Source organism: Onychomys torridus, chromosome X, assembly GCF_903995425.1.
Source record: "Onychomys torridus chromosome X, mOncTor1.1, whole genome shotgun sequence".
NCBI classification, from domain to species: Eukaryota; Metazoa; Chordata; class Mammalia; order Rodentia; family Cricetidae; genus Onychomys; species Onychomys torridus.
Window position 1 is genome coordinate 36,059,072 of NC_050466.1, and position 144,179 is coordinate 36,203,250.

A 144,179-nucleotide genomic window follows, 5' to 3' on the forward strand; every position below is an offset into this window, starting at 1 on the left:
CTACAAAAATACAGTCAGCCACATAAAGACCAATATGGCACCATCAGCAAGACCTGAACATCCCAATGCAGAAGGAGCAGAAGAAATCAGCCTTTAAAATGACATTAAGAAGAAGATAGAGGCCTTTAAAGAGGAAAGGAAATATTCCCTTAAAGAAATTGAGGAAAAGATAAACTGAAAATTGGAAGAAATCAATAAAGCCCTTAAAGAAAGCCAAGAAAACCAAGAAAAAGCAATTAAACAGGTGAAGGAAACAGTTCAAGATTTGAAAATGAAATAGAGACAGTAAAGAAGACACAAACTGAGGGAATGCTGGAAGTGGAAAATCTGAGTAAATGAACAGGAACTACAGATGCAAGTATAATCAACAGAATGCAAGAGGTGGAAGAGTGGATCTCTGGTGTTGAGGATACGATAGAGGAAATAGAATCATCACTCCAAGAAAATACGAAAGCCAACAAAGTCATAACACAAAATGTCCAGGAAATCTGGGACACCATGAAGAGACCAAACCTAAGAATAATAGAGTTAGAAGGGGAGAATACTAGCTCAAAGGCACAGAAAAGATATTCAACAAAATCCTAGGAGAAAACTTTCCCAACCTAAAGAAGGAAATTCCTATGAAGATACATGAAGCTTACAGAACACCAAGTAGACTGGATTGAAAAAAAAGTCTGGGCTGGAGGGATAGCTAAGAGGTTAAGAGCACTGACTGCTCTTCCAGAGGTCCTGAGTTCAATTCCTAGCAATCACATGGTGGCTCACAACCATCTGTAATGAGATCTGGCACCCTCCTCTGTGTACATAATAAATAAATAAATCTTTTAAAAAATCCTCTTGCCACATAATAATCAAACCACTAAACATACAGAATAAAGAAAAATATTAAGAGCTGCAAAGGAAAAAGGCCAAGTAACATACAAAGGCAGACCCATCAGAATAACACCTGACTTCTCAATGGAGACTCTGAAAGACAGAAGGTTCTGGACAGACATTATGCAGACTCTAAGAGACCATGGATGCCAACTCAGACTACTATACCCAGAAAAACTCTCAATCAGCATAGATGAAGTAAACAAAATATTCCAAGACAAAATCAGATTTACACAATACCTACCCAGAAATCCAGCACTACAGAAAGCACTAGAAGGAAAACTCCAGCCGAAGGAAGCTAGATGTACTCATGAAAACACAGGCAATAGATAATACCACACCAACAAATACCAAAGAAGGAAAACACACAACACTACCACCAAAAAATAACAGGAATTCACAATCACTGGTCATTAATATCCCTTTATGTCAATGGACTCAATTTGCCTATAAAAAGACATGGGCTAACAGAATGGATACGAAAGCAGAATCCATCCTTCTGCTGCCTACAAGAAACACACCTCAACTTCAAAGACAGACACTACCTCAGAGTAAAAGTCTGGGAAAAGACTTTTCAATCAAATGGACTCAACAAGCAAGCTGGTGTAGCTATCCTAATATCTAATAAAATAGACTTTAAACTAAAATCAACTGAAAGAAATTGGGAAGGACATTACATATTCATCACAAGGAAAATCCACCAAGATGAAGTCTCAATTCTGAACATTTATGCCCCAAATACAAGGGCACCTACATTTGTAAAAGAAACATTACTAAAGCTTAAACCATACATCAAACCCCACACACTAGTAGTGGGAGACTTCAACACCTCACTCTCACCAATGGACAGGTCTGCCAGACAGAAACTTAACAGAGGAATAAGGGATCTAACAGATGCTATGACTCAAATGGACATAGTAGATATCTACAGGACATTCCACCCTAACACAAAAGAATATACATTCTTCTCAGCACCCCATGGAACCTTCTCTAAAATCTACCACATATTTGGTCACAAAGCAAATCTCAACGGATAAAAAAAAAAAAAATTGAAATAACCTCCTGTATTCTATCGGACCACCATGGCTTAAAGCTAGATTTCAACAACAACAAAAACTGCAGAAAATCTACAATCTCATGGAAACTAAATAGTACTTAACTAAATCACCACTGGGTCTAGGAAGAAATAAAGACATTAAAGACTTCCTAGAATCCAATGAAAAGGAATTACAACATACCCAAACTTATGGGACACTATGGAAGCAGTGCTAAGAAGAAAATTCATAGCACTAAATGCCCACATAAAGAAACTGAATAAATTTCACACTAACAATGTAACAGCACACATGAAACCTCTAGAAAAAGAAACGAAGACACCCAGGAGGAGTAGATGCCAGGAAATAATCAAATTGAGGGTTGAAATCAGTAAAAGAGAAACAAAGAGAATACAAATAATCAATGAAACAAAGACTTGATTCTTTGAGAAAATTAACAAAATAGACAAGCCCTTATCCAAACTAACCAAAAGGCAGAGAGAGAGAGAGAGAGAGAGAGAGAGAGAGAGAGAGAGAGAGAGAGAATCCAAATTAACAAAATCAGAAATGAAAAGGGAGACATAACAGACAACAAGGAAATCCAGAGAATCATCAGATCATATTTCAAAAACCTGTACTCCACAAAATTGGAAAATCTAAAAGAAATGGACAATTTTCTGGATAGGTACAATATACCAAAGTTAAAGAAAGGTCAGATAAACAATTTAAATAAACCAATAACCCCTAGGAAAATAGAAACAGTCATTAAAAGTCTCCCAACCAAAAAGAGCCCAGGACCAGATAGCTTCAGTGGAGAATTCTTCAGACTTTCAAAGAGCTAATATCAATACTCTTCAATTTGTTCCACATGATAGAAATAGAAGGAACATTATCAAACTCCTTTTATGAGGCTACAGTTACCCTGATACCCAAACCACACAAAGATGCAACAAAGAAAGAAAATTACACACCAATCTCCCTCATAAACATCGATGCAAAAATAATAAAATACTGGCAAACTGAATCTAAGAACACATCAAAAAAAACTTATCCACCATGACCAACTAGGCTCCATCCAAGATGCAAGGATTGTTCAAAACATGAAAATCTGCCAGTGTAATACACCATATAGACAAACTGAAAGAAAAAAAAAACACACATGATCATCTCATTAGATGCTGAAAAAGCCTTTGACAAAATCCATCACCCCATCATGATAAAGTCTATTAAATGGAGAGAAACTCAGAGTGGTCCCACTAAAATCAGAAACAAGATAAGGCTGTCCACTCTCCACATATCTATTCAATATGGTACTTGAAGGCGTAGCTAGAGCAATAAGACAACAAAGGGAGATCAAGGGATTACAAATTGGAAAGGAAGAAGTCAAACTTTCCCTATTTGCAGACGATATGATAATATACATAAGTGACCTCAAAAACTCTACCAGGGTACTCCTACAGCTGATAAACAACTTCAATAATGTGGCAGGCTACAAAATTAACTAAAAAAAAACCCAATATTCCTCCTATATACAAATGATAAATCAGAGAAACATCACCCTTTACAATAGCCATAAATAATATAAAATATCTTGGGGTAACTCTAAGCAAGTGAAAGACCTGTATAACAAGAACTTTAAGTCTCTGAAGAAAGATATTGAAGAAGACATCAAAAAATGCAAAAATCTCCTAGGCTTATGGATAGGTAGGACTAACACAGTAAAAATGGCAATCTCACCACAAGCAATCTACATAGTCAAAATCCCCATCAAAATCTCAATACAATTCTTCACAGACCTGGACAATACTCAACTTCATATGAAAAAACAAAAATCTAGGATAGTTACAACAATTTTGTATAGTAAAGCAACCTCTGGAGGCATCACTATCCCTGACCTCAAGCTGTACTGTAGAGCTATAGTAATAAAAACTGCTTGGTATTGGCATAAAAACTGACATGTGGACCAATGGAATCGAATTGAAGATTCTGACATTAATCCACACACCTAGGAACACCTGCTTTTTGACAAAGAAGCCAAAACTGTACATTGGGCAAAAGAAAGCATCTTCAACAAATGGTGCTGGCATAACTAGATGTCAACATGTAGAAGACTGCAAATATCTGTCACCATGCACAAAACCCAAGTCCCAGTGGATCAAGGACCTCAACATAAATCCAGTTACACTGAACTTGATAGAATAGAAAGTAGAAAGTAGTCTTGAATACATTGGCACAGGAGACCACTTCCTAAATATAACAACAGTAGCACAGACACTGAGAGCAACAATTAATAAATGGAACCCCCTGAAGCTGAGAAGCTTTTGTAGAGCAAATGACACAGTCAATAAGAAAAAATGACAGCCTATAAAATGGAAAAAGATCTTCACCAACCCCACACTTGACAGAGGGCTGATCTCCAAAATATATAAAGAACACAAGAAACTAGACATCAAAATACTGAACAATTAAATTAAAAAATGGGCTACAGAGCTAAACAGAGCATTCTTAACAGAAGAATCTCAAATGGCTGAAAGACATTTAAGGAATTGCTCAACATCCTTAGTCATCAGGGAAATGCAAATCAAAATGACACTGAGATGCCATCTTATACCTGTCAGAATGGCTATGACCAAAAACACTGATGACAGCTTTTATTGAAGAGGATGTGGAGCAAGGGGAACTCTCCTCCACTTTTGATGGGAATGCAAGTTTGTACAGCCACTTTGGAAATCAGTATGGCGGTTTCTCAGAAAATTGGAAATCAGTCTACCTCAGGACCCAGCAATACCACTCTTGGGCGAATACCCAAGGAACACTCAATTGTATCACAAAGATACATGCTCAACTATGTTCATAGCAGCATTGTTCCTAATAGCCAGAACCTGCAAACAACCTAGATGCCCTTCAACTGAAGAATGGGTAAAAAAATAACATGGCAATATACACAATGGAATACTACTCAGCAGTAAAAAACAATGACATCATAAAATTTGCAGGCAAATGGATGGAACTAGAAAATATCATCCTGAGTGAGGTAATCCAGACCTGAAAGGACAAACATGGTATGTGCTCATTCATAAGTGGATACTAGATGTAAAGCAAAGGATAACCACACTACAACCCACAGCTCCAAAGAAGCTAGCTACAAGGAGGAACCTAAGAGGGATGCATGGACCACCCTGGGCAGGGGAAATAGATGAGATCTCCTAAGTAAACTAGAAGCAGAGGGGGCAATAGAGGGTAGGGGATGGTGAATGAGAATGTAACAGAATGGGGTAGCAAAGCTGGAACAGGTATTGAGTGGGAGAACAATGAAAGAGATACCAGTATAGAGGAAGACATCATGGGGATAGGGAGAAACCAGGAGCTAGGTAAGTTCCCAGGTGTAGTGGATAGCCATCCCAGCATTGGCCTGGAAGTTCCAACCCCCATTGAGGCTTCAGTAATGGTCACGCCCAGAAAGTGGGGTGGAGGAGGAAGCAGAAGACCCAGGATCAAGAGGAGGGCTCTCTCTTGGTTCTGGGACACTGGACGCAGGAGGTAGACCCAGTAGAGTTCTCCAGAGAACACCGCTGGACTGTGTGATACCTTTGCCAGGCCCTACAACCTATCCCTTCATTTGTAAGTTACCCGACAAAATAAACCTCCCTTTTAACTATGTGGAGTGGCCTTAATAATTTCACCAATATCTGGCGCCCAATGTGGGGCACAAACCCACAACCCTGAGATTAAGGGTCTCATGCTCTACCAACTGAGTTAGCCGGGCTGGTTCTAATCTAATTATAAACCAAGCTGGTGTTGGAGATGGAATTGGCTCACTCCTTCTCTAAACCCAAGCATATTGATAAAAGAAAAGGTTGAGAGATTCTTCAGTCTCATACCAGAAGAGCCCTCTGGTGTGAGACAGAAGGAAACCAATTATAAGGGACCATTATCTTCAAGATTCTAATTCTCTCCATGCTTACTCTTGATTTCTTGGAATCCTTTCTTACATGTCATGACTTCTTTAAATCCAAACCTTCCATTCTGATAAAAAATAAGTTTTTTTTCCAATAGCAATCTCTGAAGTCTCCAGAAGGAAGATGGGGCCCCAACAACAACAACTCTACCCAATCCAGAATGATGCCATGGTAATCATCATCATACTACACTTCTTGCCAGAATTTCAGACAATCTTACCCATTACTCAGAGAGTTGCTGCAGAATCTACAGTTAGTCTAACTGAGATTTAACTATCTGAGCTTTCTCACAATACCCAATAGAGATACCATCACCCCCTAAACAGCAGGAAGCAATTCTAAGAAAACGACGCCCCTTATCCCTAAGGTTTCATATTTCTTAGGGTTATGGATAATGGTTCTAGGGTTGGGGGTGGAAGAAACTGTTAAACTCAGTACTCTCCTTAAGGAAAGAAAATATGTCTCAAAAAAAAGGGAAAAGAAGAAATGGAATGGATAGGTATAAGATATTACGGTAGACTAACATATACATTAGTAAACAAATTTAGTAATATAGCAGCCTTTGCACTGTTATGAATTCTTATATGTTGCTACAAATATAAACTTTTTATATTCCTATTTAAGATAATTTGTATATTGATACAAATATAGAACAACGTTTGTTATATTATACACATATTTTTACTCTTATTTGAAATATTTGTATATTGATACAAATGTGAATTTATATCTGTCATACTGTATGTATGTTCTACTTCTGTTTAAGATATTCTGTATACTGATATATATTTAGTATTATTATCATATTGCATATTGCACTATACATTCCTACCTCTGTTAAAGATATTTTGTGTATTGTCACAATTTAAAGTCATTGTCCTTTTACTGTACATTGGCTTACAGACTGTTTGCCTTATTTATAGGAAGCCTTAGTCCTTAGGTTGTTTAGGTAGATAAGACTTAATAGAGTTATTGCCACCTATGCTTGTCATCTCTATAATTATGTTAGTTAGGTTATCCAGATTTATAAATACATATGTCAGATGGACAGGTAATCTTCAAACACTTCATGGACCTAGAGAACATGGCATTTAAATAACTTAGAATTCTGTTGACGTGAGACACAATTGCTCCTGGCAGCACCAATTTGATCCCGAGAGAATGTTGGGCTTCTAAGACATTTCCACTTGGAAGTTTGTCTTCTTGGCACAAATGGCCTACTGGGCAAAGAACTGCCCTTGCCTCAGCTGCTGACAGTACAAATGCTGTCCTTTCTGGACAAGCGGGACACAAGGAAAGCAACCACTATACTTTGCCAAGACAGGGTAAGATGGTCTTTCAGAATTCCTGCTTCTGAAAATGGTCTGTCAGATACTCTAGGCCTGTAGCCAATTTGAATGCATCAACGATGCTGAGAAACATTAGGTGACTGTCCAGGCTGCCAGCTGTCTCTGTCTACTCTTGCAAGACTCCCGCAAGTTGCTTGCGTCCTTCTCCCATTTCTCAGGTATTATTATATTCCTTCTCAGGTCTTTGATGAGGTTGGAGATTAACAGTTATAGTTACAACTTAGTATATATACATGTATAATATCTTAGATAGAATATATTATGTATTAGACTCAGGTTCTTTAGGATAGGACACCTTTTGGAATGATCTTTGTAACATGCCACCTACCCATGCCCTAGACTTCCCTGGATTTTACTATGTGTTTTTTGCTTGATATTTTTTGCTCTTATTGTAATTCCAACTTATCTAGGTCATTATCCCACGTTACTCATGGACAATATTTGATAACCATCTCTTTGTATATAGTCTTGTATTAGGTTAGAACTTTCTTATTTAGACAAAAGGGGGAGATGTAGTGGATAGCCATCCCAGCATTGGCCTGGAAGTTCCAACCCCCATTGAGGCTTCGGTAATGGTCACGCAGACAAGGCAGGGTGGAGGAGGAAGCAGAAGACCCAGTATGGAGAGGAGGGCTCTCTCTTGGTTCTGGGACACTGGACGCAGGAGGTAGACCCAGCAGAGTTCTCCAGAGAACACCACTGGACTGCGTGATACCTTTGCCAGACCCTACAACCTATCCCTTCGTTTGTAAGTTACCCCACAAAATAAACCTCCCTTTCAACTATGTGGAGTGGCCTTAATAATTTCACCAATACCCAGGAATCCACAAGGATGATCCTACCTTAGACTACTAGCCAGAACTAGCTAGCCTACACTGGTAATCAGATTAGTGAATACCCTAACTGTCATCATAGAGCCTCCATCCAGTAACTGATAGAAGCAGATGCAGAGATCCACTGCCAAGCACCAGGCCAAGCTCTAGGAGCCCAGTTGAAGAGAGAGAAGAGGGATTCTATGAGCAAGTGGCATCAAGACCATGCTGGGGAACTGTGATGATATTGTGTTCCCCAATATATTGTGCACCCTAATATACTTATCTGAGGTCAGAACACAGAACAGCTGCTAGATAGACATAGAGGCCAGAAAATGGTGGCACACACACCTTTAATCCTACCATTCTGGAGGCAGAGATGTATTGGATCTCTGAGTTCAAAGCCACACTGGAAACAGCCAGGCATGGTGGCACATGCCTTTAATCCTAGGAAGTGATGGCAGGAAGCAGAAAAGTATATAAGGCATGAAAACCAGGAACTAGGCTGGTTAAGCTTTTTAGGCTTTAGCAGCAGTTCAGCTGAGATTCATTCTGGATGAGGACTCAGAGGCTTCCAGTCTGAGGAAACAGGATCAGCTGAGGAACTGGCAAGATGAGGTAGCTGTGGCTGGCTCTGTCTCTTTGAACTTCCAGTATTCACCCCAATACCTGGCTCTGAGTTTGTTTTTTATTAATAAGACCTTTTAAGATCGTGCTACAGGGAAATGTACAGCGACAACCAAATCAAACTAGTAGGTACACACGAACTGTGGACCAATAGTTGTGGAGCGTCCATGGGGCTGTACTAGGGCCTCTCTATAGGCAAGACAATTATGTAGCTTGATCTGCTTAAGGGACCCCCTGGCAGTGGGATCAGGATCCATCCCTAGGACATGAATGGGCTTTTTGGGGCTTACTTTCAGAAATTTCAGTCCATGGTTGATTGCTTTTGTTGCTTTGGGTCCAGTCTTGAGGCCATCATGGTAGAGAGCATAAGAGTGCTCACTTCATTGAAAACAAGAAGTGAAGTGAGAAGAGGAAAAGGTCAGGGTCCCTGTAACCTTTCCAAGGTCATAGTCCTGGTCACCTAACTTCCTTCTACTATGCCCCAATGCTGAATGATTAGAGAATATCCAGTACTTCCTGGCTGGCAATGGAGTTTAACTTCTGAGAGTTTGAGGAGCACTCTGTACCTAATTATGAATATTTCCACTAACAGATGAGGAAACAGGCCTGCAGGTTCTGAGAAACTTTCTCACATTTACACAGGCCTTCAGCATCAGTGCCAGCAACACGACTCAAATACTTGTACTTCATAAAACTTCAATGCTTGTACTTTATAAAATGTTGGAAGACAAAGGCAGAAGAATTGCCAGATGTTTGAGGCCAGCCTGGTCTACATAGGTCTGAAAGTTCTAGGCCACCAGTATTACACAATGAGACCTTATTTCAAAAAGCCAAAAAGAAACCAGATGTGGTAATGCCTGCCTTTAATGCCAATACTCAGGAAGCAGAAGCAGGCAGATTTCTGAGTTTGAAGCCAGCCTATTTTACATAGTGAGTTGATATAGGTAAGATAGGATGAAAGGGTAGATTATTGAACCTATTTTTAAAGAGCAACAACTTGTTTAAAATATTCTACATTGCTAAATATTTTTGTTCATTACAAATTTAATTTTGTTATATTGTATGTATATTTCTACTCTTGTTTAAAGTATTATGTTTGTGCAGCTCATTTGAAATTGTAATGTATAATTAAGAAATACAGATTAATAATCAGTCATCTATGATAATCTCACTTATAGTCATGTTAAGTTTTCTAGGTTTACATAGATATACTTCAATTAGGTAATCTTCAAACACTTCAAAGACCTACAGAATATGGCATTTAAAATGTTTTAAAAACTTAGACTTATGGGGGTTGGGGATTTAGCTCAGTGGTAGAGCGCTTGCCTAGAAAGCACAAGGCCCTGGGTTCAGTCTTCAGCTCTGAAAAAAAAAACAACTTAGACTTTCTAGACAGACACATCTGCTCCTGGCAGCACCAATTTACTTCAAAAAGAAAGATGGGCATCAAAGACACTCCATATGGGGTTTACCTTCTTCTTGGCAAAAAATAGCTTTTTGGGCAAGAAACTGTTCTTGCCTGGACTGCTTGAGCGACTGGATATGCAAGACCTATAGGAAGATGACCACTGAACTTTGCAAGGCAAGATGATTCTTCAGATTCCTGCTTCACAGAGGAGACTGCCAGACATTCTACAAGACACAGAAAAGCAACTGAGAGACTCTAGGCCCATACACTGAAATGGATGCCCCAACCTTGCAGAGGAACTTTGGGTAACTGTCCAGGTAGCCGGCTGTCTCTGTCATTCTAGATTTTTGGAAGGTGCTTACAATGTTCTTCCTGTTTACTTAGGTAGTATAATATTCTTCTGGGGTTGTTGATATAGTTGAAGACTAGATAGTTATAATTTTCCTTGGTTATGATAAAAGATAAATTAGATATAAAATCTTATACTCATAAATATGGGATAAATAGGATATTTTCTTTGAATTTGCCAAATATAAATAGACTAGATATTATAACTGTAATTTTTGCTTGATAACTCTTTTGTTATATGTAATTTTACTATGTTAAAGTTAAACCTTCCTTTTTGATTAGACAGGTAAGGAGAAGTACTGTGGGATGTCTCTCTGTATGCTGTGAATATGGGTTGCTCTGATTGGTTGATAAATAAAACTGCATTGGCCCATGGAAGGGCAGGATGGAGTCTGGCAGGAAAACCCAAGAGAGATAGTGGGAGGAGAAAGGAGAGCAAAGCAGATGCTGCTAGACACCACCAGGAGAAGCAAAATGTAAAGTGCAGTAAGCCACAAGCCATGTGACAAGGTATATATTCATAGAAACAGGTTAATTTGAGATATAAGTGCTAGCTAGCAAGAAGCTTGAGCCATAGTCCATATAATTTATAAATAATATAAACCTCTGTGTGTTTACTTGGGTCTGAGAAGCTGCGGGAGCAGGCAGGACACAAGAAAGCTTCCGACTACAGTGAGTTCCAGGCCAGCCAGGGCTAAACAGTGAGACCCTGTCTCAGAACAAATGAAAACAAAATAAAAATATCAAGGAGGTTTAGTTACAAATGAAAAATAGTTCTGAGTGGTTTTGTATACTCTTCACCCAAATTCTACTAATGTGTGTGTCCATCTAACATAATCATGGTACTTTGGCCAAACTACAAAATCAGTATTAGTATTATACTAGTAAGTAAACTACAGGATTTATTTATTTTTTACCAGTTTTTCAGTAATGTCCTTTTAAGTTGCAAGATCCCACATTACATTTAGTTGTCTATTCAGTAAAAGGATTCATTCATTCATTTATGTATGTATATATCTATACACATATTTATTTATTTATGCAGCACTAGGGATTGACCCTAGGATCTCACACATATGATGTAAGTGTTCCAACAATAAGCTAGATCTCCAGCTCCTTTCAATTTTTCTGTTTTTCTGTGTGTGCTTGTGTGGGTACACTAGCATGTGTGCATGAAGTGTATGAAGGCCAGAGGTCAACCATGGGAACTATCTGTGAAGTCCATGTTCCAAGGCTAGGAAAAGAGGAGGGTCATGGGAGACTGGGAAGCTGAAGAGGTTGCTAGGACTCACAGGCAGATAAGACATACTTTATTCTTTCTAGATAAAGGCTGTTAGGTAGGTAACTGTCAGCAGGCTCCCAGGCACTCAGTGGCATACATGGCCACACACAGGTGGGTGGCACGCAGGCTTAAAAATAGACACATAGAAGCAGGCTGGTAAAGGTGGAGACAAAAGCTCAGGCCTCTGGTCTCAAGGCTGTATTTATATAGAATCACACCAAGGTGACATTCTGCCAAAACCAGTTATATAACAGATTACTATTTAATTTGGGTTTCCAAGACACCCTGTGACAGCTATATGTTTACTGACTCATATTGGTTATCTTTATTGATACCATGTTGTCTAAACAGAAGCAGACCCTTAAGGCATTCTGTTCCCTACATTCCACCCCTTTTAGACAATTGGTGTCATTCTCCTGGTTTCTATACTTGACCACACGGGAGCAGTGTAGGGCTATGTGTTGCCTACATTATACTGCTGTATCCAGCAGACACTACTCCTTTTGGTGTTGGTAGCCCTTGGGGAGGAGGAACATGGCTCCTCAACATTGGTTTCACATTCTTCACTTACAGTTAGAACTCCTGGGTGGTTGTTTGGAGGCTTGCTGCCCCTAGGATATATTAAGCCTCAAGAGAAACATACATTGTATATAGCCAGAGATCAAATGAGAGATACCTAAAATAAGTCACTGGGTTTAGATTGACCATATGACCACCATACCTGCCTACATATGTGGCTGGCCAGGGAAGGCAGGTTAGATTTCCATGAAGTAAAGTACAGCCAGTGTCAACAATGGCTAACACTCTGTACGTTAGTGGAAGATTAATGAATAATGAGCGAACAGCCTCTGCTCTTCCAGGACCCTCCCTAGCCAGGCATCTTATCTCCACACCTAGGATATACTTAGCCCTAGAAAGACACATTAGACCCCCATTCTTCCTGAGTCTGTGGGCTCATGACCTACAGGCACTGCCTTAAAGAGAACTGGGTGGTGATAGAAAACAATGTCTTCATCTCTTCTCCTCTCAGTAGGACACTGTCTGCCCCCTGCTCTTACAGATATGGGGGCTAGATCACCTAGTAATTTCTGACTGTAGTAACTCCCTTTTGATTGTGTGTGTGTGTGTGTGTGTGTGTGTGTGTGTGTGTATTTATGTTAATGAGCTCATGCACCAAATCATAAATGGAGCTGAACTTTCAGTTTCTTTCCTGGCAACCAACTCACACGCCTCAGTTTCTCATCACAAAGTTTCCTCCTAACTTTTCAACAGTCAAAACAGTCATAGACTGATACTTCCACCATCTTAACTGACTCCTCTTTTGGCAATGTCTGACAGGGGAAGATTTTCCTGGAGTTGCGGGACTTCAATCCATCTCTTCTCTGGTCCTTTTCTTTCTTTCTTTCTTTTTTTTTTTTGCCCCACAGTTGCATCCTGATGACTATGCCAGGTGTGAGGTGCATGCCCCAATGCAAGAAAAGGGGGCAGGGGTTCATGGGACATTCGGAGGTTGAAGAAGTTGCTAGGACTCAGAAGTAGATAAGACATAATTTACTCCTTCTAGACAAAGGCCGCTAGATAGGCAGCTTGTCAGTAGGCTCCCAGGCACACACTGGCATACATGGCCACACACAGGCAGGTAGCACACAGAATGCATGATGACAGACACATAGAAGCAGGCTGGTGAAGGTAGAGACCAAAGCTCAGGCCTCTGGCCTCAAGGCTGTATTTATACAGAATCACAGAAAAGTGGCATTCTGCCAAAATCAGTTATTTAACAGATTACTTTAGTTTACTTTGTTGTCCCAGGACATCTGGTGACAGCCATCTATTAGCTAACTCATTAGAGATCCTTATTGGTGCCATGTTGTCTCAACATAAACTAGCCTTTAGTTTCCTATACCACCGTCATTATTGTTGATATTGAAACAGGGTCTCATTGTGTAGCCCTGGCTGGCCTGGAACTCACAGAGAGTTGCCTACCTCTGCCTCCCCAGTACTGGGATTAAATGCATGCACCACCACACTCTGATGCATCCTAACAGTATTTTGAGAGGGTGTCTCTCACTAGTCTGGAGCTCATGGAGTAGTCTAGAGCTGGCTAGCCAATGACTTAGGATTCTGCCTATTGTCTCAGCCTCCCCAGCACCTGATTATAAACCATCATGTGGGTTCTGGAGACCCATTTCAGGCCCTCATGTTTACATGGCAAGGTCTTTACTGACAAAGCTATTTCTCTAGCCAGCCTCACCTCCTTTACTATTGTTATTATTATTTGCAGTGCAAAGAATCAAACCCAGGGCTTTACATATGCTAGCTAAGCATGTATCGCTGGCCTCTCTTTTCAGTTCCTTTTTATGTTTTCTCCTTTTGATGCACGGTCTGAGTTGTCTGGACTTCCTCAAATTTCTCTGTAGCTAAGGAAAACCTTGATTTGTCTATCCTTCTGCATCAGCTTCCTGAATAGCGGGACTTACATGCTTGTACCACAAGGTCTGGTCGCTAGAGTGCTCTAAAGAGGAGTGAACCATGATCCGATTTGAGATAATTTATTTAGAAGAAACATAATTACATCTGGAGAAACTGGAAAGGAAAAAGCCAGGGCTGGAAGCCCTAGAGTTAGTCTAGTCTGGCACTATCAGCACACCTTGAAAGATATAGTATGTCCTCTGGAGGTGGGGCTTCCTCGACAGTGGCACACTTGTTCCTTTTTTGACACTCTATGGTGCTGATTTATGATTATAGCTTAAACACAGTATTGTAGTGGGTAGCCATCCCAGCATTGGCCTGGAAGTTCCAACCCCTATTGAGGCTTGGGTAATGGTCACGCCCACAAGGCAGGGTGGAGGAGGAAGCGGAAGACCCAGGATCAAGAGGAGGTCTCACTTGCTTTTGGGACAATGGACGCTGGAGGTAGACTGAGCAGAGTTCTCCAGAGAACACCACTCGACTGCGCCATACCTTTGCCAGACCCTACAACCTATCCCTTCATTTGTAAGTACCCCACAAAATAAACCTCCCTTTTAACTATGTGGAGTGGCCTTAATAATTTCACCAATGCAGTATGGTTCCATGAATTACAGCATTTCTTTGCCCCAATACCTGAAATTAGTGTGTACACAAGGAATTGTTGGATATATACAGCCTTTAGTGGTTAGAAACTTAGAAAAATAACTGTTTAAGATCTGGTTGTTACACTAATATATTTATGTATTTTCTATAATATGACCCAAACACCCTTGTTTGTAATCACCACATATCAAAATATCATGTTTTAACTTATATCTTTTAGGAGTATAGGTGTTTTGTCTGCATGTATGTGTAAGTACCCAGGGTGTGTACAGTGCCTATGGAGGCTAGAAGAGGAATTAAATCTCCTGGAACTTGAGTTAGATGAGGTTGTGTGTTGCTGGTGTTGGGAACTGAACCTATGTCCTCTGGAAGAGTAGCCAGTGCCCTTAACCGATGAGCCATTTCTCAAGTTCCATCTTTTAATTTCTTTAGGGTATTGTCTTAGTTACTTTTCTACTGACATGACAAAATACTGTAACCAAGTTATTGTATAAAGAAAGCATTTACTTGGAGCTCATGGTTCCAAGATGGTTAGAGTGTAGCAAAAAGCATGGCCTCAGGCAGGCATGAGGCATGATAATGTGAGCTGAGAGCTCCAATTCTGAGACAACAACCACACATCAAAGAGAAAGAAGAAAGAGGGGGGGTGGTGGTGGAGAGAACTAACTGGGCATGGTGTGGACTTTTGAAAGCTCAATGCTCAGCCAGCCCAGTGATGCCTCTTCTCCAGCAAGGCCACACCTCCTAATCCTTCCAAACAGTTGCACCAACTGGTGCTAAGTAATCAAATACCTGAACCTATGGGGAACCATTCTCATTCCAACCACCACAAGTATCATCACAATCTCCTCCCTTGAGATTCACTGGGCTCAAGCAACTTTTAGGTTATTTATTTTTGAAACATTCTCAATTGATATAGATTGAAACTTAATAGATACATCAGGTTATTTTTGTACTGCTATTTTTCACATTTCCTTTTTCTATCATTAAATTTGATAACTACATCAAGTATCAGACATTCTCTATAGTCTCCTCTTTTTTTATTTATCAGTATCAGTATTAGCATTATTTTTTCCTTTGATTGTTTTTGATACAGTATCATGTAGCCCAGACTGGCCTCAAACTTATGTCTAGCCCAGGCTAGCCCTGAATTTCTGATCCTCCTGCTTCCTACTGGGATGACTGGCATGTGCCATGACTGGCTAGCCTCACCTTTTCATGTAACAGCTGGGTAGCCCAGCACAAATTAAGTTTTCTTCTCCTGGCATCCTTTACCTCACATAAAATGGAGATATAAATTACTACCTCGCATTGGAAAAATGGACACTGGAAGTCTCACATGAGACAATGGATGATTCATTATTGTAGTTTGTACATGAAGTAACCTCTTGCCAAGTGCCTATATTCCCAAGAACTCAGGAGTTGGAGACAGGAGGATCAAGAGTTCCAGGAAGGAAGAAGTATGTAGGTCACCGGGGCCCATCTTTGAAGTGTTTGTCTTCTTCTTGGCTCCTTCCCAGCTCATTCTACTCCCTGGTTCGTGTGAAGATACCAACTTCTTCCAGACACATCCTTCTGCTATGGTGCTCTGCCTCACTATGTGCAAAGGAATAAGAACCAAGGGAGCAGGTCTTGAACCTCTGAAAGCAGGAGCCCAAAGAATTCTTCCCTCCTTTAAATTGTTCATTTCAGGTATTTTCCCATGGCAAAAGAAAGAGGATTCTCAACAAACCAGAAAGGGAAGCAAACTTCTTAACCCATTAAAGAACTCTGTGAAAAAAAATACATAGTTAATATCAAAACTTAGTGATGGAAGGCTGAATACCATCAACCCCTCTAACAATGTGGGAAAAAAGGCCAAGAAATCCATCCTCTGCATTTCTGTTAAATATTCTATTGGAAATCCTAGCCAGTTCAAGAGTGCAAGAAAAAGAAATGCAAAGACACACAGATTCCAAAGAAAATTAAGCTCTGCCTTTAATACTAGCACCTCAATCCCAGGTGGATCTCTGTTCCAGGCTAGCATGGTCTACATAGTGAGAACATGGCTCAAACAAACAAACAAACAAAACAAAACAAAACAAAAGAAAGAAAGAAGAAATTAGTTCCTATTTTACAGTATAAGTCAGGCCAGGTTGCACAGACCTGTAATCCAAGTGAGGAGGCTGATGCAAGGGGACTGCAATTTCACTTATCTCAAAACCAAGAAAAAATATTTAGGGCTTTATAGTGATATTTTGTTTGTACTTTAACAAATAAAGCTTGCCTGAAGATCAGAGGGCAGAGCTAGCCACTAGTTAATCATAGAGGCCAGGCAGTGATGGCACACACCTTTAATCCCAGCGCTAGGGAGGTGGAGACAGGAAGTGATATGGCTGGGAGGAGAGAGGAATATAAGGTAGGAGGAGACAGGAGCTCAACTGTCTTTCAAGCTGAGGATTTGGTAGAGGTAAGAACCCTAGTGACTGGCTGCTCTGCTTCCTCTGATCTTTCAGCTTTCACCCTGTTATCTGACTCAGGGTTTTTATTGGTAAGACCAATTAGGATTTGTGCTACAGGGCTTCTGTTTGACCAGAGATAGGTGGATTTCTGTGAATTTGACAGTAGCCTGGTCTACATAGTGAGTTCCAGGCTAACCAGGGATACACAATGAGACTGTCTTTAAAAAAAATTGATGGAAGCAAGAAAGGAAAGGAAGAAAGAAAAAAAAAAACTTTTGAGGCAGGGTATAGTGTCACATGCCTTTAATACTCCCTCTCAGGAGGCAGAGGAAGGCAGCTCTCTGTGAGTTCACTGGGAGGCAGGGGAAGGCTGATCTCTGAGTTCAAGGCTATCGTGGTCTATGTAGCAAGCTGCAGGCCAGCCAGGGATACAGAGTGAGACCCCATCTCAAATAAAAAAAAAATACCTCCCCCAATTCTGGTAGCCATATTTAAAAATAATACAACATTCCCCATTCTGGTAGTCATATTTAAAAATAGGTAAAATCATTTAAAACAAAACAAAATAAAAAATCTTACATTGTTTTATTATTATTATTTATTGACTCATAACAAAGAAAGCTATATAAAATCAAAGTACTTGATGAATAGTCTACCCACCCACCCCCAACTCCTTTTTGAGACATGGTTTTATTGTGTAGTCTTGGATATACTGGAATTAGCTATCTACTTCAGAGTGGCTTCAAACTCACAGAGATACACCTGCTTTGGTCATTAGAGTGCTGGGATTAAAGGTGTGCATCTATGCTTGGACTATATTGCCATGAATCCTCATATGTAGCTCCACCTCCCCTCCCAGCACATCTCTCCAAGCTCTGCTGCCAGAAAAGATGTGGGTGTGATGGTAATACTATTAAGAGTATTTTCTTAGCTGGGCAGTGGTGGCTCATGCCTTTAATCCCAGCACTCAGGAGGCAGAGGCAGGCGGATCTCTGTGAGTTCGAGGCCAGCCTGGGCTACAGACCGAGTTCCAGGAAAGGTGCAAAGCTACACAGAAAAACCCTGTCTCAAAAAAAAAAAAAAAAAAACCCTAAAAAAAGAGTATTTTCTTTTTACATTTTAATTACATTTATTTATTTGTTTGGGTGGGGGACATTTGTTATAGTAAGGTCTGAGGAGAACTTGTAGGGGAAGTTAGTTCTCTTCTTCCATCAAATTCCAGTCCCCAGTCTTGACAACAAACACCTTTACTCACTCACTGAGCCATTTCCCTGGGCATAGTTTGAGTCTTAGAAAATTCCTCCAAAGTGAGACTTTTTGAGGTTGAAATCACTAAGACGGCCTACCCTCCCCAACCTTGGGCCACCTTGTTGCCATGCCTCCTCAGCCTAGCTGACTGTGATGCAGAGCTTGACATGTGGCTAAAGTGGAGGGAAAGTTGGGCCTGTCTCTGGGCAAAGTGCGAGGAACATGTGACACACACGCATGCGCACTGTGCCTGCTCACCAACTGCCACTGTCAGGTGTCCTAGTAACAGTAACAGAGACGCAGGCTGGCAAGACCCTATAACAGTTCTGGAAAGTTCTCACCCCGCCCACTCGTCGCTCCAGTTCCTAGTGACTAGTTGGCGCTACAATCAGCTAGTAGTTCTTATCTCTGTCTGGCTGCCTGTCCCTGGGGTAGCAGTTAAGATGGGAACCAAGCTCTGCCTTGCCCTCCCAGGGCTAAGGTGGCTGCTGTGGCTGTGGCCCCTGTTCGCCACCTGTGAGGCTTTCTACTTTCCGGGACTGGTTCCCATCACTTACTGTAAGGAGGGCCATCCTAACTCCCGCTGTCAGGTGAGGAGCTGGGGAAGGAAAGGCCCTAAGGGCATGGACACCGGGCGATCCCATCCCAGGCCCACACTCTGGGCATGGCGCCGTACTTCCTCCTGGCTTCTGGAACTCTCAGCGTCTCCACCTGCCTCCTAGCCCCTCGGTAGCCCTCCCTTGGCGGTGCCCAGCCCAGCCAGCGCGTTCCGCTCCGCCAAGGGCCCTCCCTCTGGCTCCTTGGCTCACTCCGCCTCCATTCTCTGCTTCCTGCCCTGCCACTGACTCCACTCTCCCTTTCCGAGGTGTCCTCTTTCCCCCACCGCCTCCCTTCCCTCTTCCACCTCCCACCCTCCCATTGACCCCTTCCCTCCAGGTCCGCCAGGCTCCCCCAGTCTTTCTAGCACTCTCACTCCTGGGCTCTCACACTTTTCCTGTTCTGATCCTTGCTTGCTCCCTCTGGCCTCCCAGGTCCTTCAAGATGTATAACACTCATTCCTTGTCTACTGCTACAGGCCTGTGATACTGAATTTGCCACGCGGGACATTTAGTCAACTTTCAGGAAATGGAACTGTGGTCACTGTGCCCAAGTCGTCCTTTTCCTCCCCTCTCCTCCTTCCTGCCTCCAGTGCTTTTTCAGTCAGTGTCTGAGCTTGTAGTCCATCCAGGCTCGCCATGAACTCTGAATCTTTCCAAGTCTGGACTTCACAGATGTGTGCCTCTCTGTTCAACTTTTTATTTATTTTTATTTTTTTTAATTTTGGAGACTTGGTCTCCTGTAGTTTAAGCTGCCATTTCCGTGGTGACCTAAGTGTTATCTTGCTTTATGATGGGTTTTTTGTTTGTTTGTTTGTTTCTTTTTGGTAAGGTCTCAAAGCAGCAGACTGGCCTTGAGGCCTTGAATTGGGCCATTTCAGCGAGTGCTTGCTGGGAAGACAGGCAGAAAGGCACGCTCTGCAATGAGATCTGGTTTTGCTGAGTAACCCAGGCTGATTCCTAACAACAGCATACCATGCTAGTGTTTCAAACCTGTAGAATGTTGGGATTGTATGTTCCCTTTGTTTTTATTTTAAGAGAAAGTCTCCTTTTGTTGACAGACTCAAAATTCATTTGCTTCTGCCTCTCATATGCTGGGATTACAGGGTGTGCCACAGCACCGGACTCGAGTATCTTTTTATTCTATCATCATCATCATCATCACCATTCATTCATTCATTCATTCATTCATTCATTCATTCATTCATTCATTTTGGTTTTCCAAGACGGTTTCTCTGTGTAGCCTTGGCTATCCTGGAACTCACTCTGTAGACCAGGCTTGCCTCAAGTTCATAGAGATCTTCTTTCTTGCCTCCTAAATTCTGTGATTCGAAGCATGCACCGCCACCACCCAACTCGTTTTATTTTTTAAATAGCTGTAATTAGCTTCGTGCACTTTTCTTATTTTAACAACAGAATTTGAAGGTTATTTTATATTGTGGTATAGCCCTCTAGCTTCCCACTCCCACACTTTATCTTCTTCTAGGTTTTCCTTTACCTCTCCCCTTCCCCTTCTTTCCCTTTTTCTCCTTTTTTTTTGCCTTTCTCTTCTCACTTTCGTTCTATTTTTCATTTTCGATATCTGCCCCTCTCCCCCCGTGTCTCCTTTTCTTGCACTCACCTTTACTGTTTGTGTGTTTCTTTGTTACTGTTTCTGCTCTTTTTGTCCTTCTTCCCTGGTCCTCTTGTGCTTCCACTCCCTCTTTTTCTTTCCTTTCTGTTTCCCACAGGATCTTCCTTCTCTTTTCCTGTCTGTCACTCATTCTCATTTTCTGCTTTGTCCTCTTGTCGGTCTTCTGTTCTGTTCCGTGTGTCTTTTCCTTCTTTTCCACCTTCTCTTCTACTGTTTCTGTTCCTCATTTTATCCTTTCCCTTTCGTTCTTTGTTTTTTTCTGTTCATGCCCCCTTCACCTCCTTTTCTTCTTTCTCTGTCTTGCTCTCTTGCTTCTCTGTTTCAGCCTTTTGTTTTCATTTCCTCATTATTATTTTTTAACCTTAGCCAGTGTCTTTTGTTTTTCTGTCTTTGTTTCTTTGTTTGCCTTTCTTACTTCTTTTTTTTTTCTTCCTTGAAACTTTCATTATGTTGTAGTTGTCTCAGACAGGGGCTCATGCATTCCAGGCTGACTTCCAGCTTGCAGTGGAGCCAAGGATGACCTTGGACTCTATCCTCCAGTGTCTACCTCCCAAGTGATGAAAATACAGGCATACTCCTGGCCTCTTCTGCCTTCTGCTCACGTTCCTTTTTTTTCTCTTTCCTGTCTGGTCTGTATTCCTCCTGCTTTTCCTGTTTTGTCTGGTCTTTCTTTTCTCTCTCTCTCATTGTATCTATTTCTCTGTATTTTCCTTTTTTCTCTGTTTCTTTTCCTTTCACATCCATCCATCCTTTCTTTTTTTCTCCTATGTTTCGCATTTCCTTCCTTTCCCCTTTCACTCTCCTCTCCCTACCCTCTGCCACCTCTCTCCCTCCCTCTTTCCTTTCTTTTTCCACTTTTCTTTTACCTTCCCTCTTATCACCCCCTCAACATCTGTCCTCTCTCATCCCCTTTCTTTCTTTACCCCCCCACCTTTTTTATAGACAGGGTTTCTCTGTGTAGCCCTGGCTGTCCTTGAACTCGTTCTGTAGACCACCCTGGCCTCTAACTTTGAGACCCACCTGCCTCTGACTCCTGAGTGCTGGGACTAACGGAGAGTGCCACCACTACCCCTCTCTTCTGTCTTTCCCCCCTTTTCTTCCCCCCCTTTCCTTTTCCTGTCTTGTTACATAGCTGAGTCTGGCCTGATACTTACTATGAAGACCAGGCTGGCCTAGAACTAACTCAGGGGTGATTTTCCTGTTTGTTTCTTTCACCTCCTTTCCATTTTTGTCTTTGCATTTCTCTATTGCTTCTCTTCCTCTGTCCTTTATTTTCTTCTTTTCCCCTTCTCTTATTTCTGCTGCATTTTCTTTCTTCCTTTACCATGGCCTTTCACTTTTCTCCCCTTTCACCTGTTCTTCTACCACTTTTTTAAAAAATTTCAATTGCATTTTCTCTCTCATTTTCCTTTCAACGATAACTCCAGTTTTGGGGAATGCACTCCCTCTTCTGTCCTCCTTGGGGCAGGTGCTGCGCAGACATACCAGCAGGCAAAACACCATATATGTAAAATAATAAAATTTAAAATATTTTAAAAAGCTGGTCAGAGAATTTCAGTATGTGTTTTTCTGAGGAAAGAATCAATTGCTTTTTATCCTATTCTGAAAGGGCTCAATAACTTTTTTAAAAGATAAGCATGGTAGAAACTAGGTTTGGTGGTTCACAACTGCAATCCCAACACTTGGCAGGCAGAGGCAGGCAGATCTCTGTGAGTTCAAGGCCAGCCTGGTCTACAGAGTGAGTTCCAGGACAGCCAGGATTACACAGAGAAACCCTGTCTTAAACCCCTTCCCCACAAAAGAATGGTAGAGATACTAATTTTATTCATGCAGAGAACTTAGTTGTCTTAGTTGGGGCTCCTATTGCTGTGATAAAATACTACGGTTATGAACAACTTCAGGAGAAATTTATAACTGTGCAGTTGTAAACTGATGTTAGCAGCAATAGGTCAGATTACCTCTTAGTTGTTTTATTATGTGTTTTGGTAACACTACCTCATTGTATTATTAATAATTCTTTTGCTTTCTTTAAGTCATCAATACAAGTATATGCTGATAAATTTTACTCAGTGGAAACTATATTATCCTATGACTATGATAGGTAAGTGTTGCAAATATGTTAAAAACACCTTCAGAGTTGTAGCTTGATTTTAAAACGGGAGAAAGTTTCATGTGGAAGTTTTTAGTGAATAGTGATGCTTTGTTTAGTAATGTTCTGTTTTTACATGATCAGTTTCAGTATGACTTAATATTTGGAAAAAAGAAATTATATTATAAGAAAGAGTAAGATGTCATTTGGTGTTACTTATTTCTACTAAAATCAAGTCTAATATTCATTATAAAGAAAGGCATAAATCTAGGGTTACATGAGTATTTAAAGTGTATAAAATACCCTGGCTTCTCTTTTGAATGTACAAATCTCTTGCCTTTTAAAATACATAGAAAATTTCTATGTATTTTATTTTTTACTTAAATCATCTTATATTCATAATAATTGAAAGAAAATTCTAATTATTTTCATCTGCTATTTTATAGAAACCTATGGGGAGGAGCTTGTTCTTTAAATTTGCTTTTTTTTTCTGAGATGGTTTCTCTGTGTAGTTTTGGTGCCTGTCCTGAATCTTGCTCAGTAGACCAGGCTGGCCTCGAACTCACAGAGATCTGCCTGGCTCTACCTCCTGAGTGCTGGGATTAAAGGCGTGCAGCACCACCGGCTGGCTAAATTTGCTTTTGATCAGAACAAATATTTATGGTTTCTGAATATACTGAGTCAAAATTAATATGGACTTGAAATTGTTGTTTTTCTTATTTTTGTTTAATCTGAAATTTAACCCACAAAATATTGTTTTTTTTTAAATTATCATTTCCCATGTTAAGAAAAGTCTAGAGCTATAAAACGAGCCTTTAAATAATTCATTTAGCAATTACATACTCTAATGAGAAATGTATAGTGAGGTACATAGTTCATAAATCCTAGATTACAGTTTTATTTGCAGTTGAATGAAAATGAAGAAATAAAAAGGAAAAGAAACATGAATGTGACTGCTCCTAGGCATGGTGGAGGTAGATATGTGGGAGAACATAGGTAGAGGCAGAGACAAGGACATTGGGAGAGTCCAGAGTGGACAGACCAGACTGAGCTGTTCTACATGGGGAGAGGGGAAGGGGAGAGGGGCATGAGGGGAACCAGGCACAGCAGTCAGGAGGCCCAAAGGTACAAAGACAGTGGGCAACCAACATGTTTGAATTCTATAGGGAAGAGTGTCCCAGCCCCTGGGCTGGAGAGTTCAGTAGGGGATGGCATGCCAGCCAGGAGGGCCCTGTAACAGGTAGGGACTGAGGGATGCTGGGAGAACCTGGCAGCCAGAGTCTGCTTTGATATGTTATATAAGCACCTCAGTCATTTGTCCCAGGTAGAAAAAACAGCAGTTTTGTTAACAATAGAGGCTACATGAATTATAAAGACTGATTGCTTGCTGAGTTTTAAAAATCTTACTGGAACTTCCTCTTTCTTAGCTTTGACTTCTGCCAAGATTCTTTGAAGAAAACACCCTCCGAGACTCTTGGAAAAATCCTATCTGGAGAACAAATAATATCATGCCCTTACAAGGTTATTCTGTTGATATTATTAGTATATCTTTTTTTTTGAAAGAACTTTTTCAAAACTATTTAAAATCGAATATTCGTTTTTAAAGGGAGAGAAAGAAAAAGAGAACCTCATGTTGATAGAGAAATCTGTTAAAATATCTGCAGTAGCTGGATGCATCCACATAAAGGAGAGACAGAGATGTAGAGATAGAGGCAGAAATAGGGAGAAAGTATGTGAGAGAATGTTATTGGGAGTGAAGTCTGGGCATCACATACACTAGTCAGGTGCTTTACCATGGAACTTTGGTCTCAGCCTTTTTTTTTTTTTTTTTTTTTTTTGAGACAAGTTCTATTGTGTGGCTCAAGTTAGCCTTGGAACATTATATGTAGCCCAGGTTGTCTTATAACTTGGGAGAATCCTCTTGAGAGCTGAAATTATAGATGTGGCCACCAGATCCAACCTTTTTCTTGTTTTTTTTTCTCCTAAAGAGAGTGTCAACAACCTATAGCCCAAATTTTCCTGAAATCCAGAGCAATCCTACCTAACATCATGAGTTCTGCTATTGCAAGTGTGAGTCATACTTCCTGGCTCACATAAGGTTTAATTCGAGGTGTTTGTTTTTTGTTTTGTTTTGTTTTGTTTTTACTTTATAAAGAAAAGCTGTGAATGTATTATACTGTTTATATTTGGGGTAGGGTGATATAAGGAGATGACACTGGATACCCAATATGCATTTATTTTACCTTCAATATCTTAATGAACAAGAGACTAAGACTATCTCAAAACATCAACAACAATTAAAAGTAAAACAAAACAACAACAACAGAAAACTAGGGAGAAGAGATAGCTTAGTTCGTAAAATGCTTGCCTCCAAGCTTAACAACTTGAGTTCAGTTTGTGGGATGCACATGATGGAAGGAAAGAACTACAAGTTGTCCTCTGATCTGCCACACATGAACTGTGGCATGTGTGTGCACTCACATAACAAACAACTGTAATGAAAAAGAAAAGAGCCTTGCTTAGTCTCACAGTTCTGGAGGTGTAAGGCTCAAATAACATTACACTAGCTCTGAAAAGGGCCCTTTGGCTTGCATCACAAAATGGTAGGCATGGGTGTATATTTTCCCTTTTTAAGGTCACTGGGATTTAATTATGAAGACCTTGCTCTAATAGCTTAATCTAGTCACTTTCCAAGTGTCTCAAATGAAAATACTGTAGTCAGAGTAAGTGTTTGACCTTTAAAATCACTAATATATGCCTTCAGGAGTTAAACTTAATAATAACAGGAATAATAAAAAGAATGATGCTATATTAGTTTGTGGGAACAAATTGTATTTAAACCTTACAATATAATATAGGAAGACAAGTTCTTCCCTTTAGTTCTATGACTAGAGTAATAACAATTCAAAACTAAAACCGAGAGGAGAATGATGATATATTTATGTCTTTGAAGGAAAAAAAAATGTACCTCTAAGTTAAATTACTTATTTGGTGACATTTGACTTAAAATTTTCACTTTTTGTAGTTCTCTTTTAACAAAGAAGAAACATGTAGAAAAGTTTGTGTAAAATCTTATGCTCCAGAAAATGAAGATCAAATGAACAAGCTGGCTTTTTTGAAGGGAGGAATAAGACAGAATTACTATCATCACTGGTAGGTTCATTATCTTCTTTTTTACTCTTTCTGAAAGTAATTTTAATAGACATATAAATTATATTCCATTTTTGTGATTTGAGTTTGATTAAAATTGAACTTAAATATGTGCAAGGTAGCATCTTTGTTGCTTGATATGAAATTCTTGTTAAACGTCTTATTTAAAAACTATTCTTGTCTAGGGTTATTGGTAACACACGAGTAATATGGTGTTATGACATGGAAGATGGAGAACACTATTGTGAATCAGGATTTCCAATAGGATGTTTTAATACCCCAAGTAGCCAATTGAAAGGCCCTTGCCTGATTAATGTAAGTATTGGCAACTTACAATGAGAGTACAAGAACGTTGCTTCATTTATGTTTTACTTTATATTTTATTCATTTAGAAAACATTAATGGGATACCATCTAGGCTATGTGCTATGTGTTTGGGGATACAAGAACAAATGTACTTTGTCTTTTTAAGTTTATAGTCTTAAGTAGAGGAAATATGCTTGTAAAGAAATCAACGCAACAATATGTTATAGATAGGGAATTGGGGCCAATGGAGGCAGGAAAACGGAAGGGTAAGCATTTGTAGTAAAGAAATTAATGTGATCAAAAATTTGGAAGTGTGAAAAAAACATGCTGTAATTGGGAGACTGTGAGTAGCTGAGCATGAGTCTGTGGCATAAGCTTAAGATTTACAGCTACAGGAATAAATAAAAAGGAGTTAAACAGAAGCCAGCCATATGCTAAGGAAACTATGATTGCATACCAGTGACTGTGCCATCAATGTTGTTGGTTATGTCATGCTCAGTGATTAATTCTCACAACAGTTATGCTGCTAGAGCATAGAACTGCAGTTTTATAGATGAGAAAGCTGAATCTCAGGAAGACATGGGACTTGACTAGGATCATAACAGCTGGAAAGTAGTAGAAGTCATACCTTAACAAAGACCTTTTATCTTTTTATTATTTTTTAACATGACAAAATAAAATAAAAGATAAAACAAAAGCCATCACTTTGAGGCTGGACAAGGCAACCCAACATAAGGAAAAGAGCCCCAAGAGCAGGCACAAGAATCAGAGACACACTCATTCACATACTCAGGAGTCCCATAAAAATACTAAGCTGAAAGCTATAATTTATATGCAGAGGACCTGGTGCAGACCCATTGTAGGCTGCTCTTACATTCTTTCCACCTCATCTTCCATGGGGTTCTCTGAGCTCTCGGGGAAGCAGGGAGGAATTTGATGGAGTCATCCTATTTAAAGCTGTGTGTTCCATGGACTCTCTCTTTCTCTGAGTAATGTCTGCCTGTGGGCCTTTGTATTTGTTCTCATCTGCCACATAAGGAAGCTTCTTTAATGATGATTAAGCAAGGCACTAATCTATGAGTATAACAGAATATCATTAGGAATCATTTTATTGATACTTTTTTCAGACCGGTAGCATTTGGTTTTACTCTAGGTCTCTGGGCTATCTAGTCTCTGGTTCTTGGTCACCTAAGCAGTGTTGGGTATGGGCTCCATCTCATGGAGTGGGCCCTTAAGTCAAATCAAGTATTGGTTGACTACTTCCATAAGTTCTGTGTCATCATTGCCCTCACATATCTTGCAGGCAGGACAGATTGTAGGCCAACGGCTTTGTGGCTGGCTTGGTGTTTATGTTTCTCTTTTGGTAGCCTGCAGTGTACTGAGGTCCCATGCTTTTTAAACTGTGTCTTATGGCTCTCCAACTATTTTTCTTTTCTTTTAAATGAGAGAGGATCTCGTGTAGCCCTAGTTGGTCGTCTTGCTTCTAACTCTTAGGTACTGGGATTACAGGTGCGTACCACTATATTGGCAGCTTTTAATATCTTTTGTGTGGAAACTTTCAACAATGGTTAGGGATAAAGGGGAAGGGTGAGGAAGAGCATAGACTAACACCTCAGTTAATGACTTGCTTGTCTAGCTGCTAGTACGCTTGTTTCTTTCTGGTATGAAGTGTAGTTTATAGAAAAATCTCAGTCATTCATGGAGACTTTTGCCATATCTGATAACACTTGTATTTTTTGCCTAGTTTTTACTTTTTTGTTTTGTTTTGTGAGACAGTTTGAACTGGAATTCACTATGTAGCCCAGGCTAGCCTTGAACTCATGGGGAGTCTCCTGTCTCAGTTTGAGTGCTAGGATTGCAGGTATGTGCTCCATGTCTAACTTTTATCTGCTTTTTGAGAATTTACTTTTACATTCAGATTTATTTAGAAAGGAAATTACAATAGCTTGTGATTTCCAGGTTTAATGTCTCCCCTCAATGCACACACACACACACACACACACACACACACACACACACACACACACACACAGACAGACACACAGAGGGTGACTGACTTTTCTTTTTTTCTTTTTTCTTGAGATAGGGTCTCATGTTATTCTCTGGGCTATCACACTGTCTCTATGGTGACAGTGAACTCTTGATGCTCCTGCTTCTACCTCCTAAGTGCTAAGATTATAGGTTTGCCCTACCACCCCCAGATTTTAAATTATTTTATGTGCATGTGTTTCCCTTTCTATTTTAAGTTTTAATGCAGTATATGTATGTAAATATTACTTACATAATCAGAAACACTTTAGGATACTTAATTTTTTTTAATGATCTTTCTTTTTAAAATTTTATTTTTTAATTAAAACATTTTAAAATATTTATTTTATTGGTGTTTTGCTTGCATATATGTCTGTGTGACAGTGTCTGATCCCTTGGAACTGGAATTATAGACAGCTGTAAACTGTCATATGGGTACTGGGAATTGTACCTGGGTCCTCTGGAAGATTAGCCAGTGCTCTTAATTACTGAGCCATCTCTTCAGCCCCTAATTAAAACATTTTTAAATACAATGTATTTTGATTATTTACCACTCTCAAAACTCATTCCAGAACCTTCCCATTTCCATTGCCCATCCTACTTTATGTTCTCCCCCACCAAATGTTGCTGTTTCTTTTTCAAAGGATGCTTAAATTTAAGGGTAAGGATTATGAGACAAAAAGAATTTGAGAATTATTGAGACACTTAAAATCAAAGTGGCAAAACAGTTGTTTGAGAGGGGATTTTCATGCTTTTAAATTTATTAAACACATTATATTGCCATGGAATCATTCTAACATGATTTGATTTTAATCACAACCTATGATACTTGATCAAAGCCAATAAGGAAGTACTCAAGTTTAACAATTAAAAAATAAGATTCTTTTTCATTTTTAAGAGGTATTTTATAAATAGCAGAGCAGAGTAGCAAGCTAGAAAGAGACCTATGTACTCATGGGAATGTAGATTTATCATAAAGGCAATATATCAGATCAACAAAGACAATTTTATAAATGGTATTTGTACAAAAAAGTCTTTGAAAAATTCTGTAGGGGGGTCTCCATCAAAATCCTTGTACTCACCGGGCCTGTTGGTGAATACCTTTAATCCCAGCACTCAGGAGACAGAGGCAGGCAGATCTCTGTTAGTTCGAGGACAGCCTGGGCTACAAAGAGAGTTCCAGGATAGCCAGAGCTGTTATACAGGAAAACCCTGTCTCAAAAAACCAAAACCAACCAACCAACCAACCAACCAACCAAACAAACAAACAAAAACAAAAAAATCCTTGAACTCAAATGCAGTTCAAGTGAATGGAATCTGAATTTTTTGTTTGTTTGTTTGAGATAGGGTTTCATGTATCTCAGTCTGTCCTTCAACTCACTGTGTAGTCAGCCCTGACTTTGAACTTATCTTCCTGCCTCTCCCCAAAAGTTGGAATTACAGATGTGTGCCACCATATTAGGTTTATATAGTGTGTGGGGTCAAACGGGCACTTTGTGCATGCTAGGCAAGTATTCTACAACTGAGCTGCATCCATAACCCAAATATAATAATTTTTAAACCACCAGTCATGACCTGTTGTTTTCACAGAAACAACAGTGTATATGGAATGTGAACACTCTCCACCCTCTCCACCATACACAAAATAGATAAAAATCTAATACAATTTTAACAATCACAATGGTTTAATTATAGAAAACAAGGAATTTTAATAGTTCCTACTATCATTCTTCAGCATGTAAGTACCAAAGTAGTATATCTTTGGATGATACTGTGTTAGAATGTTTGATTATAAAATTTACTGTTTGAGGGTATGGAGATGTGACTCAGTAGAGTACTTGCCTAACATGCACAAAGCACAGGGTTTGTATTTCCACACTGTACAAACTAGGTGTTGTGGCATATACCTGTAATTCTAGCACTTGAGAGGTAGAAGTAGAAGGATCAGGAGTTCCTTTACTATTTGGCAAGTGGGAACCCAGCCTCGGCCACATGAGATGCTCTATTGAAAAAACATGTGGTTTAAGTTGCTGACTTGAGTTTCATAAAACAATCCTTTGCATGTCTATTTTATATACCTAATATACTCAAGGTCATGTAAACATTTCTTGGATGAAAAAAATGGATCAAATGGGTGGAGAAAATAGGGTAAGGGAGATGGCTCAGGAGGGTAAAAGCAGTTACTGTGTAAGCCTGATGATCTAAATTGCTACTCTGGAACCCATGGAAAAGTTGGACACAGTGGCATGTTTGTAATCCTTGCATTTGTATATTAAGATGAGGGGCAGAGACAGGGAATGTCCCAGAGGCTCATGAGCATCTAGCTCACAAGCTATACACATTGCTATACACAGTGTAGCAATAAGAGACTCTTCTTCAAAACAAGGTAGAATATATAGGAAATTTAATAGGAGAAAGAGAGGAAGGAAGTAAGGAAATAAAGAAAAAAGAGAAAAGTTAAAAACAACAGAGTCAAAGGCTAGAACCAACTTCCACACACTGTGGCATGTGCATGTTCTCTTGCTTACTCACTCTCCACACATATCATACACATCTGCAAAGATAAATGCATTTTAAAAGAGTGAATAAAGTTTAATAAGCCCTGTCCTTATGATGTCTAGTGCCTGTAGTTCCAATACACTGGAAAATGAAGCAGGAGAATTACTATGAGTTTGAGGCTAGCCTTGGCTACTGGCTTAGTTAGGATTTCCATTGCTGTGATGAAACACACCATGTCCAAAAGCAAATTGAGGAGGAAAAGGGGAAGAAAGGGCTTATTTGGCTTACACTTCTTATCATTGTTCATCACTAAAGGAAGTCAGGGCAGGAACTCACACAGGGCAGGAAGCTGGAGTCAGGAGCTTATGCAGAGGACATGGAGGGGTGCTGCTTACTGGCTTGGTCACCCACTATTTTTTGGTTTTTCAAGACAGTTTCTTTGTGCAGCCCTGGCTGTCCTGGAACTCACTCTGTAGACCAGGCTGTCCTCAAACTCACAGAGATTGGTCTGCCAATGCCTCTCTCATGCTGGGATTAAAATTGTGCACCACCATTGCCTGGTTTCAGCCCTCTTTCTTTATTTCTTTTTCTTTTTTTCTTTTTGGTTTTATGAGACCAGGTTTTTCTGTGTAGCTTTGCACCTTTCCTGGAACTCACTCTGTAGACCAGGCTGGCCTTGAACTCACAGAGATCTGCCTGGCTCTGCCTCCTGAGTGCTGGGATTAAAGGTATGTACCACCACTGCCAGGCTTCAGCCCTCTTTCTTATAGTGTTGGTCTGACTGACAGGTAGGGCAGAGGCAGGACCAGGCCAGTCGGTCTCTCCCTGGGGCTGAGTGGGATGATGAGTGTCAATGGCCCAGACCTCCCCACCCCCACCCCTGCCCCAGGTCCACAGGAGATGGGCCAGGAGTCTTGTGGAAGCAGGGACTTTCTTTATTGCATCAGGAGTGAACTTACGTAGGTTGGGGTAATGGGGTTGGGGTAATGAGGGTGGGGTGGGGTGAGGATAGCGGGCCAATGAGATGATGCTATCTCAGCAGTTACTAGGCAGAGGAGATTCTAGGTCTCCTAGTGCTGACTCACTTGTATTCGAAAGTCATGTCCCAGGACAGGTCGCCAAACTCGAGCTAGGCTCAGGAAGTTACATTGGGCCACATGCCTGGGCCTAATGGGGCCCAACATTATAGAACCTAAGACTACCATTCACAATGTGCTGGGCCCTACCTCATCAGTCACTAATTAAGAAAATGCCCTACAGGCTTCTGGGAATCCGGTGCCTTGCACAACTTTGGTGCAGTGGGGAGGGGCTTGGACCTGCCTAGGCTCAGTGTGCTGGGCTCTGCTGACTCTCCATGGGAGACCTCAATTTGGGGGATGTGGGGATGCGGGGTGGCTTGGGAAAGAGGGCTGAGGGATGGGAGGAGGGAGGAGGGTGGTCTGTGGATAGCATTGGAGTGAGTAAAAAATTTCTTAATAAAGAAAAATGGGGAAAAAGAAAGAAAAAAAGAAAATGCCCTATAGGTGGATCTTATGGAGGCATTTTCTTAATTGAGGTTCCCTCCTTTCAGATGACTCTGACTTGTGTCACGTTGACATAAAACTAGCCAGGACAAACACATAGGGAGTTTCAGGCTGGACTGAGTGAAAGGATGAACAGCGCTGGTTGTTCAGCAGAGAAGTCACAGGCCATGGCTACCAGAGTTAGAAAGAGCTTAATTGAAAAAAAGAGGGGAGAGGAGGGAGAAGCCAGGCCTGGCGGAGGGAACAGAGAGAGGAAACACAGGAAGAGGAGAAGTGCAGAGAGAGTGGGTGGGGATCCACGTGAGGCTTTTTAAGGTGGAGATTGCATGACCATGCGGTGGTCCACAGCTGCCTGCTGATGACATAAGGTGCCAGACAAGACCCTGAGCTGCACGTGTACAGAATCCTAACACTGAGCTACAGAGTGAGATCAGTGAGATCTTGTCTTAAAAAACAATAAGCACCCCTGTCCTAACCTACTAATATTATATCACAGCCTACCCATTGTGACCTAATTTTAACTTGAACATATCTGTAGAGACCTGTGAAGGCCCACAAAGGTTTCCTAGTGAGATCCGAGCTTGCTTTACCCAGCAGGGCTGCATTAAAGGATTGCTTGACCATGTGCATGGTTACTAGGTGATTGGAAGTGTCTACCCCTGGCTGAGCTAGGGGGAGGTCTTTAGCTCCACCCCTTGGCATTCCTATAATAGCCCTTTAGAAGAGACAGGAGGGGCCGGTGGATAAGGATCCAGGCCCTCGTGAGGGAGGCTATCCTGTGTTTCTGTTTCTCTCCCCTTTATATTTCTATCTAAATCTCTTATTTCTCACTCCTCAAGAGTTCCCTGGGGTAAAATGTGGGAGCCAGTCTCCCAGCTGGTCTCCCATAGAGATCCTGTGTCCAAATAAAGATCATCTTCATAGGTATTGGGAGTTTGAACTTGAGCATATCCTTTTAGGAGGCATATATTTTTAGGCGACATATCCAATTCTGAATAAGTTATTGCAAAACTTCCTACTAAACTCCATGAAAAAATGTTTATTCACTATTTATTCCTCTCCTTGTCTCTGTCTCTCATTCTCTCTCTCTCTCTCTCTCTCTCTCTCTCTCTGTGTGTGTGTGTGTGCGCGCGCGCATGAATGTATTGTGCAGAAGTCAGAGGCTGATATCAGATGGAGATGTCTTTCTCATTTGCTCTCCACCTAATGTTTGAGACAGGTTCAATCACTGAACCTGGAGCTATACTAACTGGCCAGTAAATCCCAGACATCTTTTTTCTCTGCTTCCCCAGGATTGGAAAGATGTGTGCTGCTGAATTTAGCTTTATATGTGGTTGCTGGGAGTGGAACTCAGGTTCTCTGTCTTGTTTGGCACACACTTTACTGATTAAGCATCTCCCTGTCCCCTTTTGCGAGATATTTTCATGTAGCTTGGTCTAACCCCAACATGCTATGTAGCTGAGGTGGCTTTTAACTCAGGATATTCCTGCCTTCTCCTCTGTTTCTTTTTTTCCCTCTCACTTTTGTTGAAAATAGACTCTTTTTTTTTTATATAATATATCCTGATTAAAGTTTCTCTTCTCTCTACTCTTCCCAGTTCCTCTGCACATCCCCTCTCATCCAGATCCACTCCCTTTCTGTCTCTTGTTAGAAAAGAACAGGCTTCTAAGAGATAACAACAAAACATAACAAAATGAAATACAATAATAAGATAAAACAAAAACCGTCACATAGAACTTGGACAAGGCAAGCAAACAAAAGGCAATAAGACCAAGAGAAGGCACAAGAATTAGAGACCCACTCATTCACACACTCAAGAATCCCATGAAAACACTAAACGGGTAGCATAATATATACACAGAAGACCTGGTGCAGACTTGTGCAGGCCCTGTGCATGCTGCTTCAGTCTCTGTGAGTTCAAATGAGCTTTACTCGGTTGATTTAAATGGCCTTGTTCTCCTGATGTCCTCTATCCCCTCTGGTTCTTATACTCCCTTTTGCCTCCTCTTCTATGAGGTTCCCTGTACTCTAAGTGGAGGGATTTGATGGAGACATCACATTTAGAGTTGAGTATTCCAAGGTGTCTCTCTCTGTCTCTCTGTCTCTATCTCTGTCTCTGTCTGTCTGTCTGTCTCTGTCTGTCTCTGTCTGTCTGTCTCTCTCTCTGTCTCTGTCTGTCTCTGTCTCTCTCTCTCTCTCTCTCTCTCTCTCTGTGTGTGTGTGTGTGTGTGTGTGTGTGTGTGTGTGTGTGTGTGTGTGATGTCTGGCTGTGGATCTCTTTATTTGTTTCCATCTGCTGCAGGAGGAAACTTCTCTGATGATGAAGGCCAGAATCATATGCACTTAAACTATGTTGATGACATTTTTTTTTAAGAAAGCTCTCATTCTAGCCCAGACCAGTCTGAAACTGGAGTCAGTTCTCTTGCCTTAGTCTCTCATGTGTTGGGTTTGTTTTGTTTTTGTTTTTGTTTTTGTTTTTTTTTTTTTTTTTTTTTTGTTTTTCTGAGACAGGGTTTCTCTGTGTAGCTGTGTGCCTTTCATAGAACTCACTCTATAGCCCAGGCTGTCCTTGAACTCACAGAGATCCACCTGCCTCTGCCTCCCAAGTGCTGGGATTAAAGGCCTGTGCCCCCAAAGCCCCGCATGTGTTGGGTTTTACAGTCATGAATTACTATGCCTGGATCTATTGATATTTCACTAGTTAATTTTTCTTATCCCATATTCTTATGTTGTTAAAACCTAAAAATGACATACTTTTATGACAATTACAATTTTACAATATTATTTCTTTAACAACTATTTAATACTTAGAGTTGACTAATACTTTATTAGGCCAAATACTCATGGTTTCAGTTTTAAACTCATAGAAACATAATTACTCTTCATATGCTTAAATTTATAGCACAGTTTTTCTTAAGAAGAAATTTAGATTTTTTTAATTTTACCTGTGTTTATGTGTATGCACTCTATGTATGTCTGGTGCAGCAAAGATCAGAAAAGGGCATCAGGTCCCTTGGAACTGGAGTTACAGCAGGTTGTAAAGATGCTGGGGAGTAAATCCAGGTCCTCTGAAAGACCAACTGCTGACTTCTCTCTCCAGTCCCATGGTACATTTTTTTTTAAAAGTATTAGTGTAGACAATTTTTTATTCCATTACCAGGTTTTGTATATTTAGTTTCTAGAAAAAGTTCAAAGTTTAAAATTTCTTTTATCTTTTACAGTCTGAATTCAACAAAAGTAATAGTTTGTACCTCTTCAACCATTTTGACATTACTATTACATATCACATGGAAAATGACACAGCCAGGAATGTTGCAAAATTGATTAGTTCCAGAGTTGATCCCAAAAGGTAATTGTGGAGCTTCTTTTTAATTGGTTCTAATGATTTAAAAATGGACTTAAACTGCAGCGATTCTCAACTTGACTTTTTTTTTTTTTTTACTTTTAGGATAGCTATGTATACATTACATGATGTATTTTGAAAGATTAATCATTCTTTTCCTCTGTGGTCCACGTGCTAAGAATCTGAGCATCGGGTTGGGGATTTAGCTCAGTGGTAGAGTGCTTGCTTAGCAAGTGCAAGGCCCTGGATTCGATCCTCAGCTCAAAAAAACAAAACAAAACAAAACAAAAGAATCTGAGCATCACACAATGTTAGGAAGAATGGAAAAAGAAGCATAGATTTATTGGGAGTGTTCTAGCTGTTGTTTTATTATAAAGGGGTTAATATATAAATATATTTTGATTTGTTTTTCTTGAGAGGACAGCTTTATTACCAGGAGATTCTATTAGAAAAGTATCAGGTGAGTGGAAGAATTTGCTAATGATTAGAGCTCTCTCAAAAGATGAATAAGAAGCCTCATGAATTATTGAGTACTCTGTCCCTGGACATAGTAGGAAGAGTCTGGAGACCCAGTTTTAAAGAGAATGAACAATTAGAGATCTACCATTGTACCTTGAGCCCTAATAAATGCCCAAAGAATTGTTCGTTCATCTCCATTTGCTATACCCAGAAGTTGGGTGGGTGAATCATACAAGAACCTATTCACTTTCCATAATGGCTATACTAATTTAATTGCTATCAGTTGTATATATTAGCAATAACTTTCAGTGACAAGCTTGATGCTTTATACATAGTAGACTTTCATAAATCTGGGGATTTACAAATATGATTTCTTCTTCATGTACTTAATATTCTAGCCCTACAGTTAAACTTACAAGATATTGTATTGAAGAGGGGTGAGGCAAAAGATGAAAAAAGCCATTCTCTGGTAGAATTTATTTTCTTTCTATTTAGGTGAAAGGAGTGTTCTGAAGTGGTTTTAGGTAGTATTTCAAGTCCCATTTGTTGGGAACATTTAGAGCAAAAGTTTTTTTCTGGTTTTTTGAGACAGGGTTTCCCTGTGTAGCTTTGCACCTTTCCTGGAACTCACTTGGTAGCACAGACTGGCCTTGAACTCACAGAGATCCACCTGGCTCTGCCTCCTGAGTGCTGGGATTAAAGGCGTGCACCACCACCACCCAGCGAGCAAAAGTATTTTAAATGAAGAACTATAGATGAGTATCTTTTCATTCGAGTAATCCCAACATTCCAAGTCAAGAGGCAGAAGAAGCAGGAGGATAGTGAGCTTAAAAAGAGTTCTAAATAAAGAACATAACGGAAAGCTCCCCCTTTTCTCTTTTATTAGCTATAAACATTTGGATGAAAATCACCTAACTTGCAATGAACCGCCTATGGAAATTCCTGAAGACGGTACAGAGAATTTAAATGTGGTCTACACATATTCAGTAAAATTTGAGGCAAGTATTCCATGCTGTCACCTAATTTTTTTTATAGATCAGACACATAAATATCATGTATTTATATTCAAGCTGACACTTTCATCATTTTAAAGTTGTGGGGATGAGATTAGAGCATGCATAGTGCTTCCTTTAATCAGTCAATCTTCCTCTCAGTCCCCTTTCCCTTCTATCCCCCTCTTCTCCGCTTCTCCTTCCCTCCTTCCCCCTCTAGTGTCTGCTGTATCCCATCCGCCCATGAACTCCTGATCCTCCTGCCTTTACCTCTTAAATGCTGGGATTACAGCTGTGCACCACTGTGTCTTGTTTACATCTCATGTCATTTAATTCTTCTTTTCAGAATATGTAAAAGAGCAGATAATTTTATAGGGTTGGTGTGTTTTTATATATATGTATGAAGCTTCCTAGTGAATATTCTGTCTGATGCTCCTATTATCTCAATATTTTTTGTAAACCACTTGTCTTTTATTTATATTGTTTTATTTATTTTTTCTTGATATTTTTGGGGTTCAGAAATATACTTTTTAATCCCTATATGAAGTTTTTTCAAACCTAGTGTGCATTTAATACTTCAGGCTCACTTCTCTTAGCATGAGCCAAGCTTCAGGTGCCACATGTGACTAGTGGCTGTTCCCTTGGTGAAGGTATGGACCTCTACATGTGCAGTTCCTGTCTCTTTGGCATCAACATACGTTTTCCTGCTTCTCCTAGTATAGGAAATTTGATCACACCCTGTCACATGGATTTATTCTAGACCCTGTAACTGGGTGAACTACAGTGTATCATCCTGCTTTGGACCATGAAAGTCTTACATGTGCCTCTGGTATACAGACATTCAGGAGATGGAATGGGGGCACAGGATAATCTTGACATAAGGATGGCACAGGGAAATAAATGGAAAACCAAATTTTGTACACATCATGACTCACTTGATGGAGGTCATTGCCATGTAACAACTACATGCTCCTAACCACTTGAGTTACCTCTATTTACATAGGACTGTTTCCCCTACCACCTTAAGGCAGCCAGCACCTGCAAACTTCTGTCTAGACTGAAGAGTGTATGGACTCTTGAGTGGGTGAGATTATGAGCTCCAGCCCCTGCTCAGCCACATATTGACCATAGAGAAGTTCAGATATGGTATGATAATCTTTAGTTTTTCAAGTTTTCTTTGCCTGTGTTTTGGAGATAGGTACGAGGAGTGTTGAGATAGAATTTCACTTTATAGGATGGGCTGGCCTGGAACTCACTCTGTAGCACAGTCTGGCCTCAGACTTGTGATTCCTGCTTTACTATCCTAAGTGTTGGAGTTATCATGCCTGGATCTTATTTTGCCTTTTATTTAAGAATCTTTGTGAATGTACTTTCATGTCTTCAGAGAATGATACATGTTCTCAAATAATACAAAACTAGTTTATAATGCATTTATTCAAAACGAAAGATAGAATCAATTATATTACCATTTGAGCGAACACTTCTTTATTTTTAATGACAAATATTTGATTTCTGATTATGAAGTAATTGCCTTCATTTCTTACTATTATGAATTATGGATATTGAGTGTTTATTGTGAATTATTGAATGCTGGTCTAAAATGCATATATTCATAATTCTTTTATTTTATATACTGTTTTATAGCATTAAAAATACTGGGGCAGGACAATCATGAGTTGGAGGCTAGCCTGAGCTCCATAGTGAGAATCTATTTAAAAACAAAAGCAAATAATATACTTCATGTATGCTCATTTTAACCACTGGGTCCATTTAGTGAGGGAAAGTAAATGAAGTTTGGAGGGAGAGGTGCTAGGGAATATGACAAGAGTTAGATGGGAGGTAGTAGGGGATGAATTTGTTCAAAATATGTAGTATGCATGTATTACCTTTCCAAACAATTAAAGACCCAACCTAATAAAAATAACCCTTACTGTTTTCTTTAAAAAAAATTATTGAAAATAGATTCTTCTCTTATCCGATATATCCTAGCCAGAATTTCCCCTGCTTTCACTCCCTCCAGCCCTTCCTCCCAGATCCCCTTCATTTCGTCTTCAGAAAGGAGCAGGCCTCCAAGTGACAACAGCCCAACAGGTCAAAGCAAAATACAATAAGACAAGATCTGCACCCTTGGAAGATTGAATTAGAGACACGTTTAATGTTGAGGCTCATGGCCATGATGATATGTGCATAGCAGAAGCAATTTCAAGAGGTTTGAGGAATGTCAGATATTTTGGATGTGGAAAGCAAGGAAAACCAACCAACCAACCAACCAAACAAACAAACAAACAAACAACAAGGCAAAAGCCCTCATACTGAGGCTAGACAAAGCATCCCAATAGGAGGAAAGGAGCCCCAAGAGCAGGCAGAAGACTCAGAGACATACCCACTCTCACTGTTAGGAGTCCCAGAAAAACACCAAGCTAACAGCCATAACATATGCACAGAGGGTCTGGTGCAGACCTATGCAGGCCTAGTGCTTGTCCTTTCTGTCTCTGTGAGCCAATTGAGCCCTACTGTTTTCTCTATCAAACAAAGATGTTTTTGTTTCATTATAATAAAAGGTTTTGATGTGAATTCTAGTTTAAGCTTTGCTTGTGAGCTAGCCTGCGAATCTTTCTACAGATTTATGCACTGCATGTTTTGTTTGTTTTGCAGTGTGGAATATGGAACTCAGGGCTTTACATGTGTAACACCGAGCTACACTTATAACCTTATGACTTTGACTTTGTGGGTTTTTTTTTTGTTTGTTTTGGTTTTTTTGTTTCTCTGTAGCTTTGGAGCCTGTCTTGGAACTCTCTCTGTATACAGGCTAGACTTGAACTCACAGAGATCCTCCTGCCTCTGCCTCTTGAGTGCTAGCATTAAAGGCATGTGCCACCACCACCTGGCCATGACTTTATTTTATTGGAAAGTACAGTTCTGATTTTCAGACAGCATGAGCCAATAGCTGATTACAGATCAGAAGTTTTGGGGTCTGGCTTGCACAATTAATATTGTGACTCTGAGTACATTCATTCTTTCCTTTCCCTGGGACACCAGTTTCCTTCTAATAAAATGAGGGAGCTAAACTGGATCAGGGACTTTCAACTCTATTGGATTGATGTCCCTTTAATAATAAATGTTTTATAACTCTCCCTTTACTATTCTATCATATGACTAATAGTTAATAGGGAACAAAACCTGTCTATGCATGTCATTTTAACAAACACCAGTGTAACATCCTAATGAAAACATAAAGGGGAAATAGTAACTTTTAATAAAATAATATACTCTTTATGTATTTTATCCATTTTATATGCTTGCCTCTATGTGTATAGTCACTGTAAGTGTGATCATGGGCAGACAAAAATACTGCAAATGGTTGGCCCAAATACTGCTGTTTTTCAAATGATGCTATGACTTCTTGAAATGTCAGTCAATTTTGGTAACATACCAAGACAAGCATAGTACCATTTTCTCCTAATTCAGTAAGAAAGTTGCATTCTTTTTTTTTAAATACAGATATTTGTGTTTTAATTTTACATATCAGCCATGGGTTCCCCTGTCTTCCCCGCTCCCACCCCCGACCCCACCTTCCCTCAAGCCCCTCCCCCCCCATTCCCATCTCCTCCAGGGCAAAGACTCCCCTGGGGATTCAATTCATCCTGGTGGATTCAGAACAGGCAGGTCCAGTCCCCTCCTTCCAGGCTGAGAGAAAGTGTCCCTGTGTAAGCCCAAAGTTCCAAACAGCCAGCTCATGCACTAAGGACAGGTCTTGGTCCCACTGCCTGATTGCCTCCCAAACAGTTCAAGCTATTCAATTGTCTCACTTATCCAGAGGACCTGATCCAGTTGGGGGCTCCACAGCTTTGGTTCATAGTTCATGTATTTCCATTAGTTTGGCTATTTGTCCCTGTGCTTTTCCAATCTTGGTCTCAACAATTCTCGCTCTTACAGTCCCTCCTCTTTCTCTCCAATTGGACTCCTGGAGCTCCACCTGGGGCCTGGCTGAGGATCTCTACATCCACTTCCATCAGTTATTGGATGAGAGTTCTAGCACAACAGTTAGGGTGTTTGGCTATCTGACCACCAGACTAGGTCAGTTTGGGCTTTCTCTCGACCATTGCCAGCAGTCTATAGTGGAGGTATCATTGTGGATTTCTGGGGGCCTCTCTAGTACTCTAGTATTTTGCTTCTTCCTGTTCTCATGTGGTCTTCATTTATCATGGTCTGTTATTCCTTGTTCTCCCTTTCTGTGACAGTTGCATTCTTGAGGGGGAATATTTAATATATATTAAAATCATATAAAATACTTTATAAAGCGAAGTTGAAATCAAAGGGTAGGCAATAACAAGCAGTTTCTCTCTCGCCTACGTGAATTTTGGATGGGACATTTGAAAGGTGTGGGGCATAGCACAAGTCTCCTCAGTTCTCTTTTATGTAGCTCTCCCTATGCACTGCAGGACATCTGGCTTTCTGAATGGAAGTAGCAGCCACATGTTTTCCATTATGCCCTGTAGGGGGTGCTGCTCTTCCTGTGGAGAACCATTGGACTAGCGATTAAATTCCCTACAAAATTGAGTCTCTGTGTAATTTCTATTGACTATGACACATCACGGGGTACTCTACTATGGATAAAGAAGTCTTTGTTTCCACCTGGTTGCTGTGTTACTGTTACCACCATTAAAGACCAATTTGCCATATATTATTTTATGAGAATTGCTAGCTTACAAAAAGATTTTGATACTTTGGGATGGAAAGACCAAGAATAATTCATTAATTTTAAGCAGATAAAAAATAGGTTCTCTGTTACTTAGTTATCTTTTTGTATTTGTCATTTTGTTTTCATGTGCCTTAGATTTTTTAAATAGTTTCTTTGGGATGACTAATACATGTTATGACCTATTATTTCCAGCAGATGGCAGTGTTTGGTGCAAAAAAAACCCCACAAAAACAAAAACAAAAACAAAAAAACAAAAAAAACCCCAACAACAACATGCTTAAACACTGTTGATGTCTTGGCTGAAATTTTCCCAGTTTTCCTTTCCTTTCCTTTCCTTTCCTTTCCTTTCCTTTCCTTTCCTTTCCTTTCCTTTCCTTTCCTTTCCTTTCCTTTCCTTTCCTTTCCTTTCCTTTCCTTTCCTCTCCTCTCCTCTCCTCTCCTCTCCTTTCCTTCTTTCCTTTCCTTTCCTTTCCTTTCCTTTCCTTTTCTCTTCTCTTCTCTTTTCTTTTCTCTTCTTTTCTTTTTTCTTTTGAGATGGTGTCTTGTATAGTGCAGGCTGCCTTGAGCTCAACTATGTAGCTGGGGATAACCATAAATTTGAAGTAGCAAAGTTGTTGATTTGTAGTAAAAGAAGTTGTCTTTTGACTTAAATAATATTTATAATGGCTGTATGTTTGCAGGCAATGTGTATAGGGAAAGTGTAAGAAAATTCTCTACCTTTATTCACTTATCTCTGATTTCTCTTTCTGAAGACATAATCTTTACTTTTTCCAATTTATCCTTCCAGAAAAATATTTGCATTTGCAATATAGGTATATTACTTTCTGGGGTAAGGGGAATAAGATTTTAAAACTTAAAAAAGGATTATTGTGTGTGTATGGTGTTTGTGTGTGGAGTGGCAGTTAGGTTAGAGTACCACTTTGTGAAGTCTATTCTCTCCTTTCCCTGTACCTGGGCTCTGGGAATCAAATTCACTTTGCCTGATCATGTAGCAAGTACCTGCTGGCCTTCAGACTGTAATTTTGCCATATGTACTTCTCACCTTTCTAAAGTTAGTTCTGTCTCAGAAATATCACTCACTCATCAATACATTACATTTTTTCTTTCTTTTTTTTTGGGGGGGGGGAATTGAACAGGGACTTGCACTTATTAGGTGAGCGCTCTACCACTGAGCTAAATCCCCAACCCCTCATTTCATTCTTTCTATTGCTAGCGCAGATCACTATCTTATAGTCTTATCCTGAAGAGCATTTTTGATTGTGGGTATTTAATTTTCCAAATATTACAGTGATTCATTATGTAAAGGCTTATGCACTTTTGCAATTATCATAAGAAGTTACAGTGTAAGTGGAAGTATGTCAGGATAAAAGGGAAAAAGGTAGTGTCTGATGGGTTTGGGAACTACATAAAAAATAATAGCAGAGGCATGCTATTTTGTTGGATAGCAACAACTTTTTTCTACTTCTTCCTTTTTCCTTTTCCTTTTTGTTTCTGAGACAGAGTCTTTTTATGTAGCGCTGGCTGGCTGCCCTGGAACTCACTATGCATTCCATGCTCGCGTTGAACTCACAGAGATCCACCTGCTTTGGCCTCCTCCCTACTTCTTTCTTGTAATGAGGTCAAATATTACTGAGTAAAAGCAAGCTTACAATGTAACGGTAGATTCCATGAAGCCTTAAAGGGGCAAAAGCCCGTGCATAATAGGCTTCTATATGCTTCTGAGTAACAAATCACAAAAGGACAGGTAAAGTTTAGTCATTTCATTTTATATTTTCATTTTAGAAAAGCAGTTCTACTGAATCTTCTGAATGGGATTATGATTTAAAGTCTACAGCTGAGATGAACCTTCATTGGATTAGGTAAGCACTTCATAAAATAAAGACAAAGTAGCTCCAGGAGAGCAAACATAAATGATGATTTTCCTCAAATTTGTAGGTGGGAGTGGGCACTGGGGATGAGCCTGGAATCTTGTACATGCAAGGCAAGTGCTCTGCTACTCAGTTGGCTCCTCCTCCTAGAAACAGCCTTTTGCTATTATTGTTTGGAGACAGTCTCATGTATTCCAGGTTTGCCTTGGCTATACAGCCAAGGATGGTTTTGAACTCTGGGTCCTCCTGCCTGTTCTCTCCCAGGGTTAGGAGACTTGTTTTTAAGTTGATGATACTGAGCAGCATTTCTTTTGGGCTAGTTTCCCCTCTCGTTCTTTTCTACCTACTAACATATCTGGTGAAAAGAAATATATTTTACATACATTAATGTTTATGCTGAAGGGAAAGGAAGCTGTGATGTAGATGTGTCTTTATGTAGATGACATGGGGGGTGGTGGGCAAAATCTGACTGTGGAAGCAGGCTTTATGCAATGGATGAAAAGCAGAGTTGGGCAGAGTGGTACACACTAGTAACCTCAGCACTTGGATAGAAGCAGGAGGCTAGGCTAGACACCTTGTAAGAAACAGGCAGGAGGGAAAGAGACAGACGGCAAAGAAAATGGGAAAGTTTGTCTGTGGACTCAGATGGTCTGAGCAAACCAAGAGTAAGAAAATGTAAGTCGCTAGGTAGAGGAAGGTAGCAATGTCATGAAAAACTGGAGAGAGAGAGAGAGAGAGAGAGAGAGAGAGAGAGAGAGAGAGAGAGAGAGAGAGGAAAGATGAGTCAGGAAACAATGGATGTGATCATGCACATTCCCAACTTCCCCTTTCTCTCCCCCTAGGTCCCCTCACATGTCCCCATCATTCTTCACACCCTCTCCTTTTTTTTTTTTTTTTTTTTGCTAATTACCTGCTGAGTACGATTAGTGCTGATTGTTAGAATGTTGACTGACTGATCTTGTTACTTGATCTTGGGTAGGTAATCATAACTTCAGTGAGGTTTTGGTACAATGGCTATGTTATGTCCCAAAGAAAGCATTTCATAGCACTCATCCCTGTCTTCTGTCTCTTATATTCTTTCCATTTCTCTCCTGTGGTGCTCCCTTGGGAGCACAGACTGATAGAGATGTCCCATTTGTGGCTTCTTCTCAGCATTTTGACTAGTGGCGAGTCTCTTTACTAACTTCTGACCACTGCAGACAGAAGTTTCTAGCTCATGTCTGAGCCCAGCATTAATCTATGGGTATAAATAACTATTTAGAAGGCAATTTAACAGCATGCTGTTTACATCCTCTCCTTCCATGGCCTGTAAGCTCTCTGGCCACAATGGGCTTTTGACCAGGTTTATAGTACCAGTCCTAAATTTCTTCCTGTGGAGCAGTCCTCAAATCAGATCCAAAAGCAATTGGTTGCTCTAATAACTTTCATGCCACTGCTTTGGTCATGGGTACATCTTGCCTGGCATGTCAGTATTGGAGCATGAAAGTTGGCTGTGTTTGAGGCTTTTCTCTTCTAGAGGTCTGCCTAGCACCTTCTGGCCCAATGAAAGCTAGCCAGTAGGGAAGAAGTTTTCAGGTCAGTTCAAACTTGATGAACTAACAGCTTTCAAATTGGCCATCTCATCAAGGCAGGTTATACAAATAGGAGGATTATATGGAAATAATGTCTGGCAGTGGAGTCCATTTATTCAACAGCATTTTCTTTTGGTTCCTGATACCCTGAGTACCACTAGTCTCCAAGTGGTTAATGAAGTAGAAAGGCCTCTGCTTAAATGAAGCTTCCACTGTCGTCTCTTCCATGTAAAAGATCTTGATTTCAGGAACTTTCAACAGGATCAGACAACATAATTGACAATCTGACCATGGAAGGAGCAATTTCAGTGTGGAACTGAGGGATGGACAAACTGAGTTTTAGAAAGTTAGTTGTTAGAAAGAGCTGACAATGGGACAAGGAAAAGTTAACCACTTAGGAGATTATGTAGAGAAGAAATGAGTGAGTATACTTAGTATTTCTTCCCCCATTCTTATTTCCTATAATAAAGCACCTGAGGGCAGAAGAAGGCTGTAAAAGGAAACTGAAAGTAAGGAAATGGGTGATACTGTGATACAGTGTTTGCAAAGTGGTGATTCTTCTTATATCCCCATTGCCTTTAAAATGAGGCTAAAGTCTTCCCCAAGTGTGGTTGCACACACTGAGATCCTAGCACCGATGCAACTGGGTCATGATTTTGAGGTCAGCTTGAGCAAGATACTCCCTGTCACAGAAGAAAGGAACTGAGGCTGAGAGAAAATGAATATGATTTTATCTTTACTCATATTCTTCACATTCCACATACAGTACATTCCTAGAGAAATCTTTTGTTTAGAAAGCTCCCTATGTTGATCAAGCCACACATACCCAGAAGTCTCCTTGGAAAAACATTTGTTTGTTATCTTGTATTTTTACACACATATGCGTGCATGCACATGCACACACACATGCACATATGCAAACACAAACACAGAGAGACAGAGAGACAGGGAAAGAAAGACAGAGACAGAGAAATAGAGAGGGACTGAGACAGAAACAAAGAGAGAGATGTGGAGAGAGACACAGAGAAAGAGAAACAGAGACAGAGACAGACATACAGAGAGATTTAATGTAACACAAATTGTAAACGGTTTTATTAGTAAAGAAAACCCAGAGCCAGATATTTGGGTGAAAGCTGAAAAGATCAGAGAAGCAGAACAAGCCACAACCTAGCCTCAACTTGCCAGCTCCTCAGCTGATACTGTTTCCATGAATCCTCAGACTGAAAGTGTCAGAGTCCTCACCCCTGAGGGTCCCAGTTGAACTGCTGCTTAGTTCCTGTCTCCTCATGCCTTGTATACCGTTCTCCACCCAGCCATGTTACTTCCTGGGATTGTGAACTTTCCAAGCAAAGGCATGAGATCTCAAGTGCTGGGATTAAAGGTGTGTACCACCACTACCCGACTCTGTTCCCAGTGTGACCTTGCACTCACAGAAATCCAAACAGATCTCTGCCTCCCAAGTGCTAGGATTAAAGGTGTGTACCACCACTGTCCGACCTCTATGTCTAATCTAGTGGCTGGCTCTCTCCTTTTTGTTTTTGTTGTTGTTTTGTTTTGTTTTGTTTTTTCGAGACAAGGTTTCTCTGTGTAGCTTTGCGCCTTTTCTGGAACTGCTTTGGAGACCAGGCTGGCCTTAAACTCACAGAGATCCGCCTGCCTCTGCCTCCTGAGTGCTGGGATTAAAGGCATGCACCACTACTGCCCGGCTATGGCTCTCTCCTTTGACCCCCAGATAAGTTTATTAGGGTACACAATATATTGGGTTACACAACATATCATCATAATTTTCTATTTTTTAAAAGACAGCATCTCTTAGACTAGGTGGTCCTTGAACTTGTAACCTTGCTTCTACCCCCAAATGCTGGGGTTACAGGTATGTATATCCATGCCTGTCTTATTATCACTCTGTAGTATAAGCTAGTCTTGAAAATTCCCACTCTTCTGTATACTGGAATTATAGGCCTACATCACTGCTCCTGGCCTATATATTTTATTTAAATCTATACATAGTAATTGTATTCATTTACAGGGACAGTGTGACATTTTAGTGCATGTATATTGGGGTAATTGGTATACCTCTTACCTCAGATACATGTTATTTATTTATTTTATATTTTTGGGGGAGCATTCAAAATCATCTCCTGATTTTGAATTATACAATAATTCTTGTGAACCATATATATCTTACTGTTCTTCCTTTTGGAATCTCAGTGAAATAGTGCTAGACTTTTTATTAACCAGTAATTTTTTAATAAATTTTCTTTCCTTTTACATACCAACCCATGTTCCCTCTCCCTCATCTTCTCTCGCTCCCCCTCCCACCTACCCCCATCCTCTTCTCATAGAGAGTAAGGCCTCCCTTGGGTAGTCAACACAGGCTGGCATACCAACTTGGGGCTGGACCTAGCCCCACCCCCTACCCCCCACCCCCCACCCCCACTGCATCAAGGCTGAGTAAGGCATCGCTCCATAGGGAATGGGCTCTAAAAAGCCAGTTCCTGAACTCGGGATAAGTCCTGGTCCCATTGCCAGGGGACCCACAAACACGTCAAGTCACACAACTTTCACCACATTCAGGGGGCCTAGCTCAGTATCATGCAATTTTTTAATCATGTGTAGATTTGGCTGGGGGTTGGAGATGGCAGAAGGCATTGGTTTTGATTTTAGGTTTTTAAAATTTTTAATTTTAGTAACAGTAGAAGTTGATAGATAGGGGGTCCTTGGAGTTTTTGCTCTGACTCTTGTAAATATAAAAGTCTTAGTCTATTGGCTAAGAGGTCAGGAATCCTGTGACTCCTAAAGTTTAGCTCGCAGTGCCATGCTCCAATATACTGGTTTTACTTCTTGTTTCTCCTTGGGGGTAGATTTTTAAAATTATTTATTTTGCCACACTTTCTGCAGGAGATCAAGCCAGCCCAAATCCCAGCATGGATGAGAGAGAGACTTACAGAGCTCTCCCTCCTGTTGAGGAGCTATTGGTGATGGGTGGCTGCTGGGGGAGGCCCAGTCAGTTTTCTTTGGAGATGTGGCACCTGAGAGGCAGCACCAAGTGGACTCAGTGGGAATAAAGAACACATGGTGGTGGGGAGATATAGGAGGAAGTTGGAAGGCAAGGAGCGGGGGAGGACTTGATCAAAGCACGTCAACAAAATTCTTAAACCAAAAATTAAAGATCATTTATTTATCATGAATACACACATGTGGATATCAGTGGACAATTTATGAGAATCAGTTCTTTGTTTCAGTACGTGGCTTATAGGGAACTAATTTGTGTCTTAAGGCTTCACAGCAAGTGTCTTTATCTCCTGAAGCATCTTGATGGAATTCTGAAATAAAGCCAGGTGTGGTGACTCATGCCTATAAATATAGCACTTCGGGAGTATGCCAAGGCTGGCTTCAAACTTCTGATTCTCTGTCTCAGCCTCCTAAGTGTTAGAACCACAGGAGTGTACAAATATGTTTTTTGATGCATTTAGTCTTTGGTCGAAATTTAACCTTAGAAACTAGATAGGCTGAGTGATAATTTTGGATGTCTTTCTTTTATAGCTCATGTATTTTCTGTTCAATGTCCAGTTAAACTATTTGAAATCAATTGTGATTAGTGGCACAAATCTTTCACAAGACTGGGCCTGTCAACATCCTGTCCCAGGCAGGGAAAGGTTCATGACCAGGACCTCTTCCCCTAGATCCATAGGCAAATAATGATAGCTCGCAAAGCCCTTCTCTTCCCAGGATCCTATAAGCAACCTTAGTGAAATTCACAAATGAATGCATGCATGCATGAATGAATGAATGAATGAATAAGTAAAATAGAAGAGAAACTAGGTAGGAAGAGGAGGGGGATCAATGGGAATATAAGGGAAACAGTAGAATGTAATGAGGTGAACATGTTAAAATTACATTATATATGTGTGTGTGTGAAATAAATTTAAAATTCAACTTCTCCAAAACTACAAAACAAATAAATTAGAAATAAAAAGAAATGTAACTTTAAAAAAACTTTTTAAAATTGCATTTGTCTTAGTTACTTTTTATTGCTGTGAAGACACACCATGACCAAGGCAACTTACAAAGAAAGCATTTAATTGGGGGCTTGCTTACAGTTTCAGAGGTTAGTCCATGACCACCATGGTGGGCAGAGAGGCATGGCATTGGATCAGTAGCAGACAGCTTAGACTTTATCAACAGCAGACAGCTTTGACCTTACTAGCAGGTTGGAGGCAGATAGGAGTAACTGGGTCTGGCATGGGCTTTTAAAACTTCAAAGCCCACTCCCAGTGACACACCTCCTCTAACAAGGTCACATTTTCTAATCCTTCCACCAACTAAGAACTAATCATTCAAATATATGTGCCTTCGGAGGCCATTCTCATTCAAATGACCACAGTCACTTATTTTTATTTATTTGTATGGTGTGTGTGTGGGGGTGGTGGTGGGATAGACACCCAGAGACAGGGGGAAGGAGGGAGAGAGGGAGGGGAGGGGGGAGAGAGAGAGACAGAGAGACAGGGCAGAGAGAGAGTAGAGAGAGAGAGGAGAGAGATATTGATTCAGAGGACAACTTCAAGGAGTCAGTTCCCTCCTTCAGCCATATGAGTTCCAGGGATCAAATCCAGGCTCAGCCTTGGTGGCAGGCACATTTACCTGCTGAGCTACCTTGCCAACCCTAACTTTTCTTTTCTTTCCAAAATTTTCTAGACTTGTAAACTCCTTTTTTGTGGTTCTTTCCTTGTGTGGACTGGTGATTATCATCATTTTAAAGGGTATCTGTAGAGATATTGCCAAATACAGTGGAACAAAACTTTCTGTAAGTAAAAATTGCACATTTTGATTCAACTTGATATATATTCTGCTTGGTTGTCAGTTATTGAATTTTTACTTAGAGTATAGTACCTTGACTATAACACATTGCTGCTATCTAGCAATTTTGTATATTATAACAGTGATTCTCAGCCTTTCTAATGCTGTGGCCCTTTAGTTCAGTTTCTGTAGTTAGAGTTTTCCTGCCTGGCCCACAGTCAACAAATCTCTCTCACCCACTAGGCCCATAGATGCTCAGAGCCAACCAAGTAAGCACACAGAAACTTAAATTGTTTACAAACTGTATGGCCATGACAGGCTTCTTGTTATCTATTTCATCTATCTTAAATTAACCCATTTCTATTAATCTATACTTTGCCACGTGGCTCGTGGCATACCAGTACCTTACATCCTCCTTGTCATGGTGGTGGCTGGCAGTATCTCTCTACCCAGCCTTCCACTTCCCACAATTTTCCTCATCTTTGTCTTGCCTACCCTATTCTTCCTGCCTGGCTACTGGCCAATCAGCACTTTATTTATTTTAACCAATCAGAGCAACACATTGGACATACAGAACATCCCACAGCAAGTTTCTCCTGTTGTGGAGACTCCCAACCACAAAAAATTAGTTTCGTTGCTACTTCATAACTGTAATTTTGCTACTGTTAGGAATCGTAATGTAAATATCTGTGTTTTTCTTTTTTTCTTTGGTTATTCGAGACAGGGTTTCTCTGTGTAGTTTTGGTGCCTGACCAGGCCTGGCTCTGCCTCCTGAGTGCTGGGATTAAAGGCGTGCTCCACTACTGCCCTATTATCTGTGTTTTTCAGTGGTCCCTGTGAAAGGTCCCTTTGACTCTGAAGGGGTCGCAACTCATAGGTTGAGGATAACTGAATTATACAGTCAAAGTATAGAATTATATAGATTTGTTTCAAAGTGTAAGTTTATTTAGAGATTTGTTTGCCATCAACTCTGGTTATATTTTGTATATGTTTCTGATGACTAAACATATCATTTTAAGAAACTCTTAATTGGCTTGAAACATGCGATAGAAATATCAAATGTTGCAAGGTAGTATAATTTATGTTATATTTACTGTTTTGGTTCTTGTAAACATTTGCATATTGATGAATTTTAAATTTCTATGAATCTGTTGAGTGTCTTAGGTTAAATAATTTTGCTTTCTTTGTGAAAATACAGCAAACTGTGTGCTTTATATAATTAACATGCCCTTCTAATGCAAAAAATAATTTAAGAGAGTGATTTATTTATGTAGCAGGCTCACATAGTATCTAGAAAGCTGCTGAATCCATAGCCATTGCTTTCCAGTTAGTTTGCCTTGAGTGGAAAATTCCATTTCCTGTAACTTGTCATATTAACTTCCATGTTTATTAAAGAGTTTCTTACATGCAGGTATACAACCGGAGGCAGTTTGGATGGAGGATGATTCATGGGAGTGTATTTATGCCTCCAGAACATGGAATGTTGCTGTCAGTTCTTCTCGGTCAAGGAACACAAGTTTTCATAATGACATTTTTTTCTTTATGTGAGTACATTTAAGTATAGCTTAAGCATTTGTAGTGAACTGTGTTAGACTTTAATTCATAAATACAAAATGAGCTTGAAAAATGTACCCTCAATTGCAATCAAATTCATGTTTTTTAATACTTATATTTGTGTCTTTTCAAATTCTGGATGTGAGTTTGAGAATGTTCCTATATCAGTTCTAAATAATTTGTTTAAAAGCTTCAGCACAGCCAGACATAGTGGCACATACCTTTAATCCCAGCAGTTAGGAGGCAGAGACAGGCGGATCTCTGTGACTTTGAGGCCAGCCTGATCTACAAGAGTGAATTCAAGTGCTGGGATTAAAGGCATGCACCACTACCATTGCCTGGACTTTTTTTAAAAAATAATTTATTTTTATTTTATATTCATTAGTGTTATGCTTGCATGCATATCTGTGTGAGGGTGTCAGATACCCTGGAACTGGAGTTACAGACAGGTGTAAACTGCCATGTTGGTGCTGGGAATTTAACCTGGGTCCTTTGGAAGAGCAGCCAGTGCTCTTAACCACTGAGCCATCTCTCCGGCTCATATCCAATTTTTTTTTTAGCACAGATTCTTGGTATTGAATTAGGTCTTTGTACTTGCAAAGTAAGCACTTTGTAGACTGAACTATGGCCTCATCCTACAAGTAAAGATCTTTAAGTGTATAAATGAAATGGTATTCTTATTTCTCATTTTATCATCTGGCATTTACTTATTTAGAGTTTCATGTAGCTGAGGATGAAATTCAATTTATAATCCTCCTTCCTCCTCCTCCCAAGTGATGATATTATAAATAGACATGTGTCACCACAACCAGTTTATGAAGCTCTGGGGATCAAACCCAGGGATTAGTACCTTCTAGGCAAGAGCGCTACTAACTGAGCTATAATCCCCAGGCTTCTTTTTAAATTTTTGAGATAGGATCTTATGTAGCGCTGACTAGTCTAGATCTCTCCGTGTAGCCCAGGCCTTGTTCTCCTATCCCTTTGCCTTCACTTCCTGAATTCTGGGACTCCAGGTGTGTGCTACCAGGCCCAGCTTCATTACTTCGTCAGTAGTAGTCAGTCTAACAGTGACCTACAAACGTGCTATTTTAATTTATGAGCTCAAAATGGAGCTTGTCACTGTTTGATAGCCAGAGCAATAATTTTTATAAGCAAAATTGTGTAAAAAATGGCTAATTATATGTTTCAGAGGTCAATGATAATTTTAAAAGTCCAATTTGAGGGCACTTTCCACCCCCCTGAAACTGTCTTACTTTGATATTTTTATTCCTCACTTTGACAAAATACAAAGAAAAGAAATTATTTTTTGTTTGTTTTTGAAGACAGGGTTTCTGTGTAACAGCCTTGGCTGTCCTGGAACTTGCTCTGTAGACCAGGCTGGCCTTGAGCTCACAGAGATCTGCCTGGTTCTGCCTCCCAAGTGACAAGATTAAAGATGTCTGCCACCACTGCCAAGCTGAGAAAAGAAAATTTTGAGGGGAAAGTAATTTGCTATTCTTGGGGTGACTATTTGGATAGGGAAGGGGAAACAGTGTATGATTTTGATCTAGTGAAATGAAAGACCAATTCAACTCTAGAACTTCCATATACCTTTACCTGAAAATCAAATCTTTTCACTTGAGAACTGTCAGGGAAGTAGATAACTGAATATTGTTTGTTTGCAATATGATTTAAGTACTTCCCTTAGAACATTTCCTTGTGTTTTCTTTTATATAATGCTTTAATGGGGGTAACTTAAATTTCTAGAAAATTTGGAGGCTATTCTCATGTAGTTCTCATTTTATTTTTCTGCCTTTAGTTCTGGCTGGCCTTGGTTTTCTTACCCCTGCTGATCAAAATGCTTTAATGAACTATGCTGTTGTGCTGTGGCTCTTACTGGAAATCCCTGCTGGATATGTGTCTGCCAAAATGTACAAGAGTAAGCATTACTACTGTTATTATTTCAGAAAGTTGGTGTGCTAAATGTAGAAATTAAAAGGCCTTAAAGAAAAAGATCAGAAAAAATTATAAGGAATTCTAGTCAACATACTCAGTTGTAATTTTGTACTGATTTCACTACAGTACAAGTGTAATGTAGCGATTACAGTACAGAATTTTTTAAATTTAATTTTAATTTTTTGAGATAGGGTTTCTCTGAGTAGCCCTAGCTGTCTTGGAACTCACTCTGTAGACCAGGCTGGCCTCAAACTCACAGAGATTCACTTGCCTCTGCTCCCAAATGCTGGGATTAAAGGCCTGCACCACCACTAACCGGCTACACAACAGTATTTGTAAAATGGTCTAGATCAAGGCATTTCAGTAACTGTTTTGTTTTTTGCTTCCTCAGCATTTAATGGTAGAAACTGGAAGATGCATTTTATGCTGACATCATTGTTATTTCCTGGGTTAGTATTTCATATTCTCTTCTCCATATACAATTACGTTCTTTCTTAGGTTTCATCTTGGAAAAAACATTGTTCACTATAATGAAGAGTAGGGAGGAGTTGAATGACCGCTATGTTCCCTGTAGCTACAGTACTCCCTTACTTCTGTGTCTGCATTCTTTCTATCTTCTACATTTTAACTCTAGTACAAAGAGATGGCAATTGTACTGTAACATTTTCCATTTTGATCTTTGTTTTTGAAGCAGATTCTGTCAACGCTTATCATAGTTAAACATCTTGCATTACACATCATACTGTAGTGACAATTTACACATGGCATTTTGTTATTTTCCTTGTTGCTGCCTTCAGTGATTATTTTCTCCTGTCTCTCCTTGTCACTGCAGCATCATTAGTGACAGTTGTAGGTACATTCAGTCAATGTGGAGGTGAGGCTGCTGCTATGCAGTGGCTGTGAGAGTAGTTCATTCAGTCTCTTAATGACTGTGTGTGTGTGTAGCTGAGTGTCCCTTTATGTCTTAGCTGGTTCTCTTCTCACAATACTTCACTGATAAAGTTGGAGATTGCTTAGGATTTTATCTCCATATTTCTTGAAGTTTTTGTCTTAGTTTGGGCTAGCACAACAAAATGCTATAAACTAGATTATTTGAAAAACAGAAATGCACTTTTAGACAGTTCTGCAGGCAAATGAGTTTGAGGGTGCTGGCATAATTGTGCTCTACTGAGTGCTGTCTTTCTGGCTTTAAAATAGCCAGCTTCTCCCCAAGTCAGAGATATTAAGAAGGAAGATTAGGGGAGGGGAAGGCAGGAGGGCTGTTCTCTGAGATCTCTTCTTTTAAGCTCATGGTGCTAATCTCATGGGGTCCCACATTCACAAGCACATCTAAACCTAATTATATCTCAAAGGGTCCATCTACAAATAGAACATCGGTGGCTAGGACTTCAACATATCAGTTTTGAAGAACACAATTCAGTGCACATCACATTTTTTAATGCCAAGGAAAAATATTCCTTGATATGTTTTGAAAGATGATCTTTTATTTGTAAGGAAAATAGTATTGGATTGTATCTTAATTGTATTTGGTGCTATAATTCCTATTTGCTTAAAAAGCATGTCTTTAAAGCTACAGGTGTATTACAACAGAAGAAGTGCTCTTATCTTGAAAATATTAGAGCGCATATGTGTTCTGACTAGTGGTAGAAAGACAGCAGACATTAACAGTGCTGAGACTCGGTATAGTACCATAAATGATATACTTCAGTGATGCTGTCAGTAGATGGATAATCATTTTCATCTATATGTAACTTGTTTACTCTAACCTCAAGAGAAAAGGTTAAGATCATTGCAGCTTTAAACATTATAAAATTACACATCAGATCTATATTCCTCAGAATTTTTGACTGACTTAAATTAGCATAATGAATTGCTTCTCATCTTCTCCTTGAATAGAGCCATCCGGCTTTCTGTAACATACACTCAAATCAGAATAGGTGGTCTTTTCTGAGGTGAATGGTTTAATGCACTTGTGTAAGAAAGAAATGTCCTGGACAATTTTTCAGATATATTTTGCTTCGAGTTCAAGACTCAGATGAATCTGAAACTGAATATATTTGGTAACAAAGTGCCAGTGCAAATATCATTCTATGTGACTGTAATACTAAGGATAACACATGCACACATGAGCTTCGGGGGTCTAGTGAAGTGGCTCAGCAGGTAGGGGAGGCTTGCTGCCAAGCAAGCCTGAAAACTGGAGTTTGAGCCCAGGAACTCACATGATGGAAGAGAGAACCAACTCCTGCAAGTTGTCCTCTGACCTCTACATGTGTGCGGTGGCATGTACATGCACAGCATGTATCCATCCATGCAAACACATATAAAAAATAAATGTGTTAGCAAAAAGATCCGTCACTGCACTGGATAGTTATTCATTGATCTTTCTTACTGCAGGATTTTTGTTGTTGTTTTTTCTATATTTAGTAAGGACTTTGAAATAAATAGAAAATGACCTTGAAATTCTGCTTTTGAATAATTTAGGAACTAATGAATTGTTGAGATAGGAGGAAGGAATGAAAAAGTATGTAAAATAGTAACAATTCTACTTGGTAGAAAGACAGGGGGTTACAAGGGTATGTATTAAATGTGGTGGAGCTTCAGTGGAGGAAAAGGCAGCTTCAGTTCGGCCCACCTGGGAAGGATTACAAAGGCAATAGCACTTCAACTGTTGGAAGAACACTTGAGCACTACTGTGATCCTTTCTGTTCCCTTCCCATTTCTTTTACGGCCTGGCTCAATCTGTTGTTGTTCCTTCCTTGGACATCTATTTTACTTTTTCACGAAATCCATTTTTTTTTATTGCTTATCAATTTCTCAGCTCTTCCTTTCTATTCCTAAGACAACCACTTTTCTTCCTTCCCTCCCTCCCTCTCTCCTCCCTCTCTCCCCTCCCTTCTTCTCTCCCTCCCTCTCTCCTTCCCCTCTCCTTCTTCCTTCCCCCGCCTTTCCCTCCCAGTGCTACCCAGAGCCCTGCACACGCTAGGCTAGTGTCAATTCAAATCTTGATTTGTTTGTAAAACTTCATTACTTGTGTGTGTGTGTGTGTGTGTGTGTGTGTGTGTGTGTGTGTGTGTGTATTTATTGAGTGTGTTCAAGGGCAAAAGTGTCCCATGGTGTGTTTACAGAGGTCAGAGGACAACAGGCAGGAACTGGTTCTGTTCTTCTCCCATGTGAATTCTGGAGATCAAAGATTTCAAAGCAAGTGCCTTTATCCTCTGAGTCATCTCACAGGCCCAAATCTTTACTCATTTTTTTTTCTTTTTTCTTTTGGTTTTTCAAGACAAGGTTTCTCTGTGTAGTTTTGGTGCCTGTCCTGGATCTCACTCTGTAGACTGGGCTGGCCTCGAACTCATAGAGATCCGCCTGACTGCCTCCCAGGTGCTGGGATTGAAGGCATGAGCCACTGACAGACTGACAATTTTTACTCATTTTTTAAAAGATTTATTTACTTATAATGTATACAGAAGAGGGTGCCAGATCTCATTGCAGATGGTTGTGAGCCACCATGTGGGTGCTGGGAATTGAACTCAGGACCTCTGGACCTCTAGAAGAACAGTCAGTGCTCTTAACCTCTGAGCCATCTCTCCAGCCCATCTTTACTCATTTTTAATTGGTTCTTTTCTCCACTCTCCTTGGCCCCAGTATTCCATTCTTAGTCCCTGTGGTGGTTTGAATGGGAATGGCCCGCATAAACTCACCTGTTTGAATGCTTGGCCCATAAAGAGTGTGGCCTTGTTGGAGGAAGTGTGTCAGTGTGGGGCGGGCTTTAAGTTCAAGCTACACTCAGTGTGGGACACAGTTGCTTCTGCTGCCTGTGGATCCAGATATAGAACTCTTAGCTTCTTCTCCAGCAGCATGTCTGCCTGCACACTGCTATGTTCCCTGCCATGATGATAATGGACTAAACCTCTGAAACTGTAAGCCAGCCCAATTAAATGTATTCCTTTATAAGAGCTGCCTTGTTCTGGTGTCTCTTCACAGCAATAGAAACCCCAAGACAGCCCCCTAGTGCTGGGATTTCAGCCATGTGCCACCATGCCTATCTACTAGTTTCTTTTGTTTTTTCTCTTTTCTGTTATTTACTTTTTTTTGAGGTAGAGTCTCTTGTCACCCAGGCTAGCCTTGAACTTGCCATGTATCTAAGGATGACCCTGAATTTCTCACTCTTCTGCCTCTACTTCCCAAGTGTTAGGATCCAGGTATTCACTATTGCACTTGACTTTATGCAGTGCTGGAGACCAAAGTAGCTTTGTGCTTGCTAGGCAAGTGCTCTAATAATTGAGATCCATAACCAGTCCTACCTTGTTTCTTTCTTGTCACATTTTGAAAGTTTTTTTATGTATATAAGTGATTTTTTTCTGACACAGAATTTATAATAATTTCATGTAGTGCTTGTCTTTTGTATAGCAAAAGACATGAACATGGATATGTTCTGTTTATCAATGCTTTCTTTTATAGATATGCTTTTTGTTTTGTATGAATTATATTACTTTTTTTTGCAGCACTGGGAATTAAAACCAAAGCCTTGTACATGCAAGGCAGGTGCTTTTCTATTGAGATATTTCCCCGGGCTGATTTGAATTTTGTCTTGTCACTTCTATGTGGCCCTTGCTGGGCCTCATGTTTGTAACAACCCCTGCCTCTTCTCCCAAGTACTGAGATTTGAAGCACCACACCCAGCTTTTGTTCCACTTTCTAGATTTCGAATATTTTACTGCTTCTTTTGCATTATCACTATTGAGGGTTTTTTTTGTTTGTTTGTTTGTTTTTGGAGCTGAGGATCGAACCCAGGGCCTTGCGTTTGCTAGGTAAGTGCTCTACCACTGAGCTAAATCCCCAACCCCTTGAGTTTTTAATTTATTCATTTTTGTTTGTTTTTGAGACTAGGTCTTCCTATGTTACCCTGGCCAGGCACAAACTTGAGTCAATCTTCTTGTCTCAGTTTGTCAAGTACTGAAATTACATATATGTATCACCACACTGGGCATCTTTTTGTTTTCTGAATGTTCTTTTAAAATACAGCTTGTCAGGGACAGAAAAGTGTATTATTGACACAGCAATTACTTAGCATGTATATTTTGTTACTTTTCTATTGCTGTCATAAAACATGAACAAGGCAACTTGCAGGAAGGACAAGGTTTTGTTTGCTTTTGCTGATGGTCCCACAGGGAGAGTCTACAGTGATAAGGAGGGATGGAGATGGGTGCCTAGAACAGGAAACTGACAGATCACATCTTCAACCACAAGCACAAAAGCAGAGGGAGAACAAACTTGAAGTAGGCTAAAGCTATACATTCTCAAAGCCCTCTTCAGTGATGTGTTAAATAGAGGTTTTCCTCTGTCCTACCCCATCCCATAGTCATTTCCAAATAATCACTCAGAGGTTTATATTACCAAGTAGCTCAGGCTTATTACTAACTAGCTATTATATTTAAATTAATCCATATTTCTCATCTATGCTTTGCCACGTGTTTTGTGGCTTGTTATGTCAGTTTTTAAATGTTTTACTTCCTTAGCGGCTGGCTTGTGTCTGCCCTAACTCCGCCCTTCTTAATATCCATCTTCAATTTGATTGTACCACCAAACCTTATTCTGCCTTGGCATTGGCCATACAGCTTTATTTATTCACCAGTGAAAGCAACATATATTCACAGCATACAGAAAGACCATCCCACAGCAGACATGCATCTTCTAGCAAGGTCATACCTCCTAAAAGTGCTATAACATCCCCAGACATCACCACCAACTGGAGACCAACTTTTGAAGTACCTCAGCCTACAGGGTACATTTTTTTCTCATATACACACCGAAACATCTTGTCTGTGTCTCATGGGTTAAGATACTAATGAGCTAACTGCATATTCTTTTTGATGGATAGTGTCATTTCTTTTAGGTTTACTTTCCCCTTTTGAAAATTGTTTTTAATCTCTATTTTTCATGTTTTCTTCAAAGGCCTAACAACTGCTGATATTTATATATATGTATGTATGCATATTTACGTATATGTATATGTAGGAATATTCAGGCATAATGGCACATGTCACAATTCCAGTGTTTAGGAGGCTGAGGCAGGAGGATCACCTTAAGTTTGAGGCCAGTGTATTCTATATCAGGAGGTCTTGGCCAGGTTGGGCTACATAGGAAGGCCCTGGTAAATGTGTGGGAATAAAATAATAAACACTACCAATATATAGAGACATGTGGAGACTCAGAGTTCTCTGTGAGTTGAACCAGACACTCTAGTTTCTAGTTTCTGTTTTGTCTTAATTTACTTTGTGTGTGTGTTTGTGTGTGTGTGTGTGTAGAGACCAGAGGAGGTCATCGAGTATCTTGCTTCTATCATGCGTCCCCTTATTCTTTTCTTTCTTTTTTTCTGGAAACCTCTTAGGACATTGTCTTTAGGGTTTAAATGTTTGGTCACTTTTCCAAGAAATGTATTTTCTAGTCTCCTGTCCGAGGAGTTACTATCTGATCACTAGTCTTCTAAGAGGTATGTGGGAGGGAAAAAAAAGTGTCTAAACCTTCGAAGGTTAGTGTGCATTTGGCTACTTAAATATTTCTGAATATAGTAGTCAATTATTTTGCCCGTCTGGTGTTCTCTAGCCCAGAGAAGAAGCCTCCAAATATCTGCTGTGAGGGAGGGAGGTGATAGAAATATCTACTTCTCAAAAGAATCCCACAAAATTCTTTTCCTTTAGTCACTTCCCACCTCTTCCTGTTACTCATAGAATACCTGCTGTTAATGGTTTCTGACCCCTTTTATGGGCTCTGTAGTGTGAATTGTTTTTTTTCCTCACATTTCTCACTGCCGGCATGGCTTCTTACATCTTTTTTATTTTCTATTTCCTGCTTTCCTGTTCTTTTTACTTGTGTAGGTTTTAATAATAAATGATTTTTAAAAATTTTATTTTTTATGCATGTCTGTGTGCCTGTATGTTAGTATGCACATGTGAATGCTGGCATGTGCACTAGCCAGAAGGGAGTGTCAGATTTCCAGAATCTGGATTTCTAGGCAGTTGTGAGCTGCCAGATGGATATGGATTCTAGGAACCAAAGTTGGGTCCTCTTGAAGAACAGGAAACATGTCTCTTTTTTTCCTGTTCCATTTTTACATTTTTTATTTTATTTGTGTGTTTGTATGCATATGCACATGAGTACACACACATATCTGTGTAAATTATGTGTGTGTGTGTGAAAGTGTGGGTATGTATGTGCACATGAGTACATACACCTGTGTAAATGATGTGTGAGAAAAAAGTGTGGGTATGCATCTGCATATGAGTACATGCACACCCCTGTGTAAATGATGTGTGTGTGTGCGCGCGCGCGTGTGTGTGTGTGTGTGTGTGTGTGTGTGTGTGTGTGTGTGTGTGTGTGAAAATGCAGGTATGCATATGCCACAGCATGAGTGTGGTCAGAGGAAAACTTTTGGGTGTCAGTTCTCTCTTTCCTGTGTGGGATCCAGGGACTGGCTTGGGTCATCAGGTTTGTGCAGCAGCCACTTTTACTGGAAGAGTCGTGCCATCGGTCCTTTCGTTTCTTTTCTGAGGCAGGGTCTTACTTACCATGGGCAGCCCAGACTTGATTAGTGCTCACACTGTACAGCCTGGCTTGTTTGGAGTTTCTTACTATTAGTGAGACACAGTCTTGGTAGCCCTGGCTGCTCAGAACTAGCTATGTAAACCAGGTTGGCCTCAAGCTTGCGAGTATCTTCGTATCTCTGCCTTCCAAGTTGTGGCCTTACAGGGATGCTACACCATATCCAGTTCAGAAGCACTATTAACTGCTAAGCATCTCTGCATTCCGCAAATGATTTAAAATTTTTGTCTTTGGTATCTATCAAGAATTTCATGCATAGATACAATATATTTTGATGATATTTATTCCTTTCCTCCTTCCAGCTTCTCCCAGATTTCCCACATCACCCTCCCAAGGTCATACCTTCTTTTTCTCTTTATAACCCACTGATTACAGTTAGTGTTGAATGTATGTATCTGAGAGTAGGGCCATCCATGGGAGCATGGGCAGAATTTAGGCCCAAGCAGTATCGTTCAAGTCACTGTACCATACATTGCTACTTATGCATGTGTGATCACTAAATTCTCACAGGTTTTATATTAATTATGAACTATGTTTGCCAAATGTCATTTTATGTTAGGTTTTTAGTACATTTCTTTAAAATAGATCTTTTGGAACTCCTATTTTCCTTGCCCACCTTCAGTGTGCCTATCTCACTTATCTTCCCTCCCCAAGCATTTTTGTTATTTTAATTTTGTATATGTAGGTGTTTTCCAGCATGTAAGCCTCTGCACTACAGGTGTGCAATGCGTACAGAGGCTAGAAAAGGGCATCAGAGCCCTTGGAACTGGATTTACAGCTGGTTGTTAGCTTCCATGTGGGTGCTGGGTATCAAACCTAGGTCCTCTGGAAGAGCAGCTGTGGTGGTATTGTGTTTCCCAAAATATTGTGCACCCTAATAAACTTATCTGGGGTCAGAGACAGAACAGCCACAATATTAAACATAGAAACAGCCAGGCATGGTGACATACGTCTTTAATCCCAAGAAACGAGCCTTTAAACACAGGGAGTGATGGAAAACCAGAAAGATATATAAGGTGTGAAGATAAGAAACTACCAGCATTTGGCTGGTTAAGCTTTCAGGCTTTGGAGCAGTACAGTTTAGCTGAGATCCATTCTGGATGAGGATACAGAAGCTGCCAGTTTGAGGAAACAAGACCAGCTGAGGAACTGGCGAGGTGAGGAAGCTGTGGCTTGTTCTGCTTCTCTGATCTTCCAGCATTCACCCCAATACCTGGCCTCAGGTTTGTTTTTATTAATAAGAACTTTTAAGTTGGGATTTAGCTCAGTGGTAGAGCATTTGCCTAGCAAGCGCAAGGCCCTGGGTTTGATCCTCAGCTCAAAAAAAAAAAAGATTCATGCTACAAGCAGCTAGTGCTCTTAAATGTCAAACTATCTACCTTCATTTTTATGTTCCATTCTCTTTTCAGGTTTCGTCTTCTTTTCAGAAAAACAGGTTTTTTTTAAATTATGAGAATGTAACTCAAGCTCTTATATATGCTAGGTAAATACTCCCTTCTTTTTGCCCTCCTAGAGAATGAATAGGAACCTGTCTCTTAGTTAAGTCCTTGTTTCTCGGTTCCTTTCCCTTCCTTTCTTCTGAATGTTCTGCCCCTTTTGTTCCTCCTCTACTCTTGGCACTTCTCTCTTTAAGTTATGGCATTAGTTTACATTTAAAGTAACACTAATCAGGATTGACACTTGTCATTTTGTTATTTTCTATGTATCTTGTAATTAATCTCTGCTCCTTCCCTTCATTACATGAAAGAAAACAAACTTGTCTTGTGGTACAGGCTTTTTCACTTAACATGTTGAACTTCAGTTCCACCCATTTTCCTGCCAATCTAATTTTACGTTTCTTTGTGGCTGGATAAAATACCATAGTTTTCTTCATTCATCTTCTTATGAGTACGTGGGGTGATTGTATAGTTGGGTTCCTATGCATAGTGCTACACATAGCAAAACTGTAACCCTAAAAATGGTTTTGAAAAAAGGAAAAAATAGAGAAGTATATGAACATCTCCATTATTGTTGATAGCAGGATTAGCTGGTCTTTTGCTTTAATTTTGTATATATCAGTTGAATATTTGGCAAAGATTTTGTTCCGTTCTGCAGACTGTTGCTTCATTGTGTTGATTGTTTCTTTAACTGTTCAGAAGCACTTTAATTTCATGTAATCCCATTTATCAAGTATTGTTACTGTTTCCTGAGCTTTTGGAGTCCTGTTCTTCATAAATCTTGATTCAGAGTTTTAGGTCTTTTATGAGTCAATTTTTCTATAAGTTGAGAGATAAACATAGTTTCTGTTTTCTACACAGTACTTGAAAAGAGAATGCAGTTTTAAATTTATAAACCAGATGTGGTATATGCAGATGATAAGCATCATAAAGTACTAGAATTCTTATCTCTTAAAATATACTAATTTGAAAGAGAATTTCAGTTTCTCAGTTTATAAATGGATTTAGATTTATATGCAATAAAGCTATATGCTAGTAATAGCCTTTCCTCTATGTAACCCTAAAAATGATAAATATTAGGCTAAAAGTATAAATTAATGATAAGAGAGTGACTGACTAGTGCATACAAGATCCTGGGTTAAGGCCTAGAGCAGCAGAAGAAAACATAAAGCGATAGACAAGGAAGAGGCAACATGATTTGATGGGTATATATTGAGACATTAAACTGGAAGAAAGCTTGAATTGTAACATTCAGTACTGGTTGAGTGACTTTGATATATCCCATAGCTTCTCTGAATATCCATTTCCTTGCCTGTATTAACCATGTTGCAATGTTGTTTGGAGAAATAAATGAACTGATGGATTGTGGAATTGTTTTGTGAGCTGTAAAATGTTTTGTCCTTTTTTTCTAGTTTCTTAGCTCCCTCTGTTCATTATTCTGCCCTAGTATTTCTCACATTGCATTGCATTTTATTTGTATTTGACTATCACTATGTTATCTTTTTTTAGAAGCAAGTTTTTTGTTTATCTATCTTTGAACATCAGAGCTTATCGTGTAAATACTCAGTAGATACTTTATGAATATGTAAATAACTATTTCATGTGAAAGGGGGACCCAGGTGACTTAAGTTTAACTCTAGATGTTCTGCTTATTATGCTATTAAAAGTCTAGAAATAGTAGGTTGACATAGGAAGAAATTTTCAGGATGCAAAAACATGATGTTGCAGAATACTTATAGATTTATTTAACCTTATATTAACATTCTAGAGCATACTTCCTAAAGGAAAATTGTTGAGGTGGTTTAATTGAGTTTATGTCTAAGAAGGGAGGTTATGATTTGTCAAGTGAGAAGTAATTTTCTGGTTAAGGAATGATAACAGCTGAAATGAATCTCAAAAGTAGGAAATTTGGCAAAGGAATATTATGGCTAAACAAATTCATTAGAGCAGAAAGGTATTAAAAGTGTTTTGAGGAGTATGGTTAAATCATGGAAAACCAGTTTTCCTTATAAGGTACAAAGCATTTTAAAGACGTGAAGTAGAGGTTTTGTTATTGTTTGAGAGAAACTGAAGCTGTATTTACAGGAGAATATAACCATTTAAACAGTAGATAGATATACCTACTGAAAGCGCATTGCTAGAAAAGATCTTAAATGCAAGCACGGGTGAGGGATAGTGAAGGACAAATAGTAAAATGAAACAAGAAATAGTAGAAATTGGTTTAAAAACAATGAAGTAACTTATAATTGAAAAAGAGAACATATCCAGTACAGTGTTTCTGAATATGAAGGCAACATTAGAATTCTCATTTTGGAATGGACCTTGAGAGAACTTAAAATGGAAGAGTTATTTCCTGAAAAGTAGAATCAATGTTTAACTGGTTGTGTATCAAGGGGTGGCTACTAATACGTTCCCTCTCTCTGGTGATGGATATGATTTCTGGGAGAGTTTGGGGATAGTTACCTTAATATAGAGATATTTTCAGAGGATAGTCAAAGGTAGACATTTGTCTCAAACAAGGTCCATAGAAAGAGCCTGTTATGAACCCGGAGTGGTGGCACATGCCTTTAATTCCTGCCCTCTGAGTTATTCATCTAATTTTTTTGTATGTGGTATTGTCCTCTTGTTATGTTTTTGCTGGTCTGTTGTGCTGTTTTTTAAAGACATTTTATCAGATCCATCTCTTAAGCATTTTATTGAGGTTTTAATTTCTCTTGTCATATTTTTAACTCCCAAAAGCTCTTATATTACCTCAAAAGTCCTTAAAATTTCCTCTTCTTGTTTTATGGTTGTAATATCTCTACTAATTGCTCCAAGGAAGCCTTATGATAGATTTTTGAAATCGTTCTCCAGAGTTTGAAGGCTTCTTCCCAAGAAGTCTTCTGCTGAGGTGGGGGAAGGGAAGTGACTAGTGAGAATGGGAATTTGTAGGTTTCTTAACTTCTTAACTTCTTAGGCTGACTTTCATAAGTCTCTTCTATGCACACTCAGAGAAGGACTTGGCCTCTGAGCATTCCTTAGCCTTTTTGAAGCTCTCATTATAAATGCCGTTGCCCCTCAGCTTTCCCTGTTGTGAGATTGGACGGCAGCTTGCTCCCATTATTGACTCAGTTACTATTTTTCCAGTCACTATCTAGAGCTAACATTTGTTCCAAAGTTTTTCTTCCCTATATCTTCTAAACTTTTGCAATTGTGGCCTCTTATAATTCCTTTACTATAATTTTATCAGGGTTTTAAAAAGGAAGCAGATTCAAATACATGAGTTCAATATGCTATCTTTCGTCAGACTCTAGTTAGTTAGGTCTTTATAACTTCTATGGAAATACCTTTTATGTTTTAACTACCATATTACACAGACTCTTTCTGTTTTTGACTCCTTTGTTTTGTCATCTTTTCTCATAGCTTGACCTCCCCCAACACATGTACATATACATTAATCTTCCTGAGAAATTGTATTTAATTATAAGAAATTGGAGTTTAAGACTCTTCAGCTCATTTTTTATTTTTATTTTTGAGCATGGCAAACAGATTAGTGAAAAGTGAGAAAGAACTCTTGAAAGTAGGATGGTCTTTAAATGGGATGAATACCTCTTTTAGTTCATCCTGGATTTTGATGGGATAAAGTCTGTTTCCCTCAATGCTCAGAGAATTCCATAAGTTACTCTCTGTCTATACTTTTTCAACTTGTTTTTTAGGTATTCTAAAGCAATCATAGTCATCCCCACACTGACCCTTACTCTTATCAGTACACAAATTTATCTGGAACAAACAGAGGCACAGTTAATATTGCCTGATGATGTAGCTAGTCCATTTGACAGTTGTTATGTTGAGTTTGAGTGCATCATACAGCCTATTTCAGTGTAGGTTCCAAAAGTCTGTCTTCCATATATGTTGTTTCTTCATTGGGTTAATTATATTGTGTATTGGTATATTAATCTATACCTTATTTAACTTCTGCTAGATTTTGTATAAATCATGTCCTATTCTCACCAAAAGAATGTTCTGATATTTGCATTAAATATGTTTATGACATTTTCTTGGAAGTATATTGTATAATGATATTCTCCACCTCCCCCTTCCTCAGAATTGTCTTCATTGATATCTTTATTATGAATCTAAGTCTTTGGATGGAAGGTTCATCAGCTGCTGTATCCTTTGGTACATTGGCAAGCGTCTTTGCAGTGTGCTTTGGAGTTTCAACACCACTAACATTTTTGGGAGTGTACTTTGGGAAAAAGGAAGAGGTAAACTTTCAGAACACTGCTTTTGACTTTTGAATGATGCCTGAAATATTTCACTGTGTATATGCTATATATAATATACAAAAATACCACTGAAAACATTATAATCATTTTTGAACTGAAGATTTAAAGGTAAGTAAAAGACAGTAACATTTTAGAAGATACTGTTTAATATACTTCCCACACCATAGGGCATTTGCATTTCTTTTTATCTCTCATGAACACAATTAAAAGAGCATAGTATAGACAAGCTAACATAAACTACTTTGGAAAGTAAATGTTTTTATAGTGGGAGAAGAGAGCAAAGATACAATTGAGAAATGGGATGTTCAGTTACAGATCTGAAGTTAGCCTAATTCTATGTATAGGAGAAAAGGAACAGATGCTCCCAAAAGACTAAATGTGGCCATTCTACAAGAGGACTGTAGAAAACTTGTTTGAGGTTGCAGGGGGAAGTAAAACAAACAAACAACAACAAAACCCCCTGATGAATTGGGAAATAGAGTTCTATAGAAAGCAGGAAAAAGAAAAAGATTGAACACTGTTGACAGATTCATTGATAAATTTATTCAAAAGGTAAATTTTTAGGTAAATTTGGAGGGAGCTTTTAAACATATCTATTTCATATTAGAATAATCACAAGTAAATCTTGTCAAATATCTCCTTTGTAGTAGATTAGTTGAGAGAGTGCTTGGCTACCATGAAGGAAGTCCTGGGTTCAATCCCTAGCAAAAATGGGGTTTGGAGGCACATGTCTGTGTGTAAATCATCATACCTGACTTTAAATGATAAGGCTTGTTATATCAAATAAATTATACTACTGTTATAACAAATAAACTATACTTTAAAAATTATTTTACCTCTTACTTTCTATACTTTTATGTAACTACTAAATCCTTAAAGACTATATATAAAAATGTGTCATACTCCTGTTTACAGTGTACTTTTATGGCATGGTGGCGATCTAGTCCTAGCCCACATGACATTCTTGTGTTGTTCAGATTCAAGCTTCTGTACTATATTATCATTATGACTGTGAATTTGTTTCATTCACTCGTATTGTTGCTTCATGTATTTTTAAACAGTTTGAGTTTCCTGTTCAAACACAAGAGACTTCTCGTGTGAGTCCCAAAAGGAATTTCTTTAAAAAACCAACCATTACCATTATACTCAGTAGTCTTTTACCCTTTGGCTGTATTTTTCTCCAACTTTCTTACATTCTAAGCCATATTTGGTGAGTATCGCATCTTAATAAACTCAAGTTTAATTTAATACATAATGATAGTACACATTTATACTGTAATAGTTCAGTAATAGTGTAACAGTTCAGGACTTGTGTATGATGTTCAAAGATAAAAATCAAGGAAGATGTATAATGAGTACCAAAATAAAATTAAATCAATGAGTTCTAATGTTCTATAGCATAGTAGAATGGCTTTAGTTTATAGTAATGTACATATTTTATAAAGACTAGAAGTTTTGTCTTGGAAGGATTGAACATAGGGCTTTCTTCATGCCAAGTAAGAACCTTGACACTCAGTTACATTCCTAAACCTCAAAGTTTTAGTTTTGTTAATTAACTTTATATTTCAAAGAGGTTAAATTCTTGTATAATATTTCATCTATCTTTACTTTATTCAGGAAATATCAGTTTGATATAGGGTAATTTCCTTGGGAGCAGATATAATTTACAATTCTTTAACATGACTCTTACAAAATTCCCTATAAAGACTTACTTTAAAAAATTAATAACTAGGGGTGGGGGCTGGAACGATGGCTCAGCAGTTAAAAGTACTTGCTGCTCCTCAAGAGGACCCAGTTCAGTTCCCAGCACCCATGTCAGATGACTCACAACTTTCTGTAACTCTAGTTCCAGTAGATCCGACAGACTCTGCTAGCCTTTGTGGGCACACACACACACACACACACACACACACACACACACACATACACACACACACACACATACACTAAACAGACATCCACATAAATAAAAAAATAGAGGTCAGTGATATTGCTCAGTAAGTGTGGGCATTGCTGCCAAGCCTGACCACCTGTTTGATCCATGGAACTCACACTGTGGAGGTAGTGAATTGACTCTCACAAATAATCCTGTGACATCCATACATGCACAGTGGCATTCATGTATACACACAAAGACACACACACAAAGGCACACACACACACACAAATGGAAATTTAAAAATTACCCTCTTGGTAAGCTATTTCATATGACTTAGAGAAGCTGATCTCTAATTGAAACTTGTGGTAGGTCCGGGGTCTGGATACCCTAGGGTGGTAGGTCAGGGGTCTGGAAACCCTAGGGTGGGAGGTCAGGTCCTAGATACCCTAGGGTGGGAGGTCAGGGGTCTGGATACCCTAGGGTGGGAGGTCATGGGTCTGGAAACTCTAGGGTGGGAGGTCAGGGGTATGGAAACCCTAGGGTGGGAGGTCGGGGGTCTGGAAACCCTAGGGTAGGAGGTCAGGGGTATGGAAACCCTAGGGTGGGAAGTCAGGGGTCTGGAAACCCTAGGGTGTTGGAGGTCATGGGTCTGGATACTCTAGGGTATGGGAGGTCAGTGGTCTGGATGCCCTAAGGTGAGAATTCAGGGGTCAGGATACCCTAGGGTGTGAGGCACCTAAATATGGAAACCCTAGGGTGGGAGGTACCTAAATATGGAAAGGGGAGATATGATTTTTATGTTTTTATATTGGCCTTCCAAAGGAATATTTATGTAGAATTCCTCTGTTAAAATCAATGTGAAGATAATGTGGCTTAGGGATTTTCATGTGTGCTGAGCTATACATAGTCTTTTTCTGTTTTCCTCCTGTCAGCTCTTTGTTCTGGTGTCAGAATGCCTGTTCTTATACCATTTTATTTGCTACCTTTTAAAACATGTTTTGTTTTAAGAATTATAATAATATGATGGCTATATGTATTTGCAAAATAAATAGTTTGCTTTATGTTTAAAAGCATGATAGCTGGAACTGGGTTGTAGCTTAGTAGGAGAGTACTTGCTTAGGGTACACAAGAGCCTAGATTCTATCCCAAACATTGGAAAGAAGAAAAGCCAGCTCTATGTGATAGCAAATGCCCAGAACCCCTGACATTCCAGCAGTTTCTGACGCTGAAGGAGGAAGAGTTTGAGGACAAGTCTGGCCTGGGATACATATAGCAAGACCCTGCCTCCAAAGTTATGTGCAAGAGCTTTATTGCTTTAGCATTATGACAGCTCTTTCATTTGTTCCATCTCTCCCCTTTCTTTTTTGTTCAAGGTAGGGTTTCTTTGTGTAGTTTTAGCTGTCTTGGAATTAGCTCTGTAGGAACTCCCAGGTCCACCTGCCTCTGCCTCCTGAGTGCTGAGATTAAAGGCGTGTGCTGGCTTTACTCCTGGCTTACTTTCCAGTTCTTAACTGGATTTAGAAACTGGCCAGCCACCATATTTCTATGGAGAAGTTTGGAGATGGACAAAGGCAATAAGAAGTAAAAAGCCAGTGCTGGAGTAACAGTGCTTGAGAGTACTTACTGCTCTTCTACAAGTCCTGAACTGTGTTTCCAGCACCCACATTAGACAGCCCAGAGTTGCTTGTAAGTCCAGCTCCACTGGATCTAACTGCCTCTTTCAGTCTGTGCACACACATATGTGCACACACACACAAGAAATACCTTTTAAAAAAGAAGTAAAATGCAGTAACTGTGTTTTTTTATAGTACTTAAAAAAAAACAACAACATAATGGTCTTTCAAACAAACCTGTTCTGGAACTTGCTCTGTAGACCAGGCTGGCATTCAACTCAGAGATACTCCTGTCTCTGCCTCCCTAGAGCTTGGATTTAACAAATCTTTTAAGTCCTTGAAAATTAGATTTAGTCATGTCCAGTCTAAGGACTTGCTTTTGAAGTAGTATTGTGACAAACTGGTTTGAAAGGTAAGCAGTAGAATCTGAGACTGTCAGTTGATTATACAGCTCAGTGGAAGAGTGCTGAGGGCCTAGGTTCAACTTCAGAAGAAAATCTGTCTACAAAGGTGTCAAAATGAGAATCAGAATTTTCTACATTGAAAAGAGTGTGTCCAACTTGTACATGTTTATTAATTATAGAACAGTTCTCCCTAACCCTGTTCCTTATCCTCACACTGAAATATATATTTCATACTATACTTAAAATGAAGTATTTATTAATTTAATGGTTTTCTCAATATTCTCAGCTTTAAAAATTAATCATAGCTAATTAATTAATAATTGTACTAGAGACTGAAACTAAGGCTTTATGTGTTTAAAGCAGGTGCTCCATCACTGAGTTTTATCCACAGCCCTCCTTTTTACTTTTACTTTTGAGACAGCCTCACTAAATTATATAAACTGCTCTTGAATTTGCAATCCTCCTATCTCTGCTTCCTGAGTAACTGAGATTTTAGGCATATACCTGGATGCTTGGCTTCAGGATGCTTTTAAAAACGTAATCAGCTCAGCTTTATAATAATAAAGGTAGTCATTTATTTCTCTTGGTTTACCCTAAATACAACCAACATACATATTTTTTAAAGATGCATGCTTGAAAGATTAGTTAATAGAATTTTATTTGATATACTATGAACACATATTTGGAAAGGCATCTTTAGAGTTTCAAAGGCAAGGACATATTTGAGTCTGTCATTTTCTAGTATATAATGTATTTAGTGGCATTTATGGCATTTACAAATCTTTCATTTCTAAAATGACAATTTAAATGTATGTAGAGATATTGATGAGTCTCAAGTAAGAACTTAGTTATGTAAACAGATAAACATGGGTAAGTGGCTGTACTTGTATCTAGAGAAGATGGGGCTAAAATCTGAAACTATGTTAGTAAGAGATTGCTTTTAGTTCTATGAGGATGGATGGAGGCTTGGAATAAAGAGTTTAAAGGCTGGCCAGCCATGATGGTGCATGCCTTTAATCCCAGCACTTGGGAGGCAGAAGCAGGCAGATCTCTATGAGCCTGTTCCACATAGTGAGTTCCAGGACAGCCAGAGTTGTATAGAGAGACCCTATTTCAGAGAGGGAGAGGAGATGGGGAGGGGCAAGTGAGAGAGAGAAGAAAAAATCAAAGAATTGTGTGATAGTCTTTGTATAGATTTGGACTAATCTTTTTCTATGTAATATTAAAAATTTAAATCTTGTGCTTATTTTTAGGTCTCCTCATATGTACTACCTGTTTGCCTTCCTTTTCTTATCCTTTTTAATTATTCTGATTTCCTGTTCAGAAGTTACAGTTCTGCTATGCTATTTTCGGCTGTGTGCTGAGGTAAAGACACAGATATTAATGTTACTTAAGTGTTCTAAACTAACATTATTGGAAGTAGAGTGTATGCTCAGAAGGGTATTGAAATAAATATTAACTTCATGATTTTTACTTCTTGGAATGAGTTTTATATTATGCTTCCTAATGATATATTTTGATTTTGATGTAGCTACTGAGTGCTACTTTTGATGCAAGATTTAAAAAGAAACCAATTTCTCTTTGAGTGGTTTCTATAATTTCTACTTATTATTCAGTTAACATTGAAAAAATATGGCAGTTGGGGGCTGGTTTGAGTTTAAAAATATGGTGGTAGGTGACTAATTTTAGTTTAGACATGTAAAAGACCTAGTAAAATGATTAAAAAAATAATTAAAGGTTTCGTTGGAGCATCAGCCAGGATTGTATTTTGTGGGATTGAGGTTCCTGTTGCAGGTCCTTTTTGCTTCTTCTAACATATTACTGTAAATAGTTCTTTTTATTTCATCCTCACTTTTTCCTATTTGATAACACTTGAGTGACTGGCGGTGTAGTAAACTGCTGTTTTCTGTCTCTCTTTTTAAAATGACTTTCTTTCTTTCTTTCCCTTCCTTCCTTCCTTCCTTCCTCCCTCCCTCCCTCCCTCCCTCCTTCTTTCTCTCTTTCTCTCTTTCTCTCTTTCTCTCTCTCTTTCTTCCTTCCTTCCTTCCTTCCTTCCTTTCTTTCTTTCTTTCTTTCTTTCTTTCTTTCTTTCTTTCTTTCTTTCTTTCTTTCCATAAGGAGTTTCTTCAATGCTCATCACCTTCTCTGAAGTAGATTGGTGCTGCCAGGAGCAGACATGTCTCATAGTCATAAAAAAAAAGAAAAAAATTATGTTATTAAAACATCTTAAATGCCATATTCTGTAGATCTCTGAAGTGTTTGAAGATTACCTGTTTATATAAAATATATCTCTGTTTGACCTTGAAAATATACCTAATATGACTACACATATCTGGCGCTGATAATCACTGTTCTAAGAGTACAAGTGGCCATGTCATGGATAGTAGAAAGCACTCTACAATACTCTGCTCCTTCCTTTGACTGTTATTTTTTTTATGCTCCCTATTCCCATGTCACCTGAGACTCAGAGGTAAGCTTATATAGGTGTCACATTAGGGCTAAATAATATAATAATATAGATTCTTGCCACTACTATTGGTTGCTCACTAATATTAGTCATTTGGTCATAGGATATAGATAAATGGAGCTGAAACTGACCTGGAACCTCCCTTCCTGTTGTCTGGTTCTTATAGCAGTGAAAGAGGATAGAGAGACTGCTGAAGGAGGATTTTCATCAGTAGTCTTACTTAGCTATGGATCCTTCATGTCATAATACCAAATAGGCAGGAAGAACATATGCCCATTGGTGCAATAGTGGCAAGTAATGAATTAATTTTTTATTGGATGTGAGATATTCTCAACAGGAAGAAATTCATGCCTGGTATAATAAACTTAGTCAACATCCTATTTGGTCAGATCATTGACCTTAGTGGGGAAGTCATTGCTACTATTTTCCTTACTGGGAAAGATGTGCCTGACATATTTCCTCCTGAATATTTTTATTACCATTGATCAGTGCTGCTGTCAGCTTTGGTCAGAGAGACTTAGTTTTTGTAGTAGATGGTGGTTACAACAGAGACTCCAAACTGGGCACAGCATAACTCATGTCAGTAAAGGAAGCTGAGTTGAATGCCTTCCAAGGCTGAGGCAGTCTTAAAATAGCATTCTTGAATTGTAACTCCATGCTTAAGAGGACACATGTGATATCCCTGGAAGCAGAATTTACAGTAGCTAGAGCATCTCAAACATGAAAAAATTATGTGTTTTATTAAAGTGCTTATGAAACTTCAACTTTTATTTATAGTTTTAGAAATTTTTATTTTATTGTTTGTGTGTATGGGTGTTTTGCTTGCATGTATGCCTGTGCACCATGTGTGCAGTATCTGCAGAGGTGAGAAAAGGGCATCAGATTCGAGTTAGATGGAATGGTGAGCCACCATATGGGTGCTGGGAATCAAACCTGGGTCCTCTGCAAGTGCAGCCAGTGCTCTTTACTACTGAACCATCTCTCCAGCCACTACATTTTACTACTATTAATTTTAATTAATAATATTAGAGTCCATCTTGTGTTATAAAAATAATTGCTAGTCCATTTATAGCTAACGTTTCACCTAATTTTTTTTTTTTATTTTTATAGGATTGTGGTTGGTGGTGGAGAGCCTTTTTGACCAGCAGTTTTACATCTTTTTATATTTTTGTATATGCAATTCATTACTTCTTTAGCAAACTTCAAGTCACTGGCATTGGAAGTTCCTTCATGTACTTTGGGTACACATTGATCCTAGTGCTAGTTTTCTTCCTTTTCACAGGTAAGTGACAACAGAATTATGTAGTATATTTTAGATTCTCTAAAGAGTCTTAGAGACATTTGTAACCTAGTAAATGTCAATTAACCATTAGAGGAAGGAACATGGAACAAAGTCACCACATTCATTCACATGTTTTCAGCATCAAAGATTGTGAAGCCTGAGATGTACCTTACATATTTTGTTGTAAGATTTTTTTTCTTGTGCATAATTTTAATCAGCAGGGATGTGTTCTGAACCACAGAATGGGTTAAATGTAATCAAGTCTGAATAGACTCCAAGTACACAAATTAACAGATTTAAATTCCTTTTGAATTATTAAAATTAAATTAATTATTTGGTCATATAAGCAATTTAATGTCAAGGACAAGATGTATATACTTGTAAGGATTAATAAGTTGACAATTATTATTTTGGTTCAAATGTGGTGCAAATGTTTAGTGCTTGAATCAGGTGAAAAAATGAAATGTCTTATAAAATGGCCTAGTTGAAGATATAATGAAGTTGCAGAGGCATTAGACCTTCTCGACACAAAAGAATGTTTTAGCTTGCCTCATTAAATTTGAGTTTTAGTAGCTTAGATCATATCATTTATATAAGACAGATTGGAAAACTTAAGTATTCTCTCGGAGTTAGCATTCAGGTTCAGGAAATACATAAAATGAAAACTGGGAGCTGGGGAAGTGGGTCAGTGTCTAAAGCATAAAGACCTGAGTACAGATGTTAGTCCAGTATCATCATTGCAGGGAGCATGGTAGCATGTATGGTACAGGAAAGTAGCTAAGACCTTTACATTCTGATACAAGGCAACAGGCAGAGAGAGACAAACAGAGACACAGACAGAGAGACAGACAGAGACAGTCAGACAGACAGGCAGAAACAGACCGACAGTGGGCCTGGCTTGAGCTTTTGAAATCTCAAAGCCCATCCCCTGGTGACATACTTTATTTCAACAAGACCATACTTCCTCCAGCAAGGACACACCTCCTAATCCTTCTAGTCCTTTCAAAGAGTTTCACTTCCTGCTGACTAAGCATTCAAATATTGAGTCTGTAGGACCATTCTTATCCACTCTATTACAACACACATGGTTGTATATACTCCACATATAGGTGCACACACAAAAATATGAACAATCCTTCATAATAGGTAAACATTATTTGATAAATTAGGCAACTTTTAAAAGTATATCTTAAAACTTGGATTACTTTTGTTATACTGCTGGACTATGATGTCTCACTTTCTCCCTAAGCATCTTTTGTACTATACTCTTTCTTTTTGTGATGATGGGAGATGATACAGTGCCTACCTAATGAAGTAAATTGTGTAGACATTTTGATAAGACCTTATGGTCAAGTGTTACTTGAACACAAACACTGTGTTTTAATAGTTGTTTAGAAACTGAGACAGCTACTAAGTAGTTAATAAGGTACTGAGTATATACACTACAATAGTACAATAGACAAGGGGATAGATCAGCCTAGACAGAATTGAGAAAAAGATGTAAAATTTTGTCATGCTATTCAAAATGGCACACAATTTCTGATTTATGAATTGTTTTTGAAATTTTCTACTCAATATTTTTGGATCATTGTTGATTCATGCCTGTTTTTTTTGTGTGTGATGTGTGATGTGTGTGTGTGTGTGTGTGTGTGTGTGTGTGTGTGTGTGTGTTTTGTTTTTTTGTTTGTTTTTTGAGACAGGGTTTTTCTGTGTAACAGCTCTTGTTGTCCTGGAACTTGCTTTGTAGACTAAGCCTGCCTCTGCCTCCCAAGTGCTGGGATTAAAGGCATGTGCCACTACCACCCATCCAAGCCTGGCTTTTTATGTGGATGCTGGGGTCAAACTTAAATCCTCATGTTTAGGTAACTAAAAACAAAACAAACAAACAAACAAAGCCTAGCAAGACCACAGATAAGGGGTGTTTATCAGACAAAGCATAATCACTTCTGCCTTTTTTTTTCTTTCAGTAACAAGTACTTTAACTCACAGTGCCTTTTCCTGAGAACCATATTATAAGAGCTGTTTTTTTCCCTTCCAAAATAGATGTAGTCCTGTAATCTTCCTCCCCATTGGCGTCTCTACCAACTGCATTCTTGGCTCTCTGTTAATCATAGTATGCTGAACAGTGACTCTCAATGATAAACAATAAACTCTTTTTTTTAAAAGATTTTATTTATTTTATGTGTGCAGGTGTTTTGCCTGCGTGTATGTTTGAATACCACATGTGTGCAGTTCCCATGGAGGCTATAGATGGTGTCAGGTCCTCTGGAACTGGAGTTACAGATACACTGTTAGCAACTTTGTGGCTGCTGGAAGTTAAACCTGGGTTCTCTGAAAGAGCAACCAGTGTTATTATCACTAAGCCATCTCTCCAAATCTTGATATTGATCTCTTGACAAAGTAAATAGTTTCTCTAGTACATTCCTTGGCTTCACTAACATTACTCAAACTTATTCTGTGAAATTCAACATCTGCATTACTCCCTATGCCCTACTCTGTGCTTTCTGCTTGCCTTTCTTCTGTCATTTGACTCCAACTTTATTGCTATTTTAATCCTTTGGTCCTTTCTTTCTGTACTTTCACCTTTTAGAGCTCATTCATTCTCACCTCTCTCCTCACTGCTCACTGCCCTCCATTCTGTATCTTTATCACCAACTGTATTTTGAGCAATTGCATGTCCTACTGGTACTTCACATTCCACACGTCTCCCAACTTGTTAGTGCTCCCTTTCCTCCAAGCTATGCATCTTAATTTTTTTCTCTCTTTCACTGCTGAACCTTTGGCTCATTTGATCTCGTACAGATCTTGTGTATGTAATCAAAGCTATTATAAGTTCATGATTATGATGACCATGTCATATACAGACGATGCAATTTCACAGCATTCTTCCCTATCTCACGTGTTCCCTAAAGAACTGAAATCCCCTTGAGAACAGGACCTGTTATACCTGTTCAAGACTCTCATTCTTGAATCGCATAGAGCATGGAAGACAGGAGATACTATCATGTTACCATGTTTCTATATCCATTTTAATATTAAATCACAAGTGTGAGAACTGTCTTAAGTTAATTGTGGTTACCAATCAGATCATAGAAAAATTATTAGATCATAAAGTGTGATTTTTGCATCTCTTTTCCAAGACTGTTCTTTTTGGAGCTGTCTGCCAGCATTATTTTAAATGGCACACACACACACACACACACACACACACACATACACACACATATATATATATATATAGTGTGTGCATATGATATTCTTTTACTTCCTTCAATTTCTCAAAGATCCTTTCCCATCCCTAGCCACCCAATTTTATGTTCTTTTCTCTTTAAAAAAAATGAACCAAACCAAAACATACACACAACAAAAAAACCTGGAGTCCAGTTTCTGTTGGCCTATTACTTCCTTATCATGTTGCCTGCCCTGGAGTGTGGTTGATATACCCAGTGTCTCTCCATTGAAGAAAACTGATTTTCCCTCTCCCAGCAACTATAAAGTGAAAATAGGTTATTGGTTAGGGGTAGGACCTTGTGTTCATTTCCCATTCTTCATGTCAGGATTTTGTCTAGCTTAAACTTGTACAGTTCTTGGATATGCTTTTTCAGTTTCTGTGAGTTCATCTGTGCATCAACACTGTTGTTTCTTGAAAATTCTGTTTCCTTAGAGTCATTCACTACCCCTGGCTTTTATAGTCTTTCTGCCTCCTCTTCTGCATAGATCCATGAGTCTTGAGAGGAGGGGTGTAATAAAGACATCCTATTTAAGGAAGAGTAATATAAAGTCTCTCACTCTCTGTATATTGTCCAGTTCAGGGCCTCTGTCATAATTGTCATCGACTGCAAGATGAAATTTCTCTGATGAAGACTGAGTGATGCACTGATCTGTGGGTATAGACATATGCCATTAGGAATTGTTTTATTGCCATTTTCATTTAGCAGAATAATAGGATTTTTCCTAGGGCCTATGACCTCTCTAGTCTCAGGTTCTTGGCCTTATTAGTGCTGGGTATTAAGTAGTTATCTTTCATGGAACATGCCTCCGTAAAAAGGGGGATTGGTTAATCCCATAACATTTATGCTACTATTGCACCAGTGGGTATACCATGTAGTCAGGTCACTTTTGTAGTTCTTAGGGTTCATATCTAGGTGAGATTAATGATTACATTTCTACTATAGTACATAGTATCTTCCAGCACTATCTATGAATGGTTGTCAGTAGAGGTGAAGTTTCTTTGGTGCTTGAATTCATTCATGGCATAACAGGATATATAGGACTTCATCTTTTAATATTAAGCATTGCAGCTATAAGAAGATACTTTATATACTAAGAATTTCACACTCACAGGAAGAGAGAGGAACAGAGACAGAGATTGGGATGGGCAGACAGGCAGATACTAACTTAATCCAATGAGGTTTCTTCTTTGTGCAACTTATTTTTTCCTTCTTTTGGATTATTTCCTTAAGATAGTCTTTGAAATGGAATGACAGAGTCAAACACTTTTATGCTTCCCTATGCTTTCTGCAATCAGCAAAACACTGATTTCAGTCTTGCTGATGTTGAGTATTACTGGTAAAAACAAAGCAGTTTCCTAGTTTTTTTCATTAACTATTTCATGCATATTATCATAGAATGGTATTCCATTGTTTTCTATTGTTTTTGAAACCAGGGGAAGTGATGTGCTCTGTGGCTTGTGTTCTTTTATCCATTTTTCATTTGTTGGTAGGCCTAAGATATATAATAATAATTCAAAAGACTCAAGAAACTGAGAGAAGGAGGATAAAACTATTCTAAGAAATGGTAGTAGGAAAGAAATTGTATTTTACAAAGGCAAATGAATATCAGTCAAGGTTGAAGGCCTTATCCAAAATCTTAAGTATTCTTTGTCTTAAACATGTGTATTAAATATTTCATTTTGAGTTCCTTAGAATATTAGTGACAAGAATGTGGAAAATACAATTTTCTTTACATAATGCAGCTACAAGTATTGATTAGGTCTTCTGAAATTTTGTTTTCAACGAAATAATATAGGACTTGAGACTCTTCATGTATATTTGGTGTGACATAGTGTGCAAAATCCTAACTATTCTTAACTGAACAATCTTAATGGCTGATATTATTTGTATCACATTTTGTTTGGATGAATTTAAGTCTTAGAAAATTAATGGAAATGATATATTCCTATTTTGATATAATAGATGTAAGGTAAAAATAGCTAAGAACCAATATTTGAGTTTCCTTGCCTTACAGCCTAAGTTGTAATGTATAGGTCACATTAGTATCACTGCATATGCAAGGAAACTGAGGCCCAGTTAGTGTGATAAACACTAGAGAAGCCCTTATAAGGAACACTCAGTTGGTGGCTGTGCTTCATAACACTTTATATAGAGGTCATAGTCAGAGACACAGAAGTCAGGACTCTCTAACTGGGAGTGATGTGTTTAAGGCCATTCATTAGTACATGATGGTATTACAGTTCATTCAAACTTTGATTCCACAGTTTATTCTCTCATATTACAACTCTCTATGTCTTCTTCAAGAAAGAGACATGCTCTTTAATGTGGTGGTCAAATCAACAATCAAAGAATTCTTATGTAATTTACTTCATGGTCTTCCATTTGACCATGTGGCCTGCTTTTGACTGCAAGAACTAAGACCTGGTACATATAAAAAGCAATATGGATATTACCCAAAAGGATATATGATAACAATGGAATATCTCAAGTTTTCCCCATGCTATTCAACTCAATACATCATATAAAAATGGAGGTTGGAGATATGGTTCCATGGGTAAGAGTATTGACTATTCTTTCAGAGGACCGGACTTGGTTCCCAGTACCCACATAATGAGTTACAACTGTGTCAAACTCCAGTTTCAAGGGATCTGATGCCCTCTTCTTGCCTCTATAGGTACTGCATACATATAATATACAAGCATACACGCAGGCAAAACACCCATACACATAAAATTAAAAATGCAAGTACATTATTTCCATTTCCTACAGTATCCATTGTTCTAAGATAGGGGCAATCAAGACTAGGATAAACCTTGAATAATTGCATAAAGTCTTCAGTTCCAGACTAGTTTGATTTCCACTTATATTTATGAACCAAAGAAAGTGTTAGGTTTTATAGGTCAAGGCACAGATGTCTGTGTTGTCATGAGTATGGAAAATATTTAGATCATGTTATTTCTATCAATATAAATAGTTACATCCCTACTCCAATTCTGAAACTTGTGCTGGCCAGTATTCTGGTTTTGAATATGATACTGAAAAGACTGAATGTAAGGACACATTCTGTTTTTCCCAAAGTGAGTATATATAGTGGCATTCTTAGACTGTTATGTATTTCACACTCCATGAAACTCACATCAATGATGGTTTCTGCCCACTATCACCTATAGTTTTTTCCTGTCTCACTGCTGTTAGTTCTTTGCTATCTTTCTGTATAAAGTGGTTTCTGGTCATTTTAGCCCATTTTGATACCTCCATCTCAGAGCAGTCAAGGAAAGAACTAATCTTTTTAAAAAATATTTTTATTTTGTATTTAACTTAATTTCACATATCAGTCACAGATTCCCCTGTCCTCCCTCTTACCACCACCCCCCATTCCCATCTCCTCCAAGGAAGGTCTCCCCTGGGGAGTCAGCCCAGCCTGGTAGACTTGGCCAAGGCAGGTCCTGTCCCCTCCTCTCTGCACCAAGACTGATCAAAGTGTCTCAGCATAGGACCCAGGCTCCAAAAAGCCAGCCCATGCACCAAGGACAGGTACCGGCTCTACTGCCTGGGGCCTCCCAAACAGTTCAAGCTAATCAACTGTCTCTCTTATCTAGAGGGCCTGGTCCAGTTCCATGGGGGCTCCTCAGCTATTGGTTCACAGTCCATGTGTTTCCACTAGTTTGGCTATTTGTCTCTGTGCTTTTTCCAATCATGGTCTCAACATCTCTCACTCTACAATCCCTCCTCTCTCTCGCCAATTGGACTCCTGGAGCTCCACCTGGGGCTTGACTGGATCTCTGCATCTGCTTCCATCAGATACTGGATGAGAGTTCTATCATGACAGCCAGGGTGTTTGGCCATCTGATCACCAGAGCAGGTCAGCTCAGGGACTCTTTCGACCATTGTCAGTAGTCTACAGTGGAGGTATCTTTGTGGATTTCTGGGAACCTCTTTAGCACTCTGCTTCTTTCTATTCCTCTGGGGTCGTCATTCATCATGGTATCTCCCTCTCCATTCTCCCACTCTGTTCCTGATACAGCTGGGACTTCCCTCTCCCCTAAGTTCTCTTTCCCCTGACCCTTGCCCTCCATTACCCCCACCCTCACCCCCAGTTTGCTCATGTAGATATCATCCATTTCTCTGTCATTAAGCCATCCCCGTGTCTTTCCTAAGGTCCTGTTTTCTAGGTAGCCTCCCTGGAGTTGTGTAGCAGTCTAGTCATCTTTGTTTCACATCTAGTATCCTATGAGTGAGTACATACCATTTTGTCTTTCTGAGTCTGGGTTATCTCACTCAGGATGATTTTTTTCTAGTTTCATCCATTTGCCTGCAAACCTCATGATGTCATTGTTTTTCTCTGCTGAGTAGTACTCCACTGTGTATATGTACCACATTTTATTTATCCATTCTTCAGTTGAAGGGCATAGCCAGAACCTGGAAAGAACTAATCTTGCATTCCATCTCTGCTGTGTATTCTAAGCCAAGTTGTTTTATGTATCTGTGCATTTCTGGGTCTAGAAAAGGTGCTTTATAAGCACCGAATCAAATGTGGTAGTAGGAAATGAGGGCTCCCAAAATCCTCTTCTCTAAACAGGTTTTTTCCTTTACCTCATTGTGAAATAGCTACAGTTTCTATTTTCCTCCTCATGTCTTAATTCCATGTCTCAAGATCTGTAATTAGTAGGTCTTGGATATTAATTTCCTCAGTGACTGCAGAAAGACTCCTTGAAGTTTTGTTTGTATTGAATTTTGAATGAGAGACTTTCCAGCTGTGTTAGTTAGCTAGTTTCTCAGTACTCCTTTGTAAAATATACATTTGTGACAACACCAGGAAATTTCTTTTTTTCTTTTTTGGGGAAATTTTTTATCATTACTTATGTTTGAGCTTTGTTTTCAGAGACAGGGTCTCACTATGTATCCAGCTTGGCATAGAACTTGCTATTTAGCCTAAGGTGACCTTGAATTATCAGTTCTCCTCTCTCTGCCTTGATAGAGCTAATATTATATGTATGTGCCACCAAATCTACCTCTTACCTACATTTGTTTGCAAAGAAGGAAAGAAAAGGAATTGAGACAGGAAAGAAAGAAAGGATAAACAGAAAAGACAGGCTGGTTGAGAGATTTGGAATCCTGGATTCATATATTAGAATCACCTGAGGAACCTTTTAAAATATTTTAAAAAATTTTATTTATTGTATGTGTGTAAATGTATTTATCTGCATCATATGTGTATATAAATCTAAAGAACTCAGAAGAGGTCATTACATCCCCTGGACCCAGAGTTATAGGCAGTTATGAACCACCATGTTGGTGCTGAGAACCAAACCTAGGTCCTCTGCAGGAGCAGCAAGGACTCTTAATTTCTGAGCCATCTCCCAAGCCCCTCAAAATCTTGATATTCAGACTGTGTGTACTATGTCAAAGAAGTCATAATTTCTAGGCTTGAAACACACAGGTTACATTTCACCAGGCATTTTTCCAACATGAAATCAGTGTTGAGGACTACTATATTTAGACAAATCCCATGTAATAATATATTTCAAGCCCCAAGTCAGAACATTTGCAATTTTTTAAAATAACATTTGCTGGGCATTGGTGGTGCACGCCTTTAATCCCACCACTTGGGAGGCAGAGGCAGGTGGATCTCTGTGAGTCTGAGGTCAGCCTCGTCTACAAAGCGAGTTCCATGAAAGGTGCAAAGCTACACAGAGAAACCCTGTATCGAAAAACCAAAAATAAATAAATAAACAACAAAGAAATAAATAACATTTTCAAGTTCTTATAATATGAAATTATATATGAAAGGAAAATGTGCTTACTACTTTATCATCCTGAAGTATATAAAGATATCTATTATTGTCCATGTCCTACTTTATCTAATCCAGTTTATACTAATATTGGTATGATTCTTTGGAGTTAAAGTCTAAATTTCTTTCTACCTAATACCATTTATAAAGATTGTAGCCAGTCTTGGTGGAACATGTCTGTAATCTCAACACTTGAAACACTGAGGCAGGAGGATCACCTCAAGTTCAAAGCTAGTAATTTCAAGGCCTTTTTTGAACTTGTTTCAGAACAAACACATTAAAAGTCACTAACAGCTGGGTGATGGTGGTGCATACCTTAAATCCCAGCACTTGGGAGGCAGAGGCAGGCGGATCTTTGTGAGTTCAAGGTCAGCCTGGGCTACCAAGTGAGTTCCAGGAAAGCCGCAAAGCTACACAGAGAAACCCTGTCTCGAAAAACAAAACAAACAAACAAACAAACAAACAAAAAATCACTAACCAAAGATTTCTTCATACTGTTGTCTTTATTTTTTGGTGACTGCATTATTTCATTGTTTACTTAGGTCACAGTAGAACTAATAACGTCTTTGAGGAGGATTTAGTTTGTTTGTATTAATCCAGTGTTTTAAGCCATAGCATTAAGATTAACTTTTTGTTGGTAAATGTTTTTCTTCTATAAAATTGTGGTTTTTTTTCATATAAATCCTCAGAAATAGGATATTGTTCATGTTTATAATAAGACAATTTGATTTTAAAGCTGATAGGTACTCTGTATTTATATTCTATTTCTATTATAATAATGATAATGCTATTTTATATGTTTCTCTCTGAGTGTATTCTATATGTGTGATTATGTGTATGTGTATGTGTGTGTAGGCTACAGGTTCATGTTGGGTATCTTCAGTTACTCTTCATAGTATTTTCTGAAACAATTATTGAACCTGGAGCTAACCAATTGGCCATTCCAGTTGGCTGATGAACTTCCAGGGCCCACATATTTCTGCCTCTCAGCAGTAGGCATACCATAGCACCCAGAATTTATGGGGATGTTGGGGATCTGAACTCAGTTCCTCATTTTTGTGTGGCATACATTTTACTGACTGAGCTGTCTTCACAGCCTAGTTACTTACATTTTCTAAAACCTGAAGCAAATTACGAGAAGTTTTTTTTTTTTTAATCAGAAAGTAGTCTTGAGCCTCTTGAAAATGGAGACTGTAAGCTCATTTTTTTTTGTTTGTTTTATTTTTGACTCTGGTTAGAGACTTACAGAATTCAATGTGAAGTATTCTCTCACTTACTTCTGGCCTTGCTGCTCACCCTGGTTGCTTAGCAAGAAAGCCTGGTGATTTATCTTGTTGTTTTGGTACAGGGTCTCACTATGTAGTCTCTGATGGCCTTGAATTAGTTTGATTTTCCTGCTTCAGTATCCCAGATGCTGGAATACTGGTGGGTGCCACTATGACAGCTGAACCTAATGGCTTTTATTTGACTAAGTATAAATCTTGAGATTTAAAGATTCAGTAGCCTCCCTTGAAGCAGCCGTATTTGTGTTTTCAAGCAATCTCCTTTGATTTACTATGATACCTGGCTAACAAAGATCCTTTGCATTTTGTTTCAGGGACAGTTGGATTTTTTTCTTGCTTCTGCTTTATTACATCAATCTACGGAGTGATGAAAGTGGATTAATGAATTTTCCCAGACGTCTCAAAGCACATAATCCTTGCTTTCAAACACCTCTGTATCTATGTAAATATCTTTTGAGATACATATATATATATATATATATATATATGTGTGCTCTAAGTTACATTCAATTAAAGTGTTCATAAATGCAAAATCTCACTGTCTAGCCTCAGTTTCTTTGACACAAAATAATGATTAGTGAAAGAAAATAGATTGGTAAAAAGATTCTTAGTCATAGTTTCTTGAAAAGATAAAAAGATTTCATTTAAAACAATCAACCAAGGAGACACATTTTAAAAAATTAATATATACATCATTTTGTTTTTTTGCATGAAGTTTGCTTTTTTTCCAATTCTGCTTCCTGATGTTTAGTGTGCCTAGTTTCTCTGTCAGAACAATTGTTTCATTGGCACTATCTAACAACTTTTAGGTAAAGTGGTTTTGTAACCGAAGTTGATGATACAAGATATATTATACTTTTATATCTACATGCTTGTTTAAAAAATATATGAATCTTAGTTTGGGTTACTATTGAATTTAAAATGGGTTACTACTGCTATGATGAACACCATAACCAAAAGCAAGTTGGGGAGGAAAGGGTTTATTCAGCTTCTGCTTCTGCATCACAGTTCCTTATCAAAAGAAGACAGGAACCTGGAGGCAGGAGCTGATGCAGAAGCCATGGAGGGATGCTGCTTACTGGCTTGCTCTTCATGCCTTGCTCAGCCTGCTTTCTTATAGAACCCAGGAACACAAGACCAGGGATGGAACCACACACAATGGGCTGGGCTCTCCCCCATCAATCAATTAAGAAAATGTCCTACAGGCTTTCCTATAGCCCAATCTTACAGAGGCATTTTCTCGTTTGAGGCTCCCTCCTCTCTGATGACTCTAGCTTGTATGAAGTTGACATAAAACTAGCCAGTACAGTAGTTAGTTTAAATTACAGAATTTACAAAAAATATTAGATATTGCTGTCTTATTGCTCAGTCAATCCTACACATTTCCTGTAGATATTTTTGTTAAATAAGAAACACAGAGCCAATTACAGAGTTAAAAGCCCAAGAGGTCAGAGCAATAGCTAAGAGTTGAAAACCTTACCTTCATTGCTGCTCTGCCTTTCCTCTCTGCAAGAGAGCTACTTCCTGTGTCCTATCTTTTATATAGACTTTCTGTAGTTAGAGATTTCCTGCCTGGCCCACAGTCAGGACAAATCTCTCTCACCTGCCAGGCCCATAGACGCTCAGACCCAGCCAAGTAAACACACAGAAACATATTGCTTACAAACTGTACGACCATGGCAGGCTTCTTGTTATCTACTTCTTCTATCTTAAATTAATCCATTTCTATTAATCTATAAATTGCCACGTGGCTTGTGGCTTACCGGTGCCTTACATCTTCCTTGTCATGGCGGCTGGCGGCTGGCAGCTTCTCTACCCCAGCCTTTACTTCCCAGAATTCTCTTCTCTCTTGTCCAGCCTATACTTCCTGCCTGGCCACTGGCCAAACGGCATTTTATTTATATAGAGCGATATCCACAGCAACTTTCTGTTCTGCCTTCTCATTGGTTGTAAACCCAGCCACATGACCTCCTCATCACTGCCTGTCTGTACAGACCTCCAGGTCTTCTATGGTTGGTATTGAGGTTAAAGGCTGGCTATATCATTGAACACACAGAGATCCTGCCTAGCTCTGCTTCCCAAGTGCCAGGATGCACCAACACTGCCCAGCTTTTGCTATGGCTTGCTCTGACCCCAAGGCAACTTTATTAATATACAAATAAAATCACATTTCAGTGCAAATAAAATATCACCACAATTTCCAGTTATTTGTAGTCTATCTCCTTTAACTTAAAAACATATATTTTGTTTTTCTATTTCTGTAATGTCCTTTGGATGCCAGGAATGTTCAATTTTGACTTAGTTTTATGTAGATAACAAATCTTGGGAGTCCAGGGAGTCCAGGTTTTTAAAATCACCTATATTTATAAATTTCTGTGCATGTGGGAGATGGGTGTATGGGTGTCATGGAGCATGTGTGGAGGTCAGAGGACAACTGAAGGAGTCAGTGATCTTCTTCTACCATGTGGGTTCCAGGGACTGAACTGAGGTGATAAGGGTTTTTGTCAAGTGCTCTTATCCACTAAGACATTTCATCAGCCTCTGTTGTCCAGCTTTATTATTATTATTATTAATACTAATATTATTATATCTTATTTATTTTTTGTACATGTGTTTGTGTGTGTATGTGTGTGTGTGTGTGTGTGTGTGTGTGTGTGTGTGTGTGTAGAGGTATGTGCGTGACATGGCACACAAGTGGAAAATAGAGAACAACTTATGGAAACAGCCAAGAACATCTTGGTTCTCCTTCCACCATGTAGGTTCTAGGGATCAAATCCAGGTCATTAGGGTTAGTGGCAAGGCCTTTATTCACTGAGCCACCTTGATGGTCCTCAGGTATTGATTGGTTTTGACTAAACAACAGGTTATTAACTCTGGATATTGGACATTTGTATTACAAATATTCCTCAATCTTGTTTGTAGTTTTGGGGGAGCAGTCATGAAAATCATATATTTCATGTGGTAAATGTTATTGATAAATGTCTCAATTAGGAAAATATTTGAGAAATATTCACACATACCCTTCAATTTATGAACATTCCCAAGCTACCCTAAAGCTGAGGAGTTGTTCTTGTGTGCCTGGTTCAAGGGCTCAAAGAGGTCATATTACCTTCCAAGGGAAGGGAGGCTAGACTGGATCAGGAAGGAAGACATGGGAGAGTTTCATTCTGAGAGAATTAGAGGGCAATTAGAAGTTGATTGGTTGACCTTTGGAAGAAAATAAGTCACTAGTTGGGTAACATAACCCACCTTTAAATTATAAGGGTCTGTATTGTGGCTGATGGCAAATGAGCCTGGGTCTATTGCAGAATTGTTGGAGGAGTGGACCCAGAAGGCCACAGAAAGGTCTCCCGACAGATAGGAGTTTTCAGATGCCTCTTAATCTAGGGCTAGGCCCTTAGGCCTGCCTAAGAAGAACTGTTGTGTTTTGTTTTGTTTTGTTTTAAGATCATTAGAACTTACTCCATTCTCCAAGTATTCTAAACTAAATGGTGCTATTGAGCTGTAGGGAGCACTTTTCCCACCATGTTAGCTGCCTGGTAGTTTTATGTAGGCTTCCATTTTTTTCTCCCACATTGAAGATAGTCTTCTAGAAAGGAAAATGTATTCCTTAAGTAAAAAAGTATTGTTGCCTGAGTGATGTTCATAGATTATGATAAAGGCAGGTTTCATGACAACCTACCTTTGAACACCTTGAAAGTGTGTAAGTCAGTATTATCTTGGTTTTGTAGTTAAGTGGAGAAGAGCTCTTTCATTTTATTGAAATGGGGCTGAATAGTATCCTGAGCTTCTTTGTATGGATTCATGAATATAACTTCAGCAGTCTGAGCTCTGCAGTTCCTTATACTACTACTAATGAGAGTATCAGGAGAGAAACTAATGGTAGGCCACATACTTTGTCTCTAGAGGAACTAGGGGTTATTAAATATTAAACATACTAACCCACCTTATCTGCGTACTGTTTTCATATGTGATGACTGCATTAGAGTTATTACTGCTTTATGAGGCTGGGGTTTGGAGAAGCATACTTTTGCTCTTCTGTCCTATAGACCCTGGTGAATTGGGGCTGAATTGAGTGATATGACTGTGGGTAATTAGGCTAGGTTAAACCGAGTGGTGCTGAAGGAAGTGCTCTGAGCTGAAATAAGAAAGTATGGGCTTGAGCCTAGTGGAGGTGACTGAGGTACTGGGTAATTCTGTTTATTTATTTTTAATATTCATTCATTCATGTGTCTTTTACATCATGTATCTTGATCCCATTCATTTCCTCGTCCTTTTGCATATGTCCTCCACCCTTGCACACCCCACAAATAAAATAAAATTTAAGAGAAAAAAGGAGGAAAATAAAAAAAGGAAAAAGCTTTAAAATCTTGTCATGGAAGCTGCAGTGTGACACAGTGAGTCACACAGTATAACCCTTTTTGTCTATTTATCTTTACTTGCAAGTATTCATTGCAGAGTCATTGGTCTGGTTCTAGGCCTCTGGTTTCCATTACACTATTGATGCTGGGCCTTCACTAGGACCCTTCCTGGATATCTTGTTGTTGCCCTGTGTTATAGAGATCCTGCGGCTTTGAGTCTGTAAGACCAGCTCCTTTATGTGCTCCAACAAATCATACATGGGATGGACGGTGCAGTAGGCCAAGTCATATCCTTGGGACCTGGGCATGCTTACAACTTCCCAGGCTCACCCACACCTGCACTAAAACAGGCTTGGCTCTATTGTGCTGCCCTGGTGAGGTGCAGGGCCTGCTCTCCTGAGTGTTACAGCTGGTGGGGGTCAGGGACAGCTCTCCTGCCATTATGGCCACAGGGCCAGCTCTCCTACCTGCCCAAGACATTGATGGGCATAGGGGAGGAGGGCAACTCTCCTCCACCCATGCTGCCACAAGACAGACGGGTAATGGGGACAGCTCTCCCATACTTACAATTTTGGGGCTGGCTCACCCACAACTGTGCTAACAAGGTTGGCTTTATTGTGCTGCCTTGGTGAGGTGCAGAGCCTGCTCTCCTGAGTGTTGCAGCTGGTGGGGTTCAAGGACAGTTCTTCTACTCTTATGACCACAGGGTCAGCTCTACCATCTGCCCTGGATGTTGATGGGCAGGGAAGGAAGGAGAAAAGCTCTCCCCTGACTGTGCTGCTAAAAGACAGATAGATAATGGGGACAGCTCTTCCATGCTCATAATGTCAGGTCAGGCTCACCCACACCTGTGCTAACAGGCTTGGCTCTATTGTGCTGCCCTAGTGAGGTGCAGTTGTTTATTATTTTTTTTTAAAGAAATCCCACTTGGAGAGATGGCTCTGTGGTTAAAAAAAAACTTGTTGCTCTTGCAGAGGACCTTAGTGCAATGTCCTGTACACATATGTCAGCTTATACCTGTCCAGAAGTCCAGTTATAGTGGGTATTGAGTACTCTTCTAATCTCTGAGGGCACCAGGCAAACACATAGTGCACAAAATGCAGGCAGAACACTCAACTCATAAAAGTTTTAAAACATAAAAGTTTTAAAACATTCAAAAGTTTTTGTTTGTTTGTTTGTTTGTTTTTTAGATAAAAATCCCCCATCTGTTCAAACCTCATTGCCTTTAGAGTGAACTTGACACTTGAGAACCTTTGGCATCTGGCTCCATCTATGTTTCCTCTTTGCTCACCCTATTTTACTTTGAAATTTTCTTTATTCATAGAGGATCACACCAATGGGCCTCTCCCCAAAACCATCCTTTCTGATGACTGCTACTACATACTACTGAATACTCCTTTAATTTTATTTTTATCTTGAAAAATGGTGTATGTGTGTGTACATGAGTGCAGTCACCCATGGAGGGAATTTGATACAATGAGTTGCTTATTCTGTCTCCACGAAAGAGGAGGGATGGAAATGTCATGTGTCTCCTTGTGTTCTCAAAGAGCACAATATAGGGGCCAGATACACGCATAAAATCGCACTTTATTTAATGTATTTCAGAGAATATACCAAGGACAGATTAACAGCACCTATTTAAGAAACACAAACATTTAGTAATAGTTAAATCACAAATGTTAATCTCTCTGCATTCCCCAAGCAGGAGTCTGTTTTTCCTGTCCAACAATAAATGTGTCATAACCAGTTTAGAAACCATTCAATTAGAGTCATCCAATATATGAAACATTGACATTAGGCAGAGTCTCTAGGACTACTCACCCATGTAACACTACCAATTTGTAAATTTGATTGGAATGTGAGGGGATTTCTCTTCTTGCTGAAAGGTGGACAATAGATTCCACCCCATTTGTGCACCTGAAGGTAAATTGTGCCAATGGGAACTTGTCCCCAGGACTGTAGTTTTGAAAATCCTTTGAAAAGGCACTTTTAAATTACAAACCTTTTTTAAAGCAAACTTTTAAATTTAAAATGGAAAGTATTAAAGAGAACTGTTTTATTGACTGAGTACAGTGTTCCTATTGTTCTCAGTCTCAATATAGCACATGAAATTTGGTATTAAAGGCAGTTTTAGAAATAATTTAGTGAGTATATATATATATATATATATATATATATATATATATATCCTCTTGTAATACTTTTTTCTCAATATATAATAAAATAATCTGAGTTCTTTTGCAAATATATTTGATCTACAACTGTAACTGTTCAAACACCTGAGCTGTAACCCCTGCCCTCCCCCCAACCCGAGAATTCTCACTGTCTCTTTATCAATACTGCATCTTGTCTGAGACAGCCAAAGGTGGGAAAAAACAGAGCAGCCTTTTTCTGGGTTTTGGCACTTCTCCACGAGGGCAGGGATGGTTACAACATGGATCAGCTAAATGCAAGTCCAATAACTTCCCAATCAGGTACTGGTTCCTGTTTAGGTCTTGAAACTGCAGTGTTCTTTTCATCCTGCTATCAGGACTCCAATAGCCTGTCCTGGGGTTCTTGCTCTTTTATGGGGAAGGGACCGTCTTCTTTGATTTTGCATTTCTGTACACTGAAGAAAACAGGTATACCAGTGCCAGGTGTATTGTGAAGAACTGCCAGCAAGGACTTCAGCCAAGTTGATAATTTAGTTCACATTGATTACCAGTTGTACCAGAATTTAGTTCTTGCTTGTCATGTACCAGGGATTTAAGGAATGAAAGTCAACTCGTCCTGCCACACTAGTGATCTTGGAGCCATCTTACATATCCTGTAGTATACACTTTTAAATGTAAATAAATGTACTATGTTCTACTTCAAGAATTGTGGGTCACATATAGAATACTGCATGCATTTTGCTAACTAACTTTACATGTACACATCACTCACTTTTTACTGATGACACTAGCTATGAACACATACAATCTAATATCTAGCACCTTATCTCCAAGAACACATTTTATATACAGTTAGAGCTTACAATGAGAAGAAATACCACAAAAGAGCACAGCACTGACACAAGACGAAAGTACCAGTTTTCAACAAAGTTGTAACAGATGAAGAGGGGGAAATCCACTCAAACTTGAAGCACCGAACTAAAACCAATCTTGTTCTTGTCTCTTTTAGAGCAAAAGAAATACAGCAATTAATCTTCACACAGCAAATCTCCTTATATGTACAAGTTGCTGTGGTTTCCCCTTAGTGTGTATACTCTTAAGATATGGAGGCTTTGGGAGGCAATGATGGAAACCTAACTCCTATTGGCAACCTTCATGTTCCTTGAGGATTCTTACAATACTTACCAAAAAGCAGTGAACTTGCCAGTGACCTGGCAGTGGCCAAGTTCAGTGTACTTGAGTTTCCTTATTTCTTCCTCTAACCAGGGTTGTTGGTTATAGCCTAAGTGTGCTAATACGCATGTTAAATATTTGCCATAGAGGAAATCTAAGCTATCACATGTAATTGGAAGCTGTCTATTCTTCCAGGGTTTTAGGCTCTAGTCTGTTGTCTCCAGCTCACATTTCTGCCTCCTCATGCCTAAGCTTGGGAGTAGTTTGGGGCCTTCAGGGGCCCAGAATAATCAAAATGGAGATACAGATAAGTAGGGAGAGTGTCTAAAGCCCTGACTGACCAGAAGTCTTAGCTTGGCCCTTAGCTTGCAGCCACTTGTTAAACTCTCTCTCCATGCTAACCAGAAGCCCTATTGTTCATTAAAAGAAAATGTCATCAAGACAGAATACCTTTAATTCAAGGGTTGTCCTTTCCACTTTATTTTCAAAAGGTCTTCACCTTTGAAGAATCCAATTTCCAAAGAATGAACAGTGAATAAAAGAGGGAAAGTTGGACTGCTTTAGGAACAGGTGAGTCTCAGCACCCTGAAAGATGTTGTGTGTGTGTTGTCAAACAGACTTACCACACTTGTACATGCTCTGGTTCCATTTGGATTTTGGGTTTTGGCAAACAACTCTCTTTGTTACACATTGAAGGGGTTGAGCTTTAAAAATAAAATATAAGAAGTTCAGTTTCAACAAAATGTTGGAAACACAGTTGAAATCCTTTTTTCTATGTAAAGTATATAAGCATTTCTACTGGTAGTATAGGCATTGTCACCTTTGAACTCCTGTGTTTCAAACCTGTAAGGAAATAACCCTTGCCCCACAAGAAAACTGATCAAATAATCCATTTCACCCAGGTATCATTTAAGGATGGGCCAATATAAGTTTAGCAATAAACCAGTGTAATAAATTTTTGAATATTAATTTGCTATATCAATGTTGATGGAAAAATAAATGGTGATGTGAAGGTTAATTTTAGATACCATGCCTTGTCTGAGATTATCACAAGTTCCAAATTCGTGGAATTGAAGTTGATAAAGTTCTCCTGAACATAGTGATCTGACAGGTCAGTTCCATAGTATTTGGTTTAATCAACTCTCCTGCATTCTGAATATGGTAATCCCACATCCCCCCCCCCCCACACACACACACTTATTCACAGCTGTTTACCTCTCCCCCTTTGAGAAGCTCACGCTGGAATCTGTGAGGAGGAAGAGATAACATATAAATGAATGAAGAATATTAACCTCTGACTATGGCTACCATCATGTAAACCTCCAGTTTAATCATTTTTAATCAAATATCCCTCCTCCCATCTTAACAGTCGGTATCTGCTTCAGCAACACTTGCTTACTAGTTTTTGGTTGCATGTTATTTTGTCTTTAAATATGTCCTGTGCTCTCTGAAATATGTTAGCTCTGTCCTTGCCAAAAGTGATTTCCTGTTTGATATTTTAAAACTTTATTTGGGTATTTGCCCTGGGGGTAATTTTCATATTACAAGAGGTGTGTTTCAGTAGTAATCAATAAGATATGCTTTGTTCAGATGCTTTGATCTTCAGATTCTTTGGAATAGTTCAAATCTTTGCTAGGTATTGGGAAACAGTCCTCTCCGACATTTCTGCATTTGTACAAGTTTTAGAGAGAGCCACAGGTTGAAAAGTTGTGTGTGCCTGGAGGAAGGAACATGATTATCCTCATATGGAGAAACTAGTGCATGTTTATTAGGTTACAGAGATAAAAGAGTCTTCTTATGGACATAAAATTCATTGGCAGTGTGAGTTTTCTAGAACTGTGACCATTCATACTTGAATTTCTTTTTTTTTAAAAAAACCTGAAAAATTGTTTAACCCAAACATCAGTTTGAAATAAAAGAAAGTAAAACACAAGTGGTTGGTAGAGGTCAAAAGTATTCTCATGAGTGTTCCAGCTGGAGTACAGAAGGGAAATAGTGAAATACTGGCTTGATTTCTTTCCTGCTGTTACTCAAATGGGAGACAGAAAATATTTGTGTCACTTGACAGTTTTCCATTTGCACAGAGGTCAGTCCCAGCCCATGAAGAATCTCAGGGTACGGGAGGATGGAGAAAGAGAGGAGAGAGAGAAAGAAAAAGAAACACACAATCGTTTAGCTCCATGGATACGACTTATTTCTCCATTTCTTCCCTTGAACTAGCTCTTCATTTCGTGTATGCCCTTTTCTGGATCCCTTTAGAGGACCTAGATGCTTTCTTCATATTCTAGCTGCACAATTCCCCTTTGTCAAAATTTGCATTATAGTCTCTGCACCGTATTGTAGGGCTCTTCAGTACAGAAATCTGTTCCTGTGATGATCAGTACACCTAGCTGTGCTTTTAGGGCTCCAAAAGTGATTTGATCAGTTGCTTTTCTTTCAGTTGAACACAATATGTACCCCCTGCCCACGAGTTTCTGACCTAAAGGCCAAATAGTTCTTATGTCCACAGGCATCACTTTCCCTTTTACTCAGAGCTAAAGCTGCTATATTGTAGCTCTGGGGAGGCAGGCAAAATACCAAGAACAGTTCCAAACCAGGTAGCCCTTGTTTTAGGAAATTTAGAGCCTAATATGTATATAATTGATAGGAATCCTCAAGTCCATTCTTTGACAGGCTTATACCTTTCAGGAAAGAGCCACGTCTCTACTTCTTCCTTATATTTACCTGCCTTGTGGTGGAAAAGGATGCATGTGCAACACCTTTGCCTGAAATGGTAAGGATTGGCACAAATGAGATTGTGGGTGGTGCACTGAAAAGAAAGCTGCTCTTGTTTTCTGTTTTGTGGACAGTGAAAAGCTTGCCTTAGAACTAACTTTAAGGTGAAGTAGCAGAATCATGGGAGGGGACAACCTTGCCTTCAGTGCCTCCCTCTGTGCCAGCTTCGGTTTCATGCAGGTCAGGGTGGCTGTCTTCTGTAGACGGCCTTTTCTTACAGACAAACTTCTTCAGTACCTCCTGGATTTCCTTCTTGATGGACTTGTGCATGTAACCATAGACATAAGGGTGGATGCAGCACTGCAGGAAAAAAAGCCAGATTATTATGGTAATCACCCACTGGGGTACCTCGGTTTGCACATCCACCCACACAGCCAGGACAGCTAGAAAGCAGTAGGGCCCCAGAGACAGCACATAGGAGAAAATGATGAGGAAGATCACTCTTGCAGCTTTGCATTCATAGCACGGGGGCAAAGGTGGGTTGCTGTAGCTGTTCCGACGACTGGTTGGAAGGCTCTCTCGGATGTTCATGGCCTCAACATCATCTTCACTGAAATGGACGTCATCCATGCCGAACTCTATGTCATCTTCACCCAAATCAATGTTGCACTGATTGACCTCTATTCTGCTCTCCTGAACTTCACTGCCGTCTTCCAGATCCTCCATGCTGCCATTACTGACCTCTTCACTGCCCTTGGACTCAGCAATACCTGCACTTAAACCAGGGCTTCTTTCTCTGGCCTTCATGACGATGTCCCCAGCTTCCATGGGACTCTCTTCCATCTCGATGCTGCTTTCCTTAGTCTTGGCCTGACCTTCACCTTGGCATTGGAATTCATTCTCATCCTGGCACTCATCCCTCTTCTTTATTCCCCGTTCATTCTCAGTCTTCACAGAGTCCTTGACTCTCACCCCCAAGCTGCGGCTCTTGACGTTGTACAGGAGAGCATGCTGCCGACGTGCTGCACCAAACACCACAGTGTAGCAGGCAATCATAACAACCAGTGGAACAACGATGAAGAATATCACAGTGACAATGGCATAGCTTGGGCTGGCTCCCCAGATCATGGAACAGAGAGCATTACGTTCATCAAAAGTAGCCTGGCCCCAGCCATAGAGAGGAGGTGTGCTCTGCAGGACAGCCAAAATCCAGGTGCCATAGACGAGCATATAACCACGTCGCTGGGTCATCTTGGATGGATAGGAAAGAGGGTGGATGATGGACAGGTAGCGATCTATTGACACCACCACAATGGTATTGACACTAGCAAAGGCAAATAAGTGGGTGAGGCTAACCAGGGCTGTACAGAAGTGGATATTGAGAGGCCAGAAGGCAGGAATGGAGGTGGACATCACCCAGGGGGCCACAAGAGAAATCTGCAGCAGGTCAGTGACGAGGAGGTTAAAGATGAGCCTGTTGGTCACCTGCAGCAACTGTGGCTTACGGTGCAAGACATAAGCCAGCACTACATTGCCCACAAAGGATACACTGAGGAAGACGAGCAGCACAGTGGCTCGGATGATGCCGTGAGCTATACTAATAGGCATCTTGGAGAAGGGCATGCACGGTTGGCTGCTGTTGTTCTCTCGAGTGTTGTTGGTGCAGGTGGGTGTCATGGTGATGGCAGGCAGGCGGGAGACAAGGTGCAGCTCAGTCTCTGCACCAGTGGGCAATGAGATGCGCAGACTGCACACTGTCTATACTGAGGACGAGAGAAACATGTGGGCAGGATTAATGCCTTGCAGAGACAAGCCTCTGAGCCCAGCAGCAGAACTGTGGGACCCCTCCCTTAGACCTCTGCACAGTCTCAAGCCCAATCGAGGCAGTTTCTCTGGCTCCTTTTCTGACTCTTGGGGTCTCACTGCCAGTCTTTCTCTTCGTTTTGCTTGTCCTCCCTGTTAGCACAGTGGGCACTCCCTCTGCCTGTCTCCTCCATGCCTCCTGGAGATTTCGTCTTTCTCATTGACGCATGCACTTGCACTCTCTACCTGCCTGCTTAGGAGACTAGGTTTCTGTCTCCAGTGTTTTACTGGAGGCACCTTTCCTCTACCACAGACTGTATGATCCTGTTTCCATGAACGTCGTCCCGTCCTTCACTCTATAGTCCTTTCCCCCAGTTTCCCACTAGCATGTACATAGTCTGTCTATGTCTGGCCGTTGCTGTCCTCTGTCTGATAATCTCCCCCCCCCCACTCTCAGATCTCTGTCTCTCAGTCTCTGTGTGCTGTTTTTCACTAGTGAGCTTACTCTGTAGCTATGTATGTTCCTCTTCTCCTTGGGTCTTTCTTCCTCTTCAGTACATTTCCCTGACTGTCTCTTTGGGCTCCTAACACACCTGTTTGGCGTCTCTGGCTCTCTTGTCCGTGTCTCTCTCAGATTTATGTGTTTCAAGTCTCACACCAGCACTTGTGTGCCTGCTCTTTCCCACATTTCTCTGTACCTCTTCCTGTCTTCCTTTACTGTTTTTCTAAGTACCTAGGTTCTATGTCTTGCCACACTGTCCCTCTTTCCTCTTGGTCCCTAACACTCTGGTATCTCTGTTTCTTAAGTCATGTCTCTAGGTGTGTACTCTAGTTCATCTCTGCCCTTCATTCTCACTGCCTAAGTACCATTGCCAAACTCTTTCTCTGCCTTTTTGATTGTGCATACATCCCTATCGCTCAGCATCCTTCTCTGAGAGCACCCCCCCCCCACTTCAGTTTTTCTCTAGCTGGATCTTTGTCTCCTTGTACCTGTCTCTGCTGACTTTATCTTGCCATGGAAACCAGTTGCCCCCTTGGCCGCCAGGGCTTTATCAGATAAAATGCGTAGTTTCTCAATAGCGCAGTGGTGGCTGGAACACGCAACCTATTACACTGCCTCATGTCTCAAATTCGCCATCCTCCCTATATTTTCCAGCCGGCTAGGAGTCTGTGGGGGTGGGGGTGAGGAGAGCGAGCTGGGAAGAGTGAAGAATAGGGAAAGAGACAGGGGTGCGCAAGGACGGGGGTGGGGGTCTGAGAGGGACAGAGCAAGATACTTGGAAAGGCAGAGAGAGGCAGAAGGGAAAAGAGAGACACAGAAAAAGTGAGAGTGGTTTGGAAGGAGAACCAAGAAAGAACAAATAGGATCCTAAGGGTGAGAGAGAGGGGGGGGGGGGGAGATTAAGAATGAGAAGGATAAAAGGTGACAGGAAGAGACAGTGGCATGGAGAAATGGAGAAATTAAAAAGCTAAGCGGAATAGAAAAGAGGTTGAGAAGCAGAGAACGCAGGGAGGAAACAAGGAGAGGGAGAGGACAGGACGGAGGAGAGAAAGTGCTTGGGATACGCAAGGGCGCCTGGAGAGCCCTTTCGGACCTAGTACTGGACTTTACTAACCTTCTAGCCTTGGCAAATGGGTGTCTGAGTGCTTGGGCTAGGGGACCGGTTGGGCTCGGGACCCGCGGCGACCTGAGCGGAGCTCTGCAGCTTACCTGTTGCTGCTGGAGGCGTTGCGTCGCAGGAGCTGAGGACCGATCCCTCGGGGCTCGCCGCGCTCGTCTGGCCACCTTTCGGGGCACAGGCGGCTGCGAGCTCGCACCGAGTGGAAGGAGCAGCGGGCGCGGCGGGAGCGGGGCACTGAGCTTGTGCCCGCAAGTCCGGCCAGCGCGCAGCGCTGCAAGCTCTGAGCTGTGGCGGGGGCGCGCAGCTTCTTAAAGCAGCGCGATGCCCTCACCTTGCGGCTCCCCCCCTCTGTCCCCGCCCGCGCCGGTGACGCACGAGGCCACCGAACCCAGAGGAGCTAGGCTGGTGGCAGCGGCAGTGGGGCGGGAAGGAGGGAGCGGGGGGGGGGGGGGGATGACTCGCAATAGACCTACACAGATTTTGTCAGCCTGCATCCCATCGCAAGCACTCTGAGGCTCACAGACTGGAGCTGTCACGAATTTTCATGCAAACCCTAGCTCTCAGCCCTTAGCCCCTGGATTTTGGGCAGGATCACTGCCACTGACTTTCAGCGTGTTTATAAAGAGGGAGTGGGAGACTCTGGCCTTGACCTCTGAAGACCTCCCTCCAAATGTGAACTGTCTTCAGTTCCCACAGAGGAATCACAGTTTTGATGTCAATAATTTTTTACTTGCTCCCATAAACAGCAGCGTCTTACCTGTAGGTTTTGGGACCATTCCATCTTAGACAAATTGGGTAATTATTTATCCACACAATTTGCTTGAAGTCGGTTTGCCAGTCACTCTCAGTCTCTCTCTCCTTCCTCCTTCTCTCTCTTCCTCCCTCCCTCCTTGCCTCTTTCTCTTCTCCGTTTCTCCCTCTCCCCTTCCTCTGCCCTCTTCCTCCCTCTCCTCCTCTCTTCTCTCCTTCTTCCTCTCCCATCTCCCCTATACCATCTTCCTGTATTTTCATAGAGGACAAAACAGAACTGGAGGTTACCCCAGTCTTGTGAGATAAGTACTGCTATTACTTTCGTTTCCTGGAGACAGAAGCAGAAGCCAAGATAGATTACTTGATTTGCCCAAGTTCAAGTAAATATCGCACCAATTTGATTTACTAAAACAATCTGCTCTCTTGAAAATGTGTTCAGCATATATGCACATCAGGCCAGAGGAGGCACCCTCCACTGTCCCTACCTCCTCAGCATGGGGGAGAGTTTGGGAAGATGTCTTTGATGGGTCAGGGATCATTTTCATTTGGCTGCTTCCAAGAGAGGAAGAAACACTTTGTAGGCAGGAGAGGAGGCAGCTGCTCTGTTATATGTAAGTGCCTGGTCCAAGATAGGGCTGCATGGCAAGGTTGGGAAATACAGAAGGCTGTGTGTTGTGCTAATCTTACAGACAGCCTGAGAGACCTTGAAGGTAAACTTGAAAACTTTAGGGTTTAACTTGACATCTCTGAAGAACTGTTTTATTATGAGTAATTTAGAGTATACACAAATATAGTGAGAATAATTAAATAAGCCATTATGTTCTTATTACTCAACCTAAATACTGACACATGTTAAACCATTCTTGTTTATTGTTTTGTTTTGTTTTGTTTTTTTTAAAGTAGGGCAATGTGTTGATAAAGTTTCTGCTTTTCCATGTTCTCACAGAAGCATTACTTGGGTGGGGGCAGATGGGACATAGGGTGGAGAAAGGTCAGAAGGGATGTTGCCATAGGAAACAAGGAGGCTCAACAGGCCACACAGAAGGGCCTAACATATTCTTCAGGAAATAAGAAATTAGTGGTGAGAAGAACAAGGGTCAGGAGGTATTAGGGATACTGAAGGTTGACCACAGGATTCTGAGATGGACAAAGACATCCTCTCTTCTCCGGATCACCTGCCTCTGGGACAGGGAGATGAGGCTGGTGCATAGTCTTGTCCCAGGATGCTCGTTGGATTTCAAGTCCTGCTTTTGCTCTTAGATCATTTGTCTTTTTCTGCTAGGCCCGATTTTATCTTCCCAAGGTTGAATGGTAAAAAACCTGGTCGTTTTTCCTAGAGACAGTTTCTATGATAATCACTCACTATTATTAATTCCCAGTCTCACACTGGCCATGGTGCAGAATTCTGGGTGGCACGCACTGTCAAGCATTAGTTGGTTCAGATTCGATTATTTTACAATTGCTTGAGAAGCAGTCAAGCTTCTTGATCCAAATGGCCAGAGACAAAGTCCATTCTTTACTGACCTTTCTTCCTTTTTACTGGGATTCTCCAGAGTGCCCAGACTGCTAGGGACCAGAAGGAGACAGAGAGCTAACCTCTGCTTACATGTCAAAGGTTGGTGTTCCAGGACCAGCTCATGGAGTCTACAGCTATATTCATGGGCAATGAGAGCTGATTGGGATGGAGTGTGTGTGTGTGTGTGTGTGTGTGTGTGTGTGTGTGTGTGTGTGTTTTGTGGGAAAAGTCTGGGAGGCTTTACAATGCAAGCAGGCTGCCTTGTCTGCATCACATACTAACAAAACCAAGAAAAAACTGGAGAGAAATGCAGGCCACTTTTCTGTATGGGGAGATGCAGGCTGGTGCTTCATCCTCAGGTGACTCTTTCCACTTCAAACCTGAGCAGACTTGGTATCCTTGAATTTCAAAGACATAAATATCAGTTCCCTAACATGGGGCACTGGACACGCACTGAGGAAAGTAGATTTGACTTTCAGCCCTGGCAGCTCTGATTTTGATGACTTAAAGAACACTACAGCTAGAATGCTTCCTCAGAACATGGGAAGAGCATTTGAAATGAAGTAGAGAGAGTTTGGGAGATGACTCAAGAAGTCACAGAACCCATTTTCCTGCTTTTATAATTCAATGATAGCAAAGGTGACATTGAGATAATGGTACTTATAGGCTTAAAGTAGAGGTCAAAATCCTACTAACAAGAAATCCCTAGGGCTGAACTACAGTGACAAGTTGACACTGGTGAGCAGCATGACAGCCTCTAACTTGTCAGACAAGCAGCTCCAACTATGTACTGACAACCAGAAGAGGGGAGGTGGAAGGCCTGTGACCTGGGCAGGTATTGCTTCTTATTTTTGGTGATGATGATGGTGATGGTGATGGTGATGGTGATGATGATGATGACAATAATAATTACCAAGAGGTCTCTGAATGTTTACCATGTACCATGCTTACTTGATTATATTTAATCATTGAAAAAATTCTACTGTTAGGAATTAGTACTGTAGTTTTAGATCCCACAATATCTTATATACTGTTAAGGGGAAAAAAGAGGCTGGAGAGATTGCAGATCAACTAAGATCACTGACTGCTTTTCCAGAGTATGTGGATTTGATTCCCAGCACCCACGTGACAGCACATAACCATCTGCAACTCCAGTTGCAAGGGAATCTGATGCTTTCTTTTGGCCTCTGTGGGTGCTGTAGGCACATGGTGCTTAGACACGCAAGCAGGCAAAACATTATACACATAAAACTAAACTAAAATAAATCTCAAAAAAAGAAAAAAAACTGCAAAGTTGTCTACTGTTCGCAAGGTGCTAAAATATGAGATGAATAATTAATTATAATGATGATGTACTACAATGCCAGCACTTCCCTTACAAAGAGGTTGTCACTTTAAAGATTTATTTATTTTTATGTGCATTGGTGTTTTGCATGTATATTTGTGTGAGGGTGCCAGACTCTCTAGAACTGGAGTTACTGTGAGCTGCACTGTGGATGCAGGGAATTGAACCCAGGTCCTCTGGAAGAGCAGCCAGTGCTCTTAACTGCTGAGTGATCTCCCTAACTCCCTGAGGTTACGTCACTTATCCAAAGTGATAAGTAAGTGTTGAAGCCAGTGGTTAAAATTTGTTCTAGTTGACTTTGAAACCAACATTTCCTAGACTGCTTTAAGGAGGGGTAAGACAGCAGGGTTTCTTGAAACTTAGACAAGCCTTTTTTTTTTTTAGTTCAGGTGAAAGGGGACAAGTAATCACTGGACTTGTGGGAGTACACATGCAATTATAAAAAAGTTGACTTTTTGTAGGGAACCAATCTAAGTTCTAAGTCACATGCCTTCCTACTTAGGAAGTCCACAATAAATCAATGGGGAAAATATACAGTTTTGTCCTAGAGTGACTGCCATGGGAGTGGTTTAGTTTGTCAATGTTTTAGCTATTCTGGTAGTATTCACTTTCATCCAACCCTAGGAGGAGTTGTCTGTAAAATTCAAATACAATGAAATAGCATCTAGGTGGGAGCCAATAATTGACCATATCTGTAGCCTGGGGAAGCATGGATTTTGGATTTCAAAGCTATAATCTATCCAAATAAACTGGGTTATAAGAGAAAACAAGTAGAAAAATTACTGTATGAATTAAAAATAAAGAGAAGAAGGCTTGATTTCTGTCCTATTTTTGTGGCCAGCTTGCAATGTGACTTTGGGAAGAGTCTTCCTTTCTTGATCTCTGTTCTATAATCTATCAAATGAAACCTGAGGGGAGATGAGTGAGGAGGAGGAGGAGGAGGATCCAAAGTCATCTTTAAGAATCCTACCAGTTTATGACTCAGAATTCTTACTTTCTATCTGGTATTACTAGGAATCTAAAACCTAGTCTAGTCCAAATACTTGAAAAAAAAATGAAGAGCTACACTCTGCTTCTATCCATGGAAGAGTAACAGAAGCTGGATTTAGTCCTTTACCTCAAACAACTTTTAAAATGTGCAAAACGCATGAAATAATGCTTATCAGACATTTAAAAACATGCTGTACAGGATAGTTCTACAGTTGTTCTTGTGTGTGACCTAGAGAGAGTTTCCATGAAGCTCAGGACAAACCTGCACATCCCTTAGTTGAAGAGACAGATTTTTAAGAACCCCAAAAGAAAGCTTTGGAGATGTGTCTGTAATCTGTTCCCCACAAGCCTTTGGTTATATATTGATCACAATTATATGAAGAAACTGTACAGGGTTGGGAGAAGAACCATTCAGAAGAAGTAGGGAACTGACTTCTAGAGCTCTCACAAGGTCCCAAGTTGCTTAGCTTCTCAATACTCAGGCAGAAAAAACCCTCCTAATATCCAAGTCATCAGGCTGAGTGCTCAGAAGGAGACTGCCTCGGTGATAGAGTCCAATGAGCTTTAGTGTAGTTTGTCTGGTCCAACCTAAGAAAGCTTAAAGCAAGCAGTGAAAGGCTCCAGCTATTTCCAAAGGACTGTTACAAGTTAGAGCAAGGCTCATCAGTATTTAAAGGCTATCCAGCAATCAACAATATAGTTCCTCAAATCTGAAATCTAGGAAAATATCATGAAGTATGTAAAATAGAAAAATGTAACCTATAGTGCAAAGAAGAACTCTTAAGTGGTAAGTAACATAGGTGAGAGAATTGGTAAGCAGTTATGTTACATTTATTTCTTGCAAAGCACACTTCCAATGCTAAGGAGACACAGACTCAATTCCTATGTCCACAGATAAAAAATATAATGCCAGATATAAAAACACACTGGATAATAATAATGTTATTATTCTATACATTGGAGATGAAGACACTAGTGACCTCAAAGGCTTAGCAATAGAAAATGTCTAAAATCAAACACAGAGAGAAATAAAAGAGAAATAAAAGAGCAAGATGTGAGGCAACTTCTACAACTGTAGTGCATGTGTAATTGGAACCCCCAAAACAGGGAGACAAAACATTGTTTTAAGAAGTAATGGCTGAAGCTTTTCCAAATTTAATCAAAGTTTGAAACTCAAACCTCCAAGAACTCCAACAAAACTCAAGCATAAAGAATGTGGAGAAAACGGAGCTAAGGCAAATCATAATGCTTAATTTCTCCCTAAGTACTCACCATACACTTAGTGAGGTTTCAGAGAAATTCTACATCACACTGCTTTTGGAATGGAAAATAGTACAACAATGTTGGAAAGTAATCTGCTTAATTTAGACAATGTTAAAAAGAAATAAAAATACTTGTCCTCTGCAAAGATACAAATACATACTATACATACATGCAAATCCCACTCGGTCAATGAAGAGTATGAATTTTTAGTATATGGAACAGTGGATGATTATCAAAATAATGATGCTGAACAAAAAAAAATCAGACCCAAAAGATTATATATTGTATGATTCCAAGTATGTGAAATTCCAAAAAGTCTAGCTAAAGTGACAAAAAGTAGATCAATGATTGCCTTGGGATGAGAGGAAAGAGGCTCAATTAAAAAAGCTCACGGAGAATTTTTTGGTGGTGACACAAATGTTCATCATCTTGAGTGTGATGATAGTTTTATAAGAACATACTCCTATCAACATTCATCAAATTGTACTCGTTAGGTATGTACAGTCTAATTTACATATATTACACTGAAATAAATAGATTATGAAAAAGAAAACCCAAACCAATGGTTTGCCTGCCAATGCTCTTACCTACAGTGTAAGAACATTGACTGGCTTTTCCGAATGGAAGCAATCAAGCCTTCTAGCACTTCCATCTTGGGTCTCATCTGTCTACCCCTATGTTCTAGGAATCAGTGTTTTTCCTCTGTCTTCCCTATGTGAGCTCTGTCCATATGCTTGCAGAATAGCATCCACTCTCTTAGAAATGCCTAACAGCCCCCAGTTATTGAGGACTTGTACTTAATTTCAGGCTGCTGTGAGGTAGATGCTATGATTATGGACAGGAAACTGAAGACTAAGAAAGAAGCCAGGACTGACTTAGAGTTAGTTACTCAGGAATGTATAGGGCTAGTAGTTAAATTTAGGTGCAATTGACTTTAAAGCCCAGATATGCTATTGTTTCAAATATAATACATTTAAGTGTAATTTTGCCATTTGATTTTTAATTATTATTTGTAAACGTCCTGAAAATTTAACACTAAGTGCTCATTAACAAGTTCAGACTGAGTCTGGGCACTATACTGTGATTCAAAAACACTCCTTTTTTTGTGTGTAAATATGCTATGCTATTTTGCTTCCATGTCCTAAGGGTTTTTGGATGTCTCACTGGTGTGTAAGAAACTTTATCCATTTTGCCTCATCTATTCTATAACATTTGTGACATTTGTTAATGTTTCTTTTTGTACAGATATGAAAACAGAGCACAGAGAAACTATAACTTGCTTTCAGCTATTGCAACAACAGGTGGATAACAGTAGTGCCTATTTTCTGTCTATTATCTATGGCTGCTTGGCTTACCATCATGTTTAGGCCAGGCAAGGTTTAGCTCCACTAATTTGGCATCAGACCTAATCTTTTTGACTCCATTTGCCCATAGGCAGCAATGTTCATGACTTAAGTACAGTAAGCATCAGGTGCCATGATAAGCATACCCCATTCCAAAGCCTGTGTTCCTCCAGAGGAAGTCTTTTGTGATCAGAAACAGCACAGTATTAACACCAAATGCTCAAAGTAGCAACTGCATCAAACTTGTTATGACTCTGCATTAAATATCAGGACTTGCAGAGTTTTTCAAAGGCTAGTTGATTATTTTGTTTGTCATTGCTTTATTATCCTTTTGACGTTTGACTTCGTGAAACAGTACAAGCACTGAGATTGATGACAGTCAGGAATCAAAAGAGCTCATGGCTTAATTGCAGAAAGGCCATTCATCATGTGTGCTCAGGGGTTTTGTTGAGCTGTTGGTGTGGCTTGTTGGGTTGAGAAATAGTACCCAAATGCCTCAAAACTGTCTATAGAAAATAGGATTATGTTGCTACAACCAGGAAAATATTTCTGCTAAGCTCGCATATAAGCACTAGAGGAAAAAATAGGAAACTTCTTAGGCCATATAAGCATTTTAATTCTGCTCAAAGGAATGTAAATGGTGGCACTTTCCTAGATGTTTACACAAAATTATTCAAAAGGAGTGTTTTTGAATCACAGTATAGTACTCAGAGTCAGTATGAACTTGTTCATGGGCACTTTGTGTTAAATTTTCATGACTTATACAAATAGTAATTAAAAATCAGATGGCAAAATTATGGTTAAATGTATTATACTTAAAACAATGGAAATCAATTGTCAGAGCATGTAATTACTCTAACATCTTACATTATACTCCTTGATATATTTGCTACTTTGGTTTATTGTGTATAAATGGTTTAAACACTCTGTGATAGCAAGCAGCTCTATGTTTCTTCCCAAACCTACATTCACCAATAGAGAACTGGGTGCTTAAAAAGAACCAGAGGAACATTTTCCCTTATGGAAACACTGAACCAAGACATTTTCCCCTCTGAGAACCAGAAGTAAAACATTTACTAACAAATACACTTCTGCCTATATGACACTTCACTTTTATTTTTTAACTTATTGAGATGCAGAGTACACACCACACACCCTATTTAAGTTGATTTACAGACATGTACAATCATTACCACAGTCAACTTTGTCTGCCCATACCTCCCAGTCCTCAGAAACCACTACTTTATACTTTCTGAGGCAGGAGCTGATGCAGAGGCAATGGAGAGGGGCTGCTCAGTCCACTTTTCTTATAGAACCAGGTCCAACTACCCAGGGACAGCACCACTTACCATGGGCTGGACCTCCACATTGATCACTAATTGAGAAAATACCTTACAGCTGGATCTCATGGAGGCGTTTCCTCAACTGAGGCTCCTTCCTCTCTGGTGACTAGTTTGAGTCAAGTTCACACACAAAATCAGCCAGTACAACTGACCCCTTATCAATTTGACACACAAACACAGCACTATTAACCCACAACCTTTCCTTTCTTATTCATCCCTAAGATCTTAAATAACTTTAGAAGTCCCACAGTTTTTACAAATTCAAACACATTAAAATTTTAGTAACCAATCTTTTAAAATCCAAGGTCTTTCAAAATTCAAAGTCTCTCAACTGTGGGCTCCAGTAAAATATGTTCTTATTGCAAGAGGGAAAAGTCAGAGCACAGCCACAATCAAAGCAAAACAAAATTCTAACTGTCCATTATCTGGGATCCACAAACAATCTTCTTGATCATTCTTTCAAAGGGCTTGGGTCACATTTCAGGTTCTGTTCTCAGCAGCACACACAACCTGTCTTCTGTTCTCCAGCTGGCTCCACTCTACTGTTGCTGCTGTTCTTGATGGTCATCCCACGGTACTGGCATCCAAAATGCTGGGTCCCTCGCTACAGCTGAGCTGCACTTTCACCAATAGCCTCTCATTTGCTCTCTTCATGGTGCCAAGACTCAAATTCTTTGCATGACCCCTTCAGGCCTGGGCCCTCAATTGCCACTGAGGCTGCACCTTCACCAATGGTCTATCCTAGCCTATCATAGTGCCAAGCCTCAGTTTTCCCAAGGACCACTTCATGCCTACAAAACCAGTACCACCTAGGTGATGCTTACGTATTACCAAGTCTGACTGCCAGCACACGGTACAACCTTGGCAGCCTCTAGCACACGGCTTCTCTGTGGTCTCAGGAAACACCTCCCAGAAGGTTTCACCTCAGTGATGCTGGTCTCTTCTTAATCAATGCTAATTTCTTAGCTCTAGCTGACCAGCATCAAGTATCCTAGCAAAGCAGCTGATTTTTCAGCCCCAGCTAACCAGAACCACAGAATCTGAATTCAAAACAACAAAGGGCCCTGATAGAGTCTTTAAATTTCCCTCTGAAACTTTGCAAGCGGGGCCTCCATCCTCTGCACTTCTCTCAATATTCGTTTCTTCCAAGTTCATACAGAAAGTCTCACTGAGGTCTCAACACTCAATGGCTTCTCTAGCCCAAAGTTCCAAAGTCCCTCCACAACCGTCCCCAAAACATGGTAATGTCTGTCACAGCAATACCCCACTACACTGGTACCAATTTCTGTCTTAGGGGTTTTTAAAATTTTTTTTTAATTTTTTTTATTGCTGTAAAGAGACACCATGACCACAGCAACTCTTACAAATAAAAACATTTTATTGGAGTGGCTAGCTTACAGTATCAGAGGTTCACTCCATTATCATCAGGATGGGGAACATGGCAACACGCAGGCAGATGTGGTGCTGGAGCTGAGAGTCCTACATCTTGGTTCAGAGGCAACAGGAAGTTGACTGACTGTCACATTGAGGGAAACTTGAGAAAAGAGACCTCAAAACCTGCCCCCAACCATGACATACTTCCTGCAACAAGACCACACCTCCTAATAGTGCCTCTCCCTTTGGGGGGCATTTTATTTCAAACCACCACAATTTATATGTAACTTCCAGGATACTGCCCTGTTTGAGTTCATGTCTTGACTTCCTTCAGTGATGAACAGCAATGCTGAAGTGTAAGCCAAATAAACCATTTCCTCCCTAACTTGCCTTTTGGTCATGGTGTTTCATTGCAGCAATAGAAACCCTAAGACATAAAGGAAATTGTACCATATGTAGTTTGTTTCAGATGGTTATTTTCACACAGTGTAGTATTTTCAAGATTCATCCAATGTTGACACATCTTAGTCCTTCACTTCTTTCTATGGCTACAGAGTATTTTATTTTAAACCTATATCCCTTTGGTTTATTATTTCATTAGTTGATGTCCACTTGAGGTCTTTTAACCTTTTGGGTATTGTAAACAGCACTGCTGGGAACATTCCTATAAAAGTGTTTTCCGATATCCACTTCCACTTCTCTTGGGTATAGATATAAGAATGTAATCCTGGGTCATGTTTTATTTATCAAAGGTATGCCAAATTGTTTACCATAACAAGCATGCCAATTTATGTGCTCATTTGCAATGTGTTGAGGGTGCTACATCCTCTTTAAAACTTGTTAGTTTCTTTTTAAAAAAAAATTATAGCCATCCTAGGGAATGTGAAGTGATAGCTTATTGTGGTTTTGATTGGCATTCCCCTACTAACTAATGATGTCAAACATCTTTTCACATGCTTATTACCATTTGTATATCTTTCTTGGAGAAATTAAGATCCGTGTTGAATCCTTTTAAAATGTTTCTAGCTCTTATAGCTTTGCAAAATGTGAGTGGTGGTTGTCATCTTACAGATGAGACAACTTATACACAAGAGATGAGAGCAGTTTTGCTCAACTTGTACAAAACTGAAAATGGGGCTAGAGAGCAATGTATATACGTTGGGAAGTCATGCTCTATACATTATGCCACACTGCTTCCCAGACCCTTGATCTTCCAGTTGATACTTAAAAACTAATATACTCTTAGCCAGCAGCTGATAAAGCGCTCTGGCGTGAGTTCTATTCCTCCACCTATCCCTGGGTCTCTGTAGCCTCATCTCTCAAAGGAAGACTTTAAGTGAGATGACCTTTGCGGTAATCTATTGGTCTAATAGCAGATATGGCCCTTTAATTTGGTGTGCAGGAATCCCAAGGAGTTGTGCAAGGGAGGCTTGATTGCTTGATGTGTTATTTTGAATGGTTAACGGGATTCTTTTCAGTGCATTATTTTATACTTGCATACACTGAGGCTCACCTGCTGCTTTTCAGCCCACTCACCCAGTCTCTCAGCATCTTCCTGCAGTTTAATCTAAAAAGCTTAACATGTTACTACCCAGAAGGGTTGGGTGTTTCCTAGATACCCGAAATTTTTACTAGATGATTCTGTTTCCACTTGGATTTTGAGTGTGTCAAATAAGACAGATCCCTCTACTACTATATGAGAGGTCACAGCATCTCCATAAAGAAAATCATGCTTATGCCTATTTCCTGTCCCTATGTCTGTTGTTGGTTTCATTTCTATGAAACACCCAGAATAAGTAAATTTGGAGACAGAAATTAGATAAGGGACTTATCTAATTTGGAGGTATAGGCAGCTAGAAAACTTAGCTGAATAAAGTTTAGAGGGTTTCTTTATCTTTTTGAAATGATGAAAAATTTTGTACATATCTATGACCATACCAGAGTGAATGTCAAAAAACTTCTGTTCTTTCATTCCCTCGTTCTCTTTTTTAAATCTATGTGTGACTATCCTGCTTAAAACTTGTTGGTTATGCCTGATTTCCTCCTGTGAAAATGTTTGTTCCAGTGGTCATTCAGTTAATCTTTATTATAAATATGCTTTCTCAACTGATGTATGTGGTGTTTTGGGTCCTTACCTTATGATATAGTCCTCTAGTCAGGACAGGGCTCATCTTCTGCCCTAAGTTCATGGGGGATATTTTTACCTCCTGAGTCTTAGTGAAAAGTACCTATTTAGGCTATCCTGTAGTTTAAGATTTCACCAGTGACAACATTTGTCAATATCTAGGGCAATGACTTGAATACTCTCAATGGCAGCTGAAACATCTCTGTGATATTCAGTTTGGTGTATGTTCACTTTCTGGCCTTCCAAGTATGGCCATTTTCTCAACTGAGGGCTACTCTTAGTGTTTTGTCCTGCTGGCATTTCCCATAGGCAATTCCATAATAGCCTTTCTCCTTTGACTTTCAAGTACCTCACCTGGTTTCTCTCCATTCCCTTTGTCTCCTGGGATTTTAGTTCATTTCTGTCCTTCAGCAGATGGGGAATGTCTGCTTCCTTTGCTTGATGCATCACTCCCATGGAGAGTCGCTCTTAAACCACTCATCTTTTTATCTCAGATACTTTGTTGTTTCAAAATGATTCTTTTCCAGTTTCTGGCATTTTGGAGTTGTTGGCACACTATGGATTTTCAATATGATATTTTTGAAAAGCAACTATCAGAAACCTTTTGTGGTTCTTGACTTCACTTGTTTCATATTTGTTCAGGGTTCCTTCTGCTCCACTGAAGAAAGTATGTAGTGGTTTTCTTTGACTTTCCACTTCCCACTGGACTACTTTGGTTTTGCTGGCCTTCACCCACAATTGCTTGTTGTGTATCTGTTACCAATAATAGGTCTTCCATAGGTGTCCAGGGTTGAGGAAGAAGATGGAAAAGGCCATGGGTTATTATGTGGTTATCTGAAGTGTTAGAGAAACTGAGTTCTAGCCTGTCTCAACTACAATACTAGATCAGGGAACCATAACAAGGTATTATACAGTGATGGGCTATAAACAACAGCAAGTATTTATTTCTCATAATATAGAAGCTGAAAATCTGAGACCAGGGTGTCAGTATGGTTTAGTTTTGATGGATTGTAGGCCACTGTCTTCTTACTGTGTCTTTACATGCTCTCTGAAGTTCCCTTTATAAGGTCACTAATCCATTTCATGAGAGTGGAGCTCTCATGACTATTACAGCTCTCAAAGTCACTGCTTCCTAATACAGTCACATTTGGGGAGAGATAGAAAATGTCAATGCCTACATTTTAAAGGAACATCAACATTCAGTCTCTCAGATGGTAGATAGACCATTTTCTTTCTATGCATAATTTCCTGTTTGAATGAGACAACTAGCTCACAGCATCATCAGAGATGTGTATGTATACATTTGTCCCAATGTTTCCATTCACATTATTTTCCAGTGTGCACTAATGTCTATAAGTAAGGAATTAAAAGAATGACACAGCACTGGATAAAATATGTGGATTCCTTTAGTATCTCTGTGCTAAGCTCTGGATTCAAATATGGGTGGTCACTGAGACTGAGTTGTCTGGTTCTAGAGAAAAGGTCTTAAAATAACATTTTCAATTCTATCAGGCCAGCCTTGTACTCTGCCTATTGAAATTTTCCTGAGGTGAGCTGTGGCAACACATGTCTATGCATCCCAGATAGGGAACTCAAGACAGACCAAAGTACAGATACCATCCAAGTCCAACTTGTTGAACCAATGAGTTTTATTGGGATTACTTAGAGGAATATGGATGAAGGCTCAATTACAGGAGCAGAAATGACCCAAGGACAGCCGTATCACCAAAGACTACCCCAGCATGGATGACAGCTCACAAAGCTGGGAACCTGGAACACACTATACAGCCTGCAGGCTGCTCAACAGGTTGAAGTTTGTTCTTTCCAAGTAGCTCAATTGGTCTGAGCTGGTTCCAGCCAGTTTGGCTGGTCTTTGTTTCTTCTACAGTTCAGCAGGTCTCTGCCTTTTTCAGACAACTTGGATGGTCTCTGTTTCTTCTAGGTGACTCGCTTGTTTGAAAGTAACTTCCAATAGTCTTTTCTGTTTATGTGCTTTTGAGGAAGGAGGAGCCTAAGTGAACCTGGTCATTTTCAGGGATTTACTGAAGCTATTTTGAATTATTTACTTTCTTTCTTAATGAGCTTCCCTGCAGGATAGAATGTTTTGATTTCAGAGGAAACTGCTTTAATACACTCTACTGACCAAATTTATTTTATTTTATTTTATTTTATTTTATTTTATTTTGAGAAAATGAATCTTGTGGGGGGACCCACTCCCACTTTTTTCCCCAGGGTACTCTTGAGGAGTGAGTGATAAGAAATTTAAATAGAAATATAGAGGGGAGAGAAACAGATAGAAACACAGGATAGCCTCAGGAGGGCCTGAATCCTTATCCACCAAGCCCTTCTGTCTCTTCTAAAGGACCTTTTAAAGGAATGTCAAGGGGTGGAGCAAAAGACCTCCCCCTAGTACAGCCAAATGCAAACCCTTCCAAACACGTGCTGGGTAAAGCAAGCTCAGATATCACTAGGATACCTCTGTGGGCACCCACATAATCTTACCTTTATAGCTTCCTTTTATAGAAGAGCATTTCATATTTATCAAAGGAAAAATCCACCAAGATGATGTCTCAATTCTGAACACCTATGCCCCAAATGTAAGGGCACCCACATTTGTAAAAGAAACATTTATAAAGCTTAAATCACACATAGGATTGTTCCTACACAATGATAGTAGAAGACTTTAACACCCCATTCTCACCAATGGACAGTTCATCCAGACAGAAACTAAATAGAGATATAATGGAACTAACAGACATTATGACTCAAATGGACCTAACAGACATCTACAGAACATTTTACCTAAAAACAAAAGAATATACCTTCTTCTCAGCACCTCATGGAACCTTCTCCAAAGCTGACCATATATTCAGCCGTAAAGCAAGTCTCAAGGATTAAAGCTGGAGTTCAACAACAACAGAAACACAGAAAGTCTGCAAACTCATGGAAACTGAACAACTCTTTAGTGAATTACAACTGGGGCTAGGAAGAAATAAAGAAATTAAAGACTTCCTAGAATTCAATGAAAATGAATGTACAACCTACCCAAACTTATGGGACGCAAATGAAAGTGGTGCTAAGAGGAAAGTTCATAGCACTAATTACCTTCATGAAGTATTTGGAGAGATCTCATATTAGCAACTTAATAGCATACCTGAAAGCTCTATCTTTCTTTTGGATTAAAGACTCCTTTAAGAAATTGAGAAAAGCTAAGTGCTCTGGTCTATGCAAGAGTGTTCATACTTTCATACATGAACACACATGTACTGTCATACACACAGGGTCATTTCAACACATTTTCAAGGGTATTCATAAGAGTATGAAGTCAATCTATTGATGTTTGAGGCAGGAATTTATGGTTAGTAACTCTTGCTGTGAAAGACAGCTCCTGGCATGCTCTGAGCTCAGTGTTCTCCCGTACACCTTGGTTATGCTCTTATAGACTAGGACAAATGTGGATGATCAACAAACCACCAGAACTGATGCAGAACTTTTCCTGTTTCTAGAAATTCCATAGCCAAGAAACTGTATTAAGTCCTTCTGACAGGAGGCTGAAATGAGTGCTGTGTGGGTGGATTCTCATAATACTTTAGGGTCACAAAGCTTTCCTTGGTGAAAAGGTTGCTTATGTGTGTGGAATGGCCAGGAAATGTTTTTCTGAAAAAACAAACAAACAAACTACTTTCTACTACACAATAATTGTTGTAGAATAATCTTTTGTACACTGTGAAGATGTGTCACTCATTTTGGTTTAATAAAGAGCTGAACAGCCAATATCTAGGCAGGATTTCTAGGTACAGAGGATGCTGGAAAGAAAGGCAGAGTCATGCAGAGGTGCCAGGGACACAGAGAAAGCTGCATGGGTTTTACAAATTAAAGGTAATTGAGCCACTTAAAAGAACATAGATTAAAATATATGGGTTGATTTAAATGATAAGAAATAAGAACAAGTCTAAACTATTGGACAAGCTTTCATAATAAATAAGAAGTCTCCATGTAGTTATTTGGGAGCTGGCAGGCAGGGCAGAAAAATCAGCCTACAAATCACAAATCTCCTTAAAAAAAATCAGCCCACTAAAGAATAAGGTAAATGAGTGTGCAAAATTAATAGACCACAAAAGCAAGAAACCTTGAAAAGAAAGCCTATGAAAAAGTACATAGTAGAAATGATGGAATGTTCTCAAGAGTTTCTGTCACTCTGATTTCTTGTTTCTCAATGGAGATGTCATGATGCCTACTGAGAGAGCTTGTTTGCTCATTTGTGGCATGGAGCTGTGAGAAATTTAAGGGGAAATGCTAGGATCCAGAGAGTAGATGACACCTCATAATCAAAAGGTATGTCTATCCAGCTCACATTTGAAGTAGCTGAGCAAAGGCCACTGAAGGAGGAACTGTATAGAGTTGGCATGTCTGTCTTTGCTGTAATTGGATTTTGTCCAGCTATAGAGGAGAAAATCTTTTCCAAACACCATGATGGGTTCACTATTGGTGCTGTAGACCACCAAATGGTGAATAATTATGTATAGTGGCAAGGATATAGCTAGTTTGTACAAGTAGAGGCAAACTCTTTTGGAGTCAATGAGTGGAGGAAAATGCCACCTGCTAATTGAAGTTGGTTGTGTCAGCTTAGGGCATCTGCATGGAATCGTGAACTTACTTCAATGTTGAATCCTCCCCAAAGTTGGAGTGGTGGCTAGAGATTAACTATAACTGGAGGAGAGTCCTACTTTCCCTTTGGTGTATCCAAGTGGGTCAAGCCAATGGGGCTTGGAGGTTGAATAGCTTTCTTTGCTCAGATGTAGCACTTTCCCTGCCTAAGGCAGCATGCCATATCTGTAAGTGGTTGTGAATGTACTCATGGGGTAATAACCCAGGAAGCACTTACAACCAAGCATTTCAGAGGTAGTAGGCATGAACTGCTACTAATGAGCCACTTTATCATCACTTACTTGCCCCACCTCAAGTAGGCAGAGACAGGCCTGTTCCTCCAGTCTGTTTTCTCCCCTCCCTTCTACCCTCCTTCTTATCCCTTTCTCAGTATGGTGAACATGGTGAAAGTGCTAAGGACTGTTGGCAAGCCTGGTAAAATAGTGAACTCTCCTGCTTTGTGGTTGTTCCTTGGGTCTCTTTATTTCACACATAGGTGCACTAGCCTTCTGAGGAGTTTGCTCTCCAGGGCTAGACTGGGCCACTTGCCACCATGTTCCCTCATTCTCATTTGATGCACCATGCTACCACTTTTCAGACCCAACTATTGGAGCCATGTCCAGCAGAAAAATGTGGCCTGTGTGGAACATGCTAGTAGATCCTGTGTGTTCATTTCAAGCTCAAATGGTTTGTTCTACAATTCTCTACTTGGAGAAGTAGGGTAATATCATTCTGTGTGTTAGATTTGGTTTTGATACTGATGATCACTACCCAGGCTGGTACCAAGGGTTTTTGATAAAGTAGCCCCAACTAGGCTACGTATACTATACTCCATAGGATTTGTACTGGAGTGTGTCAAGAGGCTGAGTCAACTTGTCATGAGAGGAGAGCAGGCAAGAGATGCAGAGATCCTACAAATGACAGCGCAGAACTGAAGCAACAGATTATGAGAGGAGCAGGTCCTTGGAAAAGCCTCTGTCTGTGATGACTTTTAACCTCTATTTCCTTTTCTTTTAAAGTTTTCTACTGTGGAAAATTTCAAGCATAAAGCTAAAGATAGGATCCTAATAAATCCCATGTATCCACCACCAGCCTAAGCAATCACCAATTCACAGCCAATCTTGTTTCATTTAATCCCCACCCATTCATTCATCCCATCCCCTATAGCGTTAAAAGCAGAACAGCTTTACTGAGGCAACATTTACATTCTATAAAATCCACTCATTGTGAGAATAAAATCTAGGTTTTATGTAAATTTATAAAGTTGCAAAAATATCACCATAATCAGGCCAGCAAGATGGCTATAAGAAGGTATAGTTGCTTTTTGCCAAGCCTGAAGACCTGAGTTCAATCCCTGAGACATACAATGCCAGAACAAGAGAACTGACTTCTGCAAGTTGTCCTCTGATCCACATGTGTTCTTTGGCACATATGGCACATGCCTCCTTGCTCATAAAATAAAAATGATGTAATAATTTTTTAAGATCCTCCACAATCCATTTTTAAAAGATGATTACTCCAAGAAAATTATTTAGACTCATCCTTTTTAGCTTTCCTTTTCACTATTACCTGACAACTGCTAATTTTGTTTTGTTCCTACAGATTTAACAATAGCACTACTTACAACAGTCAAAACCAGAAATGACGAAATGTCCATCTATTGGTGAATAAAGAAAATACACGATCATCTAAACCTAGATGCAAAAGTGCAGTCTTTCACATTTGGTATCTATACATGGTGCTATGTTTTTAAAGCTGACATATCAATAACTATTTCATCAATCAGTAGAACATACATTTTATAGCTAAATAATATTCTACTATATCAATATACCATATTTTCTTTCTTTCTTTGTGAGACAGGGTTTCTCTGTGTAGCTTTGGAGCCTGTCCTGGAACTAGCTCTGTAGACCAGGCTGGCCTCGAACACATAGAGATCTGCCTGCCTCTGCCTCCCAAGTGCTGGGATTAAAGGCATGTACCACCACCACCTGGCATATTTTCTTTTTCTATGCACTAGTAGATGAATATTTGGGTTGTTTATACTTTGGAATATTATGAGTAGTGTTGTTGAAAACATTCATTTTTAGAATATTCTGAAGCAAACTCCAGATATATCATCTCATCTATGTGCATTTCATTGTGTGTGTGTGTGTGTGTGTGTGTGTGTGTGTGTGTGTGTGTGTGCATGTAAAATAAAGGAGTAGTTTATTTTCTAGGGGAGGAAGGGCTTATTGTAGCTCACAGTTCCAGGTTACAGTCCATTGTAGGAGCTTCAGGGAATTGATTATATCAGACCCATAATCAGAAGGCAATGAGTTCATGTATGTTAGTGCTCAGCTCGATTTCTTCATTGTTTCTTCCCATTTATTCTTCTTAACTTCATACATATATAAATATATTTAACTTCTTCTCCTTCCTTTATGTCCTTTCCCATTTTTGTAACTGTGAGTTCATGAGTGCACTGGCCATGTCATATCCAGAAGCCTGCATTTCCCTAGTCTCTGGCTCTTATAATTTTTCTACCCCCTCCTCTGTGATAGTCTTGGAACGTGGATGGAGGGCACTAAGACATATGTGCCTTTTAAGGATAAATACTCAAGAAGTCACTTATTCGCAGCACTTTGACCAGTTAAGTGTTGCTGTACTGACTGCTTCCCATTGCAGAAAGAAGCTTCTCTGGACAAGGTGAGGGCCATTCCAGGTCTATGGCTATAAACATAAACAGCAGTTTGACATGTCCATTTAGAAAGAAACCTACAAGAATGGTAGGTTTCTTTCTAGGGCCTATGACATCCTGAACCCTGGGATTTTGACCAGGATCTTAGTACTGGAAATGAATTCCTTTTAGTGGGTCTCAAATCCAATCAGAAAGAAGTTGGTTGCCCCTACCACCTTCATGTCACTATTACCCCAATGGGTACATGTTGTCAGGCAAGTCACAGTAACCTTTTAAAAAGAAGCACAACATCATCATCACATTTTAAAACAATAGAAAATATCACAAACTCTCAAACCAATGTTGAATTGCCTCTTAAATGCCATTGGAGTTTTTCATTTTGTAACTTTTTGAGTTGGGATTTAAATAAGTTCCTACATATTATGGTTGGTTGATATGTACTTTAAACCATTTGTATTAAATTCTCTCCCAATTTATTTGTTGGAATACTTAGATAATTTGTTCTGGTAGAGTTTCTTAAAGTCTAGATATTGTTGATTGTATTACTACAATGTCATTTTGAAATGTTCCTCTGTACTTTGTATTTTCCTGCAATTGGTGCTTTGATTGGAGCTTGATCAGATTCACACTTGCCTTCTGGCAAGACTTCTTCATAGATGGTATTATGGTGCTTCCATCAGGAGGCTGATGATGTCTGATTGTCTCTCTTTCTATGATGTCAGCACCCACTGAGGCTCATTGACTAGATTCATTCATTTTCGAGGTGGACTCTTTTCTGAATACAGCCTGAATGAGACTCTCGCTGTGCCATTCAACCCAAAGCAGCTAACTAGCCTGAGGACCTCACATTTAATGGTAGCAGCTCAGCATGAAGTGGTCAATCTGGAAACTCTGCAGCCTCTGCAAATGTGTGCACGTTGGGTGGGATCACTTGGCTAGTTTTCATGGTCTAGCTAGATGCCCCACACCTTTAGTTTCTGGAAGCCCAGTTATTAGCTTCTATGACATTCAAACTGCCCCCTCCACTTTTCCAGTCTATTCCCCAGTTCATCCCGCCTTTTCAGCATGTATCTCTATCAGTACTCAATTATTCTCTCTCACTGAACAGCTTCCATTTCTCCCTTGTAACAGCAAGATCCCATCCAACTTATAGAGGAATGGGAGGTACCCAGTTCAATGGGTCTGATCACATTCTATATAACTAGCAACAGTGGGCAGAGATCTGCTGAATGGAAGTATTTCTGCTTAACATCAACATATATCTGTAGTGGAATGAACACCTCTAATAAAAATCAAAGTTGCAAAGGAGAGATGAAATAGGGAACCAAATGAAAAGAGAAGACAGCTATACACTGTGCTGTACAAAGGAAACTGTTCAGATTTTTACAATTTCTGGGTTTGATTTATTTTTAATAAATTATACCTGTCACTGGACCTCACTATTTCAAAGAAGTAAATCAAAAGCCAGAAGAAATAACAAACAAGTCTGTCTTGTTGAACTGATGGAAAGTGGTAGATGTTGTACACAGGGATGTAGTCACAACTCAGTTTCACAATTCTGAGAGCTGCTGCCAGTCCAGTGATGACAGAGCTTCTGCTCCTGCGGTTCTCATCAGCTCGCTGGTGAGCTAGAGACACAAGAGAGAATTGGAGAAGAAGAGATGGAAACAAGCGAGTTGCCGCTCAAGGGTTCAGAAATTGAGTGCTGTGAAGAAGTCAGAGGCAAAAGAAGCTAGTGTGAGCGAAAGATTTCTTCGAAGATGTGAGACTTAGCAGTTTATATTAGTGTGGTTGGTTACGCTTCTGAGGCAAAGGGCCACTTTTCCATTCCCTTGTATGCTGAAAGGCTCCTCACATGTGTGCTGCCACCTTTTAACTCGGTCAGGAGGCTCTCTTAAAGTAGTTTGAGGTACAGCAGGCAAAGAGCATCCGAGGATAGTGTGTGTATATTTCCAAAATGGAAACAGATTAAAATTATAAATGCCACTTTATGAACCCTAGGAATCCTTTCAGCTCCAGTGTTTCCTGAGCGTTTGAAGAAGTGTGCAAGTGGCCATTTGGACAACTGCATTTCTCCTCCAGGAAGCAGTGCTCAGAAGTGAAAAGAACACGGGGGGTTCTGTGAACTTGGGCAGATTTTATAAGCCAGTTGAGCCTCAGTTTCTCTATCTGCAACTGGTAATTAAGAATCTCCCCTGAGGTTGTTTGGGGGAATTAAATAAGAGACAAAGTATGCAAGTTGCTCAGAGCTCTGAATGGTGCTGTCCTGATTGTGAAACAGTTCCATTCAAAACCCTCCTGGATTTGGTAGGACCTTCATGTGGGTGACATGGAGTGTACTTTAGGACACAGCCATCCCTAGGAGACCGGAATGTGCCAAAGGAGAGGGTCTGGTGATGACAAATGCTCATCCTAGGCAATTTCAAAATGACATTCTCGATTCAGCTCCTGTACAAGCTGCAGATGCTTCCCCTCCTTCATTGCGTTTGCTGCGTTGTCAATCTAATAGCTGGTCGGATGTTCCCAGGGCGCTTCTCAGAGAGGCCTGGGGGCGGTGTGGGCAACGAGCTGAGGTTCCGGTGGGTTAGTCCAGACTCCTGTCTGTCCCCACCCTCTACAGGCCCCTAACTCCCGCCCTCCCCCTCCTCACAAAAGCAAGTCGAGCTCAAGGCGCCCTCTGGTGCTGCATAGCTGTCACTGCGTGGGTTCCGGTGGTCCCAGTCAGCCAGGACCCTCTAAGGGGGATTTATTGAATGAAATCACAAGCCTGGTGATATACACCTGCCCAGACTTACAGGATGTCGATTTAGGATCACCTGCCTTCTTTATTTCTTCAGCACAACTATACTCAAACCCAGGCTCTTTATTTTGCTGTGCCTATGCCCCCAGGGGCTCCTCCTCACAGTAGTGGCTGCTCATGGTTCAGCCGAGGTTACCCGCAGCGTCCTGAACTAGCCAGGGCTGCGGGGAGGGCTATGGAGCGTCCCTAAAGCTCCTTGTCTCTTAGGGCCTTTGCGGCTGTCATTTGCTGCCCCTGCCACCATTTTCGTTTGGGGGGAACACTCCAAAGGGGAAGGGGCAAACTCCCTATAAGCAAACGACCCTGTATTCCCTAGCACAGTCCCATCTCTTCCGAAGATGTTTTGCTGCCACTGGAGTTCCGGTGCTGCTTGCTGCTTTAGAAAAAGCTGGTATCTGATCAGACGCAGACATCGATTTCCACCCCCGCTCAGCTTCTGTCTACTGCTCGGCAAACTATTAAAGTAAACTGGATTTAACAAAGGGAAAATAAATTTGCGAGGACCCGCTGTGCCGAAATGTGGCTTGCTATCAGCACCGGCGCTTAACGAGGACTGAATTATTATTAAAACGTGGACAAAATTTATAGTGCGTCATTAATACTTCTGAAAGACAACATTCCAGGCGTTGTCTACCTCTCCCTTCTGCAAAAGTGGATGGGATTCAAAATGGGTGTCTGGATCGCCTATGTGGTTTGAATGGCAATCTAATTGTCATTCATTTCTGAGTTTGGCCCCGGGGCTTGTAACATCAGCCCTCATTTTCCCTTGCTCCCTGTTCTTAGTAACCCTGTCCGCTCCTAATGAATTGAGGTATTAAATAGAGGCTGTGAGGAGGTGTATTCATACCTTGAAATGTTAGAATGTTTTTAACTTCAACAGTGAGAATTATTACCATCTCAATTACAACATTATCTTCTTCTATATGAGTTTCCCCTCCCCTCTCTTTTTATATAAAACCAACAAGTTGAACATCAGAATTCAGCACTTGTCACTAAATGTGGTGGGGGTTTTGTGTTTATTGAAAGTCAGATCTGTAAGAGAATGGAAGGAAAGAATGCTAAGATAAATACAATTGCAAATAACAACTGAATGCCACCTTCAGAAACTCCAAAGCTTGTAGAATCACTTATATGGTAGGGAGCTTTTCTTTTCTTTCTTTTCTTTTTCTTTTTTTTTAAATTTTTTTTGAGCTGAGGATCGAACCCAGGGCCTTGTGCTTGCTAGGCAAGCGCTCTACCACTGAACTAAATCCCCAACCCAAGCTTTTCATTTTTTTAAAGTTTTGTTTATTTTTAATTATGTGTGTGTATGTTTGTGTTTCTCTATGTGTGTACATGCAGATGCCTGTAGAGTCCAGAAGAAGGAGTTAGAACCCGCAGAGGCTGGAGTTACAGGTAGTTGTGAGCTGCCCAGTGTGGGTGCTGGGAATCAAACCTGTCCTCTGGGTGGGGAGTCTGAGCTCTTGACTACTGAGCCATCTCTTCAGTCCTTGTCTTTTTCAAATGTGTTTTCCTTTTCTCTGTCATTACTTTGTTCACATTTCCTCCACATTTCTAATTTTATTGTTGTGTATGTGTGGAGTTCAAGGTTCAGTCCTGATTTTTTTCTTCCAGTGTCTAAATGTTCCCTGGGCAACTGTGTAAACTTCTGGCAAGAAAGAGAACTGCAAAGATTACTAGGCAGAATACTAACAAGGTTGTATACTTTTGGGGACTTAGATAGGATGCCTGAGAGAAAAAAGGCTGGAGAGCCGTAACTGTCTTCGCAGTTTATTTTATGTTTATTAACAGCCTTCTCTGAGATTGGCTTAATAGGTGGATTTCAGAGTAGACTCACTGAAAGGGCTATTTGGGTGTTTTCATGGTGTCAATAGCAGTTTTGAAGGTGACAGCCATCACTTAGATCAAGGTCTTTGAACTCCAGTCAAAATAGTGAGGATCTGGGCAAGCTTGGGGCTGCTGAGGTCCTGGGAGTGTCTAGGAGTTCAAACTTGGGATCTTGGTTCTTTCAGTGTTTCCATCTGACTCTGAGCCTTATTTTCCTTGCATGGGCATGGAGAACAACAGCCTGGAGGTTGAGTGAGGATCAGAGAGGGTGATGAAACTCAAAGCTCATGGACTCATCTGTGTTATTGTTCTTCCTGCTGTACTGAAATTGTGCATACTGACTTCTCTGTCGGCTTGGGGGCATGGAGGGAAATGAAGGCTGTCCATTAGAAGTTCTTTTAAACAGACATGATGAAGTACAGTGACTCTGAGCAAAGGCAGAGGTTTATTCATGATTGAATGGAAATATTTCAGTCTATAAACCAATGGAAAAGGATGGATTAAAGAACAGAGGATTTATCCTGAATTGGCCAAACCATCATCAAGTCTAAAATGTAAGGAAATCGATTCCCCAAAAGATGAGAGGTGCTGAACCAAGAAGGAAGGAAGGAGAGTGAAAGGCACAGCAGAAAGGACTGTGGGTGTTTGGGAAAAAAAGAAGCTCATACTGCAGAAACCAAATCTTTTCCAAAGAGCTACATCCAGGTGAGCCTCCCTGGTGATGGGAGAGTGGCGGAGTGGTGGCATGGCTACCTCTGGAGGGGCCTTTCTGCTTCACATTTCCACACAGCTCTGTGTTTTTCAACGGAAGCTGAAACTGATATCTTCTCTGCAGAAGTAGACTGAGTAGAATACTTTCAGAGACAGAGTTCCCCTTTTCTGATCAGTATTATTCCTGAAACTGATTTTTATTGAGAGAAGCTTTCTATTCATAAACTCATTTCCTGACACACAGCATATGCCTGATCATTGGAACAATTTTGATTTTTACCAGGCCACAAGAAGTTCAGGTTGCTATGGTATCTGTCTGTATTGTCTTCATTGTAGAAGCTCTTCTAGAGCTTTCTTTTCTATAAAACCTGCGCAGGACTTCAATCTTACCGCTGTTACTTCCCCCCTCCAAATGTGTGACAGTTGTAGCATTTACAAAGCTCTCCTGAGCAATGCGCCCCCTCCCTTCTTTTCAAGGATTAACAATGCCAGGGGAGCTGTGACACTGCAGTTCTTTAAAACTCTTTATCAGGAGTTCTGTACAGATGACGACTTTGAATGTGCATTCTTTTCTGCCTGGCTGAAAAAGTCAGCTTTTGCAAACACATTTGAAGGGAAATTAATCTGTAGCTAAGTGGGAGTGAGGGAGGCATGTGACATGTTATATAAGCTCCTAAAACCTCGTCTTTCTTCATAGATACAATTGAGAAAATCCCCTCTGTGTCTAAAAGTCAAGTTCTTCTGGAAGTGGTATTAGTTTTCATGAGAAGCATGATGGTATATTTCCTGTTAATTATTAAGTGACAGGTTCTCCCTCTTCTGGCTGCCTCCAGGAAGTGTGGGGTCCGCTTCATATTCCAAATTGGTTTGGAACTGGGCGTTGATGATGTCATATATGCACTAAGACAGTATGAAAAGGCATGGTTCCATTGTGAGGCTCTATGGGCATAGTAGAACAGGCATCAGACTAGAATCCACTGTAAAGAGCTCTCTTAACCAGGTCATGTGCACAGTTCCTATTTTCAGGGTTACAATCACAGTCACTGGGGGTTAGGGCTTTAGCATCTCCAGGGTGATGCAGTTCAACACATAACAACACAAGGACCTAGTATAATAAAAAAAAAATAAAGCAAAATATTTCACTACGTGCTGCTGGTTACATATTGAAATCAGAACTTTTTAGCTATTATCAGGTTACATTAACATATTATTAAAATTAGTTACACTTGTTTCTATTGACTGTTTAAAATGCAGCTATCAGGAAAAAATGGAAATTATCTGTGTGGTTTACAATTGTGTCACAAATTGTACCTCTATTAGATAAGACTTCTCTAAAACAAGTGTTGGCAATATAAGGCCTGCACACCAAATCCGGCCCACTGCCACTGTTGTAAATGAAGTTTTACTGGAACACAGCCATGTTCATTAGTGTGGAGATTGCCTATGGCTGCTTCCATGCTGCAATGGAACACTGATTGCTTCTAACAGCCATCATATGGCCTGCAAAGCCTAGAATCTTCCAATCTGGCTATCTACAGAGAAAGTTTGCTGACATCTGTGCTAAAGCATTGTTTTTATCTGTCATTGCTTTGCATTGGAACCCAGAGTCTCCCATAATGAGAACTCTCCATCCATTCCACCCCAGTTCCCATTGTGCCTCACTCTTCCTGGTGACTGATAGAATAAGCTCTTTGTGGCTAGGGGCTTCTGCCTTGGCTCCTCTTGAAGAGCTGTCATTGCATAGCCCTGCATGGTACTCCAAAGCCATAAAAGAGAGTCATGAACTTCATTGAAATGTCACTGCCATCTGATTATGGTTATGGTGAGGTGTTGGGAGAGGGGTCAGTGTGAACAGAACTAAGCTTTAAGGAGCTTTCATTACCTCTCATCAGATGTACGAGGGGAAACTCATATCCAGACAGTACAAGGACCCACCTGTAAGTACTGCAGGTTTGCGTGGATTTTGAACATTATTGTTTTGGATAACTGTAGCCATCATTTATTGAGAGCTTATTATGTACCAGGCCTTTTTGCTGAAGGCATTATCCATCGTACTATTTTGTGTGATCTTCCCAAGTTGGGAGGTTAGTACAGTCAGTTCTGCTGTACAGTCTTGTTTTGAAAATTGGGAATTCACTCTAATGCGATTGATGTATTAGGGAACAATTTGAGCACAACACGAACATCAGGTTTGCTTATGTGTCATTTCTTCTACTAGAAACACTAGGGATGAACTCAATAAAATGTGCCTAGCTAAAGTGAATCATATAGAAACACAGGAAGTTCATGTAGACACATGTGTGCAACCACACGTGTTCAGGATCTACTCTTAGTTCACCAGCATGTGCCCAGCATCACCAGCTGCTCCAGCCTTGCTAGGGTTGCTGCTGCTGCCACTTCCCAAGGGCTTCCCAACTGCACGCTCCAACCCGCTCCTGCTCCGCTCCCACAAGCAAACTCCAGGGCCTTTAAACGTGGGCTGGTTAACGCAAAACTGTGCTGCTCTGTTGATCAGGCCACTGTTTTTTGCAGGTAGTAAGGGCTTAAGAGATAAAATTAATTACTCTGAAACGACAGCGCTAGGACTTATTTATTTACTTTAAAACTTGGTGTTTGAATCTAGATCTCTCCAACTCCCTGCTTTAAGATTTTAACTGTCTCACTGTATTGATTTACAGACTATAAAATAAACTGTGTTTTGGGCTATTTAAACTTCAAAAACAAAAATTGGAGAGAGCTAGTGGAAGAGGGGTAAAAGCCTATAGTTTACTTGTGAGACATTCAATTCCAGGGGCGTTACAAATGTACCTTGGGGTTTTGTTTTTCTCTACACTTGTCTGATTTCAGTAGTGAGGGTGAGGGCGAGGGGGAGACCAGGAGCGGCGGGCGGGCGAGTGAACAGGAACCTCTTATGGAGGCTTGGAGAGGAAATCAATTCTCTCTTTGCCTGGAGATGCAAACATAATGGAAGGATCTGAGCGTCATAGGAGACCACAGAGTGAGTCAGCAAATCAATGCTGGTTTGTTTTTTTTTGAAAGCTAATGTGATGCTGTGATGTGTAATAATAACAGGAATACAACCTGCAGGAATCATAAAATAACTTCTTAGCATTGATCAGAGCCTTATTAGAGTGGTGTGATCAGCTTGGGGTCTGTAATTGAAGAGGGATATGAAAAAGTCACAGAGGAAAGAGAGAGCTGTAGTGGCTTGTTCCCGAATCCTCTGTGCTGCGGGGATTCTGCACACAGACTCCCCCCACCAACTGTCACATTTGAGTCTTGCAATGATGTCATACTGAGCCTATAAGCTTCGAGAGAGTGAGAAATGGGAATGGGGCATGGGAAGAGGGGGCTTGCCCGGAAGCAGAGAGCCTGAGTGGCAAAAAGAGAGAAGGGCTGAGACCAAAATAGAGCAGAAAGCCAGAGCCTTGGCAGAGTGGCTGCAAAGGGACAGGGACTTCACTCTAACCTAAGCCCGCCAGGAAGTGATGTTCCTACAGCAGTTTGGAGGAGGAGTGGGATTGTCAAGGGAAAATCAGAGTGGGTGGTCCCAACACGCAATGTAAGGGCATGACTAAGGATTGGACTTGACCATTGATCTCCCAAATCTTTGGTCTGCTAAAAGCAAAATGTTTCATTAATAATCTGAAAATGAAAGCAATGTGTAATTATTGTAAGGGATTTTGGAAAATGAAGAAAAGCAAAAGACTAGAATGTTAATTTCCTCCTATTCTACCACCTAGAGATAAGGCACTGGTAACATTCTGGTGTTTTTCCTCTCGGCCTTTCAATACTAACGTATGCATAAATGTGCAAAATAGGTACTGTTAAAAAGCTCTGACTCCAGAATAGGCTGTTTGGGTTTGAATCCTTGCTCTGCCATTTTGTAACTAGGATGTGTCTCTGAGCAAAGTCACTTATCCTTTCAGGTTTTCAGTCTTCTAACCTGGAAAAGTTGAGCCTATGCCAGTAGCTGGCTGACTCACAAGGATTGTGGGAAAGATTAAGTAAGGTATGTAGACCACAGAAAGACTTAACATCAAACTTGATATGCCGTGAGCACCTAAAGGCTTTAGTCATTCAATGTCTATATTCTATAGAGCAGATGGTACACATATATAGTGTATTGATCCAGGTATTACTATGTACCATGCACCTTACTGGGCACTTTCATACTGTAATAAATAACTCCAAATTAGTGCATACTACATATATAATTTTTGTGTTTTCCTCTGTCGATATAAATTGTATTATGAACATTTCTCTATGTTTCTAAATATTCTTTGAAATTACAGTGTTCACTATTTAGTATCCCATTATATTACTTACCACGTACCTGATTATTAGATAGTTTTGCCGTTGTAGATGAGCATCCTTTTCAGAGTTATACACAGTCCCTACTCAGCACCTATGAAAGAGCACCCTCCTCTCATTAAGTAGCACTTTTATTCTGTAATTGCTCAGATCAAAAAATTTTGGACACAATTTTTTTTATTTTGTATTCATTTACCCTTTTGGTATGATTTCTGGAAGGGTTCTGAATCAAAGGCTTATAATGTGATAGGCCAGAATGCTTTTCAGAAAAATTTTATCAAGGCCCATCTCTCCCTTCTTCTCTTAACTGCTTTTAAGACATTAGAAAGCCTTATTTTAAGTTGTTGTTTTTTGTTTTTTTTTTGGGGGGGGGTTGGTATGAGTATAATCTATGGGGAACGGAAATAGCCTGGAACATTGAGAGTATAAACCATTTTCTAGTGTGCCGAGTCAAGGACTGCTTGCCACAGTGTGCTGTTGGTAATGCATGGGGCACAAGGAGGGTGAAACTGTTTGACAGTCTTCTCTTTCCATTGTCCTTTGCTTTTTTTTTAAAATTATATTTGTGTTTTAATTTTACACATCAGCCATGGGCTACACTGTCCTCCCCCTCCCGCCCCCCCCCCCACCTCCCCCCATCCGCTCCCCTCCATTCCCACCTCCTCCAGGGCCAAGACTCCCCTGGGGATTCATTTAAACCTGGTTGATTCAGTATAGGCAGGTCCAGTCCCCTCCTTCCAGGCTGAGCAAAGTGTCCCTGTGTAAGCCCAAGGTTTCAAACAGCCAGCTCATGCACTAAGGACAGGTCCTGGTCCCACAGCCTGGATGCCTCCCAAGCAGATCAAGCTATTCAATTGTCTCACTTATCCAGAGGGCCTGATCCAGCTGGGGGCTCCACAGCCTTTGGTTCATAATTCATGTGCTTCCATTAGTTTGGCTATTTGTCCCTGTGCTTTTCCAATCTTGGTCTCAACAATTCACACTCTTACAGTCTCTCCTCTTTCTCAACAATTGGACTCCTGGAGTTCCACCTGGGGACTGGCTGAGGATCTCTGCATCCACTTCCATCAGTTATTGGATGAGTGTTCCAGCATGACCGTTAGGGTGTTTGGCCATCTGATCACCAGACTAGGTCAGATCAGGCTTTCTCTTGACCATTGCCAGCAGTGTACAGAGGATGTATCATTGTGGATTTCAGGGGACCTCTCCAGCACTCTGCCTATTCCTGTTCTCATGTGGTCTTCATTTATCATGGTCTGTTATTCCTCGTTCTCCCTTTCTGTTCTTGATCCAGCTGGGATCTCCTGCTCCCCTAAGCTTTCTTTCCCTCAAAACTTGCCCTTCATTACTCCCACTGTCGTCCAGGTTGTACATGTAGATCTCATCCATTTCTCTATCATTGGGTGATCCCTGTGTCTTTCCTAGGGTCCCATTTTCTAGGTAGCCTCCCTGGAGTTGTGTAGCAGTCTAGTCATCTTTGTTTTACAACTAGTATCCTCCTATGAGTGAGTACATACCATGTTTGTCCTTCTGAGTCTGGGTTACCTCACTGAGGATGATTTTTTCTAGATCCATCCATTTGCCTGCAAACCTCATGATGTCATTGTTTTTCTCTGCTGAGTAGTACTCCATTGTGTATATGTACCATATTATCTTTATCCATTCTTCAGTTGAAGGACATCTAGGTAGTTTCCAGGTTCTGGCTGTTACAAACAATGCTGATATGAACATAGCTGAGCAAATGCCCTTGTGGTATGATTGAGCATTCCTTGGGCATATGCCCAAGAGTGCTACTACAAGGTCTTGGGGGAGATGGATTCCCAATTTTCAAAGGAAGTGCCATATTGATTTCCAAAGTGGCTATACAAGCTTGTATTCCCACCAGCAGTGGAGGAGAGTTCCCCTTGCTCCACATCCTCTCCAGCATAAACTGTCTTCTGTGTTTTTGATCTTAGCCACTCTGACAGGTGTAAGGTGGTATCTCAGAGTCGTTTTGATTTGCATTTCCTGGATAATTAGGGATGTTGAGCAATTCCTTAAATGTCTTTCAGCCATTTGAACTTCCTGTGTGGAGAATTCTCTGTTTAGTTCTATAACCCATTTCTTAATTGGACTGTTGGGCATTTTGTTGTCTAATTTCTTGAGTTCTTTATATATTCTGGATATCAGCCCTCTGTCAGATGTGGGGTTGGTGAAGACCTTTTCCCATTCTGTAGGCTGTCGCTTTGTCTTGTGGACCGTGTCCTTTGTTCTACAAAAGCTTCTCAGTTTCAACAGGTCCCATTGATTGATTGTTTCTCTCAGTGTCTGCCCTACTGGTGTTATATTTAGAAAGTGATCTCCTGTGCCAATGTGTTCAAGAGTACTTCCTACTTTCTCTTCTATCAGGTTCAGAGTAACTGGATTTATGTTGAGGTCTTTGATCCACTTGGACTTAAGTTTTGTGCATGGTGACAGATATGGATCTATTTGCAGCCTTCTACACATTGACATCCAGTTATGCCAGTACCATTTGTTGAAGATGCTTTCTTTTTTCCATTGTACATTTTTAGCTTCTTTGTCAAAAATTTTATGTTCATAGGTGTGCAGGTTAATGTCAGGGTCTTCAATTCGATTCCATTGGTCCACATGTTGATTTTTACACCAGTACCAAGCTGTTTTTATTATGGTAGCTCCATAGTAGAGGTTGAGGTCGGGGATTGTGATGCCTCCAGAGGTTGTTTTCTTGTACAGGATTCCTTTGGCTATCCTGGGTTTTTTGTTTTTCCATATGAAGTTGAGTATTATTCTTTCCAGATCTGTGAAGAATTGTGTTGGTAATTTGATGGGGATTTCATTGAATCTGTAGATTGCTTTTGGTAAGATTGCCATTTTTACTATGTTAATCCTGCCTATCCATGAGCATGGGAGGTCTTTCCATTTTCTGACATCTTTTTCAATTTTCAGGGACTTAAAGTTCTTGTCATATAGGTCCTTCACATGCTTAGTTAGAGTAACCCCAAGGTATTTTATATCATTTGTGGCTATTGTAAAGGGTGATGTATCTCTGATTTCCTTCTCAGCCTGTTTGTCTATTGTATGTAGGAGGGCTACTGATTTTTTTTAGTTAATCTTGTATCCTGCTATGTTGCTGAAGGTTTTTATTAGCTGTATCAGTTCCTTGGTTGAATTTTTGGGGTCACTCACATATACTATCATGTCATCTGCAAATAGGAAAGCTTTACTTCTTACTTTCCAATTTGTATCCCCTTAATCTCCTTATGTTGTCTTATCGCTCTGGCTAGAACTTCAAGTACTATATTGAATAAGTATGGGGAGAGTGGACAGCCTTGCCTTGTTCTTGATTTTAGTGGTATTGCTTTGAGTTTCTCTCCATTTAATTTGATATTGGCTGTCAGCTTGATATAAATTGCCTTTATTATGTTTAGGTATGTTCCCTGTATTCCTGATCACTCCAAGACCTTTATCATGAAGGGGTGTTGGATTTTGTCAAATGCTTTTTCTGCATCTAGTGAGATGATCATGTGGTTTTTTTCTTTGAGTTTGTTTATATGGTGTAGTACATTGACGGACTTTCGTATGTTGAACCACCCTTGCATCCCTGGGATAAAGCCTACTTGATCATGGTGGATAATTGTTTTGATGTGTTCTTGGAGTCTGTTTGCCAGAATTTTATTGAGTATTTTTGCATCAATGTTCATGAGGGAGATCGGTCTGTAGTTCTCTTTCTTTGTTGCATCTTTGTTTGGTGTAGGAATCAGGGTAATTGTAGCCTCATAGAAGGAGTTTGATAATATTGCTTCTGCTTCTATTGTGTGGAACAATTTAAAGAGTATTGGGATTAAGACTTCTTTGAATATCTGGTAGAATTCTGCAGTGAAACCACCTGGTCCTGGGCTTTTTTTCGTTGGGAGACTTTTAATGACTGATTCTATTTCCTTAGGGGTTATTGGACTATTTAAATGGTTTATCTGCTCTTGATTTAACTTAGGTATGTGGTACCTATCCAGACAATTATCCATTTCTTTTAGATTTTCCAGTTTTGTGGAGTAGAGGTTTTTGAAGTATGACCTGATGATTCTCTGGATTTCCTCATTGTCTTTTGTTATGTCCTCCTTTTCATTTCTGATTTTGTTAATTTGGATGCTCTCTCTCTGCCTTTTGGTTAGTTTGGATAAGGGCTTGTCTGTCTTCTTGATGTTCTCAAAGAACCAACTCTTTGTTTCATTAATCCTCTGTATTGTTCTCTTTATTTCTATTTTTTTTTTATTTCAGCTCTCAATTTGATAATTTCCTGGCATCTCTTCCTCCTGGGAGACTTTGCTTCTTCCTGTTCAAGGGCTTTCATGTGTGCTGTCAAGTCACTAGCATGAGATTTCTCCAGCTTCTTTATGTGGGCATTCAGTGCTATGAATTTCCCTCTTAGCACTGCTTTCATGGTGTCTTATAAGTTCGGGTATGTGGTGTATTCATTTTCATTGATCTCTAGGAAGTCTTTAATTTCTTTCTTTATTTCTTCCTTAACCCATTGGTGATTCAGTTGAGCATTATTCAGTTTTCATAAGATTGTAGGATTTCTGTAGTTTTTTTGTTGTTGTTGTTGAAATCTAACTTTAAACCATGGTGGTCCGATAGAACACAGGAGGTTATTCCAATTGTTTTGTATCTGTTGAGATTTGCTTTGTGGCCAAGTATGTGTTCGATTTTAGAGAAGGTTCCATGGGGTGCTGAGAAGAAGGTGTATTCTTTTTTGTTCGGGTGGAATGTTCTGTAGATATCGATTAAGTCCATTTGAGCCATAACATCAGTTAAGACCATTATGTCTCTGTTAAGTTTCAATTTGGCCAATCTGTCCAGAGGTGAAAGTGAGGTGTTGAAATCTCCCACTATTAATGTGTGGGGTTTTACATGTGATTTAAGCTTTAGTAATGTTTCTTTTACATATGTGGGTGCCCTTATGTTTGGGGCATAAATGTTCAGAATTGAGACTTCATCTTGGTGGATCTTTCCTGCGATGAGCATGTAATGTCCTTCATCATCTCTTTTGATTGATTTTAGTTTGAAGTCTATTTTGCTGGACATTAAGATGGCTACATCAGCTTGCTTCTTAAGACCATTTGATTGGAAAGTCTTTTCCTAGCCTTTTATTCTTAGGAGGTGTCTGTCTTTGAATTTGAGGTGTGTTTCTTGTATGCAGCAGAAAGATGGGTCCTGTTTTCATATCCATTCTTTTAGTCTGTGTCTTTTTATAGGTGAATTAAGTCCATTGATATTAAGGGATATTAATGACCAGTGATTGTTCATTACTGTTATTATTTTTATTTTTTGGTGGTAGTGTGTGTGTACTTCTCTTCTTTGGGACTTACTGTTGTGGTGTTATCTATTGCCTGTGTTTTCTTGGGTGTATCTTCCTTCCTTATGTTGGAATTTTCCTTCTAGTGTTTTCTGTAGGGCTGGATTTGTGGATAAGTATTGTTTAAATCTGGTTTTGTCTTGGAAGGTCTTGTTCACTCCATCTATGATAATTGAAAATTTTGCTGGGTATATTAGTCTAGGCTGGCATCCATGGTCTCTTAGTGTCTGCATTATATCTGTCCACGTCCTTCTGGCTTTCAAAGTCCCCATTGAGAAATTGGTTGTTATTCTGATTGCTTTGTCTTTATAAGTCACTTGGCCTTTTTCCATTGCTGCCCTTAATATTCTTTCTTTATTCTGTACATTTAGTTGTTTAATTGTTATGTGGCGAGGGGGACTTTTTTGTGGGTCTAGTCTGTTTGGTGTTCTATAGGCTTCTGTATCTTCATAGGCATTTCCTTCTTTAATTAGGGAAAGTTTTCTTCTATAATCTTATTAAATATATTTTCTGTGCCTTTGAGTTGGTATTCTTCTCCTTCCTCTATCCCTATTATTCATAGGTTTGGTCTTTTCATGGTGTCCCAAATTTCTTGGACATTTTGGGTCATGACTTTGTTGGTTTTTGTGTTTTCTTTGACTGATGAATCTACTTCTTTTACCTTATCTTTTACACTAGATATCCTCTCTTCCATCTCTTGAATTCTGTTGGTTATACTTGCATCTGAAGTTCCTGTTTGTTTACTCAGATTTTTTTATTTCCAGCATTCCTTCTGCTAGTGTCTTCTTCATTTTTTCTATTTCCCTCTTCAGGTCTTGGACTGTTTCCTTTGCTTTTTATTGATTTTCTTGCAGGTACTTATTGTTTTCTTCTGCTTTAATTGTCCGTTCCTCTAGTTTTTTATAGTGTTCTTCCCATTTTTTTGTTTGTCTGTTCCTCCACTTTATTTTTGATTTCTTCTATATAAGGCTCTAGCCTCTTCATGATGTTACTTATAAGGTTGTTTTCTTCTTCTTCTTCTTCTTCTTCTTCTTCTTCTTCTTCTTCTTCTTCTTCTTCTTCTTCTTCCATTCTGTGATGTTCAGGTCTAGCTGTTGGAGAATGGCTAGGTTATGCTGATGCTGTATTGCTCTTTATTTTGTTGTATGTACTTCTGCCTTGACGTCTGCCCATCTCCTCTTGGATTCATTCTTGGTCTTATCAGTGTACTTGGTCCAGACAGAGCTGACAGATTTAGGGAGCCTCTCTCTGGTCCAGATGGAAGCTCTGGGCTGGATGGGAGCTCTGGTCCAGATGAGAGTGCTCGCTGGAAAGGAGCTGGGGGGCTTGACTCTGAGTCTCAGGAAGTCCCTCGGGTCTCCTTATCTTGTTCAGTTGGGAGTTCTGGGACAGGATGGAAGCTCTGGTCCAGATGGGAGTTCCGGGGCAGGATGGAATGCTGGACACTGGTCTCTAAGTCTCTGGAAGTGGCTGGGATCTCCGCAGATGGGTGTGGGGGCAAGGCATTGAGGTTGTAGTGTCCACCAGAGAGTCTCTCTGGTCCTGATGGGAGTTCTGGAGTGGATGGGAGCTGGGGGCTGGTCTTTGAGTCTCAGGAAGTGGCTGGGGTCTCGGACAAATGGGTGTGGGGGCAGGGTGTGGAGACTGCAGGGTCTGCGTGCAGTCTTGGAAAAGGGGAGCCTTGCCACAGGGCCTGCTGATTGGCCAGAAACTGGGGCCAAGTTGGGCAGGTCCTCCCAGGATGGTACCCAGGGGTGGGACCCAGGAGCATTGCCTCTCTGACTATAACCCCAGCACTCACCTCTGGTCCAGATGGGAGTTCTGGGGTGGATCTGTTGCCTTTTTCTTTCTTGGTTCATTTCCTCCTTTCTTATAGGCCTAATGCATTCACATGAAGGAATGACCTATGATGTATCACTAACACCAAATTGTGAATAAATTGAAATCATGAGAAATGTTGCCATTTAAAATAGACTCAGGAATCCAGACACAGGTGTTTCTAAAGTTGATAACTGGACACCATCATGGAAGAGTCATTCTCTCATGTATCACATCATCATATAAAGGCAGTTATCTTCTCTTTGACAAGAATGAATGAAGCATTATCTGTGCTTCTAGGAGCTTGCAATTTACATATAAGACTGTTTTCATATATATATATATATATATATATATATATATATATATATATATATATATATATACATGTGAATATACATATATGCTCATATATATGTATATATAAATGAATATATATATAAAATAGTCATATATATGAAAATATATGTGCACATGTGCGTATGTGTGGGTGCGTGTCTGTTTATGTGTTTGGTGTGTGGAGGTCATAGGCCAACTTTTGGGAATCAGTTCTCTTCTTGTTTCATGTGGGTCCTAGAGATTAACTCATGTCATAAGGCTTGGCAGCAATCACCTTTACCTATTGAGCTATCTCTCTGGCTATCAGCAAGGAAGACTATTTAAGACCCATAACTGCTCTGTGCAGACTAAGATACATATATGAAGAGAGATCTGGTATGGTTTCCTGGTAGACTGCATGAAAGAAAACACTTAAATATATGACCAAATTTTTGAGCTGAGCAGTTCTAGAATAGAAGTGCTACTTACTGAGATGAGGATGCTCCTTCAAGTGCTAAGTAGAGTGTAAAATCCAGAAACAGAGTGCCCCCTACCGTATGTCTTGTACCCATATAGAGGGGTCAATAAATAGCTTTTATTTATCTATTTGTTTCTTTCTTTATTTATTTATTTGGTTTTTCGAGACAGGGTTTCTCTGTGTAGCTTTGTTCCTTTCCTGGAACTTGCTTTGGAGACCAGGCTGGCCTTGAACTCACAGAGATCTGCCTGCCTCTGCCTCCTGAGTGCTGGGATTAAAGGCGTGTGCCACCACCGCCCGGCATGAATAGCTTTTAAATGTGCACGAGTGCTACATGAGCTAGTATCAGTCCTGTGTGAACCTGGGGAAAGATTAACAGATCAGGTAAGTATGTGACTTCTGGAGAACACAGCCTGCTGGAAGGCTTGACTGGCCCACTCTGAGGGAGGTGGTCCCATGCGAGAGTCATTGCTAAGGTGACTGAAAGTCTTTGTCAGGCAATTTCATGATCTGTTTGTGTCCAGATGGCCTCTCTGTTGTTTGAATATATGGTTCCAAATTCTTTGACCCATTTCCAATTGGGGTGTAGCAGTCATTGTTTCCACCTGTATGTATGGTAACTAACTTTTTTTTTATTATTAAATTATAAGGAAATGTATGTCACTTTCAAGGGTAGGTGTACAGGGCCATTGAGAATTAGTCCACTAATTAGTCCTTTAATCCACCATGCTTATTTGAATACTCATTGCTGTAAACAGAAGCAATGTTTAAGACATACTTAATAATTAAGTCAAGTGGCTACCATGATGCTACCAGATGGTGAAAAAGCCAACACAAAATGCAGAAGCAACATTAATCAGACTCTCTGATGGACATTTCCAGCTAAACTCAGCTTTTAAGTCATTCTGCATCAATTACCAGATATGAACGAAGAAGCCTTCAGATACTGCCAGTCCTCTGCTTGCACAAGTCTCAAGTCAGCTATCCAAAGGAACAGAGAAGATTTTTCCTTGCTATACTCCTCCAAATCCGGACTGCTAGAATCTATGGACACCACAGAATGTTGGATTTTTTATACTGTTGAATATTTGGGGATGTTTTGTTTGCAGCAGTGGGTAATTGGAAAAGTCAATCTGGCTTCTGGATGGAGAATGGATTCGGGGCACAAGAGTTGAACTAGAGAGATGTTACTATAGGGAAAGTGGTCTGGGTTAAGGCTGTGGAAGAGAAGGCAGAGAAAAGCATACATATATGAGAGATAGGTAGGAAGTAAAGTCCAAAGGACTTTGTGATCTGTTAGGGATGGGGAGTAAGGAGAGTAAGAAGTTCAAGATGATGTCTAGGTTTTAGTTTGAATGAATGCTTCATAAAGTAGTGTCTTCAAAAAAAAAAGAAGGAAGACTGAAGGAGGGACAAGAAGGAATAGAGTGGAGGAGGTATCAGTTGTAAGTTCTATTTTGCACCTCAAAGGAGCTCTTGCAGTAGTCATGAGAAAGTTGATGGTGGCTTGAAGTTAGCCATTTACAAAAGGAGAGAGGAGAGAAGAGAAGATGGTTCAGATTCAAGATCAATTAAAGAGGTGAGTCATGGGGTCTTACAAATGAATTAGATTCTTAGAATCTTATAAAATTATAAGATTTATAATTATAAAAGAAAAAATATTCAAAAGTAGATGTGATAGTTAATCTCGACTGACAACTTGGTTAGACTGAGAGATGCCTAGGAGATGAGTAAAAGTGAAGAGGTGCAACACTTATCTTGAAATCTTGAATGTGGATGACACTGTCGCCGTAGGATGTGAACCTAGATGGCATAAAATGGAGAAAAAGAGAAAGCCAGCTAGTACAGGCCACCATGTAAGATCCATTGCTCCACTGCAGTTTCCCTGCCGTCATGTACTCAACCCTCTGAAACCATGACCCTAATAAGTCTTCCCCACCATATGAGAGCAAACAGCAGATGAGGTGGAGGTATTACCATGAGGTATGCAGTGAGTGGAGGCTAGACAGTCCTTTGTAGAGAGCAAGAGCAACTTGTATTCATTGGCTACAGCAGACTTCTGGGTTCCCTTAGTAGAAGTTGCCACTGAAGTGTCTTCTCTCAAGAGCTACCTGTTCCAACGTAGAGAGAACTTAAGGTTCTGTTGAAGCACAAGAGATCACCTCCACCTTTTTTCTTCCTCTTTTTGCTTTACTCTTAAAATGCAGGAAGGACCATTAGGATTGTGGCTGTATTTGTGAGGTGGTAAATTTCTTGTGAACCCAGATCCCTCCTGTTCTCAGCTCAGCTCCAGCCCTCTCTTCCTATCAGTTTACAGCTCTCTTCCATTTGGAACAAAGCAGTTGTTAGACTCCAAATTTGCAAATTTGCCTAAGGACTTTTTATTACGATCAGTACAAACACAACAGGGAGAAAGCTCTTAACATTGCATAATTATTTTCAGTAATTGGAAGGACCAAGGAGTATGAAAATCACTTGCAGTGTTTTTCGTAGCACGACTGCTTTATTTGCAACCCCTCTCTAGTGCAAAAGTTCATAGTGTCACCTGTGCACTGATATGAAGACAACAAACAGCTTTCTGACCAAAGGGACGAAATTCAGAGGAAATAGAAAGAAAACACAATAGTTTGTATATTTGCTGCCACTATTGCTCTGATGTATGAACCATGAGATTCTTTTTGCACTGTGATTTTTTTCTGCTTGTTCCTGATGCCATGGAATTAGATGATGTCAAGTGATGTTGTAGGGGTTATGCAGGCATAATTCTGGAAGTCAGGCTGCTAGATTTCAGGCCAGAGTCAGCAGAAACTAAACATCTGAGGAGAAAAATGTCCCCGGTAAATGCCAGTAGTTTTGATGGATGCAAAGAAACATGCCTATTCATTGCAACAAAGGGAAGCCTGTGTTTTCACTGAAAACATCAAAGAACTTGCCAGGGTAGTGCGGCTGTATGTGGGTGAGCCAGTGAATATGGTGGCTCTGATGTGATCATCCCTGTAGCTCCTTTGTCTCTTGTCACCCACACTGACTACAACTCCCTTTCTTCTTTAGTAACGGAACAAATATTAACATGTCAGTATCTGAGAGAGTAGGGGCTTCCAGGCCTGGTCCTAGACAAGGTAAAAATGTGTAACATTGCCAGCATTTAGAGAAAGGAGAGGGTGGCAGCAATTTCACCTAGCTTGTCTCAGAGCTGTTGGGGAGAAACACATGGAACAATATACAGCAAAGAACTTCATGAGACTATAATACAAATATAAGTTAGTGTATTCATGAATGTTGGTCTTCTACACCGATGTTTAAGAATATCCAATGACAAGTTATTATTTGGTTATTTGTACTGGAAGCAGGCATAAATATTTGTATGGAGAACGGCTAGGATGAAACTGTTTAGCCATGATTTGAGAGCTAATAGCCATCTAGTATGCATCTGTGAGCCCCAGAAGAGGCGAAAGCAGCTGCATCCACAGGTGGACTTGAATGGCCAACAGAAACAGACAAGAGGCTGCCAGGTGGTTGTTGGCAGGTAGTAAAGAAGTCATTCTCCATCTTCTTCCACTCTCTTTGCCTTGTACTTGTTGGTAAAGATGTAGTTTCCTCCTGGAAAGTAGAAGCTATATTCAGAAATCTACATTCAAACTGTAGGCATTTGATGCTTGGAGAGAGTAAGATGTGATCTGAATCAAAAGACTTGCTTATATCTCTTTTACTCAACCTTGTTGGGGTTGTAGTTAATATCTACTTTGTCTAATAGGTACCACATGTAGGACACATGCTTAAAGGCATGGGAATACAGAAACCTATATTTACTCCTACGTAACATATATTATATATATACATATATATGTATATATATAATCAGATGTATCTTTGTTAGTTTGAGTAGCACTTTGAAATCTCACAGATTCTCTTAGCTATCATATGAACTTAGTGATCTTCATGTTGTATGCAAAACAACCCCAAATTTACAAAATACTTTAGAATCTGTACAGTGTGGGGTCCATTGTAGCATAACACCTTCTCAATTTGATTTTGAAAATCTTAGTAGCCGAATACAAAGGTTACTGTGATTTTTCTGTGTTCAACTGGCAAAAAATATCTCAAAGAGAGAAAGTAGCTTGCCTTTGGTTGGTACAACTAGAAAGAGAAGGAACTGGACTTGGATCCAGATAATGTGGCAGTGACCAGAGTCCCAGGGAGTTTGTGTGGAGTACAGACTAACATCAACTGTCCTTCAACAGGTGATAGAAAAGCAATTTCAGTGTTTTAAATGAACACACTATTTTCTTGAAGAACAGGAGAAATAATTGTTTTGTTTTGCGTTTTTGACATTTGGGCTAATTAATATTTGGGGTTGAATGAGCATTGATATTGCTATTCCAAGAGCTTAAACTAAGTTGTTCATTTTTATAGTATAACTACCATGTGGTAACAAACTCTGTCACCCCATTTCTGCTTCCTTTCTCCATGTCTGCCTCCATGCACATTCCTATCATCTGTAAGAGTGGATTGAGACATGATAGCATTAAAGAAAAACTGAGTACAGTTGCAGGCAATTGCTTGTACTGGTCTATGAAGCATTGGGGACTGTCCACAAATAGGAGAAGGAAAGAAGCCAAATGGAGCGCTTCCTTTGATCAGTAAGTCTTATCATCAATATGTAGTTAAATGTCTTCTGTGCAAGTAAAGAAAGAAATGCTTGAGAACCAATAATGAACAGTAGTCTTAGTAATGACATGTGGCTAATAGAGATCTCTCTTAGCCATGACAAGAGTGGGACTCTGGTTTGTATTGACTTTTCTGAACTTGTACATATACTTGCTAGTGGTTCTAAATAACTTACAGGATAGGAACAGATTTCTGATTTGTCTTATAATCATTAAAATTTCAACTTATGATGTGCCCTCAGAAGCCTTCCCAGGGATTTTCTTGTCACCATTACTCACATAACCCAATATTTAAACTGATCCCCCAAAGAAATGGCATACAGGGAATTCGCAGGAATATCAACATAGGCTATTGAACTGGCAGAGCAATTGTTCTCAATGGTGAATAGTTCTCCACTGTCCTAAAAGGGGAGGGATTTTCTAGCCAAGTCTGGGAGTACTACAGGAGGCTTTATAAGCACCTTTTAGGACTTGACTTAGAAACTACTGGGATATTTGAGATGTCATTAGAAACTGTCTCACAACTCAGATGTTGAAACAAATATGTGACATTTTGAAGAGATATGCAGGAAAAATGTTTCTGGTCTCAAATGAAATTACTTTAAAAAAAAATCAAACCTGATGTTTCTACCAACTTCAGCAGCCCCAAACCAGCCTTTGAGATAGATTATGTTCATGGTCCCTGAGTCAACAGTGGCTGGCAACATGCCATGGTAAAAAAAAAAAAAAATGACAAGTTGAGAATGTTTTCTCTGGAGCTGATAGTCTCCAGAGAGCCAGGGAAGTCATGAATTCCTCATTATCAAGTTGATTTACTTTACATCCCACCAAGAAACTCGCTCACCGAGAACCAGAGGAAAACAATGAGGCAGATGAAGAAAGATCCATTGGATGTTGTAACCTATGGCAAGGAAAGCAAAGGGCATGTAGGGTCATAACGCCCTCTTAGCATCACTCAACCATTTCTTGAAACAGATGGATCCAATTCATTGGGCGAATGTGCAGCAAGTACAGGTACCATTTATGGACACTGCTTTGTAGCAGCATGTATTATAACACTTCACCAGCTCACAAAATCATCTGGGCATTGTCTTGGGCTCAGGTTGCAGGTCAGACAAATTTTTTCCCTTGAGGAATGTTAGTAGTGAGCTAGAGGAGGAGAATGACTAAAAAACTGTGGGGAGCCTTGCACACTCACAAGAGAAAATAAATGGTATTTTTCTGTGCTTTAATTCTGGTACAAGCAGCCTTGTGGAAAAAGTCAACCACTTCGGGTCATGCAGGGATGCGAATTTTATTTATGAATGAGAATATTATAGGCATGTTTAGTGTAGAGTATTCTTTTCATATCAGATCCTTCATTGTGTATCTTGGATGGGTTTTCCTCTTCTTTTACTTCACGGAGTTGTTGTTCCTGGGCTGCACCCAAGACCAGCTCTCTGGGCTTTGTGAATGTTACTTGAGAGAACTATCAGAAGACAAGGAGAAATGGGGAAGGAAGAAAGTGATAGATGAAAAGAGAAAGGTGGTGGAAAGGTTCAAAAGCCCCCAGAGGATCCAATAAATTGCCCAAAATAGTGCCCCCTGTATGAGTTCTGGGTGAGATTTCCAATGGAATCTAAGGGTGAATAGTAGGCTTCACTAAAGATTCTGATAAATGGTTCAATTCACTGTTTGCATTATTTGAAAACAAGATCATGAAAGCCTTGTGCTTCATTGGTTGTTGATTACAGTGCTCCCAGGCATTTCAAAGGAAGTATATAATCCACAGGTGGAAAATGACATTCAATTAGAGCATCAGTCACACTCAGAATGGCCATTGGGTCTCTTTCACATTTGCTCTTGGGCGATCCATAGTTTGGTCATCCCTTGTTCAAACCATTTGAAGTCCTTCCTACCCTTGCCTCCCCCAAACCCCCAAGTCCAACATTCAAAGTGTTCCACTTTGTTTGGCCCAGGGCTCATAGGTGGCTACAATATCCTCAGTTTCCAAATAACAATTCCTCTCGAAGGCCTTTGTGACACTCAAATGCAAAATGTTTGTCACGTAGTGGTAGTGTTAAATTACTGTAATGTGCTATTTGCATGAAGGTAATTGATCCATGGAACATATCTCTTCCTTAGCAATTTGGTTCAGTACAGCCAGATTATGTTGAGATGATTACTTCCTGGGTAATAAATATGCTAGAATATTTTATCAGGAGAAGCAGGAAAGACAGCTTGAAATATGCACTTAAAGGTGGTAGCAAGGATGACCAACTGGCAGTTGGTTTGCCATGGCCTATTTATCTGCAAGAGGCCACATGGCAAAGGGACTTGCTCTCTCTTCTCATAGACATACAACCCAGAGAATAGGAATAGAATTTTATGCTAGCAATTAACTTACTGCTGGAGAAAATAGTTCCAAGGAGTATTGTGGTGAAAAGTAGTTATTTCCTGTTTCACTGTGAGCAGCTCCTTGGAGGCCAGTTGGATTCTGGCCACTCCAAATGAAAGAGAAATAGCAACTGGTTGCCATTGATTTCCCTTCTAGGGTCTAGGGAAATCTGATGGAGAATGCAAATATTTTGTGGCTGGTCAGTGCATTCAGAGGGATTTTTCAAGGTACAGTTTGCTTATTTTCTAGCCCAGAGAGGAAGTTTTTGATTCCTTGCTGCCTGTTCATCATGAAATTTTGAAACGACAAGCCAGATGCTAGGTGTTGGGGTGAAGGAAGAAACTCAATTGTTAAATTACATTCAGAGCCTGTCGCATGTTCCCTTGAATCTTCTCAGTGGTGACAAATCTCTGTCCTCTGAGAACAAGCAGCTAGAAGTCATTAGAGCCCACACTGGTAAATAAGGTGGGTGATCATGCTTGGCAATGAATGTTTTGGATTTAGAAATGAGCTGTGTCTCTCTGCTAAGGACACAAATTTGCCTGAGCACTTAGAGGTGAGCTTTGGAGGCAGTCGTGACAAAAGGAGAAGTAGAGATTTTGGAGGAATTTTTATGTCCTTGGAATCAGTGTTATGCCTTCCTGTGGGTGCAAATGATAGCAGCATCATTCACTCAGATACAAAAATTCTCATCACTGGTTGAAGAATAGGATCTGCAATTTAATTTTTAGCTATGCACTGCATGAATATGGCCTATAACATCCTGAGTCCCTTATGGTATTTGCTTGCTTCTGAAAATACAGTTTGTAGCCATGGCATGGGAAACCTATGAAGCAGGGAAACAACAGTAACCTGCTTAGCAGTATTTTTTTTATGAGCATTGAAGTAGTGAAACCAACACATAGGGGAGTGTTCTGCATCTGTTTGTTTGAGAAACAATGGCTTCTAGGTGCAGCATTGTTCAGCCATTTAAGTTAACTTAAAAAAAATAAAACAAAAATAAACAACTGGTTTACAAAGTGGTAGGTTTCCACATGCTTTTTAATAGATCCTTCATTTCGGTTAACCTTCCCTCTTTGCCTCCTTGTCTTCTTTGTCCCACATTACCCCCAATTTGCTTAAGCCTTTCCACTCCTAGTGTCCTGCCTCTCTACTTTCATATGTTGTACTAAGATACCTTCCTGGTAGACACTCTCCCCAAATAGCTCTGTCTAGTTTCTTGGATTTTATAGGTGCTTAGAGTTCACACACACACACACACACACACACACACACACACACACACACACACACACCTTATACATTCAAATAGATTATCCACACATGAGAAAGAACATGTGGCATTTATCTCTCCAGGCGTAGCATCATGGAGGCACTAGAGACTTCCAAAACAATGTAGGCTATTTCCAGTCCTCTTGGTTGTCTACAAGAATTAGGTGAGCAGGCACTGCTGCTAAAAACACCACACATCCTGGTAGCCAGATGTGGAGAAATCAAGCTGAAAATGAGCTGGAACTCTTCTTCCTGCTGGCTAGCTTTCATAATGCTGGAAAGTTCTAT

At 39.9% G+C, this 144,179-nt stretch overlaps 2 protein-coding genes across 2 annotated transcripts; one reads left to right on the forward strand and one right to left on the reverse strand.

Moving 5' to 3' along the window:
• Positions 1-18,896: 18,896 nt before the first annotated feature.
• On the forward strand, positions 18,897-80,083 carry LOC118574603 (transmembrane 9 superfamily member 2-like). Its single transcript, XM_036175557.1, has 17 exons — positions 18,897-19,043; positions 22,716-22,783; positions 24,199-24,292; positions 25,797-25,924; positions 26,107-26,236; positions 35,498-35,625; positions 36,965-37,076; positions 43,555-43,631; positions 49,910-50,018; positions 51,423-51,555; positions 53,364-53,483; positions 53,892-53,949; positions 66,620-66,779; positions 67,862-68,010; positions 71,950-72,061; positions 74,274-74,445; positions 79,983-80,083. The coding sequence occupies exons 1-17, from the start codon at positions 18,897-18,899 to the stop codon at positions 80,081-80,083; spliced, it is 1,998 nt and encodes a 665-aa protein (XP_036031450.1).
• A 13,537-nt stretch (positions 80,084-93,620) lies between these two features.
• Positions 93,621-98,834, reverse strand: Gpr101 (G protein-coupled receptor 101). Its single transcript, XM_036174743.1, has 2 exons — positions 98,670-98,834; positions 93,621-96,918 (listed from the first exon to the last, which is right to left on the reverse strand). Exon 2 carries the CDS (start codon positions 96,830-96,832, stop codon positions 95,315-95,317), a length of 1,518 nt encoding a protein of 505 aa, XP_036030636.1. The 5' UTR covers positions 96,833-96,918; positions 98,670-98,834; the 3' UTR covers positions 93,621-95,314.
• Between the last annotated feature and the right edge of the window lie 45,345 nt (positions 98,835-144,179).

Bases quoted from the DNA above. Each gene is read 5' to 3' on its own strand.
- LOC118574603 (XM_036175557.1), top strand. From the start codon at position 18,897: ATGGGAACCAAGCTCTGCCTTGCCCTCCCAGGGCTAAGGTGGCTGCTG. The intron at 24,293-25,796 runs GTTATTCTGTTG...CACTTTTTGTAG, and splicing joins TAATATCATGCCCTTACAAG to TTCTCTTTTAACAAAGAAGA. The intron at 35,626-36,964 runs GTAATTGTGGAG...CTCTTTTATTAG, and splicing joins TCCAGAGTTGATCCCAAAAG to CTATAAACATTTGGATGAAA.
- Gpr101 (XM_036174743.1), bottom strand. From the start codon at position 96,832: ATGACACCCACCTGCACCAACAACACTCGAGAGAACAACAGCAGCCAA.